At 43.4% G+C, this 144,179-nt stretch overlaps 3 protein-coding genes across 8 annotated transcripts; all 3 read left to right on the top strand.

Annotated features, from left to right (window-relative positions):
• The first annotated feature begins 11,578 nt into the window (after window positions 1–11,578).
• On the top strand, window positions 11,579–23,130 carry DBR1 (debranching RNA lariats 1). Its single transcript, XM_082625118.1, has 8 exons — window positions 11,579–11,899; window positions 12,521–12,645; window positions 14,696–14,776; window positions 16,936–17,021; window positions 18,494–18,718; window positions 21,281–21,361; window positions 21,623–21,768; window positions 22,262–23,130. Exons 1-8 carry the CDS (start codon window positions 11,703–11,705, stop codon window positions 22,953–22,955), a joined length of 1,635 nt encoding a protein of 544 aa, XP_082481244.1. The 5' UTR covers window positions 11,579–11,702; the 3' UTR covers window positions 22,956–23,130.
• A 25,831-nt stretch (window positions 23,131–48,961) lies between these two features.
• On the top strand, window positions 48,962–53,188 carry A4GNT (alpha-1,4-N-acetylglucosaminyltransferase; the record flags this gene model as incomplete). The annotated part of the gene is made up of 2 exons (XM_082625329.1): window positions 48,962–49,393; window positions 52,574–53,188. The coding sequence occupies exons 1-2, from the start codon at window positions 48,983–48,985 to the stop codon at window positions 53,186–53,188; spliced, it is 1,026 nt and encodes a 341-aa protein (XP_082481455.1). The 5' UTR covers window positions 48,962–48,982.
• Window positions 53,189–61,147: 7,959 nt separating this feature from the next.
• Window positions 61,148–110,003, top strand: DZIP1L (DAZ interacting zinc finger protein 1 like). 6 transcript variants are annotated; one of them, XM_082625939.1, is made up of 17 exons: window positions 61,357–61,439; window positions 64,207–64,285; window positions 74,542–75,123; window positions 77,800–77,884; window positions 80,701–80,834; window positions 81,511–81,672; window positions 85,379–85,507; window positions 91,989–92,051; window positions 93,314–93,454; window positions 95,748–95,778; window positions 96,910–96,963; window positions 99,989–100,122; window positions 102,261–102,456; window positions 105,503–105,719; window positions 106,136–106,308; window positions 107,376–107,515; window positions 109,098–110,003. In XM_082625939.1, the coding sequence occupies exons 2-17, from the start codon at window positions 64,271–64,273 to the stop codon at window positions 109,257–109,259; spliced, it is 2,418 nt and encodes an 805-aa protein (XP_082482065.1). In that variant the 5' UTR covers window positions 61,357–61,439; window positions 64,207–64,270; the 3' UTR covers window positions 109,260–110,003. The 6 variants fall into 6 exon arrangements, with proteins under 6 accessions (XP_082482066.1, XP_082482065.1, XP_082482064.1 ...); XM_082625940.1 differs by lacking the exon at window positions 64,207–64,285 and having other exon boundaries at window positions 61,148–61,439; XM_082625938.1 differs by lacking the exons at window positions 61,357–61,439; window positions 64,207–64,285 and adding an exon at window positions 66,987–67,332 and having other exon boundaries at window positions 77,800–77,881; window positions 106,139–106,308.
• Window positions 110,004–144,179: the final 34,176 nt, after the last annotated feature.

The raw sequence follows: 144,179 nt of genomic DNA, 5'->3' as shown, positions 1-144,179 counted from the left end.
TTTATTGTGGTACTAATCTTGCCTGTGGGCCTGTGTTCCCTAACAAACTGTTGACTTTCTGGAAAGAAGTGATTTCATTGTAGATTTTCTTCCTGCTGCAGCACTATTTCCCAAACTTCAGTACTCTGCATACCACCCACACAATCTTTGCCAATCTGCACCCAGGTATTATTATTCAATATTTTTCTTTAAAGCCAATTTCAACTGATTAAATAATTTTAGCCTCATCCTAAATCATAATACTCTGAAAAATCAAGTGTATTGTGCTCCTAATTTTTATTCTAGTACACATTAACATAACAACTACAAAAATGTTCAAATGTCCATCCGTGTATCACCTAGAATCATGTCATGTACTACATACCACAACAGAGCAGAGCATAACCCTTACACAGAGTGTAAAGACGTAGCAACTAAATTTTCAGCTGACATTTGTATGATATAGAGTTGTTGCAGCTGTATTTGATCCACATTTCATTAATTAGCTCAAGCAATACATCCTCCAGGAAGCCCCTCCCCTAAGTATAGGTTAGGTGGCCCCTCCCTCATGTCTTCACACATCATTCTGTTCTTGCCTCTAACATAGCATCTCCAACAACAGACTCTAACTTTTGGGGTAATATTTTACTTGTCTGTCTCCCCGTTATACACTTCAGAGCAGGCACTAGGAATTTTATCTTCCAGGTCTTTTATCTCACTGCCTAGCGTAGACTACTCACTTAGTAAATGTTTGTTGAATGAATTTTTGGCTTAGTTTGGGCACCCCCAAAGGCAGATCCTGGGACAATGATTTGGGTGCAAGTAGTTTATTTGGAAAGTGTTTCCATGGAACAGAATTGATGGATCAGCCAGAGTGAGAAAATAAAGGAGAAAAAGTCAATATAAGAGTCCTTTTTTTTTTTTTTTTTTGCGGTACACGGGCCTCTCACCGCTGTGGCCTCTCCCGTTGCGGAGCACAGGCTCCGGACGCTCAGGCTCAGCGGCCATGGCTCACGGGCCCAGCCGCTCCGCGGCATGTGGGATCCTCCCGGACCCGGGCACGAACCCACGTCCCCTGCATCGGCAGGCGGACTCTCAACCACTGCGCCACCAGGGAAGCCCTAAGAGTCCATTTTTGATGTCACTGCTTATTCCCTAAGGAGCCCTGAAAAACATACAGCATGCCCCACCCCCTAGATATCCATCTTGAGGTTGGAGTATTAATCCACCACTCCCATCCTCTATTAGTTGAGGGTTTCCCCGCAGCTTTTAATTCTCTACCCTCCTGGACTGTACCTGTGCACAGAACAGAGATGGCTTCCTTAACCTGATGCAGAAAAGCAGAATCTGCAGGCTCTCCTTTGGAGTAGGATACAGGCAGCATGCATCTGAACCTGCAGCAGAACCATCATTACAGCTGTGGCTGAAATCAGAGTAAGGAGGGGCTAGGGAACATGACTCAAAGCATCCAGGCTTTTCCGTTTTATTTCCAGAAAACTGACATAGCCATTTTACAGGAAAGAAGCATTGATTAGCAAAGTCCTAAGCTTGGGATCAGGAATCCCATTTCTAGTTCAAATTTTGCTACTAAATAATCTTAGGTACATCCTTCAAACCTAAATAATGAGTAGAAATTGAGGGTAAGAAAAAAAATTGATTCAGCCTCCACGTAACAGCAACAACAAAACTTTGGCACAGTGGTGGAGAGCGGGAATAACCACATGGACTCCCCGGAAAACAGGAACGAAATTTCTCCCCATCCTCCCCTATCTCAGAGCAGTATTAATTTCTGAAAAAATAATGACAACAAAGTGTGAGTTTAATAAAGAAAAAGTAGAAATACACAATTGAAAGTAAGTAGCAAGAAAGAAATCTGAAAAGTATTTATAAATATCTAAATGGAACTGCCAGGGTAGAGAAATAAAGCCATATTTTTGAAAGTAGAAACATACCTATGCAAAAAAAAAAAAACACGAAAGCTTAAAATGTAGAAAGGTTCAAAACAAAAACTGAGTAATCCCAAAAGGAATTGAGAAGACCCTTTAAAAGATTTGAAAACAGAAGAGATTCTTTAAATAAATTAAGAAGAGAAAATGGACTAACACTGGTGCAGAGGAGATATAGTTCAGTTCAACAGACACTAACTCTGGGTTTACTGGTGCACACACTGTACTAGGGATTCAGAGTGGAATAAAGACATGGTTCCTGCCTTCAAGCAGACAAAAATGTGAGACTCTGAGAGGTTCAATAATTTGCTCTCTCATACATAATCCCCTGGGACCTGATAGGACTCTCCCACATGGGATTACTGAGCACTCACTTAAGCAACCAGCCAATTAAGGAAAATCTACAAGGGCTTTGCAATGGGAAATAATACATCCGTAATTCAGGTGCTTGGCGGGTGTAAGATATGTATATGCATAAAGCAGAATTAGTAAGATGTTGAAAAATTCTTCTATTAGAAACTACAGTAAAAAAAAAAGAAAATGCTCTTTTTATAACTGAATAATTGCTGTGGTCAAATTCCAACTTACAAATATAGAAGAAATGATGGAATTTGAAAACCACCCCTTGACAACCATACGAGTTATACTTGTTTGAGGCAAGAATCAACAATGGATGCTGAAACTAACTGGTGGGAATATGATGAGAAACGGAACTTCCCCACAAGTTACTAATGATAGTAGAGAAACTTGGTAGACACCACTTTATTCAAGTGATTATAATTAATATCACCACTAATGGGATAAATAGACACCAAGATATGATGCACTGAAAAGGACACAACATCATTTCTGTGGTATTCTTGCCAAAAATGCATGGGTGTAATCATGAGGGAACATCAGACAAACCTTGAGAGACACAACACATCTACATCCTTCAAAACTGGCCTGAAAGACAAAGAAAAGCTGAGGAGTTGCTATAGATTAAAGGAAGATAATGTGACATGACACTTTTTAAATACAGCTTGTGATCTAGGATTGAATCCTGGAAAAAAAATTTTCCCTCTTGTTGTATGGGACATCAAGGGGAAAGATGGCAAAATGTGAACAAACTCTGTAGATGAGGTACCATTGTTAATGTACCTATTTTGATAATTCTACTGTTGTTATAAAGAGAATAACTTTGTTCTTAGGAAACACAGAGTGAAGAATTTAAGTGTAAAAAACTGAGTCACTATGTATTAAGCAATTGTTTTTCTTTAATAATGAGAAAGGGACTCATTTAGAGAATAATAATAATAAGAGGACCAAGGATCCTGGAAATTAATTCATTCAATAAAATATATTTACTAGGTACCTACTATGTGCCAGGCACAGTGCTGGGGGTGGTGGTGTAATACAATTAGCAAGAGAGATACATTCCCTGTTATCACAGAGCTTTCAAAATAAGGGAAGAGAGGACTTCCCTGGTGGCACAGTGGTTAAGAATCCACCTGCCAATGCAGGGGACACTTGTTCGAGCCCTGGTCCAGGAAGATCCCACATGCTGCGGAGCATCTAAGCCTGTGTGCCACAACTACTGAGCCTGCGCTCTAGAGCCTGTGAGCCGCAACTACCAAAGCCCACATGCCTAGAGCCTGTGCTCTGCAACAAGAGAAGCCACCACAATGAGAAGCCCACGCACCGCAACGAAGAGTAGCCCCCACTCGCCACAACTAGAGAAAGCCCGCACGCAGCAACGAAGACCCAACACAGCCATAAATAAATAAATAAGTAAATTTATTTTTTTTAAAAAAAGGGAAGAGAGATAAGAGAACAATTCTACATTAGAATGTAGGAGGATACGTGAAAAGGTGTGGGGCAAAGGGAACATCTATGAGGGAGCCTCATCAGGACTAAAGTCACAGGAAGTCTTTCTGTTGGGGGTGGTACCCGAGCTCTGACCTGAAGTGTCAACAGGAACAGACCAGGCAAAGCTCTGTGCGTTGCTCCACGCAGAGCTTGGCTCGTCCATAAACATTTGTGTAATAGAACAATTAAGACACCCCCTTCTCTGCACTTAGCTGTGGAAACACTGGCAGATCTGGCAAAATCAGTGCTAGAACAAGAGCTCCGATTATTTCTAGGAAAAGAGACACCATAAAATCAGCAGGTCTTCAGATGGGTTGCCATCTTCTGGATGACCTGGGTACTAAAAGACAGCTCCACACCCACCCCAAGCAAAGATGACCACATTAGGCAGATGAGTTTGAAAATGGAGACGTGAAGGTAACAATCTAGGCAAAGCAAATCCAATCTTCACCATTTACAGTACCGGAATGGAATCTGGACGTCATCAAACCTATAAACAAGAGATTACTTGCTTTTTTTTTTTTTTTTTTTTTTTTGCGGTACGCGGGCCTCTCACTGTTGTGGCCTCTCCCATTGCGAAGCACAGGATCCGGACGCGCAGGCTCAGCGGCCATGGCTCACGGGCCCAGCCGCTCCGCGGCATGTGGGATCTTCCCGGACCGGGGCACGAACCCGTGTCCCCTGCATCAGCAGGCGGACTCTCAACCACTGCGCCACCAGGGAAGCCCATTACTTGCTTTTTAACAAAAAAAATCTGATGAAATCAGAAAGTCCGAATGGAATGTCTGACAAGTTTAAGATTCAGAGGCTAGAGACACCACAGGACTCTTTTATCTCTCTGTGATGTTTGCTGCTCTTTAGTTTTACCACCACAGACTTGCTCACTCTTTAGTTTTCCTGTAGAGTGTGCTGCCATCAGGTGGTGGTAGGTGCCATAATCGCCTAGTTCAATTATAAGATACAGATAGCAGGGATGGATGTTTTATCTTGATGTATATAACATTTTATTTATAAACTGACTTGAAAACTCATTGCCCAGATATCTCCACAGCTCGCTCCCTTATTTAATGAAGGTTTCTGCTCAATATGTCACTCTATCAACATGGTCTTCCAGAACCACCCTGTATTCATTGAGGACCCTACCCCTACCATGGCATTTCCAATCCCCTCACTCTGTTCTGTTTTAAATCATCTATTTTTTAAAAAGATTTTTTTGATGTGGACCGTTTTCAATTTCTCTTCCCCCCCCCCACCCCATCTTTTAAAAGAGACTTTATTTATTTATTTAGGCCACACCACACGGCATGTGGGATCTTAGCTCCCCGACCAGGGATTGAATGGCACCCCCTGCATTGGAAGATGAAGTCTTAACCACTGAACAGACAGGGAGGTCCCAATCATCTTTTAAACACAGTTCTTCCTTCCTGTGTCATTTATGTTTATTCAACTCTTATTTGGCTGGATTTCATTGTCAAGTAATATTTTTTCAAGAGGGGCTCATGGGTATTGTCTCCCTGGAGTACTTTCATGGTTGAAAACATCTTGCTTGCTGCCTTTTACTTGAATGACATCTTTGCTGGTACAACATACAGGAAAAAAGAACCCATTTTTTGTATTTTAAGCAAAAAGATTACAAAATTATTGGAAGGAATAAAGGGCAAACAGGGAGGGAATATTTCACTTGAGATCAGGAACAGTGAGAAATTCACCATCACTGAATGAACTTGGGGTGCTGAGCTGCCACCACCATTTCCAGAGCCAGAAGAGAAAAGCAACAGCTTTTACTTTTCTTCTACCTTCTAACCTCACACAAGTGTTTCTCATTTGCAAAAGCCAATCCAGACCTCAGCCAGCAAGGGAGTCTAAGAAATGTAATGGGTTGGCCAAAAGATTCCTTCAGTTTTTTCCATAAGATGGCTCTAATAGCACTTAGTTGTCTTTAACTTCATTCAAAACAATTTTGTTAGATTGTATGTGACAGCTGTCATATCAGCGTGCATTAAAAAAAAGATATCAAAATTGGTGAATTTTTGTGTAACCATTTTAATATTGAAGATGGAAGAAAAAAAGAAACATTTTCAGAGAATATTATGCTTTATTATTTCAATAAGGGTAAAAACACAACCAAACTGGAAAAAAAATTTGTGCAGTGTATGGAGAAGGTGCTGTGACTGATTGAACATGTCAAAAGTGGTTTGAAAAGTTTCATGCTGGTGATTTCTCGCTGGATGATACTCCATGGTTGGATAGACCAGTTGAAGTTGATAGCAATCAAATCGAGACATTAATTGAGAATGATCAATGTTATACCACATGGGAGATAGCCGACATACTCAAAATATCCAAATCATGCGTTGAAAATCATTTGCACAATCTTGGTTATGTTAATCACTTTGATGCTTGGGTTCCACATAAGTTAAGTGAAAAAAACCTTCTTGACTGTATTTCCACATGTGATTCTCTACTGAAACGTAATGTAAACGTTCCATTTTTAAAACAAATTGTGGTGGGCGATGAAAAGTGAATACTGTACAATAATGTGGAATGGAAGAGATCATGGGGCAAGCAAAATGAACCACCACACCAAAGGCTGGTCTTCATCCAAAGAAGGTGATATCGTCCATATGGTGGGATTGGAAGGGAGTCCTCTATTATGAGTTCCTTCCAGAAAACCAAACAAGTTATTCCAACAAGTACTGCTCCCAGTTAGACCAACTGAAAGCAGCACTCGACGAAAAGCGTCCAGAATTAGTCAACAGAAAATGCATAATCTTTCATCAGGATAACGCAAGACCACATGTTTCTTTGATGACCAGGCAAAAACTGTTACAGCTTGGCTGGGGAAGCTCTGATTCATCCACCATATTCACAAGACATTGCACCTTCGGATTTCCATTTATTTAGATCTTTACAAAGTTCTCTTGATGGAAAAAAATTCAATTTCCTGGAAGACTGTAAAAGGCACCTGGAACAGTTCTTTGCTCAAAAAGATAAAAAGTTTTGGGAAGAAGGAATTATGAAGTTGCCTGAAAAATGGCAGAAGGTAGTGGAACAAAAGGCTGAATATGTTGTTCAATAAAGTTCTTGGTGAAAATGAAAAATGTGTCTTTCATTTTTTCTTAAAAACTGAAGGGACTTTTTGGCCAGCCCAATAGTTTCTTAGCTTCTAGCCCCTGCAATACATGGATGGGCAGATATATACGTTCCTAAATATTTCAGTGTGTGTTTCCTAAAAAGGAGGAGTTCCCTTATGTAACCACAGTAAAATGATCACAATCAGGAAATTAACACTGATACAATACTATCTAATTTACAGATCTTATTCAGATTTGGCAATTATCTTAATAATGTATTTTATAGCAACACATTGCATTCAGTTATGAATCTTCAGTATCATTTAATTTTTAATCTTTCTCAGTCTGTCCTTGTATTTCATGACCATTATATATATATATATTTAAAGACAGGCCAGTTATTTAAAAAATTTTTTTGTCTATTTCAATTTGTCTCCTATTTTTCAAGATTAGATTCAGGTTATGCATTTTTGGCAGGAATACCACAGAAGTAATGTATCAGGGGCACATGATGTGGATTTGTCCATTCCTAGTGAGATTAACTTTGGTCACTCTGTTAAGTGGTGTCTGCAAGGTTTCTCTAGTGTAAAATCCTTATTTTTCTCTTTGTTAAAATTAGTATCTTTTGGAAAGATACTTTGGGATCATATACATAGTCTCAAATAATAGATACATTGAGACAATGTAAGTATCCTATTACTCGTCAAAGTTTTCCCCAATTGTTTTAGCATTCATTAAAAATTCTTCTTTGTAACAAGTGATGATGATGATGATGATGATGATGATGGTTTACGGTGATTTGCTTTCCAACTCCAACTTTCCTTCTATACTTATCAATCAGCATTCTTGTGTAAATAAGACCTCTCTTTTCCTATTTATTTATTTACTTATTTATGTCAGGATGGAATAGTAGATTCCTACTTTATTCAATGGGCTAAAGTCTGTTACTATGATTGTGCATTTTGATGCTGAAATTGTTTCAGATTTGGCCAGTGGAAAAACCTTCACTCAATGTCCTTTTGATGTCTCAGATTCTTTGAGCACTTCCTTGCTTTCTGGCACAAGATGATCCACGCTCATTTTGTACTTTCTCTGTCTTGGAATCAACCATTTCAACAAGTAGACTTGATTTAGAGAAGAAAGATCTGGTTGTATCTAAGAAGTTTTAACTAACGCCTGCTCAGGTTCATCCCAGCTTATGCTCTTTTTAGCATGTTTCCATAGTTGCCATGTAGTTTCTTTTTTCATCTTGCTCATCATTGGGTGCCTCTATCTAAATACTGTCTTTGCTCTGACAGAATCAGGGAATTCCTTTCCCACCCGATAAGAGGGACTTTCCTCATGGACCACACACACAATTGGAGAGGGTTTACCTGTTCAGTGAATGGCCCTTTATGTTTGCAAAAAGAATTTTCACTGTTCACTCATCCATTTTTCTCCCACAATCCTCCCATTTCACTTCATTCAGCATGGGAAGGAGTTGAGGCTATTGATTTAGTTTTATTCTCTCTGGATTTGAGAAAGTCAGTGAGAATTCTCAAGTTTATTAACATACCAGTATGAGCTCTGGAAATGGGGTGTTGGTTGGGAATAGAGTTAAGAGCTAAGCCATGATGCACTTTTTCATCCCTATTCATAATCTTCTATTTCCTTCTTTGACCATGAGATTTTGAATGTTATAGCATTAAATTATTGTTTCCTATTGGTCACAGAAGAAGAAAATTCAAATTGACATATTAAAATTTTGTTGTAATATCTACATGGAAATAACAAGAAGACACCATTGCACACCTAACAACATGGCTAAAATTTAACAGACAGATAATACCAAGTGCTGTTGTGCACATGGAATAATAAGAACACTCATATTATGTAAGAAAGTGTAAATTAGCACAACTGACACTATCTATTAAAGCTAAACATATACCTACTATGTTATCCAGAGATTCCATTCCTGGGCATAATCCAAGGGGGAAAAGTGCTATGTCCACCAAAAGATTTTACAAGAATGTATATGGTGGCTTTATTCATAACAGCCCCAAGTTAGAAACAATCCAAATGTCCTTCAACAGAAAAATGGATACATGAACTGTGGTATGTTCACACGATGGAAAACAACACAGCAATAAGAAATAGTATACTATGGCTGTATCTATCTATAGTATAGTTGTTACTGAACCAAACTTGAGTCTGCTTACCTGCTCACAGTAAAGCCCAATCTACTGACACTGGGGTGTGTTGAAGGAAAGTGCAGTGTTTATTGCAGGGCGCCAAGCCAGGAGTCCAGGTAGTTACTGTCCAAAAAACCCGAACCCCCTGATGGCTTTCAGGGAAAGGTTTTTAAAGACAGGGTGAGGGAGAGGGTTGTGGGTGCGTGATCAGCTTGTGGACATTCTGACTAGTTGGTGATGAGGTAATTGGGAGTCAACATCATCAGCCTTCTGATTCCAACCAGTCTGGGGTCTCTGTGCTTGTGATCAGCATACAGTTAACTTCTTCTACCTGGTGGGAGTTTCAGTATCTGCAAAATAGCTCAAAGGATATGGTATGGCTCAGGGATCAAACCCGTGCGCCCTGTGTTGGAAGCACGGAGTCTTAACCACCGGACCGCCAGGGAATTCCCTGGCTCAGATTATTATCTATAGCCCTTGAGGAGGAACTAAAGGTCCTTGACTTTGTTTAGTGGCTAAACTATTATTATTTTGTCTTGCTTGATTGTTTTCCTTTGCTTCTGCATTTCCTCACTTCTCGAATTAAATTTATTCTTTGGAACTTGGAGAAGGCCTAGGTGGCTAGTTTTTCTACAAAGAGGAAGGTGGAGGACATTGCGGGGGGTGGGGGGGTGGTCATCTGCCCTGCGAAGGCCCCATAGGGTCCTCCTGCTCAGTTACATAGATTCATGGATGAATCTCATAGATATTAAGTGAAAGAAGCCAGACACAAAAGAGTACATAATATACACTGACATTTCTATGAAGTTTAAAAACAAGTAGAGCTAATCTATGGTGCTAGAGGTTAGACTAGAGTTTTTCTTTTGGGAGAATAGGCTTGGGAGGAAGCACAAGGGAGTCTTTTGGAATGCTAGAAATGTTTTATATCTTGATATGGGTGATTACATATGGAAAAATTCATCAAAGTGTACACCTAAGATTTGATTTGTTCATGGTACTTTAAGTAAGTTAATTAAAATTAAATTAACAATTTTTCAATCAAGAATAAAAAGATCCAGAAAAACATAATTCCTGTAGATTGAAAATCAAGTGGAAGAAGTTAAATTTTCTTTTTTAGAAGTTAAATTTAACAATGTCAGAAAAAGTATCTGGGCTTCCCTGGTGGCGCAGTGGTTGAGAGTTCGTCTGCTGATGTAGGGAACATGGGTTCGTGCCCTGGTCCGGGAAGATCCCACATGCCGCGGAGAGGCTGGGCCCGTAAGCCATGGCCGCTGAGCCTGTGCTCCGCAACGGGAGAGGCCACAACAGTGAGAGGCCCGCGTACCGAAAAAAAAAAAAAAAGTATCTGTTCTTTATATAGTTAAAAAAATTTAATACAGAAGGGAAAATAAAACATTAAAAACTAATAGGAAATATTAGATTTCCATCTTTTTCTACCCTCTTGATTGATTTAGATATCATGAAAAGTGTATCTTCCTTGTAAATTTGAAAGAAATCACCTACAAATCACTCATAAGTGTCTTTCAATGAGTTTGTCTTTGACTTTCCCAGTGTCTTTTTTTTTTAACATCTTAGTATAGTAGTATAATTGCTTTACAATGGTGTGTTAGTTTCCGCTGTATAACAAAGTGAATCAGCTATACATAAACATATATCCCCATATCTCCTCCTTCTTGCGTCTTCCTCCCACCCTCCCTATCCCACCCTCTAGGTGGACACAGAGCACCAACCTGATCTCCCTGTGCTATGCGGCTGCTTCCCACTAGCTATCTATTTATACATTTGGTAGTGTATATATCCCAGTGTCTTCTTATTGTCATTGTTTTGTTTACATCTTCTGTTTCATTTTGAATTAACTTTGGTGTCTTTATTCCTAGAAATTGTTTATTTTATCTAGTTTTTTTTAATGAGCAGAGATTGTTTTATTATTCTCCATATTATCTTGATTATTTTCTTGATTAAATTTGCCAGAAGGGTTTTATTTGTTTGCTTGTTTCTGCCTTGGCCACTAATTCTTCAATTGTCAGTCTGGTCCTTCTCCCTCCTGGATGTTTTCGAGATATTCATCTGCTTTCATTGAGCTTGCAGTCTAGTTACGCAAACAACCATTTGATAGGGAAATGAAGAGTCCCTGGCCCCTTTAAAGAAAAGTAACTGATAATTTTAGAAACTCTTCGAGGAGATAACTTCAAAATCCTCAGTGAGTTTTTACGTTTTATTTTAAGTTTATTTTTATTTCGGGTGTCTTAAAAATCGTTTGTTTAATCGTTTCTAATCACTTTCAGGCAATTATCTTTGCCGTGAGAAGTTCAGCCTAAGTTTGGTTTGATTTTATCAAACTACACTATTTCCGGGAATTTTTGTTTGTTTGTCTTACTATTCTGGTTTTGATTTTTAGCACCTGTCAGGCTGCTCGGATTTCAAGAACCACCTGCCAAAACAGGCAAAGTACGAGTCGATTTGAAAGCTTCCTGGAGTCCGTGTTGGTTACTCCCTTCCCGACCTCTCTCTCGCGAGATTTGGAAACCGGAAGTGAATTATATTGCTGGAGTCTCAATTGTAGGAGGCGGCGTCTCAGTTAAGGTTGGCGGGATCTGAGCGATCAGTCGGGTCTTCGTTATCCGGCCTGGGCTGGCTCTGGTTTAGGGGGTTGCGGGCAGCGCTCCCTGCCGCGGGCCGGCAGCATGCGGGTGGCTGTGGCCGGCTGCTGCCACGGCGAGCTGGACAAGATCTATGAGACGCTGGCGCTGGCGGAGCGGCGCGGCCCGGGGCCGATAGACCTTCTGCTATGCTGCGGCGACTTCCAGGCTGTGCGCAACGAGGCCGACCTGCGCTGCATGGCCGTGCCGCCCAAGTACCGCCACATGCAGACCTTCTACAGGTGAGGGGCGTGGCCTGGGCCCGGGCCCCCGCGGTGCGAGGTGTGACTAGCCAGCGGTGGGGGCTGAGAACCCGAGCTGCGTTCGAATCCTGTCTGCCACTGACCAACTGTCTCTTAGTTACCGTCTTTGTTCACGCTGTGTGTCTAGGAACTGGCGCTTAGTAAGTGTCACTTTGCTTCTTTCGATTCATCTGTTTTGTTTCGGAAGGGATCGCAGCCTGAGGGGAAAATCTGGAGGAAGAAACTGACAGGTTAATCTACTTTATGCTTAATAGGACTCTGGGACTAGTTCATTTATTGATCTAGGAGTTTTTATTGGACGCTTGCTATGTGCTAGGCCTCATTCTAGAAACTAAGGTTTTTGCAGTGAACTGACAAGTTTTTGACCTCATTGAATATACGTTGGCTTGAACCCGAGGGGGCGGCCCTGAATCATTCTTAAGGACCAGGATGGACAATTCGTTTAGAAAGAGCTTAACTTTTTATGATGAGCTCAGGTTTTTTTTACTTCGGACCTTATTTTGCTTTTCTGCTATGCCTAATAGTACAGGCATGCCCAGTTGCTTTTCTCTATGTCTCATTTCTGCTATGCCAATTGACGACTTTACCCTTATGTTCTAGGTATTACTCTGGAGAGAAAAAGGCCCCAGTTCTCACAATTTTCATCGGGGGTAACCATGAAGCCTCAAATCATTTGCAAGAGTTACCCTATGGTGGCTGGGTAGCACCAAACATTTATTATTTAGGTATGTGTTCGTGGGTAATTTCTTGGTCTGATGGCGTGGAAGAGCCTGTCAGGATTTGTAGATCAGCATCTTGAAATGTATGGTGTTTTGGGAATGTCTCTTGATTTAAATAATCATGAAAATTTAATTAAAATAGTTCATTTAAGTAGGTAATCATGAAAATATGTCCATGCATCATCTAGTGCTTTAAGCAATACTTAATATAACTGCAAAGAGCTTCTGTACGATTTGCAGTCCCTTAATTTTTTTCTTACTCTTCTTATTAAATTAAAAAAACCGAACTTTTTATAATGGAAATATTTAAACATACACAAAAGTAGAGAATAGTATAATGAATCACTGTACCTATTAAACAGCTTTAACAACAATTATTGTTCTGCTATCCTTTCAACCCACTCCACGCCTAAACTCTTTTGTGGGAGGAGGTGACCAGAGTATTTTATCTTATTTTTATCTATTTATTTTTTAATATTTTATTTATTTATTTATTTATTTGGCTGCGTCAGGTCTTTAGTTGTCGCACGTGGGATCTTCCTCGCGGCGCGGGATCTTCCTTGCGCTGGGCAGGCTTCTCTCTAGTTGTGGCGCCTGGGCGCTCTGGAGCTCCAGAGTGCGCTGGCTCAGTAGTTGCGGCATGCGGGCTCTAGGGGCTTAGGGGCATGTGGGATCTTAGTTCCCTGACCAGGGCTCAATCCCGTGTCCCCTGCATTGGAAGGTGGATTCTTAACCACTGGACCACCAGGGAAGTCCCAACTGGAGTATTTTAAAGCAAACCTCAGCCATCGGATTATTTCACTTGTAAATACTTTAGCATGTGTTTTTAAGTGATGAGGATTTAAAAAAATACCGCAACTACAGTACCATGATTATACCTATTACCTATCATTATCTGTTGCCTAGTTCATGTTCAGATTTCCCTGATTATCACAAAGATGTCTGTTTTACAGTTGACTTGTTCAAATAGGATCCAAACTTTCATTTGATTGTCATGATTCTGAAGTCTCTTAGACTATAACTGTCCCTTTTCTCACTCTCTTCTCCCCCAAACCCCCATGCTGTTTATTTGTTGAAGAAAATGGGAAATTTATCTGGCAGAATTTCCCACATTCTGGGTTTAGCTGATTGGATTTCCTTGGGTTGTTTCATGTGTTCCTTTTATCCTCTGCATTGCTTATAATCTTCATTTAGATTTATAGACCTGATTAGGTTCAGGTTCAGTTTTAGTCCTTTTAAACTGTACAGTCCTTTCATCTCTTTATTTAAATGTTTACAGGTGTTTCTAGTGATGACATTATAACTTCAGAAATTTAATTTCTCTACGTCATTACTGATGGATCATCTTTTGACAACTGTAGTATTGTGAAAAGGTGAAATTGTCTGAAGATGATCAATCAAATGAAATATAGAAACTGCAGGTTTTTATATTCTATAAGTCAAAGGTATATGCTATATATACCTTATATATAACATATAGGGGCTTCCCTGGTGGCGCAGTGGTTGAGAGTCCGCCTGCCGATGCAGGGGACACGGGTTCGTGCCCTGGTCCGGAAAGATCCCACATGCCGCGGAGCGGCTGGGCCCGTGAGCCATGGCCGCTGAGCCTGATGCGTCCGGAGCCTGTGCTCTGCAACGGGAGAGGCCACAACTCTGAGAGGCCCGCGTACCGCAAAAAAAAATAAAAATAAAAATAATAATAATAATATATACCTTATATATAACATATAAATCCATCATAGGACATTTTCCCCTATTTCCCCCGCCCCATCCCCATATTCCTTTAGGTACCAAATTTATGTATGTCTGTTTCCCTGTTCACACTCCCTGTCTCATTTGTTCCTTCTTTTCTGCTCAGTCTCTTGCCTCCGTAGTCTGTCTCCCTATTCTACGTTTTATATTGTTGGCATATTTTCTATGTAAAAGAGTAACCTCATCATGACACTTAATTTTCAAATAATTTTAAGACTGCATGATATTCTAGGCCTCTAAACTGTTTGTTCAGTTAGTAAAGATTGCTTTTGCCTACAGTAATTTTATTTATGTAATTTTTCAGGCTTGGCAGGTGTAGTAAAATACCGAGGTGTAAGGATTGGTGGACTCTCTGGTATCTTTAAATCTCATGACTATCGAAAAGGTATTGTTATGCTTTTTTTTTTTTACATTTTATTACATTCTTTTTTTCTTTTTTTAATTGGAGTACAGTTGATTTACAATGTGGTATTAATTTCAGGTATACAGCAAAGTGAGTATTGTTATTCTGAGAATTGTTTTTAAGCTTAGAACTTCCATGCCCCATAGTAACTTAAGCATAATATACAGTTTGACTTTTTCATTGGATTTCTCCTATGAACTGATTAATTTATTCTTAAATTTATATTATAAAATATTTTATAAATATGAAAAAATAGAGAACACTAGAACGTATTATCTGTGTATACACCATCTAGTTTTATTTGGTATTTTGCCACTTGTAGTTTTGATTTTTAAGAAATAAAAGAGTACAGATACAATTGAAGTTCACTGTTTATCTGTCCTCAGCCCCATCTCTCTCCTTTTATTCCTCCCTTACTTCACCAGGCAGTCACTATTCTGAATTTGGGGTTTATCATTCACCTGCTTATTTTATATCATTACCATATTAGTAACAGCTTTAAACAGTATATTATATAGCATGTTTTAAACTTCATGTAAGTGTATCATTTTACATGTATCTTTCTGCAACTTGCTTCTTTGTTTAATATGTTTTTGAAATCCATGTTGGTACATGTAACTGTGTCATTTAAATTTGTGAATAGTATTCCATTGTATAAATATACCACACTGTATCTGAATGAATTATATCTTGATTTTAAAGTTAAAGGAATAGCTTGGATCCACACTGATTTTAAAATTTCATGAATTAAGTTGACAGCTAAAACTTACATCCTCAGTGTAACAGTTAAATCACAAGTCTGTTCCTTGCTGCCCTGTTCCCCATGATTCTGAACTATTGTGATGGGTCTACAAAAATAGGCCATCTTCTACATGGCAGGTGTGGGCACAAATTGGAACCACTCTTTGGAGGAAAATTAGTAACATCTGTGGAAATTATAGAAGTATTCTGACTCAGGAGTTCTACTTCCAGGAATTTATCTACAGATGTATTCCACAAGTGCAAAATGATATAAACAAATGTATTTCAGCCTTGTTTGTAATAGCAAAAGATAGGAACTAGTTAAATGTGTCATGATATAACTATACAGTGCAATGCTATGAAGTCAAAAAGAAGGAAAAAAGAAGCAGCTCTATGTGTGACTAATATGAAAAGAATTCCAAAATAAGTGAAAAAAACAAGGCACAGAGCGTGTATAAATTATAGTGCCACTTGTATAAAAAAAAAGGGAGGATAAAGAAATATGTATATTATATGCATAGATGACATCCCTGGAATAAAATACTGAAACCTCATTAACACTGGTTCCCTGTAGGTAGGGTTACTGATGGATGGCGGAAGGAATAGGAGAACCCTGTCTGCTTGTTTTAGCAGCTTGATTGACGTAAAATTTATGTACCATTGTAAGTACACAATTCAGTGATTTTAGTAAATTATAGATTATGCAGCCTTTAGCACCATCTGGATTTAGAACATCTCTATCATGCCTAAGAGTTTTGTGCCAAACTTAATCCCTGCTCCCACGCCAGCCCTAGGTACCCACTAGGGTCTACCCTCCAGGAGGAATACTTTTTACCCTATGCCTTTCTTTTTTTTTTAAATTTATTTTATTGAAGTATAGTTGATTTACAATATTGTGTTATTTTCTGCTGTACAGCAAAGTGATTCAGTTACACATATATATACATTCTTTTTCATATTCTTCTCTATTGTGGTTTATCACAGGTTAGTGAATATAATTCTCTGTGCCATACAGTAGGACCTTGTTGTTTATCCATTCTGTATGTAATAATTTGCATCTGCTCATCCCAAACTCCCAGTCCATCCTTCCCTCACCCCCGCTCCCCCTTACCCTTTCTGATGGTATCTTTTAAGTCTTAAACTATGTGACTAAACAATGTATTCCAAAATTAAATGTAATTTAATTTAAAAAATCATAACCCCCCCACTTATTTAGATTTATAGTTGGTGATCAGTTATTAGAAAATACCAGCATTTTGAGAGCAGTGTTTTTTTAATAAAATTTTCAAGAACCAAAAGCATTGATGACAAACATCAGTTTTGGAGAAGTGTATGTATGTATTTATACTTGCAGTATTTAAGGGAGTTGAATATAGCTTATTTCTCTTCTTCAATTTAAGGTCATTTTGAGTGCCCCCCCTATAATGCAGCTACAATAAGGAGTATCTATCATGTGAGAAATATTGAAGTCTACAAATTAAAACAGGTATGTAAAAAGTACATTACGGCAGACTTGAAAAAATGGTAAAGTAATTCTCTACCAGAATGTATTTTGATCTGCTGCTTCCAAGAAGAGCTCAATTTGGTATTTCCACAATTTGGATCTTGAGTTGTTTTTAGGAGGTTCACAGATGAACATTTAAAAAATTTTAATGGCTATACATTTATTTTAGTGATTAATAATAAAATAAAATATTTGATCCATGACTTCAGCTACTATTCCTTAGGGTAAGGCTAAAGAATATATATTGGAATAAAGTGATACTTTAAAGAAAGTGTTAAATATTTTATTTTAAATAATGATATTAAATAGAAAATAATAGTGAAGATGATATGGGAAAATTGTGAAGGTGATAACCGAAACACTGGCTTAACTGGAGAGTAAATGAAACTAGGTTTTTGTTTGTGAACCCATTAAATGTCTGACACTGGGCTAAGCAGCTTTTATCCGTGATAGTTCATATAACTGTCACTCAAATTCTGTCATGCAGCGTGTCCCGTGCCCGGGACTTCCCACACAGTTAAGAGCCTGCCAGAGCCTGCAGGCTGGTAGAGCCTGCCAGACTGAACTCAGGCCCTTCCCATCATAAATACAGCCTCGACTGGAACATAAAGATGTTTACAGGTATGCCCCATTCATAACAGTTTCTTACCTGGAATCCTTTTTTCCTTTACTCATTTAAATCCTACTGGTCCTTGGAGACCCAGCTTAGATTTTACTTCCCAACCAGTGTTCTAGTTTAAAGTCTTCACCCTTCTCTGAATTTTTGTAGCACTTATTGCCCATACCAGCTTTTCAGTGGTTAATCATGTCTATCTTACCTTTTGTATTTTCTTGAACACTTACTTAAATTATTTTAATTTAGTTATCCAAGTATTTGCTTTGGATTACTTGACAGTATGGAGTATATATTTTGTGTTCTCCCCAAGAAGACACCAGCTACCTTAAATACCTCTAATATAATTTTTGTAGTAAACAGAGAGGTTTTTTTGGTGTTTACTATGTGAGTCCATCAGAAAAAAAAAAAAGGTTTACTGTAGGTTAGGTTTACTGTATCATTTACATTACAAGTCTCATGAAATCTGGACATTGATCTTAAAACAGTAGTTTCTTTACTAAAAGGGAAAAGAACAGTGCATGTTGTAGATTTTAGAAACCTAGTGCTAAAGACCTTAGCTGATTGGCAATCTAATCAAAGTGTGTCTCTATTGAACTGCCTTGCCATGGAAAATAAAGGTGATTTGTCAGGCAGAGAGAAAGGTGTTCCTCTTTGCCTCGATGAGTGAGTAGCTCAGTATTTCTGTGACTTCCTTAAATAAAGTGTTCTTAGAATGAATTACACAGAAATCTACAGATCTCCGTGGGTAAATGGTTGTGTGGTGGTGGAGAGAAGGGAGGGGATTGCTTTTGGTTCATCTGTTTTTAAGAGCTTTCTTTCTTTTCTTTTTCTGTTAAAGCTGAAGCAGCCTATGGACATATTCTTATCTCATGATTGGCCAAGAAGTATATATCATTATGGAAATAAGAAGCAACTTCTTAAGACTAAATCTTTTTTCCGACAAGAAGTGGAAAATAACACATTAGGAAGTCCCGCTGCCTCAGAACTTTTAGAGCACTTAAAACCTACTTACTGGTTTTCTGCACACCTTCATGTGAAGTTTGCCGCCTTGATGCAGCATCAGGTAGAAAACAAAATGCTTATTATTTGATTTAACAAACAGCTGTTGAACATCTACGGGCTAGGCCCTATGGGCATAGTTGGAAAGTTAGAGAAAGAAATCAAAGATAACTTTCCTTTTGTGAATAACTCAGTATCCAGTGGGGAGAAGGGACAAGCAAGCAATTATAAAATAGTGTAATAAGTTTGTGACAAAAAGTGCTAGGATACTGTGGGAACACCTAAGCCAGGCCATGGTGAGATGGGGATGTGGACAGAGAGTTGAAGGGATAGAGAAGGTTTTCTAAAGGAATTGATGGTGCCAGGAAGAAGCAGATTATCAGGGTAACCTAGGCCCAGGGACTGATGTGTGCACAGGCTGGAGGTCTGAGAGCGTGGTGCCTTTGGGGAAGTGCAACTGGTCCCTGGGGCCGAGGCACAGGGAGAGATGAAGCTGGAGCGAGATCATAGCTGCCTTCTGGGACATGCTCTGGAGTTGGGGTTTTAACCAGGAGGTAATGGGGAAGGTTGGGGGTGATGAAGTCAGAGTTTCATTTCAGAAGGATTAGTTTGGCAGCGGTTTTGTGTGTGGATTGGAGTAATGTAAAATGGGAGGCAGAGGAGGCTATGTAAGCAAAGGATGAGGTTCTAACCTAAGGCAAAGAGGGAACACAGAGAATGAAGCAGGTTCCAGAGAGATTTTGGAAGCAGAATCATCAGGATTTAGTGACAGAGGGACGAGTGAATCTAGAATGACTCCCAGAGTTTTCCTTTGGTAATTGCATGGGGATGGTGCTTGATGCAAAGTAGAAAATAAATACCTACTTAGAGTGAGGCTTTAATGGAACTATGCAGTTCTTCCTTTCACCTCTGATTCTGGTTGAATTCTGACTTTCCCATAAAGTATCCCATAGGAAATACGTTTAGAAAATGCTGGGTTAACAAAGTTCGGGATTTCTTCCCAGAGGCTTCTGTAGAATTTCTGAGAGTCCAGTGTGCTAATGGGCATTACCTTTCTCTGAGATGGGGGATGGGTTGTGCAGCGCTTCCTGAACTTACCTGACCAAACCCTTTTCTGCGGTAGAGGTACACTTCAGTGATGCTCTTCGCACACGGTTTGGAAGATTCTGTCTGAAAACATTCCTGTGGGCCCTCTCTGTTGTGGGCTTATTCTTGCTCCCCAGCTTCACTGGGAGAAGAAGGCGAGGTTACTCTTGCCTTTGGGCTGTTGCCAACGTGATTATCCTCTTCTCACGTCCAAGTCTTCTGTTTCTGTTGGTCACCTTTCCCACATCTGTGTCACTCTCCTCTGTCTCTTGGGGCTCCTGATGCTCTTGGATTGCTGCTGAAGCACCTAATTTGCTACTCTTCCCTGATTCTGTCTTCTGTTGTCAACCTCAGGGACTTGTGTCTCTGAATTAATATGTCTGATCCCTTTTGGTTGCTCCTCAACTGCCTCTGACTTCCCCAGTGTTGTCTGAGCCCTTTTCCTGACACCGAAGGTCGTCTTTCCTCAGAACTGCCTTGCTGCCAGGATCTGCCCGTGATGCCTGTGCATCCCCCCTCTCAGTCCCTCCCCACCGCTGAACTGAAGCCTGGTCCTCAGCAGGGCGTTCCATCGCTTGCTTCCTTGTCTGTCTTCCTCCACGTGCCTCGCTGTTTTTAGTGAGTCACTTTTTACTTCTTCCAGTGTGACCGTCATGTTTGTCATCCTCCCATGTTTCTTTCTGCTGGTTCACTTTTTAAAAAAGAACTTTATTGGAGTATAATTTCCATATCAAAAAATTCACCTGTTTTAAGTGTAGAATTCAGTGATTTTTAGTAAATTTCCAGAGTTGTGCAAACGTCATATAATCCAGTTCTGGGACGTTGCCATCACCCAAAAGACCCTTTGTGCCTCTTTGCTGTCACTCTTGGTTCTGTCAACCTTCAGTCCCAGGCAACCACTAATCTGCCTCATCTCTATGGATTTGCCTTTTCTGAACATTTTATATAAGTGGAATCACAAAATACATAGTCTCTGATAACTGGTTTCTTTCCTTTGCTTGCTTTTGAGGCTCATTCTTGTTGTCGCGTGTGTCAGTGTTTCTTTCATTTTTATTGGTGAATAGTATTTCATCCTATGGAGTATATATATATATATATAGATCTACTTTGGTGTTGTATCTAAGAATCTTTGCCTAACCCAGGGTTACAAAGATTTTCTCCTATGAATTCTTCTACGAGTTGTACAGTTTTAGCTCTGCCAATTTACTTTTAAGCTCTTCTATTGTCTGATCGTTAACCTTTTTGTTATATGCTTTGGTTTATGTGTGTTATTTGCTTTGATTTAGCATTATCATTACCACCATTTCTTTCTGCTTTGACTATTTTAAGGAAATTGAAGCCCAAGCCCAGAGAGTGTAAGTGCCTTGCTTGTCATTGCACAAGGGGGTATAGAGCTAACTTGTTCTGGAAAAGTAACCGTTGTTCCTTTGATACACAACTTAGGGGACTGGGTAATAAAGATTAGTTCCATCCTTTTCAATGTCTGAATTGCCTGTGATGTTTTAACATTCTTTCTTAAATCATGGTTCATATTGTCTAGGCCAAGGATAAAGGACAGTCAGCCAAAGCAACCAAATTTCTAGCCCTGGACAAGTGCTTACCACACAGAGACTTTCTTCAGGTAAAAAGAACACGAAATAACTTTGCAATATAGTTTTACTCTTCCAGTGATTAAAAAAAAATTGTCTCCTTTCAGAAATTATTGGTGCTGTTTGTAATTTATGTGTTCTGAGGTTTCTTTGGGAGTGTTTAAGTTACATGTTTAAGTTAATGTTTTTAAGCTACTAAATTAAATTCCTTTCAAACTGGATTGTTATATTGATATTCTTAGAATATTAAAAATAGATATGTATTTCTTAAAATTACCAATTTCTTCTTGTAGGTAATAGAAATAGAACATGACCCCAGTGCTCCTGATTACTTGGAGTATGATACTGAATGGCTCGCCATTCTCAGGGCTACTAATGACCTTATTAATGTGAGTGAGCGCCTATGGAATATGCCTGAAAATAATGGCCTGCATACAAGGTGAGTCTGACCTTATTTAGGATTTTCCCTCTCCATTGTATGCACAGTTTTTGTCTCGTGACAAAAACATATTATTATTATTTTTTTAAATCAAGGGAGTTATTGCTACAATTCAGAGTTTATTGACTGGTATGAAAATTGCAAGTTTTCCATCCAAGAGATCCAAGAAAATAGACTGCTGAGCACCAACCCAAATAAGTGTATAAGTGCATCAAACTATAAGCGCATAAGTGCATGAAACTTTAAGACCGTGGAGATTTGGTTTACACATTAAAATAATTTGTACTTGTTTTAGGGAGTGAGTTAAGGACAGGTTTTTCTAAGAATTGTTTTCATCTCAAAATGGTCCTTTGCTAAGTTAACTCTAATTTAATGAAGTGGAATTCTGAAATGTGGTTTAGTTTTTAATGCACCTGCCGTCCATAGTTAGATCTCATCATTTATTGTCAGAGGCTGATAAAATATAAAAAGCTATTGTTTTGGACTTCTCTAGGTGGGATTACAGTGCAACAAAAGAAGCTATGAATGAAGTATTGGAAAAATTGAATCATGACCTCAAAGTTCCATGTAACTTTAGTGTAACGGCTGCTTGTTATGACCCTAGCAAGCCACAGACACAAATGCAGTTGGTTCATAGGATCAATCCTCAGACTACTGAATTTTGTGCCCAACTTGGCATCACTGACATTAACATCAGGCTTCAGAAGGCCAAGGAAGAACAGCACATGTGTGGCGGCTGTGAAGAGCAGGATGACGTGGAGAGTAATGGCTCTGGAGAAGACCCCAGTGAGTATAACACAGACACATCTGCCCTGTCCTCTGTGAATCCAGACGAGATAATGTTAGATGAAGAAGAGGAAAATGATGATAGTATTGTAAGTGCACACAGTGACATGAACACACCATCTGGAGAACCATCTTCTGATCAAGCTTCTGACTTTTCTGCAAGCTTCTCTGACATCAGGGTCTTGCCAAGTTCCATGACTGTATCTTCTGATGATACATCCGGTTCCCCAGTTGGCAAGGAGGGGAATCGCGGTGACCCTGTGGAGTTGGGGGATGGAAAGGACTTAACCAAGGTGCCGTTGAAGAGGCTGAGTGATGAACATGAACCTGAACAAAGAAAGAAAATCAAGAGGAGGAATCAAGCCATCTATGCTGCAGTGGATAATGATGATACAGCCTAAGACAATTTACTTGTTTTAGTGTTATATGTAGATATGTGATTTTTGAGACTATATTTTTAGAGTTGGATCTTTGACTCAAGACTTAACTTTGTAATAATGAAGTTACATAAATTTTAATTAGGTATCGACTTTATCTTTAGACCTTTGTATATTTCAGATAAAAAAATATTAAAATTTCATATATTTACTTGATTGAGTACCCCTTTTTCTGAGAACATATATTATTCACTTTCATTTTTTTCAGCAAGCACTTACTGAACACCTACTTTGTGCCAGGCACTCTTCTATAAGATGACACTACAAAGATAAGTAAGACAGGGGTTTTTGCCTTCACAGAGTTACTATCACTGTAAATATTTTGGTGTTTAAAATATGGCATATTTATATTTTGTTTTACAGTTAAGTCATTATTGTATATATACTTATATATGCTCTCTTTTCATTTATTATAAATATTTTCTCTGGTCAGCTCTTAATGTCTATTGAATATAACTGAAGCTGAAGAGGGTAGATAAGATTTCAGGAAATAAGTACTAAACATTGGCAAACATAAAATCTTATACTTAGTTGATGAGATTAATATAACCCTGCTGACTTTTTGTGTGTGTGTGTGGTATGCGGGCCCCTCACTGTTGTGGCGTCTCCCGTTGCGGAGCACAGGCTCTGGACGTGCAGGCTCAGTGGCCATGGCTCACAGGCCCAGCCGCTCCGCGGCATGTGGGATCTTCCCAGACCGGGGCACGAACCCGTGTCCCCTGCATCGGCAGGCGGACTCTCAACCACTGCGCCACCAGGGAAGCCCAACCCTGCTGACTTTTACATATTATATTTTAGCTTTAGCTTTAATTTTAATGTGACTATATGGTCATTTGGGGCACAGTTCAGCTTAGTATTAATTACTAGCAGGGAATAAAATAGATAACCAACAGGAACCTAGTGTATAGCACAGGGAACTATACTCAGTATTTTGTAATAACCTATAAGGGAAAAGAATTATCCTAGTAGAGATGGAAAGTGAAAGTAATTTCTGTAGAAAGAATAGTGTTATCGAGGGACTACTGGTTCTGATGGTTTCAGGAGAAACTACCAAACCTTTTAAAGGTAACCACTAATATTATGCAAAGTGTTCCAAAATATAGAAAATGAAGGAAAGTTCCGTTTCTTTTCATGACGCTAATATAACATTGATACCTAAATCTGACAAAGATTGCACAAAGAAACCACAAACCAATCTCACATATGAATATTGAGTCCTAATTGAAGTCCTAAATAAAATATTAGCAAACAGAATCTATAACACATTTCAAGATACAGCATGACTGATACAAAGATAGTTCAATATTAGGAAGTCTGTTAATATAATTCACCCAGTAATAGATCTAAGGACAAACAATGCAACACCCAGTTCTGATTTTTAAAAAAAAATAAAATCTAGCATCTTGTTTAAAAGGGAAATACTATAAGCATTCCCATCAAAGGAAAGTAAGAGCAAAATCAAGGAACAAGATACCCACTACCTCCTTTACATTTTAATATTGGTGAAAACAATGAGGGGAATCAGAATTGTAAAGGCAGAAGCATCTTTATACAGATGACCTGAATGTTTAGTTGGAAAACACCAGAATATTAAAACTAAAACTAAGATACCACTAAACTAATATGTAAATAAAGTAATGCAGCAAAGTAATATAAAATGAACATACAAATCAATAGTTTTCACATACACAATTACTAGTGAGTGGCATGATATAAGCAAAACAACAAAAATACTTAATGAGAAATGCATAAAACCTGTAATGAAAACCTTAAAATGCACCCGAAAAATGCAAAAGTAAACTTGAACTAATAGAAGATCATCTCTTATTCCTGGATAGATAAATTCAACATTTTAAAGATGCCAGTTCTCAAGTTAATATATAAATTTAACATCCTAATCAGAATATCAACACATGTTTTTTGTTTGTTTTTCTGGAGCTAGACAAGTTGATTTTAATGCTTGTGGATAAATAAGTTAGAACAGACAGGAAAATCCCCTGCAAAGAGTAATGGGCATATGCTGGCCACAACAGCTATTAAAATGTAATATAAAGCCTCTACAGTAGTTAAAACAGCATAGTACTGGTTCATTAGAGGAGAGGCCAATGGAACAGAAAGACAAGAAATAGGCCCAAACATATAAAAGAATTTAGTATAATATTTAAGTGACAAATCACTGAGGAAAAAGATGACATTTTAAATAAATAGGATTGGACCTCGGGAAAGAAACTTTTTTTTTATATACCAAAATTAACTCCAAATAGATCAGATATACATGTGAAGAATGAAACCATATAAATACCAGATGAAAACATGGGTAAATTTCCTTTTAATCTGGAAGTGAGGAAAGCCTTTGTAACTGTATCTCAGAATCCAGACACAGTAAAAGACTGACCCATTTTGACTATATGCAAAAATAGATAACTCTTGCATGTCAAACAAAACAAAGCACCATAAACAATGTTAAAAGATAAATGACAAACTGGAAGAATGTATTTGCAACTCATATCACAGACAAAAGGGCTCATCTTTCCAAAATACAAAGAACTCTTTATATAGACTCAGTAATTAAACTTGTAGGAATAGGTCCTAAAGATACATCTCCAAAATAAAAGAAAGTGTAAGCACAAGAGTATTCATTGTAGCATTATTTGTAATAACAAACCATTGGAAACAGTCTAAATGTTCACCAGGAGAAGATTGGTTGAACAAATACCCGGTGGAATAACACACAGCTTTAAAAAAGAATGTGTGTGGGGGGGTGCTTCCCTGGTGGCGCAGTGGTTGAGAGTCCGCCTGCTGATGCAGGGGATGCGGGTTCGTGCCCCGGTCCGGGAAGGTCCCACATGCCGCGGAGCAGCTGGGCCCATGAGCCCTGGACGCTGAGCCTGCACGTCTGGAGCCTGTGCTCCGCAACGGGAGAGGCCACAACAGTGAGAGGCCCGCGAACTGCAAAAAAAAAAGAATGTGGGACAAAAACACATGTACATAAATGTTTATAGCAGCATTATTCTTGACAGCCAGATAGTAGAGATAACCCAAATGTCCATTCAACTGATGAATGAATACATAAAATATATACCCACACAACAGAATATTATTCAGCAATAAAAAAGAATGAAGTACATATGCTACAACATGGATGAAACTTGAAAACATTGTGCCAAGTGAAAGAAGCCAGATACAAAAAAAAAAAAAAAGAAAACACATGTTGATTGATTTCCATTTATACGAAATGTCCCAAATAGACAAATCCATAGAAACAGAAAGTAGATTATTGGTTGCCCAGGGCTGGGGGAAGGGAATAGGGGGTAATGAGGAATGACTGCTAATGGATATGTGATTTTTTGGGAGGGGTGACAAAAATGTTCCAAAATTAGATTATGGTGACGGTTACACAACTCTGTGAATATACTGTGAATATGAAAACCATTGAATTGTACACTAAAAAAAAATGGGAGATTCTCATGAACTGATATAGAGTGAGTTTTAGGTTATATTAAGTTAAATCAAGGTAGAGAGCAGTGTATATTTTCTGTGTGAGAAGGAAATTTCCTTGCTTTGCTTTTTTTTCTTTTAGTTTTGACTTTGTAAAACATCTACATGTTTCAAAAGTCAAAACTTTTGAAAAATTGAAGTATAGTTGATTTACAATATTGTTAGTTTCAGGTATACAGCGAACTGATTCATATATATATATACATATATATACATATATATATCTTCAGATTATTTTCCATTATAGGTTGTTACAAGATATTAAATATAGGTCCCTGTGCTTTACAGTAAATCCTTGTTGTTTATCTATTTTATACATAGTAGTATGTATCTGTTAATGCCATACTCCTAATTTATCCCTCCCCATCCCCTCTTTCCCCTTTGGTAACCATAAATTTGTTTTCTAAGTCTGTGAGTCTGCTTCTGTTTTGTAAATAAATTCATTTGTATTATTTTTTAGATTTCACATATAAGTAATATATAATATTTGTCTTTCTCTGTCTGACTTACTTCACTTTGTGTGATATTCTCTGGGTCTATCCATGTTATTGCAAATGACAATATTTCACTCTTTTTTATGGCTGACTAATATTCCACTGTATATATACCACATCTTTTTTATCCATTCATCTGTTGGTGGACACTTAGGTTGCTTCTGTGTCTTGGCTATTGTAAATAGTGGTCCTATGAACATTGGGGTGCATGTATCTTTTTGAATTGCCGTTTTTGTCTTTTATGGATATATGCCCAGGAGTGGGATTGCTGGATCATATGGTAGCTCTATTTTTAGTTTTTTAAGGAACCTCCATACTATTTTCCATAGTGGCTGCACCAATTTACATTCCCGCCAACAGTGCAAGAGGTTTCCCTTTTCTTCACACCCTCTCCAGCATTTATTATTTGTAGACTTTTAAATGATGGCAATTCTAACCAGTGTGAGGGGGTACCTCATTGTAGTTGTCAAAACTATATTTAAAAGGTATACTCGGGGTGGGGGGGTTGGATGAACTGGCAGATTGCGATTGACATATATACACTATTGATACTATGTATAAAATAGATAACTAATAAGAACCTACTGTATAGCACAGGGAACTCTACTCAAGGCTCTGTGGTGACCTAAATGAGAAGGAAATCCAAAAGAGAGGGGATATATGTATACATGTAGCTGATTCACTTTGCTGTATAGTAGAAACTAACACAGTATTATAAAGCAACTATGCTCCAATAAAAATTTTTTTTAAAAGGTATACTCAGAGATGTCCTCCTCCCATTCTGAACCCCTTCATCCTGTTACTCCCTTCCTAACTCTTTGCGTTAGTTTCTAGTTTATCCTAGTGTCTGAAATGGTGATATCACAGGTGGACCTTTAAAGGTCATTGATTTTTGGCCTGCAAGCATTAATTCCCCTTTCTGGTAGCAGCACCACACATTATTTCTTTGGGAATCACCACTACTGCACTGGTGTCCTGCCCTAACCTGTCCAAAGGCAGTTATGTGACTCAAGTTATAACAGTTGGTTGCACCCTCCTTGGAATATGGATATTGATCAGAGAGATAAAAAGATGAAAATGGTTGTTCCAGTGGCAGTACCCAGACAAAACTACAGCAGTTACTCTTTTTTTAACCTAGTGTTTTTTGTTTTTGTTTTTTTAAAATATTTATTTATTTATTCATTTGGCTGTGCTGGGTCTTAGTTGCTGCGTGTGGGATCTTTCTTGTGGCATGCAGGATCTTAGTTGTGGCATGTGGGATCTAGTTCCCTGACCAGGGATTGAACCCGGGTCCCCTGCATTGGGAGCACGGAGTCTTAGCCTCTGGACCACCAGGGAAGTCCCTAACCTAGTGTTTCAGCATTCCTTTCATCTTGTGATCCCAACTCCCTATTTGATCTCCTTCCACTAAATTCCCCTCTTGTTTAATTTAGCCAGCATGAGTTTTGGTGCTTGCAACCCAAATACCCTGACTGATACATATGCTCCTGGATGTTAATGGGCTTGTAATTAGGATAGGGGAAGAAAAAGCAAAGTAAGAAAAGTATGGCCCTCATCTATTATTTTTTTTTATCAGCTTAGGCCAGGTATTTGTTCATTCATTCAAGAAATATTTATTGAGATAAATATGTCCCAGTCACTATACCAGGGATATAATGGTGAGAAAAACCAGTTATAATTCCAGCCTCCATGGAGCTTAAAGTACAATGAGGGAATTTAATATTAATAAAATAATCACATCAAAAATTGTGAAATTCCAACTATGGCAGTGTGCCAAGTAACAGGAACATAGTACTACAAGAGCAAATCAAATGGGATATCTGATCCGCAGGTATTGTTTAATAGAATACCTACTGGAGGTCTTGGTTCAAGCTATAAAATAAGAATAAATAAAATAATAAATAAATAAATAAATAAATAATAAATAAATAAAATAAATAAAACCTGGGGAATATAGCCAATATTTTGTAATGGCTGTAAATGTAAAGTAACCTTTAAAAATTGTATAAAAAGGGCTTCCCTGGTGGCGCAGTGGTTAAGCGTCCGCCTGCCGATGCAGGGGAGACGGGTTCGTGCCCCGGTCTGGGAAGATCCCACATGCTGCGGAGTGACTGGGCCCGTAAGCCATGGCCGCTGAGCCTGCGCGTCCGGAGCCTGTGCTCCGCAATGGGAGAGGCCACAACAGTGAGAGGCCCGCATACCGAAAAAAAAAAAAAAATTGTATAAAAAGAAAAAAGAGGGCTTCCCTGGTGGTGCAGTGGTTAAGAATCCATCTGCCAATGCAGGCGACACGGGTTCGATCCCTGGTCCGGGAAGATCCCACATGCCGTAGAGCAACTAAGGCCGTGTGCCACAATTACTAAGCCTGCGCTCTAGAGCCTGCAAGCCACAACTATTGAGCCCAAGTTCTGCACCTACTGAAGCCTGCGTGTCTAGAGCCCGTGCTCCATAACAAGAGAAGCCACCGCAATGAAAAGCCCGCACACTGCGACGAAGACCCAACACAGGCAAAAATAAATAAATAAATTTAAAAGAAAGAAAAAAAGAAAAGGCTTTGCCCTAAGCAAATGAGTGTATATTTATGCTGTAAGCAGAAATAAAATAACAGCTGTATCTCTAAAAAAAAAGAAAAGTAAATAGATACAAAGGTTGGAAAGGAAACATTATTTGCAGACCATCTATATCTAGATCATCTATATAGGAAGAAAAAAAGTAAAATAAAAAGATTCATACAAATAAACAAGGTCAACAAAAGTTTACCAGATTCAAAGAAAACTTAAAAAATCATAGCATTGGGCTTCCCTGGTGGCGCAGTGGTTGAGAGTCCGCCTGCCGATGCAGGGGACACGGGTTCGTGCCCCGGTCCGGGAAGATCCCACATGCCGCGGAGCGGCTGGGCCCGTGAGCCATGGCCGCTGAGCCTGCGCGTCCAGAGCCTGTGCTCTGCAATGGGAGAGGCCACAACAGTGAGAGGCCCGCGTACCGAAAAAAAAAAAAAATCATAGCATTTTTTTTCTATAACAGCAATAATCACTAAGCAAAAGTGACAGACACAGAAACACAGCAACAAGAAAAATGAAAACATTTCTGGAAGATAATTTATCATAAATGCACAAGACTTCAATAGAGAAAAACTTAAAACTGTATTAAAGGAAATAATTTAATATTTAAATAAATGAGGAAATGGTCTAGGATTCTGGATGTGATAGCTTAACATTGCAAAGGTGTCAGTTCTTGCCAAATCAACAACTACCAATTACTCCAAACCACCTGGGAGAAAATATCGACTCCATCCTGGGAATTTAACAAATCTGGTAAGTTAAATTTTAGTATAAATTATAGTAGTGAAATTATAAAGAAGATTCAAAATCAGTTCCTAAAAGTGTATAAAAGAATGTTAACAAGAAAGAATGCTGTGAATTATTGATGTGACCACTATCTTTATTTTTAATGTATAAAATGTGGAAAGGAAATGTTAGGGAAGAATATCAAAGGATTCCAAAGCATTTCAGTTGCTTTCCTTTGTCCATTTTGGACTTCTCCATGTATTGACTTATTGAATCCAAGATAGGAAGCTCCTGATGATTGCCTGAATTCTTCATTAGTAATTGTATCAAACTTCTCAACTCTCATCATAAGTCTGTGTTCATCAGTCACTGTTGGGATACTCAATTGTTTTTATTCAAACTTTGGTTTTGGTTTTTGTTTTTGAATTGCTTATATATTCACATAGTATTGAATTTCAATAGTCCAAGTAGCATACGATGAAAAATCTCTTCCTGTCTCTGTTTCCTAGTCACTCAGTTGCTTTCCCTAGAGTCAATCAATAGCTGAATTTCTTTTTCTACTCTCTTTTGAGAATGATAGTGCAATCCATGCATTTTCTTCTTTTCTGTGCTTTTTCTCACTTAAAATATATATCTTGGAGGTGACTGCATGTCCATATATGTCTTCCTAATTTTTTATGGAAGCATATTATTCCATTGTATGGATGGATCTAAGTTTATTAAACCCGTCCCTTCTGATGGACATTACGTTTTTCACAATCCTTTGAAAATAAATGCAATGCAAATGAAAATATATGTCATTTCACTCATGTGCAACTAGATGTCTAGGATAAATTCCTGGTAATAGAATCACTGGACACGGTATATTAGTTCATAATTTCAATAAGTATAGCTTAACTGTTCTCTGATGAGGCTATACAGATTTATGCTTCCAGCAATGTGTGAAAATGATTGTTTCTCCACATCTTTTCCAACACCTTATTTTATTAAACTTTATAGGCATTGAGAGATAAAAAATAGTATCTCAGGGCAGCTTTTAATTATCTTATGGGTAAGACTGTCTTCATATATTGAAATCTATTTGTATTTCTTTTACTGTAGACTTCCTGGTCATTGCTTTTCCCTAATTTTCTACTGGGTTGAAGTTTAATTTCTTACTTATTTATAAGGTTTTTATGTAACAGGCAATTTATAACTTCACTATTTGATTGTCTCTGACTTACTATTAAGGAGTCTGTAATCATGGGGTCTTTAGGTCTTTTTTAAAAAAATAAATTTATTTAATTTATTTATTTTTAATTATTCTTGGTTGCATTGGGTCTTCATTGTTGCACACGGGCTTTCTCTAGTTGCAGCAAGCAGGGGCTACTCTTCGTTGTGGTGCACGGGTTTCTCATTGCGGTGGCTTCTCCTGTTGCAGAGCACAGGCTCTAGGCATGTGGGCTTCAGTAGTTGTGGCACGTGAGCTCAGTAGCTGTGTCTCGCGGGTTCTAGAGTGCAGGCTCAGTAGTTGTGGTGCACGGGCTTAGTTGCTCCATGGCATGTGGGATCTTTCCAGACCAGGGCTTGAACCCGAGTCCCTTGCATTGGCAGGCGGATTCTTAACCACTGTGCCACCAGGGAAGCCCCTTTAGGTCATTTTAATAAAATAAAATTATAAAATCAAATAAAACACAGAATCAGAATACTAAACAAGACAAATGTATAGTTACTGAATTATTGTTAGGTGAACACCCTTATAACTATATTCCAGGTCACCCAGATGACTAGAACTTTGCCATTTACCCTGGAAGTCCCTCCATGGCTCCACTCTGATCTCAATATCTTCCCTTCTTCCAAAAGTATCCATTATCCTGTCTTTATAGTAATCACTTTCTTGTGTTTCGTTGTAGTATTTCACCTGTGGGCAATCCTACATACTGTAGTTGAGTCTTGTCCATTCAAAAAATTGTTATGTCTTTAAGGGGCTTTTAATCTTCAGGATTTCACTTCATTTTTTCTTTTCTTTACACTTTTTCAGATGGAGGTTCAAGGACTTTTGGTGTCTGGAATCCCACAGTCTGGATTTTGCTTTTGGTGCAGTTCAACATGCCCCTCTACCCTCTGTTTTTCCTGCAGATTGGCAGCTGGAGCCAGATGCTTATCAGACTTAGGTCAAATTCCTTGGAGAAGACTGTAGGTGGCGCTGTGTTCCTTCATCAGCAGGTGCACCATGTCTGCTTTTCATGCTTTTTGTGATATTAGCGGCATTTGATGCCCAATGTCTGGATCCAATAATTTATTGGGAGTTGAAAAATAGTGATATTCTAATTCAGTAATGTTGTTTCTTCAGTTATTAGTTGGAATACCTTTTATAACAATGCTATTTTTATAGCCAGTAAACAATAGTGCAATTGTGTATGGGAAATATAGGATAAATGCTTGATTCTTTCTCTTACAAGTCTTCAGATAGTGACTTGAATCCCTATAACAGTACAAAACTGGTCAATCAGTTTTAAAAACCTATGGACTAAAACATATTAAATGAGTTTCAATCAGTTGCACTTATGCCTTAGAAAGCGAAGCGTGTCCCATTTTTGTTAGCAGAAACCCCTACTACTGAATCATTTTGACATGACTCTTTCCTTGCTATCTGGTGTGAAAATATATTCCAGACTCGTCTTATACCTTTTTTCTGCCTCAGGCATGAAATGAATCATTTTCCCCCAAAACCCCTTGTTTCTTTTAGTGAGACAATGTATCTCAAGACCATAATCTGGGTACAAAGATGGTTAATTATAATTGGATTGGTCATTGTTTCTAGGCCTCTTCAATGGACAGAGCTAGGAAAAGTGCACACACATACACACACATGACAAAACACCTCATGCATTCACACTGATACTTCCAATCTAAAGTCAGGATTGCAGGATGTTTCCCTTAACCTCATGAATGTAGTTTTTTGTTTTTTCTACTTTTGCGTTGACTATATCGTGCCACTCCCTTCTGGCCTATAAAGTTTCTGCTGAAAAGTCAGCTGATAGCCTTATTGGAGTTCACACGTATGTAACTAGTTGCTTTTCTCTTGCTGCTTTTAATATTCTTTTTCTTTAATTTTGAATTTTTATCATAATGTGTAGACTCCTTTGTGTTCATCTTGCCTGGGACTCTTTGTGATTCTTAGACCTGGATGTCTGTTTTCTTTCCTAGGTTAGGGATGTTTCAGTTATTATTTCTTCAAATAATTTCTCTGCCCCTTTCTCTCTCTTCTCCTTCTTGGACTCCTGTAATGCAAATGTTAGTATGCTTTATGTTGTCCCAGAGGCCTCTTAAAACTATCCTAATTTAAACAAAAATTCTTTTTCTTTCTTCTGTTCTCCTTGGGTGATTTCCACTACTCTGTCTTCCGATTCACTGATCCGTTCCTTTTTACCATCTAATCTAGTGTCAATTCCTTGTAGTGTGTTTTCTATTTCACTTACTGTATTCTTCAGCTCTGTTTCGTTCTTTATATTTTTAAACTCTTTGTTATTAAACTGTTCACTGTGTTCATCCATTCCTCTCCCACGTCTGTTTAGCCTCTTTATGTTCATTACCTTCAACTCTTCATTGGTTAGATTGCTTATCTCCAGTTTGCTTAGTTCTTCCTCTGGGGTTTTGTTTTGTTCTTTCATTTGTAACATATTCTTCTATTTCCTCAGAGGAATATGTCAAAATGTCTCCTAATTTTGCCTAATTTTCTGTGTATTGCCTAATACTTCTTTGTATTAGATAGGTTGGTTATGTTTACTCATCTTGGTGAAGTGGTCTTATGTAGGGGACGTCCTTTGGGACCCAGCAGCAGCAGACTCCCCTCTGGTCACCAGAGATATATGCTCTAGGGGTGCCAGCTATGTGGGCTGCATGAGCCCTTCTGTTGTGATGGGGCTGACTAATGTGGGTGCACTAGTAGGTGGGGCTGGGTCCTGGTATGGCTGGCTGTGTGTCCCAGGGTGTCTCAGGATGGTACTGGCCTTCTGTGGGGCAGGCTTGGCTGGGTCCTGCTTTGGCTGGGTGCATAATCTGGGGGTGGTGGTGTCCTAGGGCTGGTGCTGACCCACTGGTGTGCAGGGTTGCACCCTGATGTGGCTGGCCCACAGGGCCCAGGGGTTTTGGGATTGGTGCTCACCTGCTGGGAGGTGGGTCAGGTCCTGGGGCAGCTGGCTGTGGGCCTGAGTAGGCTGGAGCTGGTGCTGGCCCAATGATCAGAAGGTCTTGGTCTTGGGTGGCTGGGGAGGCCCAGGATTGCTGCTGGGCCTTTGGTGAGCAGGCAAGCCCCCAGCACGCATAGGCTAGAGGGAGTACTCCAATATGGCACTTGCTAGCACCTGTGTCCTTGTGGTAGATGGGCTCCCCCAAATGGCTGCTGCCAAGCATCTGTGTCCATAAGGGGAGTCCCAATTGCCTCCTGCTTCTCCAGGAGGATATCCAAAATCTGAAAGTCAGTCTGACCCAGTGTTGTCTCAAACTACTGCTTCTGTGCTGAGTCTTAGAGAGTGTGAGAGTTTGTGTGTACAGTTTAAGAGTGGAGTCTCTGTTTCCTGCAGCCTTCTGGCTCTCCCAAACATAAGTCCCACTGGCCTTCAAAGCTAGATGTTCTGGGAGTCATCCTCCCGGTGTAGGACTCCCTAGCTGGGAAGCCTGATTGAGGCCTGGATCTCTCTCTCTTTGGGGAGAACCCCTGCGATTGTGCTTATCCTCCCATCTGTGAGCTGCCTTCCCAGAGGTGTGGGTCTTCACTATACTCCATCTCCACCTCTGTTACCAGAATCGTTATGGTTCCTTCTTCAGGTCTTTAGTTGTGGAAAATCTTTTCTGCTAGTATTCAGGTCATTCTCAGCTATAGTTGGTCTGTAAGTAGTTGTAATGTTGGTGCGTCTGCGGGAGGAGGTGAGCTCAGGGTCCTCCTACTCTGCCACCTTGGCCACCTCCTCTGCTTGATCCTCTCAGTTCTTGCTTTTAAAATCTGTTAGGCAGCATCAGAGCTGTGTTTAGTGTAAAGTTAATTTTTTTCCCCCAGTACTGAGACAAGAGCATTCTGAGTCCTCTACCCAATAACCTATGAATTATGAGGTTTTTCAGCCTGACTGGTGAGCACAGGAGCTATTTCTGGCCCTGTGTGAGTGCCACACACTCTTCCTCTAACCCCTTCTGGTGGTTCTTTCCTCAGCCTCGGATTGTTACCTCACACACCTGCTCTGATTATTACTCTGCTGAATTCTCAAGCATAACCCGCTGTAGGTCTCTGAATTTTTGCTCTGTCAATCTCTTTTCTCTAGTACTCTGCTTACCTCAATCTTCCAGGACTCTCAGCTTTGTCTTTTCAATGCAAAATATGGGTTCTACCTTGGCTCCCATTCCCTGCACTGAGGCTAGAAATCCTCATGTGGCAGGAAGCTGAGTTAACTACAGGGCTTACCTTGTTTGTTTCCCATCAATCAGGGATGACTGTCCTTTATTGCCTGATGCTCAGTATTTTGAAAAACCATTGTTTCACCTATTTTGTCTATTCTTTGTTTCAGGTGAGAGGATAAACCTGGCTCCTTTATTCTGCCTCTGGAAGTAGAATTCCTTATCCTGTACAATTTTGATGGTTCCATTTCTATCAGTATCTCCTCAGTGTGAGGCTCTGTGTTGGAGAGAAGCCTCACAGAGCTATTCCACCCCCTTCAGATTTTACTGGGAGCCCCTAGCTCTCATCCACTATTATACTGGACAAAACCCCTCCCAGTTTCGGTGTGGCCACACTTTCCAGTAAATATCTGTTGGATACTTTGAATTTCTCCTCCTCTCAGGTTTGACTGATTCTCTCTGCTTTCTCTAGCATAGAAACTGAAACCATGGAGTTCTTGGGGCTATTGGTGGTCTGTCACCATCCACTTGTATTTTGGGATTTATGGGGATACCTTGTCACATAGTTTTGTTGTAAATGTTGTCTGTGGGATTTTGGTTTTACAATTTAGTTGTTCTGCCTGTTTTTACATGGGGATTTGGATTTAAATTATATACTGCTGCTGTTATCATTTTCCCAGAATCCTGCTGAAATCTCGCGAGAGAAATTTACGTTCTTATCACATCATGTACTTCTTTTGGACTGTCATTTTCACAAATAGTTTGTGGTCTTTTCCTCCTAAATAATTTAAATTCTTCTTCAAATTCTTTCTTCCCAAAAGGTGTGGCTGCTTGCTTCTTTTTCTCCTCCTCCACCCCCTCCTCTTCCTTTTCTCTTTCATTTCTTCCAAGAATATGTGCCATTCAGTCACAGCTTTTTGCCTGTTTCTTAACTCTTTATTTCTATCGATTTATTCTAGGGACAAGTGTTTCACTATCGCTATTCCAGCTATTCTGTGCTGCCAGTACAGCTGCTCCAAAGGCATGTGGGGAAATCAGAAAAAGGAGCAGTTCTTCAATACCTACCACAGAATAAGACATACGAAAAAGCCAACGGAATTTTAGAAGTACAGTTATAGGAACAGAAAAATAGACCAGTGGAACAAAAGAGAAAACTCAAAAACTGATGTGCATATATATGGGGACATACATATGGTGACTTGCTATATGATAGTGCTGGCATCACCACCCAGTGGAGAAAGCATGAACTATTCTGTAGATGATGTTGGAGAAACTAGTTCACTACAGGGAGAAAAAGAAAAAAATCAATCTTTATATCTTACCATGTACGAATATACACTCCAGATGAATGAATAAACAATGTGAACTATGAAATTATAAAGAAAAAAAGAAAAAAATGTGGGAGAATATCTTTGTGACTTAGGAGTATGGAAAGTCTTCTTCAATAGGATCTCCAGGGACTTCCCTGGTAGTCTAGTGGTAAAGAATCCGCCTGACAATGCAGAGGATACGGGTTCGATCCCTGGTTGGGGAACTAGGATCCCACATGCCATGGGGCAACTAGGCCTGCGTGCCACAACTACTGAGCTCGTGTGCCTCAATGAGAGAGCCCATGTGCTGCAAACTACAGAGGCCATGCACTCTGGAACCCCTGCACCACAACTACAGAGCCCACGTGCCTTGGAGCCTGCATGCCACAACTAGAGATAAAGATCCCGCATGCCTCAACAAAGATCCCATGTGCTGCCAATAAGACCCGATGCAGCAAAAATAAATTGAATAAATAAATAATAAATCTTTACAAAGATAGGATCCCCAAACTGTAAATCATTCAACAAAATAACTTTTGCACTTACTGCATCAAAATGAAAATATCTGTTAAATAGAGGACATCAAAGACAGGTGAATCCAGATGATATGTTGGGAAATGGTCATTGCAATGTTTAAGACCAACACAAGGCTAATATCTAGATTCGACAAGAGATTTGTAGATTTATAAGAAGAAAGCAGAGAACCCAACAGACAAATGAACCAAGCATATGAAAAAGCAATCTACAGAAGAGGAAAACAAACAGCTAACTTATATGTGAAGAGTTGCTCAAACTCATTAGTTATCAGAGAAGTGCAAGTTAAAGCAACAGTGAGATATCTCACAGGAACACTGGTGTACTGATGACAATCTAGCAATTGGTTACCAGCCCAGAACTGGCATGATGGGCACCTGAATAGAATGGGGATGGTAGCAAAGATGGAGGCCATGTATTGTCCAATATTATAGACTCCCACTTCCCAAGCTTGATCCAACTTGTCAGCAATAGAGATCAACACTGAGTGCTTGGTATGGCACTGTTTCTTGAGGAGACCAACTGGCTACTTGGTGCCCAGTTGGTTGACTACATCAGGCCCCTGATGATGAATGCTTCATTGTCACAGGAATGAATATTCCAAGTATGAGTTTGTCTTTCCTGTTACAACACTATCTGGGGTTATGGAATGCTTGATCTACAGGCATGGAATCTCACATAGCATAGCATTTGACCAGGGACTTGCTTTACAGTTAGGGAGGTGCAGGGGTGAGCCCATGGGATCTACTGGTTGTATCACATTTTGCACCAAAAAAAAAAAAAAGCAAATAAAAACTGAGAACAGTCTAAGAGATTTCTAGGATAACATCAAGTGTACCAACATTTGCATTATAGGGGTCCCAGAAGGAAAAGCAAGAGAGAGAAGGGGGTCAAAAATGTATTTGAGGAAATTATGGCTGAAACCTTCTCAAAATTCAAGAAGCATCCAGGTATCATAGGAAGCACAGAGTGTCCCAAACAAGAGGAATCCAAACAGACCCACACCAACAAAATCATAATTAAAATGACAAAAGTTAAAGAGATAATTCTAAAGGCAGCAAGAGAAAAACAGAACCATAATCACGGGGATCCCCAGAAGGCTATCAGCTGATTTCTCTGCAGAAACTTTGCAGGCAGAAGGAAGTAGCATCATATATTTAAAGTGCTGAAAGGGAAAAACATGCAACCTAGATACCCTACTCAGCAAGTTTATCATGAGAATGGAAAAAGAGACAACTTCTCAGACAAACCAAAACTAAAAGAGTTGATCAATACTAAATCTACCCTAAAATAAATGTTAAAGGGTCTTCTGTAAGTGGAAAAGAAGAAGCAATAAGAAAGGGAACATCCCACTAGGAAAGGCAAATACATAGTTAGCACTGAGGCTCAACCACTTAAATGAGCCAGTATGAAGATTAAAAGACAAAAAATTGTAAAAGCAACTATAACTACAATAAGCAGTTAAGGGATAAACAAGAAGATGTAAAATATGACATCAAAAACACAAAATGTGGGGGAGGGGAGTAAAAGGTAGGTCTTTTAGAATGTGGTTGAACTTAAATGACTATCAGTTTAAAACAAATAGATATAGTTATTGGTCAACATATACGAACCCCATGATAACCACAAATCAAAAATGTACAATAGATACACAAAAACTAAAAGGAGAGAAACACAAGCATACTACTAAAGAAAATCATCAAACCACAAGGGAAGAAAGAAAGAAAGAAACAAAAAAGACATGAATAGAGTAGAACTACAAAAACAACCAGAAATCAAGCAATACAATGGCAATAAGTACATACTTAATAATTACTTTAAACGTCAGTGGACTCAATGCTCCAATCAAAAGATATAGAGTGGCTAACTGGATAAAAAAGCAAGACTCTTCTATATGCTGCCTTCTAAAGACTCACTTCAGAGCTAAAGACACACATAGACTGAAAGTGAAGAGATGGAAAAAGATATTTCATGCAAACAGAAGTGACAAGAAGGCAGGGGTAGGAATACTCATATCAGACAAAATAGAGTTTAAAATAGAGGCTATAACAAAAGACAAAGGAGGGCATTATATAATGATAAAGGGTCAATATAAGAAGCAGATATTATACTCATTAACATATGTGCACTTAATATAGGAGCACCTAAATATATAAAACAAATACTAGCAGACATAAAGGCGGAAATTGACAATAATACAATAATAGTAGGGGACTCTACCACTCCACTTATATCAATGGGCAGATCATCCAGAAATAAAATCAATAAAGCAACGGTGGTCTTAAATGACACAACAGACCAGTTGGGCTTAATAGAAAAGATCAATGAAGCCAAGAGCTGTTTTTTTTTTTTTAAAGATAAACAAAATTGATAAACCTTTGGCCAAACTTATCAAGAAGAAAAGAGAGAGGACCCAAATAAGTAAAATAAGAAATGAAAGAACAAAAATAACAATTGATTCCACAGAGATACAAAAAATCATAAGAGAATACTATGAACAGTTATATGGCAACACACTGAACAACCTAGAAGAAATGGACAAATTTCTAGAAAAATACAACCTGCCAAGAAGAAACAGACACTTTGAACAGACTGACCACTAGTAGTGAAATTGAATTTGTAATAAAAAGAACTCCCAGCTAACTAAAGTCCAGGACTGGATGGCTTCACAGGGTAAATTCTGCCAAACATATAAAGAAGACCTAACACCTATCTTTCTCAAACCATTCCAAAAAATAGAAGAGGATGGAACACTCCCAAATTCATTCTACACCACCACCATAACTTTGATACCCAAACCAAAGATATTACAAAAAAAGAAAATTACAGGGCAATATCGCTGATGAATATAGATGCAAAAATTGTCAAAAAACATGAGCAAAGCAAATCCAACAATAAATAAAAAGGATCATACATCATGATCAAGTGGGATTTACTCGAGGGATGCAAGGATGGTTCAATATTTGCAAATCAATCAATGCGATAACCACATTAGCAAAAGGAAGGATAAAAATCACATGATTATCTCAACAGATGCAGAAAAAGCATTTGACAAAATTCAACATCCATCCATGATGAGAACTCTCACCTAAGTTTAAAAAGAGGGAACATATCTTAACATAATAAAGGCCAAATCCACAGCTAATATCATACTCAATGCTGAAAAACTGAAAGCCTTTCTTTTAAAATCTGGAACAAACAAGGATTCCCACTCTTGCCACTTTTCTATTTAATGTAGTACTGGAAGTCCTAGCCACAGCAATCAGACAAGAAAGAAAAAAGCATCCAAATTGGAAGAGAAGTAAAACTGTCACTGTTTGCAGATGACATGATACTATATATAGAAAATCCAAAAGTCTCCATGACACTTTGCATAGAAGTAGAACAAATAATCCTAAAATTTATAAAGACCATGAATTGCAAAAACAATCTTGAGAAAAAAGAACAAAGCTTGTAGTATCATGGTCCCTGATTTCAGACTATACGATAAAGCTACAGTAATCAAAACAGCATTGTACTGGCACAAAAACAGATCAAATGGATTAGAATAGAGGGTTCAGAAATAAACCCACACACCTATGGTCAATTAATCTACAACAACAGAGGCAAGAGTATACAGTGGAGAAAAGACAGTCTCCTCAATAAGTCGTGTTGGGAAAACTGGACAGCTACATATGAAAGAATGAGATTAGAACATTTCCTCATACCATATACAAAAATAAACTCAAAATGGATTAAAGACCTAAATGTAAGACATGAAACCATAACACTTCTAGAGAGAACATAGGCAGAATACTCTTTGACATAAATTGTAGCAATATTTTTTGGGATCTGTCTCCTAAGGCAAAAAAATAAATAAAAGCAAAAATAAATAAATGGGACCTAATTAAACTTGGAAGCTTTTGCATAGCAAAGAAACCACTGAGAAAACAAAAAGACAGCCTACTAAATGGGAGAAAATATTTGCAAATGTTATGATCAATAAGGGGTTAACATCCAAAGTATATGAACAGCTCATAGAACTAAATATCAAAAAACAAATACCCTGATTAAAAAATGGCCAGAAGACCTGAATAAATATTTTTCCAAAGAAGATATACAGATTGCTAACAGGCACGTAAAAATATGTTAAATATTGCCAATAGAGAAATGCACATCAAAACCACAATGAAACATCACCTCACACCTGTCAGAATGGCTAACCTCAAAAAGTCTACAAATAACAAATGTTGGTGAGGATGTGGAAAAAAGGGAACCCCTGCACACTGTTGGTGGGAATGTAAACTGGTGTAGCCACTGTGGAAAACAGTATGGAGGTTTCTCAAAAAAATAAAAATAGAGCTACCATACGACCCAGAAATTTCACTCCTGGGAATATATATCTGAAAAAAACTAAAACACTAACTTGAAAAGATACATGCACCCTAATGCTCATAGCAGCATTATTTACAAGTGCTAACATATGGGAGTAACCTATGTCCATCAGCAGATTAACGAATAAAGAAGATGTGAGATACACACACACACACACACACCACACACAATGAAATATTACTCATCCATAAAAAGAATGAAATTCTGCAGCATTTGCACCAATGTGGATGGACCTACAGAATATTATGCCTAGTGAAATAAGTCAGAGAAAGACAAATACTGTATGATATTGTTTATATGTGGAATCTGAAAAATAAAACAAATGAATGTATATAACAAAACAGAAACAGACTTACAGATATAGAGAACAAAGAAGTGGTTACCAGTGAGGGTGAGAGAAGGGAGGAGGGGCAAGATAGGGGTAGGGGATTAAGAGGTACAAATTACTACGTATAACATTGATAAGGAACAAGGATATATTGTACAGCAGAGGGAAATATAGCTATTATTTTATAATAACTTTAAATGGAATATACTCTATAAAAATATTGAATCGCTATGCTGTACACCTGAAACTAATGTAATATTGTAAATCAATTATACTTCAATTAAGAAGAGTATTAAAAACAAAAGAATGACTCCCTGATTTCTGACTTGGGTAGTAGGTGCATGGTGATTGTCAGGCACTGAGATAAGGGAGATCTTATTTAAATAGATCTCCATTTAAATAGAAAAGGTATAACAAGAGGACAGATTGTGGGGTGTGTGGAAGGACAAGAGGAAGAGAAGGCAGAGAGGTCCCAGGTAAGGAGGACACTTCCACCTATTATGGGTTTCTGTTGCAGATGAATTTGCCCTTTCCCCACCGGAGGCCTGGTCTCAGTTCTCCAAACCTTAAAGAGCAGCTCCAACTGCAAAAACAGGTTCCCAGGCAAGCATGTGGATGGAGATCAGGGAGAAGCAGCTCACTGTGCGGTTACTGTCTCAGTCAGCTTGGGCTGCTAACCAAAATGCTTCAGACTGGTGGCTTCATCAACAGACCCTTACTCCGCCCAGTTCTGGAGGCTGGGAAGTCCAAGAGAAAGGTGCAGATTGGGTTCCTGGTGAGGACCCTCTTCCTGGATCGTAGACAGCTACCTTCTTGCTGTGTCTTCCCTTGGACTTTCCTTGTGCTCATGGGGAGAGGGATCTCTGTCTTCCTCTTCCTATAAGGATCTCACCCTCATGATCTCATCTAAGGCTGATGGTTTCTGAAAGGCCCTACCTCCAAATACCATCACATTGGGGGTTAGGGCTTTAACATAGGAATTTTGGTGATGGTACGGGTTGGGGGGTAGGGCCACAAACATTCAGTCCATAACAGTTTCTTTCAGCCAGAATGGGAAGTGCTCATTCTCGTGGCCACTCAGTCTTTATAAAGGTACCCGTGTCATGTGGACACTTGGTGTAGGTGGCCCCAAGATGTTCCCAATGCCTTACAGGAAGAAGAAAGTAAGCACTGACTTATAAAAGTTAATAGCAAAGCCCCTTTGAACAGCCCTCCATGATCAGACTGGTTGCACTGACTTCTGTGGGCTTCTTGCAGACCCTGTTCCTCAACCTGGGAGAGTGGTGTCTGAGGCACAACTGATTCATTGAGAATGATTATTTCCCCTTATCTCCCTGCCCTTCTCCCCCACCGCTTCTTTTATCTGCAAGTAAATTTAAAAAGGGGGAAAATTACATGTGTGAATAGAGTACTATCCAGAATAAACCCAGAAGCACATTCTTGGTAGCTATATAAGGTTTTGTAAGCAGAAGCATGTTTGATTAGTATGGCTGTGTGGAGAACAAAAACCATTATCTCCAGAAACACAAGGCTAGAAGCATTTTTTCTTGGAAATGCAGAATAGTTTAAAATATTGCCACGGGACGAGGAGATTTTACTCTGGCACGAACTCACTGAGTTTTAGTAAAAAAAAATTTTTTTTTCCAGATTTGATGTTGCTAATGTCACTCCTCAATGTGTCCCAAGGGTTAGGCTATGGATTCTTTCTCGGTCTGCAGTGAACTGCCTCTGTCCAGCCCTCTCCTCTCTTGTCATGGAAACCCAACACTCCAGTCTCTGTTTCAGCGTCAGAAGAGGGGTGACAGGAATTGGCAACGTTGATAAGCTATTATTCTCTGTGTATTCGTTTTGCCCTGTGAATGGCTGAATGCTTTAACAAGCTTATCAGTCCCACTCGTTTAACAAATGTTAAAAACTGGAACTGTGGTTCCAACAGCTCCAAAGAAAACAGGACAAGGGTTGTTGGCTTGAACATTTCCTTCTTGCAGTAAATTGGAGTTCAAAGAAACTACAGAATTGAGAGGTAGGCATTTCACATGTAATTGTAGGCAACAAACATTTATTGTTAAAAATTCCTTTAATGTTTCCTTCTTGACACAGCTGGTCCTTTATAGCAGAGGGAGTCCAGATCCAAACACTGAACTATTTCCAACTGAGGTTATCAGAGGTTATCTGCAGGGCCAACGAGTGCCAAGATCTCTGCTGGTTCCTTGATTTCCTTCCTGGTACTGCCTTTTCTTTGTATTAGCTTCAAACCTCCAAATAACAGCATTGTAAAATACAATAGAAAGAACAGTGGATTCAGAATTTTTTCCCATCCTGTTCATTGATTTGGGGCTACACCAATCCATGTTTCCTAAGGTCTCATCACGCAGCAACAATTACCAAGGCTCCATAAGCCATTGGATTGACCAAGTCTGGCTTACATTGCAATGTAGGAAGTAAGAGCTCTCTCACAGGAGCCCTAAACTCTAGGAAAGTAGATAATACCTGGGTGCATGTGTGACTGTCACCAGTGTATTCAGACCCATCCATTGTTTAAAGGTAAATAGCTCTGGGTACATCTCTGCTCAGATATCTGTACTGAGGTTCCTAGCGGTTGCTTGGCTGGTTGAAGAAGGCCTGAGATTGTATGGTGAAGATATCTGTGGGAATTTTAAACAGAATTAATGTCACAGAGGGTCAAAGAGCAGGGACCTTCCTCAGGTGATATGTAGGAGAAGCTATGGATAAATGGCATCCAGGGTAAAGGTACTGATGAAAGCTATGGCTTCAGGGTCCAGGGTCTCCTGAAACCTATCCTTGAGCCTCTTGGGATCTGTGGAGTCCAGGTTAGGAGCTGCTGCTGTGTCATCTGCCTGCACAGACAGAAAGCTAGTGAGGTACAGGCCAGAGAAGGCAGAAGAGGGAGCAGACAGACGGGAAGGCAGTTCTGCTCTGAACACGAGAGGGAAGGCTGAAAGGATCCAGGGTCCCTGGGACATTCCTGGTAGAGTGCCTCAGATGGCAGGAGGCATCCTTGGAAAGACTCAGCAAGGACGCCAGGCTGTGATCCTAAAAAGATCCCAGGCACCAGAGGCTGACTGCTGACTTCTGCACACATCTCAACAATTCTCACACAGGGCTGAGGATTTCCTTCTCAGCTGTTCACTGGGAAACAAATTTCATTCATCTGAAAACAACAATGACTTAATGTTTGTCATCAGGGAGTCCAGGCCATCTACAGTAATAGTATTCTATTTTTCTCCTCTTATCCTTGGTGGAGAGTGGGAGTTGCTTCTTTGGCTTTATAGAGCACTTTCATCCTCACAGTGAGCCTGAGGTCAGCTGTACAGAGGAGCTGAGGCTCTGGGCAGTTTCAGTACTTGCTCTGGTACTCTTGGCTACAGTGGCTAGAGGCATGACTCCAAGCTCATTGCTCTTTTCATCATACCCTCTACTTGGTTCTTGGTCATACAGGTCCTACTTTTTGTGCTTAGTATTTCACTGCATCGCTAATGCTCACTTTCATCCCTGTGACAAAGATCACCAACTACTTCCCTGCTCTCTGCCTCGACCACTTGTTTGATGGTGTTGGCTATCTTGCAAGCAGCTAGAAGGCACCAGGATCTGTGACCCACCTGAAATGTGGGCACTAGGAACATATCACTCCCACAGACGGAGTCCTCTGGTTACCCCAGAGTGCGGTCCAGGAGCTCTAGCTTCCTCTACCGCTCCATAAGGAAAGAATGACCAAGCTATCCAGTGCCAGGGAACTTTTGCAAAGATGCCAAGGTACCCTGACCCTAGAATTGACAAGGTCCAGAGAAGAAATTCAGCTCTAAAAGGAAGAGGAGTGTGTGGAGACCCAAAGAGCTGCTCCTGGAGAACCTCGGCCACATAGAAAACGAGAAGCCACCGACAAGTGGGACAGCTTTACTTCCCTTGATGTAGGAGCTTCTATATCAAGATCCAAAGTCTGCCTTGGAGGGAACCTCTCTGTTCACACCAGAGCATTCTGTGGATACCTGTTCATGGCTGAGAGAAGGCTCTGGATGAAGACAGAGCAGAGGATGGCTTGAAAGAGGATTACTAAGCGTGCCTGTCAGGGGTGATAGGGACCAGACCATAGGAGAGTCACACTATCTTGGGAAATGTGGGGATTACCACATCAGTGGAGGGTGGTGACGCTGACCTCGTGAGAGTGGGAGGAAGCTCACATCCCACAGGGGGAACTTCTGGGCAAAGGGAAGCCACCATAACTGAAATCAGGGGATCAATTCTCGTTCCAGAACACCAGGCCCTTGGACTGCTGGGGTTTCTACATTACCTACTTGTTTGTGGAGATGGATTTTCTTTCCTTTCAACAAAATCTTTTGTTTGCAAATCTTGGACCAAGTTACAGGGTTGTCTGGTGAAGGAACTTCCCCAAGTCTCTGCCCATGATTTTGACTGAGGCCAAACTGCTTAGGTGCACACTTTGTTGGCGCCAGGACTGTGCTACTATACAGTTTTCTTCAGGTGAAATTGTTGCCTTGTAACCCTCCTGATAGGCCCACAAACCAGCAGGATTAGTGTGTAGGCCACCTGAAAAATCATGTGAACCCCTTACAATCGGCAAGTCTCTGTGTTTAGGGCAACTTAGCAAAGGGAGGAACTTCCTGGGAACTTTTTGTGTTTGACATAATCTTCTGCCAATGATTTACTTCCTTCAGCACTGTTGAATTGAAGGTTAGGTGGTGATTTATCAGAAAGTGTAGCAGGAAAAAACTTGTCATCATTGCTAAGACGGCAGGTTTTGGCTAATTACAAGTTGCTGGCTAGAAGGTAAGCTCTGATTTACTGGATTTGTATTTTCTGAAAGAGTTACATGTAAAGCAAAAAATAGACTACTGATGAATGGAGATCTCTGCTGTCCTGGAGTTGGCTGGAGTTAGAGCTTATGGTGAAGGAGAGGGTGGTACTGAAGGTAACTGCTCAGAGCCTGAGCTTTGGGGACAGGTAGACCCTAGTTAAAGTCACGGCTCCGCTAACTGTGTAATCTTGGCAAGTTATTTAACCTTCAGTTTGCTTCTTCTTAGTTCTATTAGTTTTTTGGTAAGTTATCTTGGATCTTCTAGGTAGGCAATCATATTTTGTAGAACTAGTGATATTTTTGTCTCTTCCTAATATTCATAGTAGAAATTCTTTTCTCCTGTTTCATTGAATTGGTTAGACTTAGCAGAATGATGGTGAAAGTAACAGTGATAATGGACATCCATGTCATATTCCTGGTCTTAATGGGGATATTTCAAATGCTTCACATTAAGGATGATCATTGCTATATGTTCTGGTAGACATTGTCAGCTTAAGAAAGTTTCCTTGTGCTTTTTTTTTTTTTTTTTTTTTTGTGGTATGCGGGCCTCTCACTGTTGTGGCCTCTCCCGTTGTGGAGCACAGGCTCTGGACACGCAGGCTCAGCGGCCATGGCTCACGGGCCCAGCCGCTCTGCGGCATGTGGGATCTTCCCGGACCGGGGCACGAACCCGTGTCCCCTGCATCTGCAGGCGGACTCTCAACCACTGCGCCATCAGGGAAGCCCTCCTTGTGCTTTTTAAAAAGCATGAATGGATGTCAAATTTTAGCATGCTGTTGTTAGCATCTACTAAGCCAAAATGATCATACAGCTTTTCTTCTTTAATCTGTGGAAATAATGCATTTCATTAATAGTTTTCCTATTAATTCATTATTTTCCTATTGCAAATCATCCTTACATTCCTCAAATAAAACCTAATCAATGCACCTTTCTTTTTAACGTTGCTGGATTTGATTTGATCATATTTTATTTAGAATTTAAAAAATCAAAACATAATTATTAGAGAAATGCAAATCAAAACCACAATGACATATCACCTTTCATCTGTCAGAATGGCTAGCATCAAAAAGTCTACAAATAACCAATGTTGGCCAGGAGGTAGAGAATAGGGAACCCTCATACACTGTTGGTGGGAACGTAAATTGGTGCAGCCACTATGGAAAACAGTATGGAGGTTCCTGAAAAAACTAAAAATATAACAGAAGTACCATATGATCCAGCAATTCCACTCCTTGGTACATAACCAAAGAAAACAAAAACACTAATTTGAAAAGATACATGCACCCCAATGTACATAGCAGCACTATTTACAACAGGCAAGATATGGAAGCAAGCCAAGTGTCCATCAAAAGATGAATGGCTAAAGAAGATGTGGTATAACATATGTATATACACTGGAATTATTACTCAGCCATAAAAATAATGAAATTCTGCCATTTGCAGCAACGTGGATGGACCTAGAGAATATTGTACTTACTCAAATAAGTGAGACAGAGAAAGATGAATACTGTATGATATCGCTTACATGGGGAATGTAAAAAATAATACAAATGAACACACACGCAACACCAAAACAGACCCAAAGGTAGAGAAAACAAACTAGTGGTGACCAAAGGGGAGAGGGAAGGGGCCAGGGGGCAAACAGGGGTAGGGGATTAAGAAATATGAACTATACTAGGTATAAAATTGATAAGCAACAAGGATATATTGTTTAGCAAGGGAATTATAGCCATTATTTTGTAATAACTTTTAATGAAATATAATCTGTAAAAATACTGAATGCTTATACACCTGAAAGTAATCTCATATTATAAATCAACTATACTTCAATTAAAAAAATCTAAGCTTGAAAGTGATATTCAGGTATCATCTTCTTGTGTGCTATCTTTATCAGGTTTTGTGACTATAATTTTTAATTAATAGTGTTGATTTTAGGGGGCAGGACAGGAGAGAGTGGTGGACATGCTGATGAAGCTTCAGCTCTCCCTGTTGGTTATCCTGCTGCTTGCCTGTGGCTTCCTCTACCAGTTCACCCTGAAGTCCAGCTGCCTCTTCCCCCACCTGCCTCCCTACAAGTCCCAGCAGGGGCTGGAAGCCCTCCTGGGCCATGGGCGCAACATCGTGTTCCTAGAGACCTCAGAGAGAATGGAGCTATCCCCGCTGGTCTCCTGTGCTGTGGAGTCGGCGGCCAAGGTCTACGCTGAGCAGCCTGTGCTGTTACTTATGAAAGGGCTCAACAATTCCATGCAGCTGCCCCCAAACTCCACTTCCCCAGCCCTTTCCCTCCTCTCAGCAATAGACAATGTTTTCCTCCTCCCTTTGGATATGAAAAGCCTGTTTGAAGACACACCGTTGTTTTCGTGGTACACTCAAGTAAGTGTTCAGAGAATCTCAGAATGTCGGTGTTGGGAGGGACCATAGAAAATGGGTCTAATCTAGCCATTTTATAGATGGGTATACTGAGGGTAAGGCTAGATTGTCAGAGATAGGCTAGAACCCAGATCTTTTGACTCTTGCTGGGTCTTCATTCTAGGGTGGTGTTGAGTCCTGATTCAAGGAAACAGGAGAGACTTGATTTAGGCTTATCTTTACCCTGCTGCCTTTTGCTTTCACCTTATTTCTTAGGATTTCTTGAGACTATTCTTAATTGAATGAGTTTCTACATCTTTTCTAGGTGTATAGACCGTTCATTTTTCACTGACAGTTTTAAACCCATCTGTGTTAAACTTTTTTGCACCTAAGGGGGGAAATTAGGCAATATTAACTGGAAAATGATGTAAATAGAAAATTCATGAAAGATCAGGTGGGTGCTGCTGTATAAGATTGGGTTACATTGAGATATGATCAAGAAACTCCTGGGGCTCTTAGGAATTTTGTAATTTTGTGTGAAACTCCCTCTACCTTTCCCTTTAAAGGACACTTGTGGTAGCATTTAGGGCCCATGATAATCCAGGATAATCTCCTCAGCTCAAGATCCTTAATTTTTTTGGGTTTTTTTTGGCCACACTGTGTGGCATGTGGGATCTTAGTTCCCCGACCAGGGATCGAACCCACGCACCCTGTGGTGGAAGTACGGACCTCCAGGGAAGTTCCAAGATCCTTAATATAATCACATTGGCAAAGACTCTTTTCCTATAGGAGGTAATATTTACAGGTTTCAGGAATTAGGGCCACTGAGTGGCTGTTATTCAGCCTACTACAGTATTTGTAAAAAAAAAGAGAAAACTCCTGTCCCATCCTCTCTCATTCACCTGGGGACTGGGTGGGCTTTCCTGGGTGGGGGACACACTTGCACCTTGGGGGAGGTGGGCTGTGGCATCTTCTGCCCCAGTTAGGCTACAATAGGATAGCTGCGGACCAGCTGTTAGGATGACCTAGCGTGCCATCACCTGCTGGTGACCACTGGATTTGCTGCACTGATTTGGGCAACTGTAGCCTTTGAAGATGCCCAGGGATGAGTACTGAGGGGGTGGGGAGGGAATGGGCAAACAGAACCCTAATCCCCTTTCTGGTGCTCACCTCTGTGGGAGCCTTGTGTTCTACGTTGATGTTAGTCCAATGCCCACATCAAGGTAGGCTTCCTTCCTTCTGTGCGGCTTTTGATATCTGGGTCTGTTCACTAATAATCACCAATTTACCAAAGAATCAACTTTACTTATTTTTACTGAAAGTAAATGGGTCTCTGGAGTCAGACTGCCTGGGTTAAAATCTAACCTCTGCCTCTCTTACCTTGCACAAATGACTGAACTTCTTGTTCTTTCCTTTTAATTTTTCACTTGAAAAATAGGACTAATAATAGTACCTATTTCTGAGGATTTGTGTAGATTATAAGAGATCAGAACAGTTACTGATAAATTTTTTTTGAATTATATTTATTTTTTTATACAGCAGGTTCTTATTAGTTATCCATTTTATACATATTAGTGTATACATGTCAATCCCAATCTCCCAATTCATCCCACCACCACAGTTCTTCATAAAGTTTAGCTATTATTATTCATGAGGTTTTCAGTAATTGTATACAATATAATGACGTGAATCGCTCAGGTGAAGATTTCTGCAAAGTCTTAGTGGACTTGCTTTCGTTTGGCTTTATAGTAGAATTTAAAAAAATGTTTCTTTTGTCAAAAGCTAAGGGTCATTGTTTAATCTTTTAATCAACATATTTAAATTCAGAAAAATCTACTGTGTTTTCTGTATTCAAAATTTTAGCATTCCATTCGGGAACACTGGCATTTATAATGGTTTATTTGTATTCGTTTCAAAGTCAATTTCTGTTTTGTTCACATTTCAGCGTTTTCAGTTATCCTTGACTCCTCTGTCTCCGGCTCCATATCCAATCCATCAGCACAGCCTGACCGGCTTTCTCTTTACCGTGTGCCCAGAATCTGACCACTTCTCTCATCTTCTGTATCGTCACCCTGGTCTACACCGCCATCATCTCCTGCCTGGATTATTTCAACAGCTTTTTCCTAACTTGACTCTTGGCTTCTGCCCTTCCCCCCGCCCCCATCTATTTTCCACACTGCACCCAGTGTGACCCCTCTTAGACTAATTCATATCACACCACTCCTTTCTTTCAAACCTTCCAAATCATTTCAGTCTTTACCTCAGCCTACAGGATCCTCCCTCACTCCCGCCCCTGCCCCCGCTCTGATCTGGTTTCCTACCTGTCTCCCTTCACTACTCTGCACTGCTGTTTTCCTGTTCCTGTACATAGTGAGCGTGCTCCTGCCCCAGGGCCCTTGCACTTGCTGTTTCCTCTACCTAGAGCCCTCTTCTCAGAGATAGCAGCATGGTTCATCCACCCACTTCATCCAACGTTCTGCCCGAACCCAAGATAAGACAGTGCTCCATCCTGCCCCCTTCATAGCCCCCTCGCCTGACTTTTTTTCCTTCATATTCCTTATGAACACCCAACATATATTTATTTGTTTGTTGTCTATCTCCTGCCAGTAAAGATTTTTATCTGTTTGTTCACTGCTGTATCCTTAGCAGCTTAGAGCTTGGCGAATAGCAAGTAGGCCTTCAATGAATATTATTAAAGGAATTAATTAGTGGATGAAGGCATGGATGCATTTTAAGATTCTTTTATCAGTTTCTCAAAGAGCATAGCTATTAATCTATCTTATATTTTCATATTTATTGTTTTTCTTTATCAGTTCTCAGCACTTTTAGGACTTAACAAAAAATTCTTTCTTCACAGTTTCATATTTGTGGTTAATTTCCATCCTGCTGAAAGTGACTCATAGGGTTCATTGTGAAATCCCTTCTGGGTTTCATCTTTCTACTGCTTTTTTCAAAAAACAATTTCATGAAATCTTTAAAAGCTGCTAAAACCTTCCCATTGATACTGATTGCTGTGCACTTTTCACTTAAAGGCAACTTTTTTGGGTGGAAGTAATTTTGGTAAATTTGCAATATTGGGCTTTTGGCAAATAGATTTTTGGGAAGTTGGCTTGCTTCCTGCTCAGCTACCCTGTGCCTGGCCTCCTGCTGTGACACCCCTCCCTCTTCCCCTGCCTGGGGGCTGATTTGCACCTGTTCCTGCAGATCAACAGCAGCACAGAGAGATACTGGCTCCATGTCAGTTCAGATGCATCCCGTCTGGCCTTCATCTGGAAGTACGGTGGTGTCTACATGGACACTGATGTCATCTCCATCAGACCCATCCCCGAGGACAACTTTCTGGCGGCACAGACATCTCAGTTCTCCAGTAATGGGGTGTTTGGATTCCTCCCCCACCACCCTTTCCTGTGGCAGTGCATGGAAAACTTTGTGGAAAATTACAATCCAGATATTTGGGGCCACCAGGGTCCCGAATTGATGACGAGGATTTTGAGAGTATGGTGCAAACTCAGAGACTTCCAGGAGGTGAGCGACCTCAAGTGTTTAAACTTCTCCTTCTTACACCCCCAAAGATTTTACCCCATCTCCTATCCAGCGTGGAGGCGCTACTATGAAGCCTGGGACACAGAGCCGAGCTTCAACAACTCCTACGCACTGCATCTGTGGAACTACATGAACCAGGAAGGGAGGGCTGTGGTCAGAGGAAGCAACACACTGGTGGAAAATCTCTACCGTAAGCACTGTCCCAAGTCTTATAGGGACCTGCTTCAAGGTCCAGAGGGCTCAGTGACTGGGGAGCGGGGCCCAGGTAACAAATAGAGCCAATGTTGGGTCGCTGGTGCTACATCGTGGAACTGGCCACTTCCTGGAGTGCCAGGCTTTCACCTGATCTCCACTTCCCCTAGGTGTGCGGAGGCTCACCCACATATCAGTTACAGTTACAATTTTCCACATCATTCCACCAAAATCTATTAGAACTGGTAAAGGAATTCAGTAAAGTGACAGTCAATACGCAAAAAACAGCTGCATTTCTAACCACGAATAATGAACCATCAGAAAGAAAAAGAAAACAATCCTATTGACATCTGCATCAAAAAGAACAAAACACCTAGGAATAAGTTTAACCAAGGATGTGAAAGGCCTGCACATTGAAAACTTTAGGACGTGGATGAAGAAATTGAAGAAGATACAAGGAAATAGATATCACATGCTCATGGGTTGGAAGGATGAATATTGTTAAAATGTTCATTCTACCCAGAGCAATGTACACACGGAAAGCAATCCCTACCAAAATTCCAATGGCATATTTCTCAGAAATAGAGCAAAGGATCCTAATATTTGTGTGGAACAACAAAGGACCAGGAATAGACAAAACGATTCTCAGAAAGGAGAACAGGCTGGTGGCATCTTGCTCCCTGACCTCAAACAATATTACAAAGCTACAGTAACCAAAACAGTTGTGTGGTCCTGGCACAAAAACAGACACACGGACCAGAGGAACAGAACAGAGAGCCCAGAAATAAATCTACACTGGTGTAATCAGTTTATTTACGACAAAAGGGCCAAGAACATACAACAGGGAAAGGGCAGTTCCCTCAATAAACAGCACCAGGAAAACTGGACACCACACACCAAAGAACCACACTGGACACAGTCTACACTGCACACAACAGGGACTAAAACCCCACAGTTTTCCACATCAAGACCTGTCTCTCCTGGGTCCTCTGAAGAGGGATCCCCCCAGCCCCCAGCAGTCAGTCGCACACAGGAAGTCTCTCCCCACTTTTCCTCACTTCTCTTCACTTTTTTCCTCACCGTTTTCTCCCAGTGGGACCTCCCTGGGAGGGTCCTGAGAAAACTGTGCTCCAGTCCGCATGGATGCAGCCTGGTGCTGTCCTTAAGCTGAAACGCCAGCGGGTTCTAAGGATACTGAGCACTGACAGCTACGTTGCCGCCCCTGTCCGGAAGCCAAAGTCCTACAGGTGCCTGAGGAGGTGGAGCTCCTGATAGCTGAGCGAGGATGAAACTCTCACGTGCTCCGTGTCATAGAGGCGGGCTCAGCGCCCCCTGCTGGCGGGGGGGGGATGTGCAGGTCGCGCATGTCAGTAAGAGTGGGCTTTCTGTGTCTGTAACAGAAAAATCCCAAAGACCATTGACGTAGAAGTATAGAAGTTCATTTCTCTCTCACGTAAAAGTAGTCTGAAGGCAGGCAGATCAGGGCGGGTATGGTCACTGCAGTCATCAGGGACCTAGGCTTCTTCCATCTTTCTCTTTGCCATCCTGCCCATGGTCCATATGGCAGCTTGATCTCCAGCCCATTGTTTCTGCATTTCAGGCAGCAGGACGAAGGAAAGAGGAAAGGTTCACCTCACTTATTTTATGAAGACTTCCTGCGAGTACCATAGAACACTTCCCCTTACATCTCATTGACCAGAAGGTAGCTGCAGGAGAGGTTGGGACATTCAAGAAGGAAGAGAAAATGGGTGTTAGGATAGGCAGCTAATTGTTTTGCTACTTGTTATATTTACTTTTGTAAGATTAATTACAGGATGTGTTAGAGAATTGGCTGGGGAAAAAAGAGACTTGATTTCTAGTCCTGAATTTGATACTCATTAAAACATTCAGTCAGTAATAGTAATTGAGTCCCTTCTGTGTGCCAAGCACTGATTTAGATGCTGAACATGCTGCTGGATCAAGCAGACAAGGTCCTGTCTAAATCAGCTTGGGCTGCAATAACAAAGTACTATACACCAGGTGGCTTATAAACAACAACAATTTATTTGTCACAGTTCTGGAGGCTGGAAGTCCAAGATCAGGTTGCCAGCATGGTTGGGTTCTAGTGAAGATCCACGTCTGAGTGGCAGATGGCACACCTCTTGTTGAATCCTCATATGGTGGAAAGGGGCAAGAGAGCTCTCTGGGGTCCCTTTTATAGGGGAACTAATCCCATTCATGAGGGTTCCACCCTCATGTCCTAAACCTCCCAAAGGCCCCACTTCCTAATATCATCACTTTGGGGGTAGGATTTCAACATATGAATTTGGAGGGGACACAAACATTCCGTCCATTGCAGGTCCCTAGTACTTACATCTTAATGGTTGGCCACATCCCCCCCGGGATAGTGTCCTCTGTTCCCCAGGGTGTCTGCTATTCCCTACTCTACCCAAGTTGGCTTTTAAAAGCAAATTACAAATTCAAATTTTAAAAACTGCTGGCCCTTCTACAGTCACATAAAAGTTTACCTCCTCTTTCTAGGAGGTATGAGAATTAAGATTTCCTCTACAAATACTCATCAACCAAGATTTTCTAGAACTTTCTTTTTGGTAGTTGCTTTAATGGAAACATAAGTTTATATTTTTCTCCATATATAAAATTATGATGCTTTTTCAAATGACACCCACCCATCCCCTTTCATTCTGATATTTCCCCCTTTGAGAATCACTGTTCTGACTGTCTTATTAAAAAATACCCACAAGTCATGTCTCCTGCCCCAGCTTTATTTATTCCCAGCTACTTGCTCTGAATTCTTAAGTCCAGCCTGACACCAGAGTGAGACTTTGAGGCCTGCTGCTACTCCCCATGGCTGCCCTCTGACCTGTGTCCCCAGAACCCCTGCTGGGTTTCAGCTCACCTGAGTCTCTCCATAGGTGAGACTAGCTCCTTCCTAGGGCTAGCCCTCTGAGGGAGGAGCAGGGTCACACACGCTGGATCTAATGTCCACATCTGGAGAATGCATGACAAATGGTCCTCCAACTAACATTCCCAGTCCCTAGGGTTTGGAAGGGTTTAATCAGAAATATTTTCAATATTTCAAAAATATATGAACTATTTTATGATGGGACCAAATAAGTCAACCTGAATGTCAGATTTCTTTATGCTGGGTTGTGATTATATGAATTCACTGTGGCTATATTGATAATTTGACATTTGTAGGGAGTTTTACGTGGCAGCAAAATGTTTTTGATTAATAAAATATGGGGAATAAATTAATAATGTATTACTTAATAAATGCAGTTTGTTAAGTAGAAAAGAATATTTTGAAACTTGGTGGTGATGGGAAAAAATGCATAGACTAAAACGTATATGATTAAAAAAATAAGCACTAGAGATGTAGTGTACAACATGATGACTATAGCTAACACTGCTGTGTGATATATAGGACAGTTGTTAAGAGCATAAATCCTAGGGCTTCCCTGGTGGCGCAGTGGTTGAGAGTCCACCTGCCGATGCAGGGGACACGGGTTTGTGCCCCCCGTCTGGGAAGATCCCACATGCCGCGGAGCGGCTGGGCCCATGAGCCATGGCCGCTGAGCCTGCGTGTCCGGAGCCTGTGCTCCGCAACGGGAGAGGCCACAACAGTGAGAGACCTGCGTACTGCAAAAAAAAAAAAAAAAAAAAAAAAAAAAGAAAGAATAAATCCTAGGAGTTCTCATCACAAGGAGGAATCTTTTTTCCTCTTTCTCTTTCTTTTTACTGTATCTATATGAGAATATGGATGCTAGCTGAATCTACTGTGGTTGTCATTTCACAATATATGTAAATCATGCTGTGTACCTTAAACTTATACAATGCTGTATGACAATCATTTCTCAATAAAGCTGGAAAGAAAACATGGTGGTGAGGGGGCTATTGGGCAAAGTAAAAAGAGTAGTGAGTGGTAAGAAGCGTGGGATTCCAGATGATCCTGGATTCCTTCTGGCCTTCGGTGAGTCTAAGCCACAAGTTTACATCATGATGCATTTTGAAAATAGGCCATGCTGGTGTTTTCCCCTATGTTAATTTTTTTCCAAATCCGACACTCGTTCTTAGAATTTCAAACACTAAGATTGTACGGAGGAAAAGGTGAAAGTCTCTCTTGTACCACTGTCAAGTTTGGTATGTCTCTCACTTTTCTCTGCATATATATCCATGCTATTTGTAAAAAGTCTTGGCCACAGGCTTCCAAGTATCCACCACTATCGCCTCATCTGCCCTGGCTCGTCCCCGCCAGGACCCCCATAATGCAGCAACTAAAGGGTGAAGATGGGGACTTCCCTGGCCGTCCAGTGGTTACAACTCCACACTCCCAATGCAGGGGGCATGGGTTCAGTCCCTGGCTGGGGAAGATCCTGCATGCCGCACAGCCAAAAAAAAAAGAGAGAATATGTTAAAGCGTGAAGATCAGCCCCAGCGTGTTAGTGCCTGTGTCAGCCTAGTGGTTAAATATTTTGAATAGCACCCCTGAACTTCTCGTATGTATAGTTTAAAAAAACATAAATGGATTCATATAATACATATTATTATGTCAGTTGTTTTTAATTTAACAATACATTTGTCTTGGACACCTTTTTTTCATTAACATACCAAGATATATTCTTTGTAAGGGCTGCACAGTGTTTCATTGTAGGATATATCATAATCTATTGACTTAAACCCCAATTGGTGAACATTTAAATCGATTCTAATTTGAATCGTACAAGAAATACTGTAGTCCTGATTACCACATTTTGGGGACTTTAAATTGTGATTTGTGCTGCAAAATTGTTTTCAAAAAGCCTGTTTGAAATTGCTCATTTTCCCATCCTTCACCAGTGCCAAAACGCTACTTAATTTTAGCCAATATTATTGTTTAAAAATGTCTCTAATTGTTATGTTACTTTTGGTGAGGTTGAGTGTTTCACATGTTCGATTGGTATATTTTTTTGTTCTGTGACTTGCCTAATCTTTTGTTCACTTTTCTATGGGATTGTTCTTCTATTTCTTAGTGACTTAACTAGTCTTTCTATATCAAGGACACAAACAGCTGACTATTTTGTCACAGTTTGTGCAGAGTCCACCTCAACCCTCCCCACCTAGGGTTTGTTTCAAGACTCAGAGCATGGGTCCTGGTTAAAATGACCCTGCATTCTCATTTTGCAAAAGAGGAGGAAAGAGGTCTTTTTCTAAAGTGATCTTTTTCAGGGAATGGGTTAGAGTGTAAGCTCTGCCTAGGGAAGAGGTTCCCCCTCAGTTCCAGCTGATTCTGGACATGTGAGAGTGCGGGCCTTTTGTTGCTAGATTCTCAGAGTTTTCAAGAAGAAACCAGCAAACCAGGTTTTTATGTAAAATGGCCTTCTAACTATACGCCTGTCTGTCTATCTATACATCAATACTGTGAAAACTCAACAATACACCTTTGACCTAAAATCACCTCCAGGACCATTAGTGGCCAGCATCCCAGCACTGAGAGACCTGTTCTCTATACCTCATATGCCCTTTAGGAAAGTGGGACCTGGAACGGGAGCTGACTTCCAAGGTGTGATGCCAGCAGTTGACAGCAGAGGGCACTACTACTATGGGCTCCCTAGAGTGTAAAGTAGACCCTCATTTAGCAGACATGTCCCACTGTTTCCTGACGCATCCTTAAGTGTAAGAAGGAGACCAGTTGTGATGGTGTCTATGCTGGTCAGAGAGCTGGTATCTGGCACTGGCCTGAGGAAGAGGTGAGGGGCTACAGGGCAAAATGGAAACCACAGATATCGAGAACCCACTGTTCTGTACGTCCAATAGTTACGGCTCAGCTGCTCAGGGTGACAGGAATGTCCCCGGGAGTAGCCCACTAGGGCCAGTCTCCTTTGGCTTGTTCCTGTGTCTTGGATGATACACCTGTTCCCACTCGTGCCACCAAATCTTGTGTGTTGTGGCACAGGTGGCACAGCAGAAGGTGACAGCTTCCTAGTGCTAAGTGATCTAGTCCTCTATAAACTCTTGGTTTCCTCGGGTCTTAGAACAGAGGCTGGCACGTGGTAGGCACTCAGTAACTCTTGGCTGTATTGAATGTCAAACTGTGGCCCAGTAAAGGGAGGGTGTGCGGGTTCCACGCATGCGAGGTCTTGGTCAGCTGAAGAAGGAGTCTAAATACTTTTGCTTTTGGTGTTACCGAGAAGGTGGATCTGGGTGCACGTCAAGTTCACTTGCTCACAGCAGCCCTGCAAAAGGTGGCACCCATTTCCACATGGGGAAATTGAGGCTGGTGGGAATGACACATGTGCACACGCGTGCGAGCACACACACACACACACACATGCACAGAGCTACTTTTTGTATACTTCAGGGAAGCAAGTTGAGAAGCAAATGCTCCCAACCCTGACACTTGACTGAACTTGGGAGGACACACCCGTGACTGCCAGGCCCTGGGCTGAGATGTTTTAACTAAGTTGGTTCTCATAATGACCTGCTAGGTAGAGTTTATTTTCCCCATTTTACAGAGAGGGTAAGTGACTTCCCAGGGTTACACCACCTGGGAAGGTGGAATTTAAATGCGTCTTTGACTCCACAGCCTGGATTCTTCTCTGCCCTCCTGCAGAAAGTCCTGGAGGGAAAGGGGTGCCCCAACCAGGAGGGCAGAGGAGGAACAAGACTCCGCATCAAGAGCTGGTGGCTGACAGCCATCCCTACTTGGGCCTGGCCCCTGTCCACCCTTTTTTTTTTTTTTTTTTTTTTTAACATTTAAAAAATTGTGGTAAAATATACATCCCATAAACCTTACAATTTTAACCATTTTCAAGTGTACCATTCAATGGCATTGTGTACATTCACACTGTTGTGCAACCAGCACCACCATCTGCTTCTAGAACTTTTTCATTATCCCTGACTGAAAATCTGTACCCATTAGACAATAATTTCCATTCCCTCCTCCCCCCAGCCCTGTCAACCACCATTCTACTTTCTGTCTCTATGAACCTGACTGTACTAGGTACGTTGTATAAGTGGAATCATATAATGTATGTCCTTTTGTGTCTGGCTTATTTCATTTAGCATAACATTTTCAAGGTTGATTCATATTGTAGCATGTGTCAGAATTTCATTCCCTTTTAAGGGCTGAAATATATATGTATGTATATAATATATGTATAACATTTTGTTTATCCATTCATCTGTCAATGGACACTTGGGTTGTTTCCAACTTTTGGCTATCGTGAATAATGCTGTTATGAATGTGGGTGTACAAATACCTGTTTGAGTCTCTGCTTTTAATTCTTTTGTGTATATACCCAGAAGTGGAATTGCTGGATCATATGGTAATTCCATGTTGAATTTTTTGAGGAGCCACTATTCTCTTTTCCACAATGGCTGTACCGTTTTACATTCTCACAGCAGTGCATAAGGGTTCCAGTTTCTTCACATTCTTGCCAAAGCTTGTTCCCATGACATTTTGTTTTGAATACCCCATGACACAGCTTGGCAGATTGAGGCTGGGATGGCAGGAAGGCTTAAGGAAAAAAAGAATTCCCAGAAATCTGAGTCTCAGTAAAGCAACAGATGGTTATAGGAAGGGGTCAGAGACTGTTATCCAGAAAGAAAGAGTTCTTTGGTTCTGGGTTTCCCTGCTGGGTCCACAAGGCTGGCCAGAAGGTTGGGAGTTCGGGGGAAAATGGTTGCCATCTGAACAGACCTGGGATTTACTCAAAGGACCAGCATGGGTTCGGATCAGAAACCAAGATGGTCCCTTTAGTTTAGGACGGGTGCGGCGGGGCTGTCTGCCCAGGAGGCTACAGCTGCCCCCAGCTTTCAGCAGGCCGGCAGCTGTACTGGGTGGGGGGCGGTGTGTGTGTGTCTGTGTGTGTCTGTGTAGACGGGAGGACGTCCCAGCCTCTCAGCAAGGCCTGGGAGCCACTCACTAGGATCCCGGATTTTCCTGACGGTTTAAACGTGTCATTCCCTCCTTCCCGCTTCCGTAACAGGCCTAAAAATAGCTCGTCTCAGAGGGGCTCGGGATAGGCTCCGCCCCTCTGTGGGGTGGGGTGGGCGGCTGTAGTGGGAGCGGGAGGCATCAGAGACCCCGGGCCTCCGGCTGCTGGCGCCAGAGGTTCTCTGTGTCCCCGGTCCCGCAGGTTGGCGGCACTGGGTGGCCGGGAGGCTCTGTCACGCGCCCTCGAGAGCCCGCGCTACTCGGGGCCGAGGAAGCAGCCCAGGCCGGCGCGGCGGCGAGGATTCCGGGAACGGCCTCGGCCCGGGGCGGTGGAGCGAGTCGGGAGGCTGGGCCGGGGCGGAGGAGCGGAGCCGCCAGCTCGCGACCTCTGCCCGCTCCCCAGGCTCCGGGGACCCCCAGGTGAGCCGCGCCGCGTGGGAGAGCTATGCCAGGAATGCGGCCCGGGAGGGGCGCGGGTGGGGAGCGTCGTGCAGTCCGAGTGACCGGAGCCACGGGCCGCAGGGGCTTCAACAGCAGCGGCTCGGGCGCCCTGCGGCGTCCAGGCGGGGAGCTGCGCCTTGGGACCCGCGGCCTGCGGCCTGGCCGGCTCCAGACCGAGGTACCCGGAGGGGAGCAAGAATGACTGAACCCGTCGGACTGACCTTCGCTGGGAGGACGGCCTCGGATTTTCAGTTTTTGAAAAAAGTAAAATGATTGGGGGCGGGGGTGGGTTGCTGCTTTGCGTTCTGTAGGAAAAGGGGGATCTTTTAGCAATGAGATGAGTTATTGTTAAAATCAAACAGATGAGCATCTCTGGTTCCTCCGCCTTGCACTCCGAGGCTGGAGTGTAGCAGGAGGCAGCCACCGTATTTTCCTTTTGAGGTGGCTGCAGATAAAAGGCCGGGGGAACTTGCTGGGTACGGGACAAGGGTCCGGAAGGCGGGTCAGAGGAGGGGTCTGGGGGGCCTGGGCAGGGGTTACCCAGGCCTGTTCCTTAAGGCCCAGGGCCTGCCTGCCCCTGCACGGTCTCTTGAAATGTGGTATCTAACAGGACTTTGAAGAGAGGCCTGATGAGTGTGAGGTGCTCCGACCGTGGCCTCCTACACTTCCGTCCACAGACGGGGTGGGTGGTGTCTCTCCTTTGTCACAGCCCCTCACACCTGCCCCTGGAGCTGAGCCCTGGCCAGTGAGAACAGCCCCACCTAGAGAAGGCCGGTTCTCCAATCAAGCAGCTGATAAGCGGTCTTCTGTCTGTCTCTGTCAGCACCAACGCTCTGGAGACCTCTCCCTCACGTGGGAATCTTTTTGGATACCATCCAACTTGATAAAATGGTCGCATGAAGTTACCTGCTTCAGGTTGGGAACAGAAACCTGAACTCACTTGTGCAGCATACCTGGGTTCTGCCAGGGAGCTGGAATTTGGTCCAAAGGCTTGTTGCTCAACTGACACTGACAGGAGGAGGGAAGGGGACAACTTGTGGGCTGTTCTGAACCTCCCTGTGGGCCCCTTGCAGGGAGGGCCAGTCCTGGTCAACAGGGTTAACCGCTTGCAGTGCCATCTGTCACTAGGCCTCCTACCTCTAGGGAGGATTTTGTGGGGTCTGATGTCCCAGGCTCTGAAGCTGGAGAAACTCTACCAAGAAGCAATGACTTCTCCATGGGAAAGAAAACACCAGTATGTTCTAAACTGCTATTCTTTTGTGTTTTTTTTTGCGGTACGCGGGCCTCTCACTGTTGTGGCCTCTCCCGTTGCGGAGCACAGGCTCTGGATGCGCAGGCTCAGCGGCCATGGCTCACGGACCCAGCCACTCTGCGGCATGTGGGATCTTCCTGGACCGGGGCACGAACCCGTGTCCCCTGCATCAGCAGGCGGACTCTCCACCACTGCGCCACCAGGGAAGCCCAAAAACTGCTATTCTTGTAGGTGTGAAAACTAGTGTTGGTTTTTCACAATTTTGCACCTGGGAAGATAGGTCTTATCAGTATGTAGTCGTCTCTAAAATACTTTGAAGAGACGTCAGTCAACTCTCTACCTCCCATTTTTATTTTAAAGAACATCCTTTTGTGGCAAAAACTTAAAATGGGCTTTTGACCAAACCAAGGACATTATCTCCTAAAAATATCTCCAAAGTTTCTAGGGAGGAAATGGGAGACCTGGTGTAAGGGAGAGCTGTGAGCCTGGTGGAGTGGATCTCTCTCTTGCTACTTTATGGGTAAGAAAGAGTGGAAAGGGGGACTCCTTTCTTTAGAAAACAGCAGAAACAGAGAACAAAGCAGAACAAGGTCTGTAACGGTCGTGCTTCAGGAGAGCTCCTGGGTCACTCTTGTCTCCGTTGGGGTCTCTAGTGCTCCCTTGCCTACGGTATGTGCACGACCTGTTTGCGAACTGTGCAAGGGTTTCCTTGGAAGCCAGAACAATGAGCACTAATGACACGCCTGAGCTCCTGGGACGGCACCGCTGAAGTTAGCTGGAAGTCAGGGCAGGCTTGTAAATGATTGCCTGGCAGCTGCCTTGGAAGCTTGGCTCCTCCAAGTGCTCCTCGTGGCTTGGCAGCATTCTTGGAGGAAGCAGAACAGACAGCAAGATGGCAGCGGTGGTGGTGTAGTCTATCTGTTAATTTACGTTAAAAAAATCAGCCAGAATTTTGTTTAAAAAAATCAGCTCTTTGGTCATTTTTGTGGATGTTCTCTTTGACAGATTATAGGTGGGCAGGTTTCGGAAGAATTGTAAAGTTTCCAGGAGTTGTTTCACTGTGGAATGGCTGCCTTGGGAGGTAGTGAGCATCTCATCACTGGGAGTGTGCAAAGCTAGGTGGTAGACAGGCTTGCTTTCTTGGCTGTGGGATTGCCCCAGGTAGAAACTGTCTCTTCAATAATGAAGTGAGTTTGGAATGCTAGCGTAAATATTCTTTTGGGTCCCACTAATTCATGACAATGGTCTAGGATTGGGAAGTTCCTGGGACCCATCAAAACATCTAGAGATGGTTAATAGTTCTAGATTTCCTAATGACGGTGAGTCGTTTTATTTATTTATTTATTTTTTAACTGTGCCATGCGGCTTGTGGGATCTTAGTTCCCCAGTCAGGGATTGAACCCGCGCCCCCTGCAGTGGAAGCACAGTCTTAACCACTGGTCTGCCGGGGAAGTCCCACAGTGAGTCATTTTCCCCTTGTGTTTCTATTCCCAGATGTGGGAAAAGAAGTCTGCTGATAATTCAGTCTGCAGAAAGTGTGGCGTGCTTGCCCTCTGGGATGTGTGGTTTCCAGGTAACCAGCAGCATTCTCATTCGGCTTTGTCTTCTGACCATCCCAACCAGGACCCAAGCTGTGGAGCTGAGTTGTACTTGGCTAAGTTCTGCCAGGATACAGGGAGACTTTAGGGTCTCCAGCACAGACCCTGTTGTGATTTGCTGTAAACTCTTTCGGTCCTTGCAGTTTGGTCAAGAAATCTCAGGTATTGTAATTTACAAAATGGGAAGGGATTTATGTATCATCATCATCATCATTGGGAGGTAGTTTGGCATAATTCAGAAGTTTTGGAGTCAGAACTTGATTTGGATCTTGGCTTCCTTACCTAGTAACTGAAGGACTTGGGGCAGGTCCCTTAGCTTCTCTGAGCCTCAGTTTCTACATCTATCAGATGAGGCAAATCATAGCTACATACAAGGTTGTATGATGGCTAGAAATAGAAATATTAAAGGCTGGCACAGTGCCTGGTGCACGGATACTTAATAAATGATAGCTGCTATCATCCTCATCATCTTCAAATTCCCACAGTTCAGGGTATATGCCCAGCAGTGGGATTGCTGGGTCATATGTTATCTCTATTTTTAGTTTTTTAAGGAACCTCATACTGTTCTCCATAGTGGCTGTATCAATTTACATTCCCACCAACAGTGCAAAAGGGTTCCAAAAGGGAACCCTCCACATGCTTTCTAGCATTTATTGTTTGTAGATTTTTTTTATGATGGCCATTCTGACCAGTGTGAGGTTATACCTCATTGTAGTTTTGATTTGCATTTCTCTAATAATTAGTGATGTTGAGCATCTTTTCATGTGCCTCTTGGCCATCTGTATGTCTTCTTTGGTGAAATGTCCATTTGGGTCTTCCACCTATTTTTTAATTGGGTTGTTGGTTTTTTTTGATATTGAGCCCCATGAGCTGTTTGTATATTTTGGAGATTAATCCTTTGTCCGTTGTTTCATTTGCAAATATTTTCTACTATTCTGAGGGTTGTCTTTTCATCTTGTTTATGATTTCCTTTGCTATTTTAAGTTTTAAGTTTAATTTGGTCCCATTACTTTCATTACTCTAGGAGATGGGTCAAAAAAGATCTTACTGTGGTTTTTGTCAGAGAGTGTATCCCATTGTTCATTGCAGCACTATTGACAATAGCCAGGACATAGAAACAACCTAAATGTCCAACGATAGATGAATGGATAAAGAAGATGTGGTACATATGTACGATTACAATGGAATATTACTCAGCCATAAAAAGGAATGAAATTGGGTCATTTGTAGAGATGTGGATGGACCTAGAGTCTGTCATACAGAGTGAAGTGAGCCAGAAAGAGAAAAACAAATATCGTATATTAACACATATATATGGAATCTAGAAAGATGGTACAGATGAACTTATTTGTAGGGCAGGAATAGAGATGTAGACGTAGAGGATGGACACGTGGACACGGTGGGGAAAGGGGAGGGTGGGACGAATTGGGAGATTAGGATCGACATAAATACACTACCATGTGTAAAACAGATAGCTAGTGGGAACCTGCTGTATAGCACAGGGAACTCAGCTCGGTGCTCTGTGATGACCTAGATGGGTGGGATGGGGGGTGGGTGAGAGGGAGGTCCAAGAGGGAGGGGATATAGGTATACATATAGCTGATTCACTTCATTGTACAGCAGAAACTACCACAACATTGTAAAGAAATTTTACTCCAATTAAAAAAAAATTCCCACAGTTCTGCTCACCATTTGATGTCAGAACCCTAGGACTTCTGAGAATTGGACTCTTGGGGTTCTCGTGACAAAAATGGGTGATACTTTTGGGATTTAGTAAAAACTCAGGAACTCAGATCCCTGATTCAGAATTCTGTATAACTGGGAGTGGGGCTGCCACCTTGGGTATTTGCAGACTGTGCTCCAAGTGTAAACATGAGGGTTTAGGGGCTGCTCAGGAAGCCAGCTGGAACACTGCTTCTACCTCTTGACAGTCAGTGTGGGACACTCACTGATGAGCCTGCGCCCACCCACGAGGGCTCCTGCCCTCTAAGCTTTCATTAGCGGCCTGGAGGATTAGGCTATGGACACAGATGGTCGACAAATCAAGCATTTTACTAAGTCTAAATGGCGTGTCTCTCCAAGGAGTACAACTTAAGTGCCCCTAAGTCCATTCTTACTCTTTATCCTGGTTCTTGTTGGTGCATAGCCTCAGTTCCCCAAGACCCCAAGAATATAGAATCTTGAAGCAGATATTCTAAGATTTTGACAGTTCCATTCAGGTCAATAGCAATCTGGGCTGTGGGTAATATGCTAAGGGCTGGAATCCAACAGATGTGAATAAGCCATGGTCTCAGCCTCTGTGGAGCTCACAGCTGGGGATGTGGTGGGACAGGGGTGGGGGCAGAAAGGACACAGAAATGTCCTGTATGGCCCCTCCTTGGGGCTCCCTGTCCTAGCTCCTTCCCTGGCACTTAATGCTCTGGGGGGTAATTCGGTGTATTTTTCTGACTTTCTGGAGACCAAAATCTGGAGCCAGACCCCAACACTTAACTAGTCGTGTGATTGTGGGAAAGTCAGTTGCCCTCTTTGTTCACCTTGAAATTTCTTCATCTGTCCACTGGGTTGTTGTGGGAATCAAATGGGATAATTCATGCAACGTCTTATGAGTGTGTGTGAAGCACACAGTTCCAGAAATGTTCACTATTTTTATTAACAATGGCAGGGGGGATGTCCCTGGTGGCTCAGTGCATAAGCATCTGCCTGCCAATGCAGGGGACATGGGTTCGAGCCCTGGTCTGGGAAGATCCCACATGCTGCGGAGCAGCTAAGCCCATGCGCCACAACTACTGAGCCTGCGCTCTAGAGCCCGCAAGCCACAACTACTGAGCCCGTGCGCCACAACTAATGAAGCCCACGCACCTAGAGCCTGTGTTCCGCAACAAGAGAAGCCACCGCAATGAGAAGCCTGCACACCACAACGAAGAGTAGCCCTCGCTCGCCGCAGCTAGAGAAAGCCTGCATGCAGCAACGAAGACCCAATGCAGCCAAAAACAAACAAACAAACAAACAAAAACAATGGCAGGTACTGTTGCCTGGGTCACCATCCGTCCCAAGGGCCAGTCACGGTGCCTGGCACTTAGTAGGGGCTCAGGAGCCATTTGTTGGTGGGATGGGTGAATGAATGTTGCACAGCCACCCAACACAGACCAGAGTGTGGTGAGGGCGACCAAAGGAGTGTACGCTCTGTGCTCTGGGAGCCCAGGGGAGAGGCCAGGGATTCTGCCTATGGGCCTGGGAGGTATTTATGGTGGCATTCATGTCTGAGCAAGGCCTTGAGCATGAGTCCACCTGCAGGAGAAGCAGAAGGAAGTGGCGGAGGGCCGTCTATCCCGAGAGGCAACGTGGCATAGTGGCTCAGAGCGCAGCTCTGTAACCAGGCTGCGTGGGTCGGATCCTGCTTCCTGCACCTGGGGCAAGCTTCTTCACTTCTTTGTGGCTTAGATAATAATAGTACCCCCTTGAAGGGTTGTTGTGAGGATTACATGAGTTATTCTTTTTTTTTTTTTTTTTTTTTTTTTTTTTTGCGGTATGCGGGCCTCTCACTGTTGTGGCCTCCCCCGTTGCGGAGCACAGGCTCCGGACGCGCAGGCCCAGCGGCCATGGCTCACGGGCCCAGCCGCTCCGCGGCATATGGGATCCTCCCAGACCGGGGCACGAACCCGTATCCCCTGCATCGGCAGGCGGACTCTCAACCACTGCGCCACCAGGGAGGCCCTACATGAGTTATTCTTTATAAAGCATTTAAAAACAGTGCCTATGAATACATAGCCCATAGATATGAAAGTATGGACAGCAAGTAAATGGTCGGTGGGAGAGGCAGCTAGAAAGGTAGTTTGGAAACAGTTCATAGAGGTCTTTGACTATCTTATTTTTTATTGAATTATATTTGACTTACAATATTATATTAGTTTCAGGTATAGAACATAGTGATTCATTATTTTTATACATTACAGAATGATCACCACAATAAGTCTAGTGACCGTCTGTCCCCATACAAAATTCTTACAATATTATGGACTATGTTCCTTATGCTGTACATGACATCCCAGTGACGTATTTGATAACTAAAGTCTGTACCTCTTAGTCTCCCTCACCTATCCCTCCGCTCCCTCCTGTTTGGCACTCACCAGTTGGTTCTCTGTATCTATGAGTCTGTTTCTGTTTTGTTATGTTTGTTCATTTGTTTTGTCGCTTAGATTCCACATGTCAGTGAAATCATACAGTACTTGTCTTTCTCTGATTTATTTCACCTAGCCTAATACCCTCCATGTCCATCGATGTTGTCGCAAATGGCAAGATTTCATTCTTTTTTATGGCTGAGTAATTATCTATCTATCTATCTATCTCTTCTTTATCCATTCATCTGTTGATGGACACTTAGGTTGCTTCCATATGTTGGCTATTGTAAGTAATGCTGCAACGAACATAGGGCTGCATTTGTGGTTTTGAATTAGTGCTTTTGTTTGCTTCAGAAAAATACCCAGAAGTGGAATTTCTGGATTGTATGGTAGTTCTATGTTTAATTTTTTGAGGACCCTCCATACTGTTTTCCATAAAGCTGTACTAATTTACAATCCCACCAATGGTGCATGAGGGCTCACTTTTCTCCACATCCTCCAACACTTGTTATTTCTTGTCTTTTTGATAATAGCCATTCTGACAGGTGTGAGGTTTTGATTTGCATTTCCCTGATGATGAGTGATGTTGAGCATCTTTTCATGTTGTGCCACTCCCTTCTGGCCTGCAAAGTTCTGCTGAAAAGTCAGGTCATAGTTTTAGGGGAATTCTCTGTACACAACTAGTTGCTTTTCTCTTGCTGCGTTTAAGATTCTCTCGTTATCTTGAATTTTTGCCATTTTTAATTATAATGTGTCTTGGTATGGAACTCTTTGGGTTCATCTTGTTTGGGACTCTCTGTGCTTCCTGGACCTGGATGTCTGTTTTCTTTTCCAGGCTAGGGAAATTTTCAGCTATTATTTCTCCATTTAAGTTCTCTTCCCCATTGTCTCTCTTCTCCTTCTGGGACTCCTATATTGTGCATGTTAGTACACTTGATCTTGTCCAAGAGGCCTCTTAAACAGTCCTCATTTTTTAAAATTATTTTTTAGTTTTCACCTTGGGTGATTTCCACTACTCTGTCTTCCAGTTCATTGATCCATTCCTGTGTATCATCTAATCTACTGTTGATTCCCTTCTAGTGTGTTTTTATTTCAGTTATTGTATTCTTCAGATCTGTTTGGTTCTTCTTTATATTTTCTAACTCTTTGCTCAACTTCTTACTGTGTTCATCCATTCTTCTTCTGAGTTTGTGGAGCATCTTTGTGATCATGACCTTGAACTCTTTATTGGGTAGATTGCTTATCTCCACTCATTTCTTTTGGAGTTTTGTCTTGTTCCTTCATTTGAAACATATTTCTCTGTCTCCTCACTTTGTCTAATTCTCTGTGTTTATTTCTATGTATTAGGTAGGTCAGTTTTGTTTCTAGGTCTTGGAGAAGTGGCCTTAGGTAGGAAACGTCCTATGGAGCCTAGTACCACGCTCCCCGCTGGTCCCCAGAGCTATCTGCTCCATGGGCGCCAGCCATGTGGGCTGAGTGGGCCCTTCTGGGTGGCTGGGCTGGCTGCTGTGAGTGTGCTGGTAGGCGTGGCTGGCCCTGCCTCATGTGGTGGCTGCCAGCCCCCTGGTGATCGGGGTTGAGTCCTGGGGCAGCTGGCTGTGGGGGCCAGAGGGGCCCAGGGCTGGTGCCAGCTCTCCCATATGCAAGCCTTGCTGGCCTTCAAAGCCAGGTGTTCTGGGAACTCATCTTCACAGTGCAGGACCTCTGGGCTGGGGAGCCCTGAGGTGGGGCTCAGACCCCTCCCTCCTTGGGGAGAACCTCTGCAGTTGTAATTATCCTCTGGTTTGTGGGTCGCTCACCGAGGGGTGTGGGTCTTGACTAGTTTGCGTCCCCACGCCCTTTACCCATCTTGTGGTTCCTTCTTTATATCTTTAGTTGGGGAAAACCTTCTTTGCTAGTCTCCAGGTCATTCTTATAGATAGCCAGTCTTTAATAGTTGTAATTTTAGTGTGTCTGTGGGAGGAGGTGAGCTAGGGTCTTCCTACTTCACCATGTTGGCCATACTTGCCTGAATATCTACTTAGTGAATTTGGAATTAGCCCACGAGGAACACAGAACATCACTTCCCATATGGCTGAAGCTCAGTGGTGGCTGCCCCTTGTAAACAGGGCACACACTTCCCATTTTGCCACAGTCCTTTTTTTAAAAATTAAATTAAATTAAATTAATTTATTTTTAATTTTTAAAATTTATTTTATTTTATTTTTTTGATGACTGATTCAGTGTTTTTACCTGTTATAGGTCTAGTGAGATTTTCTGTTTCTTCAGTCAATCTAGGTAATTTGTGTGTTTCTAGGAATTTGTCCGTTTCACCTAGGTTATCCAACTTTAGAACCCAAAGAAGGATTCCAGGTTTTTTTTTTTGTTGTTGTTGTTTGTTTGTTATATTTATTTTTGGCTGTGTTGGGTCTTCGTTTCTGTGCGAGGGCTTTCTCCAGTTGCAGCGAGCGGGGGCCACTCTTCATCGCGGTGCGCGGGCCTCTCGCTGTCGCGGCCTCTCCCGTTGCGGAGCGCAGGCTCCAGACGCGCAGGCTCAGTAGCTGTGGCTCACGGGCTTAGTTGCTCCGTGGCATGTGGGATCCTCCCAGACCAGGGCTCGAACCCGTGTCCCCTGCACTGGCAGGCGGATTCTCAACCACTGCGCCACCAGGGAAGCCCTGCCACAGTCCTTAATGCTCCCTATGCCAACACTCCCTGCTGCAGTGGTTCTGAAGCAGTTAGTCTGGAGATCTGCATGTCTAACGAGTGTCCAGTTGACGCTGCTGCTGCTGCTCAGTGACTACACTTTGAGAACCACTGCCCACGTGTATCTCGGACACTAAGATAGGGAATCAGTTGCCACTTATCATCAAGCTTGTATTTGGTTTCTCTTACACCTGGCATGTTTCCTACATTTAGTAGTACCTTCCTGGTCCTGGTGGAACTTAGATTTGCAAGTTCTGGTATAATCAGTATTGGAAGGCTAAGTCTAAAGGTCCCAAGAGACAGGCCTGTGAGAAGGAAATGTGGGAGTGGCTGAGGCTCAGCCTATAGCAGGCCTATGGTAGCTGAAGCCATGGTTACGTGTGAGCTCATCCCCAGGGAGGGTGTGCAGGGAGAGATGGGTGACGGGTGAACAGCAGACTGTCACAGGGGCACTGGCACGCCCTGCCTTAAAGGAAGGGTGCAAGGATAGTAGGCTCTTCCTTGTTCAAGGAAGAGGCTGGAAGGGGCATTCGAAGAGGTGGGAGGAGAGCTGAGAGAGTGGCTGGTGGAACATTCTTGGCCTTATTATGAGAGAGGGGACTGTGGGCAAACATCTGAGGCCAAAGCTTAAATATTAAATAGTTAAACAGCGAGTTCTCAGGTGAGCTCCTGGTCTGTGGGAGGACAGGAAGCAGGTGTCCTGTTACCCTGGCCCACAGCACACCTGGTAACATGCTGTTGCTCCAAAGCACAGCTTGTTGTGGCAATTGTCTCTGAGGCTCCGGTGACACAGTTAGAGCTTGCAGCTGAGCATGGTGAGTGTCATGTCACCTGCCTCCTTTCTTAAAAATAATGTGACATAGTAAGAGGAATGTGCTGGTCTTCTCATGGCCGTGATGGGGATGCTCGTGGCTGGATGGTTTTGTTTCTGGAGTATGTGTTGGGGACGAGTATCTGAGAAAGGGAAACATTGGAGCTGAAACGGAAAAGGTGGGTCCGTGGCATCCTGTGGCAGCTTCAAGACCAGGCTAAGGGGTTTGCACTTGGTACTGGGGCAGCAAGGAGCCATGCTAAGCTGCCGAGGAGGGGGCTGGGGGGCAGGTGTGTGATTAATGCATGTTGGTGGCCCCAGTGCCTGGCACTGGGCCTGGTCAAGCTAGGCATGTTCTAAAGGAGTGGGGGAGGGGGTGAGTGAGTGAATGAATGAGTTCGATGGGAAAGGTTTGATGATCTGATCCAAGCAAAGTTTTAGGACAAATAGCCTCAAGAATCGATGTTGGATGGTTCAAAGTCCATAAGCTTTGGAGCCCGATGTACCTCCAGCGGTACTTCAACTCTGGCTTCCCTACCTGGGGAAGACACTTAACCTTTCCAGACATCAGTTTCCTTGTCTGTAAAGTGAGGGTAGTTCTACCTGTTGGTAGGTTTGCATTTAGAGTGTGTGTCTGGCTTGGAGGCTGGCACTCCCTGCACTGTGGCCGGTTTTCTTACCAAGCGCCCTCCCCTTGCCTCTCCTTCAGTCCCCCGAGTACCCCAGGGCAGGTGGGGGCAGGCTTGTCACCTCCCACTACTACCTTTCCCAGATGAAGACAGGCTCAGGGCGCTCAGGGGCCTTTCCTGGAGGCCTTCCCCTCTTTGCAAACCGAGCCTGACTGTTTCTTCAAGGCGTTTCAGCTTCCTGAGGTCAATGACCTTTTTCTTCTCTGACTTTCTGCTGTACTTGAAAGTGTAAATCACATGATCTAGAAAGAACTTGATTGAATAGGGTCACATGTATTTCCTGTTCAGTCAGATTCTAAGTTCTTTAAGGGCAGAAATTGTATATTTTTCTTTAAGAAATTATAAAAGTAATAGATGATGACGCAAAGAACTGAATAGTATAGAGAGGTGGTGAGTGGAAAATAAAAGTCCTCTAACCTCCGTTCCCACTTCCCAGATATAACCATTGCTAACAGCTTGTTTATTTTCTAGAAATAGTCTATACTTATTAAAAAATATAGATAATGAACCATATTTAGGAATAATAAATAACAAATATGAATCAGTCATATATGTGTATGTGTTATATATATATCATTATCATCATTGGTCTATATAAGACCTATCTGTCTGTCTATCTGTCTATCCATCTCCTACCCATGCACCATCTGTCTATTTTATTTATTTATTTTATTCATTTATTTATCCCCATTTCACATTCCCATTTCCCTCCTACCTCATAGGTAACATTCTAATGTGAGATATATATATTTATGCACATGTGTATATGTAATACATATACACATACATACGTGAGATATACATATCTCCTTTATTTTTGCTAATTATTATTAAATGTCATATTAATATATTATTTAAACAGAAATGGATATGTATGTATATGTATATATATAGTCATTATTCCATATCAATCAGTAAGTAAAAAACTGCCATATTCTTATCAATAGCTGCATAGTATTTCATCGTGTAGAGATACCATTCATATCCCCACTGTACTTTGTACTTTGCTTTCTTGTAATTCTCTTGTAATTTACTATTACAAATAATACTACAAAGACAATTTTTGTACAAGCACCTTTGCACACTTGTATGAGTTTATCTGTAGAACAGATTGTAATTCTTAGTACTGGAATGTTCATTTTAAATTCCGGTTGCTATTGTCAAGTTCCTCCCCAAAGAGGGCAATTTCTTTGTCTGACAAGAGAGTGGTGAATAGAATCTGAGTCATTTAACAACAAACTGGAACTGTTTTCTAAACCATGAGGTTTGAAACAGACCATCGTGGACTGAGCACAATCTCTGTGCAGACACGGCTGCTCTCTTGAGCGCCACCCCGTGGCCGGGGCGGACATCATTTCGCTCACATCCCCCCAGAGAGAACATAGTCATACCGATCACACCTTACAGCTGGGGGAAGTGGGAACTGTAGCGCACCCCTCCGTTAAATGTTGCAATTACAGAAGGAGAGCCCCTCACTGTCCACCATTAAGTGACTGCCTCCCGTGGCAAGTTATTAGACTTCATCTCGAGGTCAATGTAGGGTTGCAGAAAGACCTGCTTATACATTGGACAGCTCCCTCCTGACCAAGCCCTCCGGCAGGCACTCTTACAGTGGACTTGGGCACGGCGGGGGGTTCACTGAGGACCTGCCAAGTGCCAGGCACTGGCCTGGGTGTTTCGCCTGCCTCATTCCTAACCGCGAGCCTGAAGAGGGGGCCCCGTGATCCCCAACACACATGGAGGCTTAAAGATGTAAAGGATCTTGCTCAAGGCTGAGGATCTGAATCCACATTTGTGTGTTATAAAGCCCACACCCTTGCTCTGGCTGTGTCAGTGCACACCATGCACACTACAGGCGCCTGCTGGCCAGCGCGGTACATGGAGCCACGCTCACCAAGCCTAACTTCAACCCTCCTCTCATCTTCCAGGCCCTCTCTCAGCTCCTGTGCCTGCTGCCGTGGTCTTGGTGGCACCCTTCCCCAGTGGTCAGCCCAGGGCTCCCCCCGTCCATGCAGTCCCACGCTACCACCGCCCAGGGCCTCAGCGACCCCCTCTTTGCGGCCTACACTCTCCCCACCTTCAAGTTCCAACCTCGCCGTGAGAGGATGGACTGGAGGCGCATTAGTGCCCTGGACGTGGACCGCGTGGCACGGGAGCTGGACGTGGCCACCCTGCAGGAGAACATCGTCAGCGTCACCTTCTGCAACCTGGACCGGGAGGTGTGCGGCCGCTGCGGGCAGCCCGTGGACCCGGCGCTGCTCAAGGTGCTGCGGCTGGCGCAGCTCAGCATCGAGTACCTTCTGCACTGCCAGGACTGCCTGAGCACCAGCGTGGCCCAGCTGGAGGCGCGGCTGCAGGCCAGCCTGGGCCAGCAGGAGCGCGGCCAGCAGGAGCTGGGCCGCCAGGCCGACGAGCTCAGGGGCGTGCGGGAGGAGAGCCGCCGGCGGCGCAAGATGATCAGCGCCCTGCAGCAGCTGCTCCTGCAGATGGGCGCCCACAGCTACCATGCGGTGAGCATCTCTGCGGGCGGGGCCGCCGGGAGGGCTGTGGGCCCGGCCACTGGCCGCCCAGGCGGCACCACTGCCTGGCCCCTGAGGCTGCTGTGGCTATTCTCACTGGGGCTGGGAGCAGATTTCAGAGATGCCGCTGGTGGCCAGACAGCCCCAGGGTGTCTCATCGAGTCTATGGCATGTGTGTGTGTGTGTGTGTGTGTGTGTGTGTATGGAGATTGTACACGTGTGGCAGGTATGTGTATGAGTTCATGTCTCATGTGCATGTGTGAATGTATGCAGGGTGTGTGTGTGTGTGTTTATGGATGGTGTCTAAGATGTGTCTGTGATTGTTTGGAGGGTACATCTGTGAGTGGTATGTGTAGATATGTATGTAGAGTGTGTGGTGTGTAACGTGCTTGCATGTGAAGTGTGCATGTAAAGATATATTTATGGTGTGTGTGTGTGTGAATGAATGAAGGATTGTATGTGTGTAAGGGTGTGTGTATTCATGGAGGGCGTGAGTGTGTATATACGAAGGCTGTGTGTGTGTGTACAGAGTGTAATGTGTAAGGGGTGTGTAAGAGGTGTGTGACAGCGGACTGGTAGAGCCAGGCCTGTTCTGGAAAAGTGACTCTATTAGTCAGCCAAGTGACAGTTCATTCTCCAGAGTGGCATTTGAGCATTTGCGTTTCTTTCTATGGAAAGAGTGGATCGGGGACAGTTGCCCTTTAATAGCTTGTCAGGTGCCCGGCCCTCTGCCAGGCTCTGAGGATGAAGACACAAATCATGCTGGTTCAGGTTTAACAGAAATTCATAGTTTGGGGTGGGTGGACAGAAGGAATCATTAGGACATGATGTTAGTGGATTGAATGGTAATTGACATAATTAATATAATGTTAATTGTGATAAAAGGGTCAGAACCTTTCCAGTAGTAAATGACAAAACAGCAGGCTAACCTGGCTTAGGCCAATAAGGAATTTATTGGTTAATTTAACTGAAAAATCCAGGGTTATGGTGGGACTTAGGTGATGGCACCAGAATCTAGTTTCTCTCTCTGCAGCTCTTGGCAATTCTTTGTCAGTGTGGATTCCATTCTCAGAAACACTCTCTCCGTGTGGCAGCAAGTTGGGCCACTGCAATGCCAGCATCTTATTTTCCCAGGTTCAAAGCTGGCATGGTAGAGGGACTAGTCTGGTGTCTGGTTTGTGAGTGTGCTGCTTGGGGTGGAAAAGGGGAAGCAGGGAAGGGTGGGCTGAGGGGACGGGCTTATAATTTGGAATAAGATGCCTTGTGACATATTCCCTGCCCCCCAGCTGATATTCCTTCAAACAACTAGAAATTCATGTGTCACTTTAGAACTCAGGCGTGGGCAGAGTCCGTCAGCCCAGACTGTATCCATCTGGGTTAGGTTTGGCCGTGGGTGACAGGAAACCTCAAATTATAATTGTTTAAACCAGATAGAAGTTTATTTCTCTCTCTCATGAACAAAGTTTAGAGGCAAACAATCCAGGGGTGGCATGTAATCGCGGACCCAGTTCTGGATGTGTTTCTCTCCAGCCTCATTGTGTGACTTCTGCCTCCTGGTCCAATATGGCTGCCTGAGTTCCACCTCTCAGGTGCACATTCCATTCAGCAGGAGGAGGAAGGGTGAGGATATATATCATGGCTCTTTCTTTAATGACACCTCCCAAAAGTGGTTGCATATACCACTTCTATTTACATGCCATTGGCCAGAATTTAGTCACATGGCCACACCTGGTTGTAAGGGAGGAGGTGACATATATTCTCATTAGCCTCACAGCTAAAAATCACGGTTTCTATTGCTAAAGTAAAAGGGAAAACTGGTACTGGGGGACGATTGGCGATTTCTGTCACATGTGCCTTTGTGTAAAGACAGCAAATAATCTGCCCTCTTACTCTGATTGACTAGCAATGGCAGCCTGCAAAGCCGTGTTGGAAGAATTTTGAAGTTTTACAGTGAAAAAATGATATGCTAGATTGGCATTGTCTGAAATGCTTGAGGAGAGTGAAGTGGAATTTCAGATGCTATATTTACTACCCTTTGCTCCAGTGGTTCTCAACTCTGGGTGAGACTTGGACATTGGTGTTTTTTGAAAAAAAACCTTTTTATTGTGGAAAATTTCAAACATATACGAAAGTAGAGAGAATAACATAATGATCCTTCATCTGCACACTCTCCAGCCCAATAGTTATCAACTCATGGCCAATGTTGTCTCATTTTTTCCTCTACCCAATTTCCCCCACCCCTGTATTATTTTGAACTGTATCAGTCATATGAGTTTATCTGTAAATATTTCACTATGTAGCTCTAAAAGGCAAGGACTCCCATCCCACTTTTAAACGTAAACGTAATACCGTCATCATGCCCTGAAAAAGCATCAAAAATTCCTTAGTATCATCTAAGGATGAAACTAATCATTGTTCCTGGCTCCCCATGGCACTGGAGGTGTTTTAAAATTCAGAAAAAGAAAAAAATATATATATACATATTGGGGGGGATAAAATATATAGTATATATATTTTGGGTTCAGTCACTGCCTTACTCAGTAAATCAAACTCTTTACTTGTGAAGCAGCCCAGGGGGCCCAAGGAATGAGAGTTTTGATAGAGGGAGAATCCCTGGCTGACTCAGGTGAGCTAATACTGCACTTCCCACTGCTTCCCTCTGTGTAGTGCCACCTGTGTGACAAGACCTTCATGAACGCCACCTTCCTCCGGGGCCACATCCAGCGCAGACATACGGGCGTGGTGGAAGGTGGTGAGTCCAGGTGGCCCTCCTGGGACTGTGCAGGGCCTGGGCTTGTGTTCAGTGGGTGAGGGGCATGTACCCCACCAAAGCTGCCCTCAGAACCTCATCATCCAGTTGAGGATGGGGGGATCCCACATGGGGCGGGGAGGGTTTCTGACCACGTGTTTAGAGAAAAAGTGCTGGGAGTCAGACAGGTAGGTTCTAGTCTTAGCTTTGTCCCCTTCTGTTATGTGACCATGGTCAGTATTTCCTCCTCTGTGTCCTTCACTGTGAATGGGACAGTCAGACAGAGTGACTTTGAAGGGCCCTTACCTCCCAGCCTTCTGGAATTTGCTGTTCTCTGGTGCTGACTGTGAATAAGCTTAACTGGGCTTAATGAGCAGTCAGACCAATTCTTTGACTTTTTTAATGTCATGAGCTTATTATGACTTAATCACTGTAATTTGCATACTTTATATCTGTTTTTTGAGGTTCAATAAGAAATAGCTGTTAAAACGTAACATAAATATAGATATGAAAATATAATGTGATAAAATGTAATATAAATTAAATATAAAAATCCCATTGAATAAAATATTTTCCCCTTTATTTTAATTTCTTTTTCAAAGAACAGAGTTTTAAAACAGCACAATTCACCTAGTTACTATGCATTTATTATATATCTAATTCTTCTTGGCTCTGCATTGGAGGCTGCTAAAGAAAAACAGATTTTCCACTTATCAAATATTTTTTTCTGATAAAGATATATATCTTTGGAGAGATATTTGTACACATATTCATAGCAGCATTGTTCATAGTAGCTAAGATGTAGAAGAACCCAAATGTCCATTGACAGATGAATGGATAAGCAAAGTGTGGTATATAGATACAAAGAAATACTATTCAGCCTTAAAAAGAAAGGTAATTCTACAATATGCTGCAACAGGGTATTATGCTAAGTGAACTAAGCCAGTCACAGAAGGACAAATACTATATGATTTTACTTAAATGAGGTACCTAGAATAGTCAAATTCATAGAAACAGAAAGTAGAATGGTGGTTGCCAGGGGCTAGAGGAAGGGGGAATGGGGAATTAGTGTTTAGTGAGAATAGAGTTTCTGTTTTACAAGATGAAAAGCATTCTGAAGATGGATGGTGGTGATGGTTGCACAACATTATGAATGTATGTAATACCACCGAACTATACGTTTAAGAAAGGCTAAGGTGGTAAATTTTGTGTTATGTATATTTCATCACAATAAAGAAATTGGAAAAAATATGCCTTTGATCTAGAAAATTTAAATACAGAAAGGTCGAAAAGAGAAAATAAAAACTGTGGACAATTTCACCTGCAGTTAATATGTTGGTATGTTCGCAGTCATTATTTTTCTTTATACAAATATAGTCATATAGGATGCAGTTTTGACACTGCTTATTTTCAATTAATATATCACATTTTCCAAAGTCAGTAAATCATCTTTGAAAACATGATTTTTAATGGCTAAATAGTATTTCATCGTGTGGCGATCATAATATATTTCACAATTGAATTATTTCTCAATTTATATGGGCTACTAAAACTTTTTCCTATTATAAATCACATGATGATAACATTCTTGTACATAAATCGTTGTGCATATTCCTTGTTATTTCCTTAATGTAAAGTGATGTAAGGAGAGGGAAAATATGTTCTTAAGGCAACTTTTGCTACATTAATGTTCATTAACTTATTGTCAGGCCGCTGGCTTCTCAGATAACCCAGCCCTCCCATTCCAGACTCACCTCAGATCACTTAATTAACCCAAATTAATTTACACTGCATCTAAAAGTTGCTTGTTTCTAAAAAGTCCCATCTGAGAAAAACCATATATTTCTTTTCAAAGTAAAGCTTAAAGTTTCAATAACAGTACCATCTAATAGTCTCTAAATGTACCTTAAAAAGTAACAAATGTTGGGCTTCCCTGGTGGCACAGTGGTTGAGAGTCTGCCTGCTAATACAGGGGACACGGGTTCGAGCCCTGATCTGGGAGGATTCCCCCATGCTGCGGAGCAACTAGGCCCGTGAGCCACAACTACTGAGCCTGCGCGTCTGGAGCCTGTGCTCCGCAACAAGAGAGGCCACGACAGAGGCCCGCGCACTGTGATGAAGAGTGGCCCCTGCTTGCCACAACTAGAGAAAGCCCTTGCACACAGCCAAAAAAAAAAAAAAAAAAAAAAAAGTAACAAATGTTCAAGTACAGTTGGTGTCTTTTTCATTAACCCTTAACTCTTACTTTATCATTATGTGATTTAGTTAGAATATTCTGTAATTCAAGGTTTCTTCGTAATGCATGCTGCCTTTTTTTCACTGGAAGTTTAAAACTACACATTTAAACTACACTGTATTCTGAGAAGAGTGAACTTAAAGCTACAATTATTATCACTATTTTAAATTCCCCTCTGATTGCCCTCAGGATACGTAGATATGTTCTTTGTGTTAATAATCAGTGTGTACACACTATTTGGTATTCTGCTTCTGTTACTCTGCTGATTTCGCATTCACATTGCCATGTGTTCGTACTGTCAAAATAGTTATTTTAAATGACAACAGTAGCTCACGTGGATTGAGCTGTCCTGCCAGGCACTACGCTAAGCCCTTTGCATTATCACATTTCATCCTCACAATAACTCTCTGGGTTAGGTGCTATTACTATGTCCATTTTCCAGTTTGGAGAAACAGAGGGTCAGGGAGGTTCTGTCATTTGCCCAAAGTCAGTGTACAATGTAAGTGGCAAAGCTGAACCCAGACTGAGGTGTGACGGTATACATTCCACTGACTTTGACTTACACCATCACCCTCTCTTCAAGTGGACCCCACGGGAAAGCAGAAGAAGCAGGAGCAGCCAGTGGAGGAGGTGTTGGAAGAGCTGTGGGCCAAGCTGAAGTGGACCCAAGGGGAGCTGGAAGCGCAGAGGGCAGCGGAGAGGCAGCGGCAGCTTCAGGTGGGCATGGAGAGGAAACGGCAGGGGGCTTGGTCACGGACTGGCTGAGAGACCCATGATGCACCCGCATCCCACAGGAACAAAATTCTGGCTGTTTCCTAGAGCCGGAGACAGAGCTAGGATGGCGTCTTCCTGGATGTGCTAAACGATTTTAGGTAGTTTGGCAAGGAAAATTCAGTTACTTGGTCAGACCTGTATGGCCAAAAGAGAGCTGCAGCTTCTTGCATTAGCACCCTCTGAGAGCATTTGAACCTGAATCTTAACTTCTTACAATATAATGTTAGCTTTCTGAGGACAAAGACTGGATAAGCTCCCAAAGGCAGCCCAGAGGAGGTACTCAGTAAATATTTGTAAATGAAAATGCACAAACTTACCTCATTCCTTCCGGCATTTATTCATTCATCACTCCTTCCCTCAGCATGCATTTACTGAGCACCAACTATGCCAGGCATTGTGAGGAATATAAAGAGAGAAAAGACATGATCCGCATCCTCAAGGGCCTTTACGGTTCAGATAAGACTAATCCCACTCCCAGTCCCAACAGTGGGGACTGGGGGATGAATGTTCTTTGGGTCTCCATAGTGGCTTGCACGGACAAGGAGCCCTAGCAGTTTCTCGGTAAATATTAGTCATATTGTGGAATTAATGATTCTCTTGTTCTTGCTTTTCTTTGTAGGAAGCAGAGATCACTCGCCAAAGGGAAGCAGAAGCTAAGAAAGAATTTGATGAATGGAAAGAAAAAGAGCGGGCCAAGCTATACGGGGAAATAGACAAGCTCAAAAAATTATTTTGGGATGAATTTAAAAGTGTTGCCAACCAGAACTCTACGCTAGAAGAGGTACCCAAGCTAAAAGGCTTCTCAGAGTTCTTTAGTTGAAAACCTGCTTATTTGTTCTCAAAATTCCTTTCGTTGTTTGTACTAGTTCTCTGTCATCTGCCATTGGGGGTGGGTAATACACTGTGAGGCCAGATACTAGAGGCCAGTGCCCAGGATTGAATCCCTGCTTGCTCCATCACATACTGGCTGTGTGATCTTAGGCGAGTTACCTAACCTTCCTGTGCCTCAGTTTCTTTTCTGTAGGATACGTTTCTGAAAGGGTTAAATTAACACATAGACAGCACTTAACATTATCTGGCATATAGTAAGAGCTCCTGAGATATTATCCTTATTTTCTCAAAGGGCTTTCATCACTGGACAAGAAATGAGGCAAAATGTAAATGAATGCATTTTTCTTCTAACAAGTACTTGCTGAGCCCTGGCTACAGGCCAGGCTCTCTGTTGGGGTCTGTGGGGGTCACACATAATCACTAACATTTACTGAAACTTTTCTAGCCCCCGTGCAGAGTACTTTGTATACACTAACTTTTTTTTTTTTTTTTTTTTTTTTTTTTTTTTTTTTTTTTTTTGGCTGTACGCGGGCCTCTCACTGTTGTGGCCTCTCCCGTTGCGGAGCACAGGCTCCAGACGCACAGGCCCAGCGGCCATGACTCACGGGCCCAGCCGCTCCGCGGCATATGGGATCCTCCCAGACCGGGGCACGAACCCGCATCCCCTGCATCGGCAGGCGGACTCTCAACCACTGCGCCACCAGGGAGGCCCTACACTAACTTTTAATCCTTGTAACAACCAAACAGCTATAAGATTCTAAAGGTAGGTGTGTCATTAGTTTATTAATTTCTTTTTGGAAGTTCTTTTTTTAGGGAATTCCCTGGCAGTCCAGTGGTTAGGGCTCCGCACTTTCACCGCAGGGATCCCTGGTCAGGGAACGAAGATCCCACGTGCTGCACAGTGTGGCCGAAAAGTAAAATAATATAATAATAAATTTCTTTTTTTTTTTAAAGCTATTATCATTCCTCCTTTACAGGTGAAGACACTGAGGTCACATAACTTGCCTAAGGTCACACAGCTGTTAAGAGGTAGAGCTGGGATTTGAACCCAGCTCCTTAAACTTCAAAGCCTCTGCTCTTCTACTGGATACATTATTACGTTTATTCGAGAAAACCTTACTGGGCTTCCCTGGTGGCGCAGTGGTTGAGAGTCCGCCTGCCGATGCAGGGGACACGGGTTCGTGCCCCGGTCCAGGAAGATCCCACGTGCTGCGGAGCGGCTGGGCCCGTGAGCCATGGCCGCTGAGCCTGCGCGTCCAGAGCCTGTGTTCCGCAATGGGAGAGGCCCGCATACCTCAAAAAAAAAAAAAAAAAAAAAGAAAACCTTATTAAAGTTATCTGTGGACTGTATCTTCCCATATAAACCTGTATAACTAAAACTGTATCAGGGACAATGTTTGAGGAGAACTATTTTCAGGATGTATTTAGCTCTTATTGGTCCTCTGAACATCAAGGAGAATCTTTTCTTGATTTGAAAATGAATTGTGTAATAGTGTTTCTCATGATCATTGCATGTTTTGCCTAAAGAAACACCTAGACAACTTTTCTAGAAGGGGATTGTCGTAGGATATGTGTGGAGCCTTGGTGGTCTCAATCTGAGACGGAAAGCCAAGGATGGAGGGCGGTGGGAGTGCAATGAGAGCTCTGCGTGTGTGTGTGTGTGTGTGTGTCGATAGTGACCCAAGTCCTCCCATTCCTAAGTGTTCCCCCAGGGTGGACAGGGATGATCTATGGAGGACAAGATGCTGCCCCACCATGTGGACGTCATACTCCTAACCCCCAGCTCCACACCCATCATCTCTGAGCTCATCTGGAACTCCCTGACTCCCATGCTTCCCCTGACATGGTACTCGCTGACTAGACACGTTAGATACCTAGGTATTGATTTGAATTTGGAGTTGTCGTTCATAAACCGTGTCCTCAAAAATCAAAAGGTTACTTTTGGTGAGGAAATCCTGGGTTGTGGTAAATGAGGACATGATTCTCACTACCATCCATGGTTTCCTTTAACTTGGATCACACTGTCCTAAACTGGAACATCCTTTTTTTTTTTTTTTTTTTTGCCTTTCCCTTATAGGATGGCTTCTGTTGTATTTTTGTGTTTGTGTGTCTCCCCCCCATCTCCTCTCACCTGACTTTTTTTTTTTTTGAGGTACGGGGGCCTCTCACTGTTGTGGCCTCTCCCGTTGCAGAGCACAGGCTCCGGACGTGCAGGCTCAGCGGCCATGGCTCACGGGCCCAGCCGCTCCGCGGCATGTGGGATCTTCCCAGACCGGGGCGCAAACCCGTGTCCCCTGCATCGGGAGGTGGACTCTTAACCACTGCACCACCAGGGAAGCCCTCACCTGACATTTTATTATTTCACTTTTATTAAAGTACAGGAACCAAACTGGATACAAAATTCTCAGTGTAGTTGGATAATTATCTTGTTGATTTATTTTTTAAAAATTCTGGGGGGGTTTCCCTGGTGGCGCAGTGGTTGAGAGTCCGCCTGCTGATGCAGGGGACACAGGTTCGTGCCCCGGTCCGGGAGGATCCCATGTGCCGCGGGGCGGCTGGACCCGTGGGCCATGGCCGCTGAGCCTGTGCTCCGCGGAGGGAGAGGCCACAGCGGTGAGAGGCCCGCGTGCCGCAGAAAAGGGAAAAAAAAATTCTGGGGGATGGGGAAACAGATATGATTCCATTTAGAGTGATTGTGAAAAACACTGTAAGTCCACTTTACCCCAGTTGAAAGGAAAACACCATGAAGGTTTGTGATGCCAAGAAAGCCAGCTCTCTGGTGTGTCATAAGCAGCAGTGTGGAGACAGAAGTGACACATCAGGGGCAGAAAGTTGTGCATACATCTGATAAAGCATTTGACTCTACAAAAATATTCAAGGGGTTTAGAAATGGTTAACGCTTGGCCCCAATATTGCTTTAGCAGGAATTGAGAAGAGTTAAAGATTAGCAAGAGAGAGAAGTTAAACTCAGGGACTTAACTGTTCTCTAAAGCTTTAATAGGGCTTATGAGTCTGATATAGTAATGGAGATGGAGATCATTGCTTTTGTCACTGCAGTAGTGATCTATTTAAAAATATAACCATAGTCGGGTGGAAAGGCACCTTGTCTTTGATCCAACTTTTCCATGCCTTTTCCTTCACACCATACACCCTTAGCTTGGGAAGCACTAGGCATTGGTGACATGACTCCAAGTTGTGAAAAGCCAGACCTTCTTGGTGACAGCCAGGGTTTTTCTTTGTGGGAAGAGGGGCAGGAGTCCTCAGGGAGTGGTCTGGAGTGCCTGAGACCCTCCTCAAGGCTCAGATAGTGTGATTCTCTTCAGCCTATTCGAGACTGAGGAAGAAATGGGAAAGCTGTCAGGAAAGTTCCGGGTTTGAAGTACAGCAGAATTTCAGCGCAATGGAAATGACACTCTTGAATTCTGTTCTTCCATGGGAATTTGCTTCTCCTGCGCAAGGGCTGAGCTCTCAGGAGAACACCAGTGAAGGGGAGTGTGAACTTGTGTGAATGTTTGCAGGCATGCAGATACCTAGTGAGTTCAGGTTGGTGCTTTGTGGTTGGGGTTAGGTGTGCCCTTCTGACACCGCTCCGGGTATAAAAGACAACATCATGGTTAGATCTTCATCTGAATGAAACTGCACCCTGGTCTTTTCAGAAGCTGCAGGCACTGCAGTCCCACAAGGTGATGAAGTCCAACCTCGGGTCCCTGCAGGATGAGGAGCCCGAGGAACGACTCAGGCAGGCTCAGGAGCTCCAGGGCCTGAAGGAGAAGATGGAGATTCAGGTGAGCTGATGCCCCATGCCTTTCTTCCCAGAGCCAGGCGAGAACCATGCTGTCTTCCAACAGAGTTTGTCGGTTTTGTGCTATGGTTTAAAGGAAGTTGAAAAACATCAAAGTTCTATATTTTCAAACCTTCTGCCAATTCATGAAAGCATAGAGTAGGGTTCTTAGGGTTCTCAGGTGAGTCTGGTGACATACTTGTGTGCAATGTCAAATTTGCCTGGGAGTTTTTTCAAAATACATTCAGCCGTGTATCTTACTGGACACCCTTGCCCTCATTTTGGTTCCAACCCAGTTGAAAACAATTCTTAGAAAGTGTGACAATCTTCTGGCTTTGAAGATATTTGGCATGGGTCTAATGGTGTGACGTTAAATACTTAACAACTGGTTGTCTGGAACTAAAAAAGCTTTGATTTGTAGCATTTGCCATTTTCTGTGGTGTAAATCTTCCCACCATGGCTGATTTCATGCTGCTAATGTGAGGTCACTGGATATGGAACTGGGAAGACTTATGCACAACCTACTGCCATGGGCTGGGAGGGGGCGGCCTGGCCTCCACTGGATGAACCTTACATCAGTCCAGTTACATGTGGTCTGTGTCACTGATAGTTCCATGGCAAGGAAGGGCAGTTGGCACAGTCGTTCAATCATGTTGCCCCGCTTCTGCTCTCCAAGACTGTTAAGAAAGAGCGTAACATTTAACTAGCAGAGGTGAAGCGTTTCCACGGCTTGATGTTTCAAGTTTCACATTTTATAAAGCCGTTCTCTTTCTATGAACTCTTTCACATCCTTTGCCTATTTTTTCTGTTGATTTCCTTACCAATTTTGAGTTTGTAGAACGTATGGAAATTAACCAACCCTTTGTTGCTCTTGTTGTGGCTATTTTCCCCTGTTTCCTAGTCATCCTTGAACTTTATCATGGTCTTGACCATACAAAATTAATAACGTTTATGTGGTCAAAATGATCAGATTATCAGTCTTTTGTTTATGGCCACTCTGAGATTTAAAAAGAAAATAATCATGGGAATTCCCTGGCTGTACAGTGATTAGCACTCCATGCTTTCACTGGCAGGGTCCCCGGTTCGATCCCTAGTCAGGCAACTAAGATCCCACAAGCTGCACAGTGTGGCCAAAAAGAGAAAATATTCCTGTGTTTTCTTTTTGTTAGTTTGTTTGCTCATTCATTCATTCATACATGTCACTTTATTGAGGTATGATTCACATGTAAAAAGCTGTGCATATTTAATGTATATAACTCATTGGATTTGGGGGTAAGTGTAGCCATATTTTGGCTATTGTGAATAATGCTGCCATGAACATGGGAGTGTGAGTATTTCTTTGAGATCCTGATTTAAATTCCTTTGAATCAAAATCAAGTGGGATTGCTGGATTATATGGTAGTTCTATTTTTAATTTTTTTAATAAGAGGAAAACAAACAAGTTTGTTAACATGTATACCTCATGGATACATGGGAGATTCCCCTGGGAAAATGAGTAACTCTCTTGGTTTTTAATTTTTTTGAGGAGCCTCCATACTGTTTTTCCATAATGACTGTACCAATTTACATTCCCACCAACAGTGTAAAATGTTTCCTTCTCTCCACATCCTTGCCAACACTTGTTATCTTTTGTTACTTTTAAAAATAATAGCCATTCTGACAGGTATGAGGTGATAATCTCATTGTGGTTTGATTTGCATTTTTCTGCTGAATAATGATGTTGAGCACATTTTCATATACCTGTTGACTATTTGTAGGTCTTCCTTGGAGAAATGTCTATTCAAGTCCTTTGTCCATTTTTAATTGGATTGGTTTTTGCTGTTGAGTTATATGAGTTCCTTGTATTTTGGATATTAACTCCTTATGAGATACATGGTTTGCAAATATTTTCTCCCATTTCGTAGGTCATCTTTTCATCAGTTGATGGTTTCCTTTGCTGTAAAGAAACTTTAGTTTGATGTAGTCCCATTTGTTTATTTTTGCTTTTGTTGCCTGTGCTTTTGGTATCATATCCAAAAATCATTGACAAGGGCTTCCCTGGTGGCGCAGTGGTTGAGAGTCCGCCTGACAATGCAGGGGACGCGGGTTCGTGCCCCGGTCTGGGGGGATCCCACATGCCGCGGAGTGGCTGGGTCCGTGAGCCGTGGCCGCTGAGCCTGCGTGTCCGGAGCCTGTGCTCCGCAACGGGAGAGACCACAGCAGTGAGAGGCCCGTGTACCACAAAAAAAAAAAAACCAAAAACAGAAAACAAAAATCATTGACAAGATCAATGTCCCTGATTTCTTCTAGGAGTTTTAGGGTTTCAGGTCTTACATTTAAGTCTTTAATCCATTTTGAGTTGGCTTTTGTGTATGGTGTAAGATATTGGTCCAATTTCATTCTTTTGCAAGTGGATATCCATTTTCCCCAACACCATTTACTGAAGAGACTATTCTTTTCCTATTTTGTATTCTGGGTGCCCTTGTTGAAGATTTGTTGACCATACATATGTGGGTTTAATTTTGGATTTCATATTCTGTTCCATTGGTCTGTGTGTCTGTTTTTATGCCAGTACCATACTGTTTTAATTACTGTAGCTTTGTAATATAATTTGAAATCAGGAAGTGATGCCTCTAGTTTGTCTTCTTGCTCAAGATTGGTTTGGCTATTTGTGGTCTTTTGTGGTTCCACATGAATTTTAGGATTTTTTTTCTATTTCTATGAAAAATGACATTAAAATTTTGATACGGATTGCTTTGAATATGTAAATTGTTTTGGATAGTATGGGTATTTTAACAATATTCTTCCAATCCATGAGCATGAGATATCTTTTCATTTATTTGTCTTCTATAATTTATTTCATTGACATTTTATAGTTTTCACTGTATAGCTCTTTCACCTCCTTGGATAAATTTATTCCTATATTTAATTGATTTTGATGCTATTGTAAATGGGATAGTTTTCTTAATTTCTTTTTTGGATAGTTTGTTTTTAGTGTAGAGAAATACAACTGATTTTTGCATGCTGATTTTGTATCTTGCGACTTTACCAAATTTGTTTATCCTAACAGCTTTTTTTTTTTTGGTGGAGTCTTTAGGATTTTCCATTTGTAAGGTCATCGGTCATCTCATCTGCAAACAGATAATTTTACTTCTTCATTCCCAATTTGGATGCCTTTTATTTCTTTTTCTTGTCTCAGTGCTCTGGCTAGGACTTCCAGTACCATGTTGAATAAGAATAGTGAGAATGAACATTCTTGTCTTGTTCCTGATCTTGGAGGAAAAGTGTTCAGCTTTTCACTGTTGAGTATGATGTTACCTCTGGGCTTGTCATATATATGGCCTTTATTATGTTGAGGTATATTCCTTCTATACACACTTTGATGAGAGTTCCTTTTTTATCATAAAAAGATATTGAATTTTGTCAGATGCTTTTTCTACATCTATTGAAATGATCATATAATTTTATCCTTTATTTTGTTAATGTAGTGTATCACATGTATTGATTTGTGTATGTTGAACCATTCTTGTATCCTGGGGATGAATCCTACTTGATTATGTTGTATGATCCTTTTAATGTGCTTGTAGTTGGTTGAGTATTTTTGCGTCTATGTTCATTAAGGATATTGGCCTATAATTTTTTTTCTTGTAGTGTCCTTCTCTGGTGTTTGACAAGGGTAATACTGGCCTTATAAAATGTGTTTGGAGGTTTCTTCCTCTTCAATTTTTGGGAAGAATTTGAGAAGAATTTGCATTAATTCTTTAAACATTTGGTAGAATTCACCAGTGAAGCCATTCAGTTCTGGGATTTTCTTTGTTGGGAGATTTTTGACGACTGATTCAATCTCCCTACTCATTATTGGTCTGTTCAGATTTTCTATTTTTTTATGATTCAGTCTTGGTTGGTTGTATGTTTCTAGGAACTTGTCTATTTTTTCTAGGTTATCCAATTTATTGGTGTGTAACTGTTTATAGACATCTCTTGTAATCCTTTGCATTTCTGTGATAACAGTTGTAGTGTCTCCTCTTTTATTTCTGATTTTATATGTTTGAGACTTCTCTTTTTTTCTTAATCTAGCCAAGGATTTGTCAATTTTGTTTATCTTTTCAAAAACTAACTCTTACTTTTGTTGACCTTGTCTGTTGTTTTTCTATTCTGTATTTCATTTATGTCTAATCTACTCTTTATTACTTCCTGCCTTTTGCTAACTTTGGGTTTAGTTTATTCTTCTTTTTCTAGGTCCTTGGGGTACAAAGTTAGGTTATTTATTTGAGATCTTTCCTTTTTCTTAATGTAAAATTTTATGACTGTAAACTTCCCTTGTAGAACTGCTTTTACTGCATCCCAGAAGTTTTGGTATGTTGTGTTTCCATTTTTGTTTGTCACAAGTTATTTTTTTGTTTCTCTTTTGATTTCTTCTTTGTTCAGGAATGTGTTGTTTCATATCTACACATTTGTAAATTATCCTGTTTCTCTCCTATTATTGATTTCTAGTTTCATAACATTGTGGTTGGAAAAGATTAACTTGATATGATTTCAAGCTTAAATTGGCAAGACTTCTTTTGTGGGCTAACGTGTGATCTGTCCTAGGGAATGTTCTTTGGGCATTTGAGGAGAATATGTACTCTGCTACTTGGACGGGATGTTCTATGTATGTCTGTTCAGTACACTTGGTCTATAGTGCTGTTCAAGTGCATTGTTTACTTATTGATTTTCTGTCTGGATGATATATCTATTGTTGAAAGTGGAGTATTGAAATCCCCTACTATTATTGTATTACTGTCTATTTCTCCCTTCAGTTCTGTTAATATTTGCTTTATATATTTAGGTGCTCCTATGTTGGGTGAGTATATAGTCGTCCCTCAGTATCCATTCGTAGGAGATTGGTTCCAGACCTGCTAAGGATACCAAAATTCTCAGATACTCAAGTCCCTGATGTTTTGCACATACTCCCATATACTCTACATCATCTTTAGATTACTTCTAATAACTTATAATACCTAATACAATGTAAATTCTATGTAACTAGTTATAAATATTGTAATACAATGTAAATGCTATGTAAATAGTTGCCAGCATGAGGCAAATTAAAGTTTTGCTTTTTGGAACTTTCTGGAACTTTTTTCCAAATATTTTCAATCCATGGTTGGTTAAATCCATGGATGTGGAATACACAGATATGGAACCTATGGATATGGAGGGCTGACTGTATATTTACAGTCATTATATCCTCTTGATGAATTGATCCCTTTATCAGTATGTAGTGACCTTCTTTGTCTCTAGTAACAGTTTTTGACTTAAAGTTATTTTGTCTGATATAAGTATAGGTACCCTGTTCTCTTTTGTTTACCATTTGCATGAAATGTCTTCTCTCATCCCTTCACTTTCAGCCTATGTGTGTCCTTAAAGCTAACCTGAGTCTCTTGTACACAGCATATAGTTGGATCTTTTAAAAAAAATCCATTTAGCCACTTTTGATCTTTTGGTTGGAGAATTTAATCCATTTAAGTTTAAAGTAATTACTGATAGGTAAGGATTTTCTATTGCCATTTTGTTAATGGTTTTCAGATTGTTCTGTAGTTACTTTGTCCCTTTCTTTTTCTCTTGCTCTCTTCATTTGTGAGTTGATGATTTTTTTGTCACAGTATGCTTTGGTTCCTTTCTCTTTATCTTTTGTATATCTGCTACAGGTTTTTTCTTTGTGATTTGTATTAGATTATATAAAACATCTTATAATTACAGCACTCTGTTTTAAGCCAAAAACAACTTAACTTTGACTGCATACAAATAGTCTACACTTTTACTTTTCCTCCTCCACACCTCCCACTGTCCACAGGCTAACCAGTAGGATCTAAAGCTGGTGTTGAGATCCGTGTGCCAGTACCAAAAACCGAGTCAGCTGTGCTGATTCCCTCAGTTCTGGGTGGGGTGAGGCAGAAATGGGCCTCCTGGGCAGCATCCTTCAAGGCTGGGGCAGTTGGGTGCTCACTTGCTCTCACTTTCCCCATGGGAGAGATTGTGGGCTGAGTGGGTCTCTCTTGGCACTGAGCTGTGCCGCCTTGGGTGAGGGGTGACACAGGTGAGGTGAAAACTGTTCTTCTTCCCCTCTTCAGTGTGTCTATTCTTGGGTTTTTTTTCTTCACCGAGGTGCTGGGACCTCTCAGCTGGATTCCCAGGCTCCCATAAAGGTCTCATCTGTGGATGTTTTGAGAGCTGGAACCTCCTGGTCCATCATCTTGCTGACATCACTTCCATGTTTTAAGTTGAAATCTTTGACCACCTAGAATTTATTTTTGTTTAAGATATGAAATAAGCATCCAAGTTCATATTTTTTTTTCAGGCAGTTAACTACTTGTTTGAACACCATTTGTCAATAATCCATCTTCCCCCAGACTAAGATTCCATTTTTTCCCCATCTTTGTCTGGGTTTTCTACTACTCGTGTAGCTTTATAGTATATTTTAATATCTAGAGGGGCCCACTTGATAAGCATTTAATCTTTTTCAGAAAACAGAATGGAAGAGAAAAATGAAGGCATTGCAGGAAGAGCATGCAGCTCAGAAGAGAGAGGTAGGTCTCACTGGACCGTTTTGGGGAGCCTGGTTTCCCACGACCTCCTCTCATCCTTCAGCTCCCCATCCTTTGCGCCCCCCCCACCTTGAACTGGTTGGCAGATAATAATTTTTTGCTGATACTGTTCCTGGCTGCTGACCCCCATCAATACACAGAGGGGTCAGCCGCCCGGACAGCAGCTTCCCTGGCAGGGAGCAGGGGCCTCCGGGCCTTCTCTTCTGAAACCAACATATCCTTTCTCTGTGGTTTCCTCTGCAGTGACCCCGTAAGGTGCTCCAAGGAGGGTTGTGCTGTAAAACTCAGAGAGCTACCTGGTCATTCTGTGTTTGGGCCCCCCTTTGAAACTCCAACCAGGAGAGACCCCGGTGGCTGTGGACCTCAGTGATAGTTCACGGGCAGCTCAAATGGAAGGGTTCAGACACTGAGACCAGTGGGCAGAGAGCAGCGGGCCTCAGGGCAGAGAAAACAGCTTCTCTAAAAATGTCCCTGACAAGGAGGCAAGTTGAGGAGGAAGCCGGTTAACAGGAGCCCCAGGTTCTGCTGCAGAAAGCTCAGAAGGTGAAGGTGCTTAGGTCTGAGTCTGGCGCAGGATGGATTCCCCCCATTCCAGTAATTCCCATCTGATGGGTTTATCTTATTTGAAACATTTAAAAATGGGAAATGCATTCAAGTTTGTTCCAAAAGCAGAAGAACTATATTAAGGTACATGGAGTAAAGTCTCACTTCCGCTCCGTTTCCATCTACCTGTCCCTGACACCCACCCCAAAGGTGACCACTTTTATTGCTTTCTTGTATTCTTCTAGAGGTTCTTTATGCAAAAATAAACAAATAGTGTCATTTTCTCTCTGCTCTTACATCAGAGGTTTTATTTAAAACTAAATAGTGTCATTTTCTCTCTGCTCTTAGACTGCATTTCCTTCACCTTTTGTCTTCACCTAAAAACATCCATTTGATGGTTTTCAAATGACCTCAACTTACCTGACTGTCCTTCAGTGGGTGGCACACCTGACAGGAAGCCTTTTGCCCTGACCTTAGGGGCCTGCATTCAATTCTCACTTCTCCTCAGGCACCACCTGAAATGTTCTCAAATGGGAAGGAAGTCAGTCTTGTTAGAAAGCCACCTGCCCAGGTCTGGAGGCACTCCACCTGCTTCAGGTGAAACCCCGACCAGCATTTGCCTACAGGTGCAGGCCCTGCAGGCACGGGGCACTCAGAGGTCCCTGCAGACATGTGACTGACCGACCATCCTGTGCCACCAGCTGCAGGAGCAGAACGAGAGGCTCCAGGCCTCCCTGTCTCAGGACCAGAGGAAAGCAGCTGTCCAGGCCCAGCGCCAGATCACCGCGCTCCGCGCCCAGCTCCAGGAACAAACCAGGCTCATCACCTCCCAGGAGGAGATGGTAGGTGTGTCCCTCCTCCCAGCCAGGACCTGGAGCCCTAGGCCTCTTCCCTGCGAGGATTTCCTTAGATTCTTCTGGACCTATCGGCACTAGCCTCAGGAGTCAGACTCTTTGAGGAGAGAGGAGAGTCCTCAGATTTGAGGGGCAGAAAGTGATGAGGATGCTGAAGTCGTGCCTGCTGTCCTGTGTTAGTGGGTTCACGGTACCACCAGAGACCGTGTGAGGGCCCACACCTGGTTGACACTTTGCTTATTCCTCTGTGTAAGCCTCACTGCTGCCCTGCAGGGTAGACATTACCTTCTCCCCATCTTCACCTGACAGATGATGAAACAGGCAGGAGAAGCTAAGCGCCTCACTTGAGTCCACACACGGCACGTTATAAATGACGGGGGTGAGATTCAAGCCTCGCCAGGCAGGTGGAATGCAAAGCGTGTGCCCCTTTCACTGTGTTCTCAGACATCATTTCTTAACTAATTCCTTTTTCATAAATTGCCTGCCTCTGATGAAGTTGTCAGGTAAACTAGTGGGATGAAAAGGCGTCACTCACTACGCACCCTCTCCTAGACCTGGCCCCTGTGACTCTTCATCTAATGCAGATCACTCTCTGCCCAGCCTGGGCTCAGCTTCCCCTCCTGAGCCCCAGGTCGGTGGAGACGAGTGTCTGTCCCCAGCTGGGCCCTCCTGTGGCCTCAGGTCCTTTGCCATGGGTCTGATACCACCCTCCACACAGCTTCCCTGGGCTGAGCACCCACTGTCACTGTCTAATCCACTGTTCCTGTACCTCTTGCATTTTGTGCCTTTCTGTTCTCCCAGCTATACTTCACCATCACCATATCTTATTAACCCATGGCCCTGCTGCTTTTCTTTTTACTGTTTCTCCCCCAACACACTTAACTCTTCACAGCTGTGGCTGCCTCAGGTCCAGTCTGGAGGTTTCCTCCTTATGTTACCCAGAACTCTTGTTTGCACATGTTTCAGTTAGGAATCCACTGGCTAAACATAGCAGAATAGGTTAATGGGGGTTTATTCTTATTGTAACACCAAAAGAGGTGATAGTTGGTGGCCTTGGTTTAGCTGCAAGATTATGCCATTGGAAACCGAGACTCTGGTTTTTTTTTTCTTTTTTTCTTTTTTTTAATTACCATCTTTAGCATATTGACTTTTGTTCTCATGCTTGACTCTCATAGTTGCAAGATGGCTGCCATAGCCCCAACCATCACAGTCATATCCAATGGAAGCAGTTGATGAAAAGGCTCTTTCCCAAGACTTCTACTTATATTTTACTGTTCAAAGCTGTGTTATATGGGCAGCTATAGTTGCAAGGAAGGTTAGAAAGGGAATAATTAGTTTTATACTTTCTAGGATAGAGGTAAGCAAAGGAGGAATAGTTAGAAATGGACGTTGGATGAGTCATTCATCAGTAGGTCATGAAAAACAACTCAAGCCTAAGCAGAAGAGGGGATTTGTCATAAGGGTAGACAGGGTGTCTCAGAGAGCTCGAGGCAGGGGTGCAGCCAAGTCTAGGAATGAACTGGAACAAGAGACATGAGTGTAGTCAGGAGTTTTCCTCTGCTGTGTGTCTCTGTTCCTCTCTCTGTATCTGCTTCGATGTTTTCTTTTACTCTGAAGGTCAGCTTCCACTCCATGTCTGCCCTACATGGCAAAACAAACAAGCAAACAAATAAAGAGTGACAACCAAAACTCAAACCAGTTGGCTGTCAAGAGCTCTTGAATTCACATGTTACCAGTCCAGAATTCTCTGCCCAAACCTGGCCGTGGTGTGGGGGTCTCGTTGCCACAAGGGGCTGTCCTGTCTGCAACTATGTGGAAGGAGGAAGAAGAAGCACTTCCTGGAAAAGAGGGGTTGAGCAGAGAGTCGGTGACTGTCCGCGTCATGCCCCCTCCCTCCCACGGGGCACTCAGCTCAGATGCCCACATCGCAGGAGGGGAGCGTCCCTTGCCCTGGCTGATTTCCACCCATTATACCGACAGCGCTGCCTGTGTGCCTGCCCCCCTCTGCTTGCACGGGGCTCCTCCCATTCAAACCACAGTCCCTCTCTGAAAAGGGGCATTGTCTCCTCACCAAGGGACAGTGGAGCATGGTGCCATCTCGGTTGCTGCGGGTCACCCTTGGTGCCATTGAGGGGCTGGGGCAGCGTACGCTGAGCTCCCTCCCGGTCCCAGTGGTTGGCATGGAAACACTGGCCGTCCCTTCCTCACAGAACTGGGCAGAGCCGCCGCTCACAGCAGCGCCCCCTGCTGGCTGTAACCTCTCTGTTCCACATCTTTGCAGATCCAGACCATGTCTCTCAGGAAGGTGGAGGGTAAGTCTGTACGGGGAGGATTGTAACAATCGTGGCTATCGTCTTGACCTCCCCTGTCTCTTGTCCCCCACCAGTCAATGTATAGGACGAGGCTGGTGGCAGCTCAGGGGCCTGTAGCGTCAGCCTCTCTGGCTGGGTGGGGGTGGGTGAGAAGACATCGGTTTCTGGGACAGACAGGGCTCCAGCCCAGGTTTGTGCTGAAGGCGTTCCATGCAGCTGGCAGGGTTTCTTGCCTGGCCTGCTCTTCTCTGTAGGACGGTGGAGATGTGAGGTGGGAGCGGGGAGTGAGGATCTTGGGGGCAGTGATGGATGGGGCAGGCGGGGCTCCTGAACAGGTTCTTTCCAATTCACCGTGCCTGTGATTCAGTGCCATCCAACTTTACCTTGTTTCCAGCGTGTAGCGAGTTGACCCCAAATCTCTGCGAATCTGTGTGAATGAGGCCTATCTGGAGGGTGCGCCCTCCTCCCCTTGGGTACTCCGGCGTGCTGGTGTGCATGCTTGTGTGTGTCTGACGGACACAGGCACTGGCGTCTAAAGGGCGCCAGCAACCTACAGGGCACCGCTCCTGCTTCTGAAACCTGGCCCTCCTACTTCACCCCGCCCCCCCTGCCCTATGCCTGTAGCTTCCTTTCTGCCTCTCCTTGCAGACCCACACATCTCCCCCGTCCCCTGCCTCGAGGATACACATTTCTTTCCCAGCCTCGTAACCAGTTCAGAGAGGCACTATTCCTATAGCCTTGATCTCCTGGGTGCCGGGGCTGGGGCTGGGGTGTGTGCCATTCATAAGAGCTGTGTGCCATGGACTTCAAATCCATTGTCCCCATGATTTAACGTGGGGCGGGTATTATTGTCCTCACTTTCTGGATGAGGAGCCTGAGGCTTAGAGAAGTGCAAGGACTTACCGTGTCGTGTGCAGCTAGTTGGAGGGCAGAGCTGGAATGTGGACTCTGATCTTCCTGCCTCCAGGGTCCATGGTTGTGACCGCTGCTCCATCCTGCCTCTCTCTGCTAGAGAACCGACTCGAGGGCTTGCTGTGTCTGGCCAGCACTCACACGCTGTCCGGTGCTTCCCTCTAAGGTGGGGATGGGGTGCAAGGCATTGGAGACACTAACTGCTCCTGCTCTCCTCAGGGATCCGCAAGGGCCCGAAGGCTGTGGACACAGAGAAGGACTCTTCCGAGGAAGGTGAGGCTCCATTTTCTTCCCTGGGGGCTGCCCTCTTCATTGTTTAGTTTGTCCCTACTTAACTGGATCTGGCTACCTGAGGCTGGGGCAAGGGAACTAGGGACATGAAATAAATATTTCTTAAGCCCTTTGTGCTTGCCAGGCACATTACACGCAGGTACTAACGTGCAGCCTGCTGGTTCACCCAGGCTCAGAGAGGGTCAGTGACTTTCCCAGAGTCTCAGAGCCAGCAGGTGGTGGAGTCAGGATTTGGCGCAGTGTCTGCTGCATAGCCTGTCCCTGGTGCCTGCCCCACCACTTGCCTGGTACTACCCAGAGCAGTGGATGCAACGCAGCCAACTCCCTGCGTTGGCTTAACATGACCTTTGCGGTTTTATTCTGCATGGCGAGCGTGCTGCAGACAGATCACACAGGACCTAACTGATGTGCAGGAATCCTCCTTGGCGCCCTCTGCAGAGCCCTGGGTACCTGCTGCTTTTATTTACTCCGTTTGCCGAGCTCTCGACCAGATGTTTCCAGGGAATGCAAAGGAAAAGAGAAAAAAATAGACTGTCCTGAGAGGGTCAGGAAGAAGGAGCTCCCAGGAAAGATCAGAGAGCTCACAGCCAACCTGCTGACCAGGGCTGCCTGCCCAGCCAGGCTGTGATGTGACAATCCCAGAGAGACCCAACAGGTGCACCCAGGAAAGGGTTTTATTGGTGTCACCAAAGAGTTCATCGTGGGGTGTTTTGTTTTTTAATGTAATAGTTTACTTTTGAGATGGTAATCCATGCTATTGACAAAAAAAAAAAAAAAAAAAAAAAAAGGAAGGAAGGAAGGGAGAAGGAAATAAAAGCAAAAGTGTGCACAGTGAGAAGTAGGTCTCCCTCCTGCCGGGCCATCCAGTCTCAGCCCAGAGATTCCATTGTTAATGGTCTGTCACGCATCTTTCCAGAGATACTTGGTGCAAACACAGGCCCATAGATGTATGCATTCTTTTCCTTTTTCCTAAACGGGAGCACAGTCTACCTATTTTTCTGTGGTTATTGCTTAACAACGTATCTGGGAAGTCATTTGCAATCCCTTTATGTAGAGCTGCTGCATTAATTTTTCAGGACTTCACAGTATTCCACTGGAGGGATGAACCTAAATGTACCTAATCAGTCCTCCGCTACCTCCCTCCCCACCCAGTGCATTTAACCTTGGGATAGAGTAGCAAAAGTTAGAGTTACATGTAACCTTGAGTAACACAAGGTCCACAGTGGGGATGAACCAAATCCTCCAAGGGGGGCATAGAGTTCGAGGAGGAGGAGGCTGAGGAGGGCGAGTTAGGGAGACCTCGCCCCACCCCCTCCATGCCCCATCCTGTTGCAGGCAGGACCCAGGCCTTTGTCAGGCTGTGCTGTGCCTCTTCACTTGCTTGTCTACTTCTAGTCCCAGACCAGCAGAGCAGCATCCCCTGGGAACGTATTAGAAATGCAAGATTTTCAAATTCTCGGCGCCATGCCACACAGACTGAATCAGAACTTCTGGGGCAGGGCCCAGCCATCTCTGTCTGCACCCGCCCTCCAGGGCATCCTGGGGCTTGCTCTAGTTTGAAGACCGCTGCGGGGCCCGCGGCTCTCTGCAACTGGCTGCACACTAAGAATCTCCCAGGCTGCTGGCAGCTCTCTGGAGGACCATGCCAGTCCCCTACTACCTAAATCACAACACGCGGTGAGGGGCGTCCCAGGCATCAGTACTTAAAGCTCCACAGGTGATTTCAACATGCAGCCAAAATTGGGGCTCATGTCCTGTGCAAACTTTATGGAAGAGCATCAACCCTGAGGGGCAGTGGAGGGCTTGTTAAAACACAGATTGCTGGGATCTACCTCCAGAATTTTTGGTTCAGTAGGTTGGACTGGGATCTGAGAATCTGCGTTTCTAATAAGTGACAGGTGGTGCCGATGCCGTGGCTCACACTTTGAGAACCACTGCTCTAGAACAGCTGGTTCTCAGGCATGGCTGTTGTTAGGTCTGGGGAGTTTCACAAATAGATCTTAAGGCCGGGGGCCCACCCTCCGAGATTCTGATATAATTAGCTTGGGATGGAGCCCAGGTGATTCAGATAGGCAGCGAGGCTTAAGGCCATCGCCTTGACTGTGAGCTCCTTGAGGGTTTTCTTTAGTGTCCTCAGCACTGGCCTGTTCAAGCTCCGTATAGGGAGTCAGTAAACGTCTACTGAGTGAATCAAAAGGCTGGTCCATCTGTAACCACAGTGGCCCCTGGCACTGGACCTGAAGAGCACTTCTGGGAGGCCTTCCCTGACTCACCGGGGATGACCCCTTTGTAGCAGTTATCACATTTTATTGTAATTGCCTATTTTGTTACCCGCTGGGTCGGTATTTCTCAAGGTGCAGTCTGTGGCTCACCTCCATCAGAATCATCTGGGCAAGTTAAAATGCAGATTCCAGGGCCCTTCCCCAGACCTATGGCATCAGACTCTCTGGAGGATGGGGCCAGGGAATGTGCACTTTAAACCCAGGCAATTCTGATGTATACCGTTGGAGGGAGAACGCCTGATTTAGGCAGTAAACCCAAGGGGAACAGGGAGCTACCTGTCCACCATATGTATATGTATGCATACATCATGCATGTAAGCCAAATCATTATGTTGTAAACTTAAACTTATACAGTGCTGTATGTCAATTATATCTCAATAAAACTGGGGCGGGGGCGTGAGGCGTGAAGACCAGAGCCCAGGGAACAAACTGCTGTCAGGACTCAAGTGTGAGTCAAAAGCCTGAAATCTCTCAGTTAACCTGGGACAGGACTGAGCCAGATCTTGGAGGTCCAGACCGGCAGGGGATGAGGATCCTGAAGGTGGGAAGGGGGTCTGCAGCAGTGGTTCCCAGGAGGAGAAGGACCCGGGGATGGACACTCAGGGGGGATTGGTGGCCCTGGGTGCACAGGCTGGAGACCAGGAACCCTGGCTGAGTGCTGTGTGGCTTTGGGAGTAGAGATTTCGGGCACCCAGGCTGACCTTGGTGGTTGTCTTGTGCTGCAGAGCTGGAGGACTCCCGCAGTGGACGGCAGAAGGTGCTGGCACCTCTCAGTCGAAACCCCACCTTGCTGAAGCAGTTCAGGCCAGTCCTGGAGGACACCCTGGAGGAGAAGCTGGAAAGCCTGGGGATAAAGCGAGTGAGTTCCAGGGCCTCTGTGGCAGGGCCGGTACCTACCGTTTAGACACAGGGCATTCTTAAACCGACAAAGGGTCGACTGTTCTTTACATTGTAAGCTTATTCGTCTTATTTGTTCCAGTGGGGCACCTTTGGTATCCAGGAATATAAACCCGCACATCTGGCACTGTGGTCTCTTCTGTTTCCTCCAATGGCTTCCTGAGATGTCACCCTGTGTCCTGACTTCTCTGTGCTCTGCACTCATTGGCTACTTTCTTCTGCGTCTCTATTTTATTGTCATTGTTCACATATTCAACAAATATTTATTGAGCACCTTTGTGCTAAGTAGTGTACTAGATGCTGAGAATACAGTGATGAATTAGACAGAACTGACAATTTTTTTCATCGAGTTTACAAATGGTAGGGAACTCAGGTATTAAACAATGATTGTCCAGATATTTAATAACTTACCATTGTGAGAAATACTCTGCAAGAGAGGTATCGGATGCTATAGGAATGAATAATAAGGGGATGTGCCTTAGCCTGAAGGTCCAGGTGTGAAGGTGGACAATATGTGGATATTACTTTGACAGATTACTCCTCTCCAACTGGATAGAGTCTCAGTGGAACTATCAAACAAGATGTTCCATCTTCTCCTGGACAAAGGGACTATATGTGCCCCAAAGGACTGTGTCTCTGTTTCTGACAGAGGGAATTTAATTGGCTCAGTGTGGCCTTTGGAGGGGCCCCTGGGGTGAAGTGTCCATGATTGGTGGCACACGTGGCCATGCCCACTCAGCAGGTGGCTGTGGGTGGAGCAGGCTCTGAACACTCTGGTACAAATCAGCATTTGAACACCATTGTCCCTACATGCCCGTGTTCAACCAGAGTATGCATATTGTCATGAAAGGCATTATTTTTGGCTGCATCGGGTCTTCATTGCTGTACGCGGGCTTTCTCTAGCTGTAGTGCACAGGCTTCTCATTGTGGTGGCCTCTCTTGTTGCGGAGCATGGGCTCTAGGTGCACGGGATTCAGTAGTTGTGGCACGTGGGCTCATTAGTTGTGGCTCGCAGGCTCAGCGGTTGTGGCTCATGGGCTCTAGAGCGCAGGCTCAGTAGCTGCGGTGCATGAGCATATTAGTTGCTCCGCAGCACGTGGGACCTTCCCAGACCAGGGCTCAAACCCGTGTCCCCTGCATTGGCAGGTGGATTCTCAACCACTGCGCCGCCGGGAAAGCCCAGTGACATCTATTATTAAAAAACACACCTTGTTATCAAAGCAGCTGAGCATCATATCATTGAGAATACTATGTGTATAGAGTAAAATAAGAAAAAAAAATAGACACCTAGGTTTAATTTAGCAAGGATGCCCCTAATCACTGACTGTTTTCAACTACTGCTCAATCTAACTCTGGCCTTACGTTCAGACCTAATTAAACCATTTCTTTCTAACCTTAAATGATTTCTCATGGGCTCTAGGTGGATGTCAAAAGCCCAAGCAAGTTCCAGTAGGTTTTGGAAGGGTGCCTGGCTTTGTTTTTTGTTTTTTTTTTTTTTCGCGGTACGCGGGCCTCTCACTGTCGTGGCCTCTCCCGTTGCGGAGCACAGGCCCTGGACGCGCAGGCTCAGCGGCCATGGCTCACGGGCCCAGCCGCTCCACAGCATGTGGGATCTTCCCGGACCGGGGCACGAACCCGCGCCCCCTGCATCGGCAGGTGGACTCTCAACCACTGTGCCACCAGGGAAGCCCCTGGCTTTGTTTTTTTGCAGTTGATGTTTTCAAATCTTGTTAGCCATGGAGGGCAATGTGTCCAGCATAACGATAGTGCCTGGGGTACAAAAAGGAGCAAGCCATGGTCTCCCCACTGTAGGATTCGGTTGGGTGGGGGAGAGGCATGTCCCACCTAAGCCTGTATGCTTGATGTCCTTGGACTGGTGCGTAGCCCCTTTGCACCATCCTGCTGTGTGTGCTTTGCTGGGGCCCCCAGGTCCTAGCCCACCTTGCTTTCAGCAGCCTGCTCGCCCTGCTCTAATGCTCAGCTCCTCTCCCAGAAGCACCGGCACTGATCCCAGTGACTCCCAGGCCAGCAGCAGCTTTGAGAGGCTTAGGGCAGGAGAAGGGTAGCCCCTCTCCAGAGGGAACCTCTGTGGTCTTCCAGGATGCAAAGGGAATCCCTGCTCGCACCCTCCGACACCTGGAGTCCCTCCTGCGAGCCCAGCGGGAGCAGAAGGCCGGGAGGTTTTCTGAATTCCTGAGTCTGAGGGAGAAGCTCATCAAGGAAGCCAGCAGCAGAGTGAAGGAGGAGAGCCAGTGGAACAGGGACCCGGTGTCCCAGCCAGACGGCGAGGCTCCAGGTGAGCTGGCGAGTGGGCTCGCCCGGGGCTGTGAGCTGCGAGGGTGCAGGCTTGTTTTCGTAGAAGGGGGTGCGTAATCCCCCCGTCCACACCCAGGGCTTTGCTCTGAAGGGCCAGATGACAGGGTCCTCCCAGGTGGCTGAGTCCAAAAGTCTTCTGCTGGAAAAACAGAGTCTGTGGATGGGGTGGGGTGGGCACCAGCGTCCCTCAGGGAAGCAGAGGAGAGCCAGGACCAGAGCTGTGCTCAGCCCTGAGCTGGCCCCGCTCTGACGCGCCGCCCCCTTCAGCAGCTTAGCTCTGCACTGTTTTACTTGCTTGGACCACAGGTTGAGCTTTGCCGCAACAGAGAGCAGCCCATTCTCTTTGTGGCTCTATAAACCAGGCCTGTCGGCACAGAGGCTGCGGGTGGAGGCAAAGATCCGTCAAATGGCTCTGGGGCAGCGGTTGGGCCAGTTTGGCAGGCGGACAAGTCCTCAGAACTCAGATGTCCCCTGGGCCGGGTCCAGCCGCTGCTTTGTCCCTGGAATTTGTGATAAGGAAAGGCCCTGTGGGTCTTGTGGAGGACCGAAGGATGTGGGCGAAGACCCTCCGCGCTCTGTTCTCAGGGCACGCGGGGAGCAAGGGAACTGTGTTCTTTGGCTCAGGAGCCCCCATCTCTAGATTCAGATCCACAGGCCGGGTGATGCCCAGCTCCTTTCGGCCATGGACGTGTGCAGCCAGAGGAACGTCACTTCTGCTGTCTGCTTGTGTCCAGGCAGGCCCCAACCTGAGCTCTGTATGCAAAGGAAGTTTCCAGAGTGTGGTCCACACATCTCTGGGGGCTGTGAGGGTTGATTTTAGTTGGTACGTGAATCAGTAATTTCAAGATTTAATCTTTATTTTTCTTCATGTACATTGGAAAAATATTACTAACGTAGCAGTCCTGAGAGCTCATGGAAATTATTACTTGCATAAGTATGAAGTGGGTACTTTATGTTTAAAAGTGGTGTCATTTTCTATAAAAATGTTAAATAGAGAACAGGACCGTTGCTTTGAGAATATGGTGAAAATTGTGTCGATGATCTGGGTAACTGTCGTATTTGGTTTAAACTTCTGGCCTTAAAAGCTCTAAGGAAAGGATAGTTTTTAGTCTTGTACAGAAATCTCAGAGCGAAGGGTATTTGTCCTGGTTGCTCACCTGCCTTTCACATAACCCTCTGCCTCCAGTGCTCACTCATTCCTAATTTGTTTAATTGAGTGCAGTGTTTACTGAGGTTGACCTGGGCCGGGGCCTGCTCCCTCAGCTGGAAACCAGCCAGCACTAGGTGATGTGACAGGGCCAAGCACAGGCTGGGGCAGCTCGGAGGAGAGGGGACGGGCCCCGAGGGAGGGTGAATGGAAGCCCCTCTGAGTCCCGGTTTCCAAAAGAGGAGAAAGTTTTCTTGTTCTTCAAGGTGCTCCCCTGCTGGGTCCCCGAGCCTGGAGTGGGAACCTCCCTTGCCCCCCGCCTTCTGTCTCCGCTTCCCTGGCCTTGGGTCCTGCCTTCTCCAGGGCCCGTCACTGACCTGTGAGGTGAACACTGTTCTCTCGGCATTTCGTGGGCCTCCTTCCAGCTCTGCCCCCACGTGTTCTCTTTCTAGGCCCCAGGAGTGCTGTACGAAAGCTCACCTCCCGTCTCTGCTCAGAGCATGCCTCTTTTTTTTTTTTTTAATCATTTTGGTTTTTAGATGTTGGGGGTAGGAGTTTATTAATTCATTAATTTATTTTTGCTGTGTTGGGTCTTCGTTTCTGTGCGAGGGCTTTCTCTAGTTGCGGCAAGTGGGGGCCACTCCTCATCGCGGTGCGTGGGCCTCTCACTATCGTGGCCTCTCTTGTTGTGGAGCACAAGCTCCAGACGCGCAGGCTCAGTAGTTGTGGCTCACGGGCCTAGTTGCTCCGCGGCATGTGGGATCTTCCCAGGCCAGGGCTCGAACCCGTGTCCCCTGCATTAGCAGGCAGATTCTCAACCACTGCACCACCAGGGAAGCCCCAGAGCATGGCTCTTTTGTTTTGGGGCAAAGCTGCGGGGTGCAGCCAAGGCAGAGGCAAGAGCCTTACATTTGGGGCGACTGACCACCTGGGTTTGCATCTGCCGCTGACTTCCACGGAATCGTGGGTCTTGAGCAAGTGTTCCTGAATCCCTGGAAGCCTGTCTGGGGCTAAATGGATGTTGGATGTAAAGTGCTTAGCTTGGTCTGTGCATAGTAACGGTAGCTGTTGTTATTTTCCCTCAGCACGTTCACCCTCCTTTCAGTTTACTCTTTCCTAGAAACCCCACTTCTGTGTAAATGCATTCTCCGAGAGCTGTGCATTTTGAACCGTCTTTTCAAACTTCGAACTACAGTAAGAAATGCATTTTATGCTGTGGCTCAGTCCACACGTGTAAGAGTTTGATGAAACAGTACTTACTCGGACTCCCTGTGATGCACTTTCTTTCCCCTTCTCTTCCCATAAAAAAACTGCCAATCCTGCGTTACTGCCCGCCCCTTGTGATTCGAGAACTGGAGGGGCTGTATCGAATTGCCTGCCTTAAGCACTCCTGCACAGCTGAGTTCTGGGAGGCGGGTGTGCGGATCTCGATGGCCCAGGTGGTCCACCGGCGCCCTCTGGTGGCAGCAGAGCCTTCCTGCAGGGCTGCCTGCACTCCAGCGGCAGCCGCTTGGGTTGGGTAGAGAGGGGAGTAGGTGGCCTTGGCGAGGCCAGCTTCTAGGATTGTGTCGGGGGAGCTGCAGACACGTTGGACCCTCTTCACACCTGCTGCCTCCCGCGGGTCTCCCGACACGATGCCATGACCCTGGAACACCAGCTGCTCTCTTGGTCTCTGATGAAACCGTGGGTCCCGGCCCCAGGTCTGGCCAGCAGCAGGACACTTGGGGTGGGGGAAGTTATTAAATCCGCTCTGATTATTACGGGACTCTGCACGGAGTGACTTGCCCATTTCCCGTGTGTGGAGCCTGTTTCTGCATCCTCTCGGGCTCGGGGGCCCAGATGGGTATGCTCTGAAACTCACTCTGACCTGTGTTTCTAGTCAAAAGCCAGCAGAGCACACCGGTCACCAAAGACGCCCAGCCAAAGGCCAGGACCCTGCACGTGGCACAGTCATCCAAGCCGGCAGAGTCCCCCGTGTCACCTCTTCAGAGCCGTGGCAGCCACGGCCTGGGCCTGGCTCAGGGGCCCACCCCTACTCCTGGCTCCAGAGCGCCTGGACCCTCCAGCACCCCGCCTTCCCTGGGGCCCGGGCTGAGGTGAGCCGGGCTCTGTGCTCTCCCCAGGTCTGTGGTGTGGCTCCCGCCCTGTCCTGGGCCCCCCACAGGCTTCTGCAGACAGGGGAGGGGCGGAGGCAGAAGCGAACAGGAAGGGCCTCAGATGCGGTCCAGCCCCAGCTCCCATGAGGAGACCGGGGTCCTTTGCTCCCAGCCAGGACACAGCTACCCTCCCCTGTCCCCAAGCCTCGGTTGCCACGCTGGAGGGGCTGGGTCTTCATCTGCTCACGGAGGAGCTGGTGTGGCTGCCACTCTCCAGATGACTCCTGGCTGGCGTCTGGGCCCAGGGAGGGAGCAGGGCTGGCTCTGGGCAAAGCAAACAAGCTTGCAAGTGGTGAAGTGTGGCGTTGAACGTCTTCCTTCCGGCCCACACGTCGCCCCTTGCTTCTTTTCCTCAGCAGTACGTCCCCGTTCAGTTCTGAAGAGGACTCGGAGGCAGATGCCGGCTCTCATGCGTCCCTCCAGCCCCCGAGAGTTCCTTCGAGGATGGGGCCCCGGCCGCAGGATGGCTGGGCCTGGTCTGACACCGAGACCTCGGAGGGGAGCGCCCAGACGCCTGGCAAGAGCTCAGGTGGGCTGGCTTCCTCAGGAGAGGAAGGTTTTCTTATAAAAATGTTAAGAGGCTTGTAGCTTCTGGCTTCAGTTGCATTTTCTAGCCAAAGAGGAAAGGATGTGGAACTTTTGTCTTTCCAAAGTCAGTAGGTGGAAGCGCTGGGGTGTAAGCCCAGCTCTATCTGCCAGGTCCACAGTGTCCATGGATTCTGCACTACTTCATCTTGTCCACAGTGTGTTCCAAGCCTGCCAATCCATCGACCACCAGAACCAGATCTCTGGAGAAGTACTGACCACCTGCCAGGCGAGATGATAGGGTGTCAACATCTAGGAACCGGGAATCTGGAGTCCTCGGACACGCTTCAGCCTCTGTCACTTGCTCCCTGCGTGTGCTTGTGTGAAGGGTTTCGGTTCGTTTGTTGTAAAATGAGGTTTCTGGACAAGATGGGTAATGAGGGGCGAGATACACATTAGGCCCTTAACAATCAGCTTTTGAATGAATCAATGAGCCGAGGGCTGTCGTAGCTCCGGACCTCTGTTCAGGCCCCAGCTGTTTGAATCCCGGAAGTCCGTGGCTAGCTCCCTGCTTCTTGGCCAGTCCTGAGGTCTGGACATCCACCTTGCTCTCCCACGTCACCAGAATCCATTGATCACGTAGTCACTGCTTAGCCCCCTCTTGCGTGGAGTCCACAGAAAGCGTGTCTGGCCCGCAGCCCTCCTGTGCGAATTTATATTGATGACGTTTCTTCGTTTCTCTGCGAAGGTGTTGGAGGAGGAACTGCACGTTAGTCTTGCAGTTCATGTACCAACTGAGCAGGGATTCCTCCCGGCCTCCCGTTGAGAGGGAAGAGCAGCTTCCTAAGCCTGTGTGCCCAGCCGTGTCCTTAAGTGCACGGCACACTTACTGGATGTTCCAAGCACACGCCGGCCTGGGCCTCTCTCTCTTTGCCCCTCTTTTACTGTTTTTGCCTTTCCTTCTTCCTCTTGACCCTTTTCCTCGCTCCCTTTATCCACACCAGAGCCTGGATGTGACCCATAAGGATGATGCATTCAGACTCCGGGCTTTTCCCCCTGGTTGCCTTCCAGGTACACTGGTGCGATCGATGGTCAGACGTCATGAGAAGCAGCTGGAGGCTTCGGCCAAGAAACCTGCTGGAGAGGTCAGTCTGTTCTCCAAGCCCAATGCCGGGCCACAGAGGGCTGCTGTGCCAGGAGGGAAGCCCCAGGTAGGCTGTAGGACCTTGGAGGCTGCCCTGCAATTCCCTACAGAGCCAGCTCTGAGTTTGGGGGCCTGGGGTGGGGGCTGAGGGAGGGTCCAGCGAGTGTCACCCTGGGGCCTGGTGTGACACTGCAGGTGACCTCACTGTCCCCTCTGCCCTTGCACAGGTAGAGGGATGGCCACTTTCCAATGCTTGTTGTTTCATTATACGAACAACCGCTCAGTGGGTTGTGTCTCGGGGCCACTTACGCTCCCACTTCCTGCCTCTGATAGCGCCTGGACCCAGCTCTGTGTCTGGCTTCCCGCAGTAGCTGCTCTCTTCCGGCTCCGCCTCATCTCACAGCCAACCCCTCCCGCTTCCTTCAGGCCCCGAGGACCCCAGCGCAAGGCGTGTGTGCAGAGCAGATTGCTTCACAGGGTGGGGTGTTGGAGTAGCATCACACAACACATCAGAGTAGGCCACAACACACAATGGGGATATTTAGACTAAATATTCAAGGCCATTCCTCATCACTATGAATGTCTTGATGGCCTTGCCTTTCTCAGGCTCCAGCTGCCATCAGATTTAGAACTCAGATGCCCAGCCTCCCAGACCACTCCCGTCAGGACGTCCTCTTTGCTGCCCGCCCCCCATCAGGGAACAACTTCCATATTCCTGTTGCTGTCTTAGGCAGAAACATTTCGAGCTCTTGTACTTTACACTCCTTTCTCAATCAAGAAGATGCATCCTGGGATGCTATTGCCCTAAAATTCAGAAAGAGTGGGCCATCCCTTTTTGGTTCTCCCTAGCATACTCCCCCAACCCCAAATACCTACCTTGTACTACATAATACGTTTGGTTTATTATGCAGCCCATGTGTGTTTGCGAGTAACGAGTCTAAAGGATTTAAAAAGTATTCATCCCTTTTCCCATGTTGTGAAAGAACACCCACAGCCCTAAGCAGTTTGAGGCGCTGCTCAGAGCCTGCTTGCTGCCCGGGCCCTGCTGGTTTCTGATTGGTTGGCCTTACGTTCCAGGCAAATGGCCTGGGCACTGAGAGCTCTGGGGGGGTGACCGTGGCTCTGGTTCCAGGACAGCCTGGGACCTTGGTCCACTCTGGGCTCCTCAGTTGGCCCCAGCCCAGACCCTTTCCAGGCCGAAAGATTCCTGGCACTTCCAGTTGCCCTCATGCTCCTATGGTCAGAGTGTTTCCCAGCCCCTAGACAAGAAGTCTGTGGCAGGTGGGGTGGGCGTGTTAGCCCCTGGTGCATCAACTCAGGAATTTGGAGAAGTTGAGGCTCTAGGCTTCCAGATCCATCACTGTGGGCAGTTAAAAAATCTGGACAAAGTTTAAATTACAACAAGAGCAACCTGCTCTGCTACCGGCCTCTCCAAGGAGCTTGCCTTGGTGTGGCCAGTGGAATCTCAGGGGTGTTTGCATTGCTGTGACCCCAGGTCTCTGAAGCAGGTCCTCAGGGAAGTGAGAAGGCAGAAGGAGAAGCATCCCCCTCCTGCTTTCTTCCAAATCCGCATTTTGTCCCCATGTCCGTCCTGCACGTCCATCCTCCCTTGTCAGATGCATCTTCTTCTCCCCCTCCCCTCCCTGTAGCTTTCTGAAGATGAGAGTGACTTGGAGATCTCTTCCCTGGAAGATCTCTCCCAGGACCTGAACCAGAGAGAGAAACCAAAGCCCATGTCTCGCTCGAAGCTCCCAGAGAAGATTGGTGCCAGCTCCTGGAGCCCTGGTCAGCCCCGGGTCCCTGGCTGGTGATCCTGCCCCAGAGCCTGGCGGCCAGAGGCCCAGCCTTGTCGCCCAGCTGGGTGGGGCTGGCTCACGGTCCACCCCCACAGATGGGGCTGCTGGGCCTCTTGTCTTCACCGGTAACCGAGAGGTCTTCTCCCCTGGAGGGTAGCAGAGCAGAAGATGGATACGGTCTCTCCCGCCCCCTGTGAGGGGCCCTGGCAGCGCCCCTGGGTCCCAGGGCCTGAGAAAGGGTTGTAACGGGACCTCAGAGCAGCATCCTTCCTCCACCTCCACGTTCACGCCAGACTGAAAGGAAACACCTGGTCTCTAGTCCGGAGCGTTTTGTAAACCTGCAGAAACACTGTAGAAATGGGTCTTTTATGGGGTCCTTTTGGGGACTTATGCCTGAGTCAGTCATTCACTGATTGGCCCAAAGCCATTTACTGAGGTCCTCCAGCCTCTCACTGCTGAGTTGGGGTAGAGGCAGAGATGGGGGGTGAAAAGTACAGGGTCATAATCTGTTGACAGTTTAGGATGCTATGGGAGCGCAGACAGAGCCTCCAAGTGCAGCCTGGGGTGACCTTGGAGAGCTTCCCAGAGCTGCTGTCTGGCAGGGCTTGCTCGTGGGTGGGAGGGAAGGAGGGCCTCATATCCCCAAAGAACCACAAATTAAAATTTTGATATTATTTCTAAAATTGGGTTATGTATATAACTACTGTATTTTTTTTTAATTTGAAAAGCATTAATTTATTATATGTAAACCTTTAAATACAGCACAATGTTTCTCACTCTCTGGTATTTCTTCCTATTTTTGGCACTTTAGCAGGGGCTGGGTGGGGGCTGGAGCCATCTGTACCCCAACTGTGTCAGTTTAGGGCCTTTGGGGTGCAGTTGCCAAGATGGAGATAGGATTGCAGTCGGTTTGCTGGGGAGTCACACCAGCGGAGGAAGCCGAATCGGGCAGGGAAAGTGCTCCCGTGCAATGCAGGTCTGACCCCTGTGGGAGAAGGGAGAGCGGGAAGCAGGAGTGGCACTGCCCACCAGGAGTCCCCACTGGGCAGGAATGGCCAGGACCTCGTGCCCCCAGCCAGCTTGGCCATTGGCTGGGGTGCCCAGGTGAGTGAGACCTAGTTGAACAGCCATTGTTTTCCCTAAAGGGAAACCCAGCCGTGCACCTCCAGGCCTCACGAGTAGAGGGAATAGCGTGATGAACCCACGTTCCCAACACCCAACTTCAGCCGTTATCAGCTCAGCTCGTGGCCAGTCTTACCTCACTATCTCTCCCCACGAGCTTGGGTCTGTCCCGCTCCCCAGCCCTCCATCCAGGCTTCTTTTGACCTCTGGGTGGTCCTGATACCTGGGCTAAGCCCTGAAGTTCTAGCAGGAGGAACCAGGGGAAGTGAGGAGGAAAGGCGCTGCAGAGGGCAAAGGGGATCTGGGGCAAAGGAGGCTTGGGGGTACCATGGTGCCAGCCTGTTCAGTGAGGCCAGAGCCTAGCTTATGAAGGGCCTGACGTGGCCTCGGGTCAGCCCACCCCTTAGCTCCTGGGGAGTGAGTTCCCTTTGTGGATCTCATACCTTTGAACAGCTGAAAAGGTGTGCAACCAGGATCTTAGTGGCAAGTGAGGAGGGGAAGGGACCGTGAGTGGGGAGTGGTGGGGGCAGTTCATCCCTCTCTCAGAGTTCTGCCGACAAAGTTATGCTTTCTTATTCACAGGCTTTGGGCAAGGAAGGTGTAAAAAGGTGCTTGTGGGGTCCCTCGCCACATGCTGGTTTCCCGTAGCTCTCAGTGCACTACCGTTGCCGGTCCCCACATCACAGTGCGCTCTGGGACCTCTGCTTTTCGGCCTCAGGGTTGTCTCTGGTGGGAGGTTGCACAGGCTACATGCAGGTACAGCCTGCAAATGCTGGAGAGCTGTCTCTACCAGGGCAGCCCACACCCAAGGTGGAGTGGGAGTTGGTGAGTAATTGCTCCAGCCTTCCCATGCTTTGGCGGGACAGTTCTGAGGTTAATTCTGCAGTTTCTCGAAGTCCCCAGGGGGAGTGAATCCCAGTCTCCCGCAGCAGTTACAATTTTTTTTTTTTTTTTTTTTTTTTTGCGGTACGCGGGCCTCTCACTGATGTGGCCTCTTTCGTTGCGGAGCACAGGCTCCGGACTCACAGGCTCAGCAGCCATGGCTCACGGGCCCAGCTGCTCCGCGGCATGTGGGATCTTCCCGGACCGGGTCACGAACCCATGTCCCCTGCATCGGCAGGCGGACTCTCAACCACTGCGCCACCAGGGAAGCCCAACAGTTACAATTTATTAACACACCCTTTATTGGCCTTTCTCCCTCTGGTTTCATTTTTCTCACCCTCTCGCTTCCACTTTTTGGGAGCACCTCTGAAATAAATAAAACCTGTACCCAAGTCCTTGCCTCAGGTTCCGCTTTCAGGGGGGCCCAAGTGAAACAGATGTGAGTACCCATGTATTCTGTGTGTGCTTACACATGCTAGTGATAATCACCTGTACAGAATGACTCTGTTCCTGAACGTACATTATTAAGTTCTATGTCCCCAAATGTGTTTCTTTATCTACTCTGGAGACTCACATATTAGTTTTGCATTTCTATGCTGTTTACCCCTCCCTACTTTCAAATACATTAAAATTTTGGGGGGGCAAGATTTATAAGAACTTTGGAACATATGTGTATTAGTCAGGGTTCTCCAGAGAAACAGAAGCAATAGGATATAGATATAGGTTCAGATACAGATATATGAAGAGGAAATTTATTACAGGAATTGCTTCATGCAGTTATAGAGGCCGAGAAGTCCCATGATCTGGTGTCTGCAGGCTGGAGAACCAGGAAAGCTTCTCAGTCCTGGAGTGTGAAGGCCTGAGAACCAGGAGTTACAAGTCTCAAGGGCAGGAGAAGATGGACGTCCCAGCTCAAGAAGAGAGAGCTAAGTCGTGCTTTATCCTTCCTCCGCCTTTTCATTCTATTTGGGCTCTCAGTGGATTGGATGATGCCCAGCCAGGCTGGTGAGGGTGGATTTTCTTTGCTCAGTCTACTGATTCAAATGCTAATCTCTTCCGGAAGCACCCTGAGAGACACACCCAAAAATAAAGTTTTCCCAGCTATCTGGGCATCCCTTAGCCTAGTCAAGTTGACCCTGACATAAAATTAACCATCACAATATGTAACATAATAAATTATTTGAAAATTATCCAAGCAGTAAGGTTGATGTAGAAAAATTAGAAAATACAGATAATCAAAAAGAAAAATAAATTTGAATAACCTCCAAATCCAGAGTCAGCTACTAGGTATGCATGCACTGATTAAAAACATACATATGTCTCCTTCCTAGAGTTCAACTTTATTCTTCTCTAACTTGATTTTCCTTCTTGAAAATAGATTATAAATGTCCTTACATCAATATGCATGTATCAACATAATTATATTTAATGGCCACATAGTATCACAAGGTAAAGATTACAAAAATTTATTTAGCCAGGCATTTCTACTTTGGGCCTGTGATAAATCATGGAATGATAAACAGATGTGTATATACATCTTTGTGAGCTTAATAAAGATTTCCTTCGGATAAGGACTTAGAAGTGAGGTTGCTAGACCAACATCGTAATGAAAGCCAGTACTATATGCCAGGCACTGGTCCGAGTTTTTTACGAATATTCACTGACTGAGGACTTGCCTGGCGGTCCAGTGGTTAAGACTTTGAGCTTCCACTGTAGGGGGCACGGGTTCCATCCCTGGTCGGGGAACTAAGATCCTGCATGCCGTGTGGTGCGGCCACACACACACACACACACACACACACAATTCACTGATTGAACTTGACAGTAACTCTTTGAGGAGGTGCTGCTGTTACAGTCATTTTGGGCTAGGAGGTGAGACACAGAGCAGTTAAACTTGCTTTGAGTCCTGTCTCCAGTAAACGGTATGACTGGGATCTGACCTGGCCAGCTGGCTCTGGAGCCCTGGCTCCTCACCATGTATTTTTTTTTCATATATATTTTTTCTTTTCTATTTCTCTTCTCCTCTGTTAATCTTTTTAAGTTTTTTGTTTTAAATTAATTAATTCATTAATTAATTTTTGGCTGCATTGGGTCTTCGTTGCTGAGCGCGGGCTTTCTCTAGCTGCGGCGAGCGGGGGCTACTCTTCGTTGCGGTGAGCGGGCTTCTCATTGCGGTGGCTTCTCTTGTTGCGGAGCACGGGCTCTAGGCACAAGGGCTTCAGTAGTTGTGGCCCATGGGCTCAGTAGCTGTGGCTCGTGGGCTCTAGAGCACAGGCTCAGTAGTTGTGGCACACGGCCTTAGTTGCTCCACGGCATGTGGGATCTTCCCGGACCAGGGCTCGAACCCGTTTCCCCTGCATTGGCAGGCGGATTCTTAACCACTGCACCACCAGGGAAGTCCCTCACCATGTATTTAGCAGGATTTTCATTACATAAACACTCTCCAGAAAACCTGAGCCACTGAGTCTAGTGTTTGGGGTGCTCCTTTTCGCACTCCCTTGCCACCAGCGGGTATCATTCATCTCTAAATGTTTGGACAGTGTGATAGATGAAAAACGCAACCTCACCTTTTAAAAAATTTACATTTTTTAGTTTTCTTCTAAGACAGGATTTCTTTTTTCATTTTCCTATCAATTATTTCTATTTCTTCTTTTATCAATTGCCCGATTATATTCTTAGTACTTTTTTTTAGTCAGTTGATGTAATTAACTTTTCCTTATTGTTTTTTTCTTTATCTTAAAAAAATTTATTTATTTGTTTGTTTGTTTGTTTATTTTGGCTGTGCCCGGTCTTTGTTGCAGCACACGGGACCTTTTCAGTTGTGGCATGCAGGCTTCTTAGTTGCGGCATGCGAACTCTTAGTTGTGGCATGCACGTGGGATCTAGTTCCCCGACCAGGGATCAAACCCAGGGCCCCTGCATTGGGATCGTGGAGTCTTACCCACTGGACTGCCAGGGAATTCCCTCTTTATCTTTTTATTATGGAAAATTTCAAGCATATATAAAAATAGAGAGAATGTATAATGGCCTTGATGTCCTCATGGCTCAGCTTTAACAATTAACATGTGAAGACTCTTATTTCCTGCAAACCTCTTGCCAACCTCCTCCTGAATAATCATATTATTATATCTACAGATATTTCCATATGTATCTCTAAAGTATTTTTTATTTTGTGGTACGTGGGCCTCTCACTGTTGTGGCCTCTCCCGTTGCGGAGCACAGGCTTTGGACGCGCAGGCTCAGCGGCCATGGCTCACGGGACCAGCCGCTCCATGGCATGTGGGATCTTCCTGGACCGGGGCACGAACCCGTGTCCCCTGCATCGGCAGGCGGACTCTCAACCACTGCACCACCAGGGAAGCCCTGTTTATGTCTCCTTTAATCCATATATTTCATTTCCGCTTTCCCCTTCCTTTCTGCCCTCCCTCCCTCCTTTTCTCCCACACAATCCTTATTATTTTTTTTGTTGCTAAAGAAGTTTGGTTATTTGCCTTGGAGAATTCCCCTGGTCTCGATTTTGCTGACTGCTTTACTGTGATGGTGTTTAATGCATTCCTCTTTCCCCTGAACTATCTGTAAATTGTAGTTAGATCTAAATACTTGATCGGGTTCAACTTTTTTGATTTTTCGATTCTTTTTTGACAAAACACTTCGTAGGTGGCACTGTGCACTTCCAGCAACAGGCACATAACACCTGGTTCCCTCTTTTTATGGTGTTGATGATGGCATTGATGATATATTGAGGATCATTACCTAAATCCATCTATTGATGAGGGATTTCCAAAATTATGATAGTCTATCATTCCTTTGGCATTTACTAGCTGGGACGCTTCTCTAAGGAGAAATTCCCCAAATAGAACTGTCTGGTTGCCTTAAGATCCAGTTTATATAGGTAAGGAAGCTAAGGGTTTGATTCTTTCCCCTTTCAAAATAATGAGATGGTTTCCTTCTGTACTCCATGGGAACCATATGAACTCATACGTTTAAATATATTTGATCTGTTGAAACTGATTGTGGTTGAAGCACCCCTCGTCTTTGGCCAATGGGTGCTTCTTCCTGTTGGTTCCTGGGTCCTTTTGAATGACCTTAGCAGTCTGATAGCTTCCTTGCTCTCTGTTATGAAAGAAGATCCAGGCTCATAGCATACATTTCCTGCCTCAGACCTGAAATTAGTAATTTCTCTGGGGAAATCCTGGTTTCTTTTAGAGGAAGATGATATTTACAGACACAATCTGGGTGCCGTGGGGTCCTGATTACCACTGGTACTGTCATTACTTCTAAGTGCTTTCAGTGGACAGAGACAGGAAATACAAGTAAGAAAATTATTATAAGTTCCTACTGATATTTCCCATTCAAATTCAAGACTACAGGATTTTTACTTTATTTCATTGATTTAATATCTATTTGTATCTCTTTTCTTCCACTCCAAGAGTCTTGGCTCTGAACAGCACAATCTCAGTCTTAGAATAGCAACACCAACTTTATTGTCCACAATAGGAATATTAAAAAGTTTAAAATTTATTACTGTTATATTTTGGAGTTTTGGGGTCCTGAGGGTGTATCTCACTAGGGATGCCCAGTCAAATTACTATGTTTTAAAATCACTTCCAATAGTTTCTCTCTGTGGTTATGCTACTGAATGGCTGTATAATTTGGTTTGCTTCTTCATTTTACTTTTGAGTTTTAGAGATAGCATTTTTATTATTTAATTTGCTTCATATTGCTTTTATATATACATATTGCTAATATATAAGATGTAAATATATTAAAATTATATATATTATATAAATAAGACTTTATATATATTGAAAATATTAATCCATTGTCATACTGCTATTTTTTGTCTTTTAATTTTGTTTATAGGTTCCTTCCCACAGAGAGATTTTTAAGTTTTTATATGTCTAACTGATGTTTTCCTTTATAATGTCTGCCTTTGGTGGTTGTCAGCATTAGAAAGGCTTTTTTCATACCAATATTCATACATTTTCATCTATATTTTCTTTTACTTCTATTAACAAATTTAAAATTTGAATACTTAATATATCTGGACTTTGTGGGGGGAGGGTGTTAGCTGTGAGTTAGGGATGGTACTTATTTTTCTCCAAACAGTTAGCTAGTGGTCTCACCATCATTATTTGACAATTTATCCTTTCTTCACTTTTAAAAATATCAGATGTAAATTATGTGATGTTATCCCCTTTATCAGATGTAAATTATTGTATGTGCTTGGATCTGTTTCTGGACTTTTTATTTATTCCATTAATCTGATGGTTCTGGCACTGGAATCGCACTGTTCTTAATCATTAAAATTTATCATCCAGCAGGATGCAAATACCCTAATTATTTTTATCTCTCAGAATTTTATTATTGGTTATATTTCAAAGTTGAAATTATATCAGATTCTTATGAAGGCACCCAGATTCCCATCTATGAATAAACAAATAAATATGGAAGGCCCCCACGTGCACCTTCATGAACCCTAATTGCAACTCTTATTTGAAGTTGGGTCTCGTCAGAGCTCTAACTTGGTCCTTAATTGGGTGTCTTTTGAATACTTGTAAGTAGTGTCCCGTTTCTCACAAATCCTCCTGGATCTCACAATTCTTCCTGGATTCCCATCAGGCTGGTTCTTTGTAGGGTGGGAACGTAATCCCTGGAAGTGTGGGGTGGCAGTGTTCTGTAGGCTCAGTTAACAACATGTTTTTCAGGTGATTCGAGCTTAACAGCTTTTATTTTGCCGATAAGAACATAACAGAGAGAAAGTATGCAACAGTTAATGCACTAGCACCTTTATTTTATAAAAGATTTTTAATACCAGATGAATAAGCCTGAGTTAATCTTAGACTAGAAGACCTAACTTCCCAAGAATAAGCCCCTCACAATGACACGCACCCCTCATTTTTTTCATTCACTTCAAAACGAGGTGGACAAATGAAGAGCTGATTATGGACCAGCTCTGGTCCCTAGCCTAGCACTCGAGAACTGCAGTTTGTATCTGTGGACCATATATTACATGATTGCATGATTCGATAGGAAAAAGAAAATGTAATGAGTTGTATCTTCTGAGATAACTTCAATAATGAGCTTAACTTATGCATGTAGGGATGATAATGATTGGAAGTTTATAATAGGTTGATGGCTACAACCTGAAAAAGGTTTTTACCACCTAAAAATCCGAACCCACAATTTAGGAGGTAGAAGATACTCTGATCTCATGGCTGGAATCTGATAGTGTTGTGAAACTGAGATACACATAAGACCACTTTCAATTTTGGAAAATCTAAGGTGAAATGACATAATAAGTTGATTTACACACTGTTATCAATTCTAAGTTTATAGGGAATTGAAGTAAAGCAAACTCTAAAGTCAACAAAACCTCAGCTGTGATTCTACACTTTTTTCTCTTCCTTGTGTGTGTCCCCTGCCAGTTTCTGAGGGGAGCTACTGAGATCCTCCAAGTCCTCTCTTAAGAGGAAGGGATGTGGAAAGAATCATTCATACCTGCATGGCCTATTCTATGTCTGTTCTCATGCCTGTCTCATTTACATACCTGTCTCCCTGGAGGTAACAGTGCAGGTTCCATGTTAGAATAATAGACAGAAGAAGACAGAACTGCCAGGCACTAACATTTGCTAAGTTCTTTAGGGAGGAGGACATGTCGCTGATCCTTGTATCACCTGTTTCTACAGAGAGCAGACACTCCCCATCTGATAAGCCTAACTGGGCCAATTCTAAGTCAGTTATTGTGCCAGGAGTATCTTCATAGTGTATGAAGACACACCTGATGACAAGACAAGAGAGAAGAACCAACATAAGCAAGGAAAGAAACATATTCCCAAGGGATAGAGAGGACTCAGGATAAAGGTCTGAGGGGGGTGAATGGGAGGACCTGAACCGAGATGAGGTAATGAGCTGAATTGTTGCTGCAATAGCTGATCAGTGTTAGGCTCTTGTAGAAATGGAGATGTGTTCCATACTCAACAGAGCCCATCAACATCATGGATCAAATAAATGGATGGTCTGAAGGAGTAGATAGCTGCCCTCTGCTCCCTGATTCCATGATGTGACCACAGTCAGAGATCTTACAGGGAGAACTTGGGCCCAACAGCTGATCACTAAGGGTCCATTGAGCCCCAAGATTCTAGAGCCTTTTCTTTGCCTTGGTTCAGCACAATAGTTATTCAGAGAAAGTGCTTTGAATTCCTGACCAGAAGTGGTATGTTGGCTTAGAAGCTGCTACTGCTTGTTTTATTTTGTGCAGGGTCAGCCCACGGGTGCCTACCGCACAGTGGCACTGTGGGCCAGAGTGGATGGCTCATGAGGACTTTTCAATGACGTGGACCTTTCCGCAAGAGATAACCAGGGCCCTTCCAGCCTGCACCACCACTCAGGACAGGTGGGCAGGACTTGGCAAATTGTCTTATTCAGCCAGGCAACTCTCCTATCATTAAAAAAACAAAACTCAAGAACCTTTGAAGAGAGGTATAGAACAGGGACTTGTCCTGCTTTCCTGCTTACCCTTGTGTTGCCAAGGCCTAGCAGAGAGTCTTGCACCAAAAAGGCAATCAACAAATACCGATGGGTTTCCACAACCTGTGTTCTCAAGGAGACTCACTGTCAGGAAGTTTCCCCATCCTGGAAGTATCCAACACACAGGGCAACCCCACACAGAAAAGTCCTTATGACCTTTTTACTTCCTCAGTTGCTGTACTGTCTCTCATTTTGTTTATAGATACATCTAATTGATGTGCTTATACCTGCGGCATCCCAGGCCTCATTCCATCAATCTGTTAGATATACCCAGTCATAACTGAATCTCAGCCTCGGCTGACATGCCTTTGAGTTGCCCTTGAACTGTCTGTCCCCTACTCTTCAATATTCCAGCACATGTGCATACCACTGTCACCACCACCATCTCCACCATCACCACCACCTCCACCATCACCGCCACCACCGCCATCTCCTCCGCCATCACCATCGCCATTGCCACCGCCACTGCCACTGCCATCACCACCGCCATCTCCTCCGCCATCACCATCGCCACCACCTCCTCCATCATCAGGGCCACCACCGCCATCACCATCACTACCACCTCTTCAACCATCACCACCACTGCCATCATCACCACCTCCACAACCACCACCATTGTATATTTATCCATGTAACTCTGGGGATTGTCACTCATTTGTGAACACGTCTTCTATTGTAGACAGAGTGGAAAGAGCCTGAAGAAGGGAGCTAGGAGCACCGATTCAAATCCTGACAGCCACAGACCTGTTTTGTGACCTTGGGAAAGTCACGTAACATTTTGTTTTCTCACCTGTGAAGTGAGAAGCTTGGCAGAGGCGATCTTCTAGACTTACAGTATTGTATGATCCCATGAATGCCTCAGGCTTTAGAAATTCACTTTTACCTTTAAAAAGGTTAGCCAATTTACTAATTATAACCTGAAAGTCCTTTTGATATTTAAAAAATCCTCTTGCTTTCTCTTTGTTCTTTGAAAATTTAGAGCTGCCTCATTTCATAATGCCTGAAGCCTGTATTTATAATCGGCATCTATTTCATGGTTCTGAGCCGTTTTTCACGTAATTGTCTTTTTTTTTTTTTTTTTGGCTTTGGAATTAGTTCTTTTGTGGTTAATGTATAGCAGAAACAAAATGACTTTTAAAAAAGCCCTTTCGGAAATATGGGGTTCACAGCTGTATTACTAGGGGCACACAGCACTGAGAGAGAACTAGGTCTCAGAAGGGAAAGCAGCCCCATTCTGGGGAGAGAGAGAAAGGAGCAGCCGAGGCCAGAGGCTGGTGGTGTGCCCGAAATTTGCAGTGGTGTAGACAGTGGTTTGAGGGTGGCCTGGAATAAGCCAGAAAATGGTAGTCTGGACTCCGGAGGGGAAGGGAAGACTATGTCCAGTGAGACCGGCAGGGGGCGACAGATCACAGAACACCGGGAGGGTGAGAGCTGAGGGTGGGTCAGGCGGAGGCTCTGCGTTTATGTGGGGCATTCCAGACACTCCAGGAAAGAACGGCCCTTACCTGGGGCCCACAGATGGGTAGATTTAGGTACATTTGGGTTTCACATGTAAATTCTGAGAGAGCTGAAAAGTTTAGGGAGGGTACTGCAGCAAAGCATGGGACTTCCTATTAGTCAAGGGCATAGGGGTTTGGAGCATCAATATTTGGAGTGTGGCTGTGTACAAATGATCACATGATTTCTACTCAACGGCTGCTGCAGGCTAGGTGGCAAATATACTTTTTTTGTTTGTTTTTACAAATTTATTTTATTTATTTATTTTTGGCTGTGTTGGGTCTTTGTTGCCTCTTGCAGGCTTTCTTTAGCTGTGGCGAGCTGGGGCTACTCTTCATTGCAGTGCACAGTCTCCTCATTGTGGTGGCTTCTCTTGTTGTGGAGCATGGGCTCTAGGCACGCGGGCTTCAGTAGTTGTGGCACGCGGTCTCAGTAGTTGTGGCTCGCGGGCTCTAGAGCGCAGGCTCAGTAGTTGTGGTGCACGGGCTTAGTTGCTCCGCGGCATGTGGGATCTTCCTGGACCAGGGCTCGAACCCGTGTCCCCTGCATTGGCAGGCAGATTCTTAACCACTGCACCACCAGGGAAGCCCTATACTTGGTTTTAACACTCCCTGAACGTGTATATATTTCTCATTCTAGATGTGGATTCAGGCATTCTCAATACATTCTTTAGTCACATAGGTGGTTGAAAGTTTCCCTGTAGAAGGGGTTTAAGGGTGATTATCTGATTTGGGGAGGCCAAGGCATTAGAGTCGGTGAAAATGGAAAATAAAAAGATTTCATTCTCATTCTTAAATGATAGAATACTTAGGTGTAGAGAAGTAGGATAATGGTTTTCCATCATTACATTAGAAGATGTGATTCCACTGTGTTCTAGAAAATCTATTATCACTCCAAATGCCATTGCTTTGTAGTCAATCTATCTTTTTTCTTGATTTAAGTTTAAGATGTTCTCTTTATTGCTGCAATTCTACATTTTCATCACTGTGTAAGTTTGGATACATTTGTTTTTTTCTCTTTATTAAGATACAGTATGATTTTAAGTTGGAGGATTTATATCTTTAAAAAGCTTTAAAAATTGCAGTATTCTAAACATAAAGATAATTAACTGGACTTTACAGAAACTGATCTAGGATTTTTTTTCTGCATATGGTTGGCTACTTCCTTCCACAAACAAATAATAGCAGCTGACACTGACGGAGCACTTATTGTACAATAAGTACCTTGATGAGAGTTACTGTTATTCCCCCATTTTACAAAATGGAGTACTGAGGCTCAGATAGGTTCAAGGTCACATGAATATACATGATAGAGGGAGAGTTTGAACGTAGGGCAATTTGCTTTAGCAACTACTGTTCTTGCTATACTTCCTCTTGATATTAGCCTCAAGTTTTCAAACCTTTAGTGGGCTTATTTTTCTTTTTTAAAATTTATTTTTATGCCATTTGGGGAGGCTCTTAGGGGATGAATAAATACTAGTTGAAGGGGACAAAAGTCTCCACTCATGACCAGGTTCTCCTGTCCTCAGGTTTGAACGCACTTTTTCCCAAGCATGTTTCTGCCCGGCTCTTTCCCACAAACCTTCCTCCTCTACCTTAGAAAGACGCACTCCTGCCCAGGGAATCTCTAGGGTGTACAGGGCCCTGAGCAAATATTTTTCATAAAGCTGTCTATGAAAACTATTTGATTAAGACAAAGAAATTGCAGTTAATTTAAATTTTAAATTAATTTTAAAGAATTTAAAATCCGTGGTCATGGGCTCATGTGACACAGAGATTTATTGTTGGCAATATAGAAAAATAGGGGGAGAAGAGGTACTTATGGATTTGTTTATTGTCCACTTGGTGCCTGTGAAGACTCTCTGTAGTGTTCCGGCACCATCTCATCCTGCCCAGGTCCAGGAAACATTCTTCACGTTCTTTATTGTCAAATGCACCATTCCTGGCTAATCTCACACTCCTCGTTATGAGGAAAAGGTAGCAAATGCTGTTATTTCTCCCATTGCTGTGGCTGTTTGTATTGAAACAATATAGATCTGCTCATTCCCGCGGTTCCCTGATGTCAGCTATTTAGCGATGGTGATATCACTGCTTATGACGCTGCCTCTGCATCAGGCCACCTGTGCATACTGGCTTCCAATGACTCTCTCAAATGTTGCCTGCTTCATGGTTGAGGAGCACAAAAACAAATCTTACCCGGAGTATACAGGAAAATTAGTATGATAGGTCTCTGGTCTTGTTACCTTTACCATTTGGAACTTTTTAACCTGAAGGTAGACCACATCTTCTTTTTTTGTAAAGTTAATTAATTTATTTTTGGCTGCGTTGGGTCTTCGTTGCTGCACGTGGACTTTCTCTAGCTGCAGCGAGCGGGGGCTACTCTTCATTGCAGTGTGCGGGCTTCTCATTGTGGTGGCTTCTCGTCGCAGAGCATGGGCTCTAGGCACGTGGACTAAAGTAGTTGTGGCACGTGGGTTCAGTAGTTGTGGCTCGTGGGCTCTAGAGTGCAGGCTCAGTAGTTGTGGCACATGGGCTTCATTGCTCTGTGGCATGTGGGATCTTCCCGGACCAGGGCTCGAACCCGTGTCCCCTGCATTGGCAAGAGGGTTCTTAACCACTGGGCCACCAAGGAAGTCCCTAGACCACATCTTCTGACCACGTCTTCTCTTGAAATTTTTAGGCTTTAATCACTGCCTTCATAGGATGTAATCTCGTTCAACGTAGACACACCTTTGCCTGCAGGGAGGATGGACGAGGGGCCTGTGAGGGGAGTGAGAAAAGCGAGGCACGTACCTTGTATGAGGCATGTCCATCTGTCCTCTACCGTGGGGGAAGACTGGGCAGGAGAGCGCAATGTCGCCGCATGGATTAGGAGCAAGCGAGGCCATCAATTAAAGCGCCCCCTGGGGTTGCAGAGCGGCAATCTCAAGCGGCCTCAGGGGATGTAGGTGAGACCATCCCCAGAGGACAGCTGGGCATGTGGCATGGAGCCGGTGAGGGCTTGGGAGACCTCCCTGGGCGCCAGCACCTGGGGACACATACGGTAAGTGACCTGCTGCTGTCCGATGTTGTAGGTCTGAGGCGGCACCGAGCATAGAACATGGGGGAGGGGGGAGGGTTGACACACGGGCCCTGAACTTATTCTGTGGAATATGTGAGTGTCACCCCAACTCAGCATGTTAACACCATTTTAGGGGCCCAATCTTGCATGATCTCACAAAGAAATACTGAACTAAGTAGGAAGGGTAAGCTGCTGGCCTGGCTGCTGTCCTGAAACAGGACACGTAGCATGTTCCAGAGCTCCTTTGGGCATCCGACCAACCCCACATCCAGGGTAGAGTGTCAGCACTGAGAAGGGGAGAAACAGGGATGGAGTTCTCTGTGTCCTGGTCTGGGCTTGAGGCGTCTTCTCAGACAGCACTGCTGGCCCCAGCCCGTTCCAGGCCCTGAGGGGTGCTTAGAAAATGTCAAGGAAGGAGCAGGGCCCCGTGAGGCCTGGGCCGCTTGCCCGCTCAGGCCTAAGCCACGTATCGCTGTTGCTCATCTCCTCACGACAGTGACCACATCCACATTTGCGGTCGTAGCATCAGCCCTAGGTCTCTGCACACTGGACCCAGGAAGGAAGCTAGGTTGTGCTGCGTTCTGGTTTGGTGGATGAGGATGGGCCTCTAATGTAAATCTTCGATTTGGTAGGATCACTTCTCTTACCATTTGATCTGTACTGTTGTGAAAACAAGCAACTATTTTGTTCTTGACTTACAGCCTGAACCCATAATAAGGAAAGGATGTTTCTTCCAGCTGCAGAGGTCTGCCCTGACCTTGGCCTCACAGGGCTCCATTACCGAATGGAGGAGCTTTTCTTTCTTGCTTCAACTGGCAATCTTCCATTAAATGTTTGTTCTTTGCTCACCTGAGGGAGGGCTCTTGTCTTGGATAAGCTCTTGCAAATCTGGAGGTACCCTCTAGTGAGTATGAATGTCTGTGTAATGGTGTTTTGGGGGCTGTTGTGGTCATTATTGTTTTGTCTTTTGCCAATTATTCCTGTGACAAAGCATATCTATATGCTTTATATATATGTAGGTTTGGGTGTGTTTCATAGTACAGTAGGGGCTGGATTCCTAATTTAACAGAAGAGGAAATGAATGTTCTGAGTGACCTGACCAGACCGGAGTCCACAGCAAGGATCTACACCCTGGGATCCACACCCTGGAATCACATATTGGGACTGTCGACTGAAGAAAAATGCAAACCTAAAAGTTGTGAGTTATGTTTTATTCGGGGACCTTACTGAGGACTAAAGCCTGGGAAGGCAGCCTCTCAGATAGCTCTGAGGAACAGTTCCAAAGAGGTAAGGGAAGAGCCAGGTTATATAGGAGTTTTTGCTGAAAAAAATAAAAAAGCAAAGACAAACCAAATACGTGGTCGAACATCAAAAGATTCCTGCTAATCACAAAAGACAGACGACTCAAGTTCATGATTTTAGTGCTTTTTTATGTATGGGAAGATGCAAGAATCTGGGCTCATTGAAATTATTCCTTAGATTTGCATCTTAACTCTCTAGGGCCAGTATCCTGTTTTCCTTCGTCCAGAATTCCCTTCATAGAGTGCTGACGGGGGTGGCCGCAGTGGCCGATGACTTGATGGTGGGCAGCATTTGTTGTTTAATGGAATGACAGACAACATTTTTTATAGGCACTGGGATAGCATCCTGAGATCCACACCCGGGATCACACTTCGGTAAGCCTCGCTGGTTTCTCATGCTTCTTAAGCCCACAAGCAATTGGTGTTGCCACAAGGTTCTCCAAATCCCCGGAAAACTAAGGCACATCTTCCTGGGTTATTAATTTTATTTAAATATCTGAGGGGATAAAGGTTAAGCATTTTAACTGGCAAATAATTTTGACCCTTAAAACATTACAACAAATACAGATATATTACAGAGCAGAACGTGACGTGCACAGGAGTCCCTATCTGGAGCTCTAATTGGGTCTGGGCCCTCCAGGCCTCCTGGACAAGTTTCCCAAAGCTGAACTTCTCTCTTTTTTCTTTTTAATGTTTAAAAAAATATTTTTGAGATATAATTCATATAACATAAACATCACAACTTCAAAATGTACAAGTCAGTAGTTTTTAGTATGTTCACAATGTTGCGCAGCCATCTCCACTATTACCCTGTTTTTGAGGGGTTCTTTCATGAAACAGTTTGGGATGCTAACTCCATGCTGCTCTTCCTCCAGAGAAGAATTCACAGCATCAGTGACAGGAGGTAGGGAAAATTTCTTATTTGTGAGGGTGGCTTTTGGGGATGCATTTTCAGTTCCTATCAAGTCCTTCCACCTAGGCAATCCTCTCTATTTGGGAGGCAGCCTGTTCCTTGAGTATTCACGCTGTGCTGTGGATGGATTATCACTAGAAGAATCAAGGATGAAGTCTTCCTGCCATAGAAATGACCAAATCACAAAGGACTAAACAGCTTAGAAACTGTGAAGATTCCTGAGAGAATAGTAGGGGCTGGACTTGCTTTAATCAGGTTTCAATGCAGAGACAGGTGTCCTGTCAACTCCCTCATTCAGGGACACATTTGTGGTGACATTAACAAAGTCAGCATTCCCTGGAGACCCACAAAAGCCTGATCCAATGTGAGTTTGTGTCTTTCTGTAAAGATTTGCTGTGGGACTCCAAGCAGTTTAGATAGTGGCCTTCTTCTCATTGAAGATGCCCATGGCTATTCCATGTGGCCAGATCCGTGGTCATGTTGTTTTTCACTTTTCATGCAAATTCACAAGCAGGCTTGAACTATGGTGGCTTCTCTTGGCATTCCTGCCCAGTATCTGCCCTGAATGAGGACTTGATTTTGCCTCTGATTTGGGATTTTCTCTTCTTACAGACTTTCTGGAGATTCTTGAGACAAACATATGCCTTCTCAAAGCCATATAGCAAAATCCTGTTAACTTAGGTCCTAGATTTCATACCCACTGCAAAGTCTGAGAACTTGGGGTGTAGGAAAATGGCTCTTGCCTCTTTGAGAAATGGTAATTTGCATAGCTGTGAATAACAATAATTATTCTTTATAGGCTAGTACCATGTGCTAGATGCTTTACACATATTAGTTTTAATCCTCACAACAACCTTGCAAGGTAGGTGTTAGCCCATGTTGACTGAGCTGCTGAGGCTGAGAGAGGTTAGTAACTGGCCTACTTTCATACAGCTTGCTAGGAAATGCTCTGGCTCCAAATTTCCCAGGACCCCTCTTCCCCCTTTCTTTTAAACCTTACTTCTCATTTGGTCCCTTGTCTTGGTGCATTGAAACACAATGGGCTTTGAGTCTGTTGGCTGAAAAAAAGTGCAAAACCTAAAAGTTGAGAATTATGTTTTATTTGGTAGCTTTACTGAGGGCTTAAGCCCTGGAGACAGGCTCTCAGATAGCTCTGAGGGACAGATCTGAAGAGGTAAGGGAGGAGCCGGGATATACAGAAATTCAAACAAAAAAAACAGGTAGATGAGCATCAAAAGATTACCACTAATTAAAGAAGACCAGACATCTCAGGTTAATGAATTTAGCACTTGTCTATGTATGGGAAGATGCAAGAATCTGGGCTCATTTAAATCATTCCTTTGATAGACACCTCAGCTATCTAGGGCCAGTATCCTGTTTTTCTCCATCCTGAATCCCCGTAGGGTGCACATTTGGGAACTGCAGTAGCTGATGGATTGGTCATTCCAACATCTTTGTTTACTGATATGGCAGGTGACATTTTTTGTCCACAAGTCAGACAGACATGATTCAAATGCCAGCTCCACTAATCACTAGAAGAATGACTGGACCAGTCAGGTTACCTCTCTGAGTCTCAGTTTCCTCAGCTCTAATTGTGATAATAACGCTTTGGGAAATTGCTGGTTGCTATGGAAATGAAATGAGCTGAAGCACTTCCAAGTCCCTGGCATGGTACTGGCACATTACATAGCACAGCAGAATCTCAACAAGTGGCACTTCCTTTTCATTCTTTATTCATCTTTGTATCTGCCATGGCACCTTGTACAGAGTAGATACTCAAGAAATATTTGAGGAAGTAAATTCAAAGGATTCTCCATGGCCTTGTTTCATAGGGACGTTGTGAAGTTGGACCCTCTCCAAAAGCTCCCTGAAAGAACAAAAGCAGTTTTGAAGCATGTCAAAGCTACTCATGGTTAAAATCTTTAGGAGGAAGCAGGAAGACAAGAAAAATCATAAAAATAACAATAATACTAAAATTCTGAAGTAAAATTCGCTAGGTTGGAGTGCTGTTGATCTTCCAGAAATAGCAAGTTGAGGCGTGTCAAGTTGCGGATTGGCAAGGGACAATAAAAGTGATGAGAATGGCTCTTGGTCTTGGAGGATTGTTCAACAATGCCTGAATTGGTTGGAGACAGTGCACTTTTGTAAGTGCATCCTTGTTTAAGAGCATAAAGGGTAAAATACAAGATTCTTGAATGCGTGATGTGCGGTGCTGGAGGGAGCGCACCTTCCCTGTTATGCAGGGAGTGGTTGGCTGAGCTCTCGGAAGGGATTCGGGAGGGTGAGAGTGTGACGTGGGTTCTGCTTGTCCCCAGCCACTTGCATGACAGACACTGCTCACTGACCATGGCAGTCTCTCATGCCTGAGTCCTTCTCAGCACTCAGTTGGAATCAGTCTAGACTTTTAAGATCCAATGATTGTTGTCCCTGGCTCCAAACAGGGAGATGTTTGTGCCCATTTGATACAAAGATTCAAAGACCCCTCTTCCCTCCAAGGAAGCTTCATTCTAGCCTCCTGACACAGCTAGGTCATGGCACCAAAGCTACTAGAACCTCTCAGGATGGCATTAAGATGTTAGTGAAGTGCAGTAGTTCCCCATTATCCATGGGGGATACATTCCAAGACCCCCAGTGGATGCCTGAACCCGCAGAGAGTACCTAACCCTATATATACTATAGTTTTTCCTATACATACATACCTATGATAAAGTCTAATTTATAACTTAGATGCCGTAAGACATTGTTGTTAAATAATAACTAATAACCAAACAGAACCATTATTACAGTATACTAATAAAAGTGGATTTATCATGCACCGTGGCAGTAACTTCTGCAGTTTAAGGTACGATAACAAAGCTAACACAAATTTCTGTTTCCTTCTTCACAATTTCACAGACAGGAAAGTCGTTCTAACCAAACGTCTAACCATAAATGTGCAACCTCAGCATATGTTTTCTTTCCTTATGTCAAGACCTTTCACCTTTTCACCTAAAGGAAGCGCTTTAAGGCTTCTCCTTGGCATATCTGAGTTGCCTGCAACACTACTCTTCCCACTGGGGCCATTATTAAATAAAACAAGTGTTACTTGAACGCAAACACTGTGATAACATGACAGTGTATCTGATAAATCAAGATGGCTACTAAGCGACTAATAGGTGTCATACGCTTGACAAGAGGATGATTCACTTCCTGGATAAGACAGAGTAGGATGGAGTGGGGTGGAGTGGGATGGTATGAGATTTCATCACACTACACAGAATGGTCCACAATTGAAAACTTATGACTTTATTTCTGGAATTTTCCATTTAATAATTTTGGACCACAGTTGACTGGTGGTAACTGAAACCACAGAAAGCAAAATGGCAGATAAGGAGGGACTACTGTAGCCATTAATATGTTTTGTTTCTTTTTGCAATGCATTTGGCCTAGAACTCAGACACAAGTCTATGCACACTAGATTAGAGGACAATCAAAATTACACACTGTATCCAGAATCATCCCTACTCATGTTTGAAGTAAACCTGTTCTTTGTCATTTTTCTTCTCTTGAGATGGGATTTTCTAGGACATACTTCATTCCTCATGCTCCTCAAGTCTACCAAACCCACTTGGCACAATGGATATTTCTGTGGGAGCTGTACCCACTCAAGGTCTCTGATGAAAGCCTGGCCTGGGTGTCCATGTTTCTTTTAATTAAGATACATTTGCTTTAAGTAGTAGTAAATCCCAACTGAAATTTGGTTATGCAATAAAGATGCTAACTATCATACATTACAAAGAGTTCAGAGATGGAATGTCTGCAAATGAGGAGCAAAATTAGAGTTCTGCTTCCACTTCCCCTTCATCTTCAGGCTGGTAGCAACCTAGCTTCAATGTTTCCAGTCATCACATATAATCATGGTTATGCTAGATGGAGGAAGAATGTGTGTGTGTGTGTGTGTGTGTGTGTATTTGGGGGATGGGTCTGTAGGTTTTGCTGTCTTCTCATTAGGAAGTGAAGAAATCTTTTTTTAGAATCCTCCAACAGACTTTATAAATCACTAGTTAAAACTGGATCATATGCTCCATTCCCTAAACCAATCCCTGGGAAGGGGAATGTGCCACTATGATTGACTTAGGCCAATCAAAATATATCCTTTGAGCTGGGGAGCCATAGGATGGAAGGTGGATATACTTCTTTAGCAAGAAAAAGTGATGGTAATAGGACGGATGTTGAGTAGCCAAGGCTACTACAGGGACAGAACTGATTGGATCAGAGGTGCACCCTTCATAGAGGATGACAAAATTTTCATCGGTTAGTGGTCAATCAGATTTTCTCTCGTGAGAAGAATTTAAACTAAGATAAACGTAGGTTCTGCTTAGATTGTAGTAGATACTTTAACTAAAAGTTCATGCAGAGTTGGATCTGGGTGGGGCAACCATTTTTAGTTGAGGAGTAAGCAGCTGGCAGAGAGGCCCCAAATCATACAGTGGGTTTTCTGCTCCTTGCATACAAAAGACTTGACCAGGATATCCATATATGCTTGCATCCCAGGTTGAGCACAATGTAGATTTAGCTGGTCCCTCTGCCTACCTAGAATGTGTTATCTTTGTACTTCTCAAACTAATGAAGTAATTTCGGTGGGTAAAAAGCACTAAAGCTAAGATGGTGCTTGCTCTTCAAGGCCCACCTGTTCTTAAATGTCTGGATATAATCCTCAGTAGTATTGGCTTGGCAATACCCACCTGATAGAGTCAACAAGACCTCTAGTTCCTCAGACCTGACCCTTTTCCACTGGGAGAATTCTTTGTGGCTCACACAGTCACATTGTGTTTCCTGAGCACAGTGACAGCCGGAATGGCCAGTATCTTCTATGCTGGTCCCTAGATAGACTTCATCTTGCCCTTACTTTGGAATGATAGTTTAGCTGGTTTTAAAATTCTAGCTTGACAACCGTTTTTCCTCTGAACTGTGAAGATATGATTACAAAGTCTTCTGGTATTTTTTGGTACTGATGTCAGTCTCATTGTCATGGATTTATAATAAATAATTTTTTCTTTACTTATTTTAAGATGTTCTTCTTATTCCTGATACTCTGTATTTTCATGACTATGTCCCTAAGTATAGCTTAATTCTCTTCAGGAGGCAGTGTGCTTTTCATACCAGAGAATATGTCTTTCTCCAGTTCTAGAGACATTTCCTCTCCTCCAGGTTGACTAATCTTTTCTCTTGGATCCATATTAAGTGAATGTTAAAGCTCCTCATCTTGTGTGTCATGTCTCTAAAATCTGTTTTAGACATTACATCTCTTTCTCTTCTTGTGCTGAGTCATTTCCTTTACTCATTCTTCTGAGATACCATGCTATATCTAGTCCATTGTTTAACCTGACTATGATTCTTACATCAATGACTATATTTTAAATTTCCAGCATTTCTATTTGGTTCATTTTAAAATACCACCTGTTCGTTTTTCCCAGTTCTTTTTTTTTTTTTTTTTTTTTTTTTGCGTTATGCGGGCCTCTCACTGTTGTGGCCTCTCCCGTTGCGGATCACAGGCTCCGGACACACAGGCTCAGCGGCCATGGCTCACGGGCCCAGCCGCTCTGCAGCACGCAGGATCCTCCCAGACCGGGGCACGAACCCGCGTCCCCTGCATCGGCAGGCAGACTCCCAACCACTGCGCCACCAGGGAAGCCCCCAATTCTTTTTTGGGGGGACACATTTAAAGTGTCCTTATTTTACAGCCTCTTATATTTTCCTATTAGCTGTAGATCTTGATTTTTGATTTCTCTTGGTTTTCAAATCTGGTGACTTTCTCATCATGATTTATTTCCTCACATGCTTTATAATTTTTGATAGCTTAATTTTAGTGAAAGATGTTTTAGTGAGGGAAGCTTGTGTATGCTGGGATGTGGATGCATCCATATGGAGTACCTGCTCTGGGACCTTATAGTTTCAGTTATTTCAGGTTATTATCTTTCTTTCTTCTTTCCTTCCTACCTTCCTTCCTTCCTTTTTCTTTCTTTCTTTCTTTCTTTCTTTCTTTCTCTCTCTCTCTCTTTCTTCCTTTTTTCTTTCTTCCTCTCTCTCCCTTTCTCCCTCCCTCCCTCCCTTCCTTCCTTCCTCCCTCCCTTCCTTCCTTCCTTTCATAATTTTAAAAATATTTTGCTACATGGTCTATAAATATTTTATTTTAATGGTAAATTTTCTACATGTTTGTGTAAAATAGACATTCAGTACATGTTTGTTCAATAAGTGAATACAAGTGAATCTTGAAAGTATATTATATGCATGAAACCCATTTGGGGAAGAATAAATTAAGTGCCAATTCTCCTGTTCATAGAAAGAAGAGCTAGCTTCCATTTAGGAAATAGAATGTTAAAGTGTTGCACATCCTCTCCAAGTGTAGGTGTCCCATGTTTAGCCTGTTTTTGGAGCTTCCATTCCATTGCAACATGAAATCAGTGTAGAGCAGGGGAACCAGAGGGCAGCCAGCTATTGGGTTTCACAATAGTATCTTTACACTCTTTGTCTCATCCTCCTCTGTGAATCATACTCCTCAGTGACTGCTCTGAGGTTAAACTGTCAGCAGCAGGGGCTATAATAATTCCCTTGAGGGTGTCTAACATAAGGATTGCTGCTTCAGAAAGCCTTTTCTTCCACATTCAGGAGAGAAATATGCTTAAAGGGAGAGGAGAGTTGAACTATTTGCCATCAATTATGATGAGTAATTGACACTTGTAATCCTTTTTAAAAAAAGTTTCTAGGTGATTAAAAGCAGAGTGAATTTAGTTTCATTTCTTTTAAAATCTTATCACCCTACAACTTTCATATATACACATAATTCCCCCACCATCACCCTAGTGTGAAGAAATTATGTTAGCAGATATTTTCAATCAATCCACTCAATGTGCTAGGCATAAAATTACATTTTTTTGGCTGTTATTCTTCTAGGAGTCCAGAAGCCTCCCATTCCTTAGCACATTCTGGTTGAGAACCAAGGACTATGAAATTGACTTTGTTCTTACTGATACACATTTCATCCATAAACACAAAACAAAGAAACCCATGTGTTGCTCAAAATATTCAGTGTTAATACACAAAAAAGAGAGATCAAAACACAAGAAGAAATGTCTAACAGACCAATAGCTTGGCGATGAGTATAAAATGAAAATAGATTTTTAAAAAGCTGACACTATCTCCTAATATGAGACAAGACATGCAGAGAATAGCCATTGATTTGTTCTTTATCTTCTATACTGCCTTTGTTTATCACCTAAAGACCTACGAAGTGATACCTTTGAGATATGGGGATTGTGAGGAAATTCTCATCCTGGAAGCTTCCACCTCTGTATCAAATGTGTAAAGTAACAATTTCAAAAATATTCTTTCAATTAAGTTTTCAAAGTTAAGAATTTCCTGGTTTAGTATTGGATTTAAAGACTGCCAAGATTTGCCTATTACTATTGCTCAATGCTCTTGTGTTTCCTCTCTGTACATAAGCAGATATATCCTTCTTAATGTGGCTCTATTGCTACTCCCGGCCATGTGGGGGAGTGTGGGAACACTGACAGCTGCCCAGAAATGCGGTGGTGGTGGAAGGATGGATGTAGTGCACCGATTGTCTCAAATTCTCAGGCTTTGAGCCTTGCATTATATCTAGTGATATACAATGTCCTGTCTAATAAGATTTGTTTCTAGTGCTCTTCATTTCTTCCTGAAGATCCTAGTTTCCATCTGGTATCATTTCCCTTCAGCCTGAAGAACTTTCTCTAGCAGTTTTTGTAGTGTAGATCTGCTGGCAATGCATTCTCACGACTTCCTTTTATCAGAAAACTATATTTTGCCTTCACTTACTTTTAATTATTATTAAAAGATAATTGAGCTGAATATATCATTTTAGCTTGACAGTTTTTTCTTCCAGCACCTTAATTATATCATACCACCATCTTCTGGCCTCCATTGTTTCTTTTTGACATTGTCCTACATGTCACTGTTCTTTTTCTCTGTCCTTGGGTAATTTTTACAGATCTATCTTCAAGTTAACTGATGGTTTCCTGTCATCTCCATTTTGATTATAAGTTCATACATTTTTTGTTACAGAAATTATATTGTCAGTTTTAGAATTTCATTTGAAAACATAGTTTCTATTTCTGCTGATATTTCTTATCTTTTCATTCATTATGAGCATATTTTCTTTTATGTATTTGAGCATAGTTACAACAGTCACTTTAAAATCCTTGTCTGTACTTCCAGCATCTAGGTTATCTTGAAGTCAGTCTCCATTGATTGCCTTTTTCTATTAAAAATGGGTCATGTCATGTGCATGTAAAATAATTTGGATTCTATTCTGGATGTTGTAAATGTTATGTTCTAGAGACATTGGATTTTACTATATTCTTCCAGAGTATTGATTTGTTTGTTTGTTTGTTTGAGTTGACAATTAACTTGCTTGTATTTGAACTGCAAACTCTTTTTCTTGGGGGGCATCTCAAATCTCCATTCAGCTTTTTACCTAAGGCAGCTGTTTTTAGTCAGCCCGGCATGTGTAGATTTTGGGAAAATATTACATACAAAATTTAGACCTTACACCTCTGGGTGTCTTTCTTCCAGTATTCTCCCCTCACTTTATGGTGGCTCTAGTTGCCCTGAACTCTTTTCTCTGATTCTTCAGTCCATAAAGACTGTAGATTTTCTAATAGAGTTTTAGCTGCTTTTTCCTGCCTAACTCTGTTCTTCCCTTGGGCTAGAAGCCACAGAAACCTGCTTTGTGTGAGTTTTCTTTCTTCCAAGTGTAAACTACCCTCCAGAATATGCCTGTCTTTGTTCACTCTCTAGTGGCTTCAGGTGGTTGCTTTTTCTATTTTTTACAGCTTTTATATTTGTTATCTGCAGGAGGATCAGTCTGGAAGGAGCTTTCTAAGCCATACTGGAGGCTCCTCCAGACGACTTTTGGTAATAATCTTTGTGCCAGGCAAAGACCCCAAGCCAAGAAAAACGTGGAGAAGCACAGATTGTAGACATGAAGTTCTATATACAACATAGAATGTGGGTTCACTTTTCTCACAGGTGATTTCTTTTCCATCTTTGGTCCACAATCAGCGGCACATATCTCTTCCGTGTTTTTGGGCCAGTGAGGGCCGTATTCTCCTTTATGCAGTGAGCTCAGTTCAAATATCAAATGTGTGGGGGCTGAGACTTTCCAAAAGAGGTTAAAATACAAACCCCATGATGTATGTCTAGTGGAAACCCCCCAGTGAGCCATCAACTCCCACTCATCACTCTGCCTTTGAGTTCTTTTTTCATTTCCAGCACAGTTTGGCTAAAGAGTAACAAAATTTTTTTGTTTAATTTTATACAGCATACCTATGTGTTCGAACTGGGTGTGGGGGTGAGCTTCCTGTGTCAGCTCAGCTTGCCTCATTGACTGAGAGGCAAGGGTTATAACTCCAGTTGACACAAGCATCAGTTTGCTTAGCTACCTCTGTCTGAGCTGGGGGGAGGCTCTCCTCCAAGTGGAACTTCACCTACCCAGTTCTAGCCTCCTCTGCCCAAAACTTGGCATAAGCTCCTAGGGGCTGGTGAGCAATGCCAACCTGTGTCTGACTTAAAAACGTTCTATACCAGATATGCTGAACCACTGTTCCAGGACCACATCGGGACACCTTGCCTCTCTCCTGCCTCAGAGTGACTTTCTTCTCTCCATGTATAACCCCTCCCTTTATAACTTTGGAGACAGACTTTGTCCTCTCTTGTTGCTAAAGCCCTAACGTTGTGTGCCAGGATCTAAGTGTCAGTCTCATAGACATCTGCAATCTTTCTCCCAGATCCTCCTGCAAACAGATCTCCCTCGTGGTGGATGTTCTGTTGTGTGAGAATTCCTCAATGGATATATAGGCTCCACTCAGCTCCACTTCTCCTGCCCTCTCCTCTCCCATCCCTTCTTTTCCCCTAGGGTCCTCTTTTCTTCTATATACACACAAAAAGTGGTGATTTTTTCCTTTCAAAATTGTCTGAAATTTTACATCCCTAAAGGACTTGCTGTGGGATTGGCACACTTGCTGCAGCAAAAAGGTTAAAAGAAGGAATTTAATACGCTCCTTTCCCATTCCCTCTGGTGGGTAGGTGGAGTATTCACCTGGGATGGACACTAGTGGGGAGAGGGCTGAGGGTGAGGGGGCTCAAGTTCCCGCCCTTAGCCTGGGGAGGGGAAAGAGGGAGAGCCCCCTGGTGACATAGGCAACATGTCCTACTCATTATTTTTCACAGCAGCCTCAGCGACAGCTTTACCTTTCTCTTGACCTTTCTTCCTTCCCCTACTCCATTTCTTTTTAACAGCAAAAGAGGAACCAAAAGGAGAGTGTATTAGAGAGAGAACCATTACTTTAAACATAATTAATTCTAGGGCTTTCTTACAGCAGGGTTTCTCAAATTTTAACAAGCATAAGAATCACCTGAGGATCTTATTAAAATGCAGATTCTGATTCAATAGGTCTGGGATGGGCATCAAGAGTCTGCATTTCTAACAAGCTCCCAGGTTAAATACTGTTATGGAACCAAACTTGGGTCTGCTTGCCCCTGCTCAGTAAAGTCAATGTACTGACTCCAGCCTGTGGTGAAGGCAAGCGCAGTGTTTATTGCAGGGCGCCAAGCAAGGAGTCCAGGGCAGCTAGTGCTCAAATCACCTGAACTCCCTGATGGGTTCAGCAAAGCATTTTAAAAGGCCAGGTGAGGGAGGGGAGTCCCAGGGTATGTGATCGGTTTGTGCACAATCCTCTGACTGAGTGATTGATGGTGAGGTAACAGGGTAGTGTCACAGGAGTTGACGTGATCAATCCTTGGGCACCAGGAGGTCAGGGGGCTCTGTGCTCATGGTCATCAAGTAGTTAACTTTTTCCGTTTGGTGGTGGTTTTAGCATCTGTAAAACAACTCAGGAAATGTGCATCAGATACTACTATCTAGGTACTTTAGAGAAGAACTAAAGCTAAAGGATATAGGGGAGGGGTCTTTCCTGCGAAGGTTTTACAGGGTCCTGCTCAGTTACAATACCAAAACTTATGGTACACGGACCATACTTTGAGTATTAAGGTATTACAGTTTAGACGTGTAGCCAAGTGCTGACATCAAGGGGAGGGAGCCTGGGGGCTGGGCCAGGATGTGATGTGGGATTTTTGCCATAGTTCCTGGTCTCTGCCACAATGGGGGCAATACCAATGGAGGTATAGAAGGAATGAGAGGGCATGAAATTGTAAGTTTGGGGGCTCTCTCTTGGCAATGAAACTGTACTTTTACCTACTTCATAAATCTGTCTTTACCTGGGTGTGATTTCAAAGGGGGAAAAGTCCACACCGAGAAGGAGAAATATCTATGTGACTACTATGTGCTATGAAATATTATTTTATATTTTTTGCTCATGTTTTCACACATTTGGGCCAGCCTTAAGAAGCAGTACAATTGCATCAGTTAGGACTACATCCAACTTCTAGTAACAGAAATTCCAGTGACAGTGGGGTTTATTGGTTTCACATAATGGGAAGTCTGAACCATTGGGTAGTGGGATGTTGGCTCAGACCTCACCTTCTATATGCCTCCAGAACTCTGTTCTCAACTCTGGCTGAATGACCTGGGGAATTTTAAAAAATCATGTTGTCCAGAGCACAGCCCAGACCAATTAAATCAGAATTTCCAGGGTCAGGACCCGGGCATCCGTATTTACAGAATCTCACCCCATGAATCTAATGGGTGAGGACTTCCACTCCTGGCCTTGCTGCTGCACAGCTATCTCCAACACTTTGCATCATGTCCTTAACAACTCTCAGCTGCTGGCATTGGTTCCGTACCGGACAGTGTTACAGCCAGCACATCTGTGAGTCTCCTGGCCGGTCCAGCTTGGTTCCCAGATGCTTGATGCAGCCACGGTCACTACATTCTAGACCAGAAGGAGGAGGAAGGGGGAAAGGCAGGGCTCAGACTGCCACTCACATCTTATTGGCTAGAATTGTGTCAGGTGTCTTCTGCTAGGACAGAGGTGGCTGGAAAAGTGACTACTTCACCTTTGTCAGCCTCTGTAGTAGAAGTAGACAAGAGCAATGTGGGTTGGGAATAGCTATGAGGTCAGAGATAGGTATTGGGTTTTTTAAAGAGTTGATTATTATTGCAAACATAAAAATTACATGCCCATTATAGAAAACTTGGAAAAAATGGAATAGAAGAAAATATACTTACCCTGGTCTCAGCACTTCAAGACCAGAACTGTCAATAGTTTGATGCATTTCCTTCCAGATTCTTACATGTTTTCCCTATGATTAAATTATATTGCATTTACAGTGATAAATTTTACCTTTTCTTGTAACATGAAAGGATGAGAATTTCTCCATATGTTATGATGATTTCTTAAACATCATTTTATTGTCTGCATTATATTTCACTGGGCTACTGCATCATAGTTTACCTTTTTCCTTGCTGTTAAGATTAAGGTTTTTGTTTTCCCTTTTCCAGTTTTACAGAATTAAAAACAATGCTGCACTGAACTTCTTCATGCCCAGAGTCTTCCCCCCTGCTTTGTTCCTATCTATCTATCAATCATCTATCATCTATTTTGGTGGGAGAGAGGAGGAGATAAAGAAAAAAAATTTGGTTTCTACTTCAGAGAACTTTCCCAAAGAGTGGCGATTCATTTACATTATACATCCTCATGGATGAACACTGTTCTCCTGGTTTTCATGGCAGTTTGAATTCAAGGTAATGTGTGTAATGTTTTTCTGAAGTCCAGTGTATTCCTTTGGACCTGTGTGGAGTGTTTCTTGTGTTCTTGATCTCATATGAAAGGGGGGGAAGGGTAAGCTGGGACGAAGTGAGAGAGTGGCATGGACTTATATATACTACCAAATGTAAAATAGATAGCTAGTGGGAAGCAGCTGCATAACACAGGGAGATCAGCTTGGTGCTTTGAGTCCACGTAGAGGGGTGGGATAGGGAGGGTGGGAGGGAGACTCAAGAGGGAGGGGATATGGGGATATATGTATATGTATAGCTGATTCACTTTGTTATACAGCAGAAACTAACACACCATTGTAAAGTAATTATACTCCAATAAAGATGTTAAACAAAACAAAACAAAACAAAAAACCAGAAAGATACATGCACCCCTATGTTGATAGCAGCACTGTTCACAATAGCCAAGACATGGAAACAACCTAAATGTCCATCGACAGATGAATGGATAAAGATGTGGTACATATATACAATGGAATACTACTCAGTCATAAAAAAGAACAAAATAAAACCATTTGCAGCAACACTGATGCCACATGTTGGAGATTATCATACTAAGTGAAGTAAGTCAGAGAGAGACAAATATCATATGATATCACTTATATGTGGAAACTAAAATAAGGCACAAATGCACCTATCTACAAAACAGAAGCAGACTCAGAGAGAACAGACTTGTGGTTGCCTAGGGGGAGAGGGGAGGGAGAAGGAGGGACTGGGAGTTTGGGGTTGCTAGATGCAAACTATTACATTTAGAATGGATAAACAATAAGATCCTAATGTATAGCACAGGGAACTATGTTCAATAACCTGTGATAAACCATAATGGAAAAGAATATAAAAAGGAACGTGTATGTATGTATAACTGAGTCACTTTGCTGTACAGCAGAGATTGGCACGGCATTGTAAATCAACTATACTTCAATAAAAAAAATTAAAAAGAAAAGAAAGGAAGGCACTGACATTTTGGCTTCAAGAACAAATTAAAAAATCGTAAATACAACTTGTGTTTGATTTGGGTCTGGGCTGATTACCAAGCAACCATTCAGCAACAATGGTCTCAAATATTTAAACACCCTGTGAAATTGCAATTAATTTAGCAACAGTTGATTTGAAGAACTGTGCAACCAACAAGGGAATGAGGGGAGAATTTTAAGTCTGGATGCCAAGTTCAGAGCAAAATGTTAATAGTCTCCTGCTCACATCTGCCATATCTGTAAATATAATAGAGGGAGAGGATAATAAGAATCATATGAATAATGTTAAATAAAAAGTGCAAATAAAGCAGGAATTTTTTTCCATTAAATTTGCCACATTCAAGTTCAATAAAATGGTTGTAAGGAAAATAACAATTTAAGGCAGAAGGCTAGTTACACTTGCTATTCAGAACTTCTTAAGGGCAGAAGAATGAATACCTATCAACTCCCCTGCTTTAAACTTACTTATTTGCCTTAAAACATGTTATTTTGTAACTTGAACATCTTTGTTACGCCTTGAAAAGTCCAAGAAGAAAGTAAAATCATACTGAAAGCCAGCAACTGCATCAATACATCTAGACAGATGTTTGCTGGTGGTTTTTGGTAACAAACCCTTTTTCCTCACATTGCACAGATATTCTTTTTATAGGCACAGCCCTGGCAGTAATGAGAATGAGGGTTGGTGCACAGAAATGTTACAAATTCTGCAAGTGGAGAACTTATTCTCCCCATAAGGGCTGAATTTTGCTTTTTTTTAGAAGGTAAAGTTTTATTTTTGTTCAGCTTTCTCCCACCAATTTCACTAGTATTTCTTGCACATGGAAAGACATATATCTGGTGTGATAATACTATCAAAAGTACTACCAAATACCTTCAACTGATGGTTCCCTTAGCCACAGAACAAGCTTTTTTGAGAGTCAGGATGATTTCCTTTGGGCAGATTCCCAGGAAGGGACCACTGGGTCACAGAGAATGAACCCAGTAGTGACTTGGAGTAGGTTGCCAGAGAAGCCAGGAGGGTCATTCCAATGACAACTCTCCAGTGAACCCTTCACTGGCTTCTCTCTGCCCCATTGGCTGTGCTCCTTTGCAGATGGATGGGGCTGGTCTGTCTGCACAAGGGCTAGTGGTGGGAGGGTTCTGCCAGCCCTCAGGAGAAGACACAATCACATACACCCACCCATTCTGACGCCCCACCTCCATCCCTCAAAATGCTTGTTGGACATTTTTCTTTCTCTCATTCTCTCTTAATTATGACTTAACTCCTAAGACTTGGGCAAACACTCCCAGTATCATAAGAGGGGGCTAGCTGGGTGGCCTATGCCCTATTATGGTATTTTATTCACCCTTCAGCCAGACTCCATTCTCCTTACCAGAGCCATTGCCATGGCAACTGTCCTCCTTTGGGCAATAAGCATGGGTGGCAAAGTCCTACATGATTAATATGTTTGATATTTTACCTTTCAAAAAATTCATTGGGGAAATTCAAGTTGGATTATTGAACAAAATAAATAAGCTTTTTATTGTCAACGAGGGCTAAGGGTGGCAGCTTTGATAACAGGAAAAGGCTGGACTGGTCACAAACCTGAGACCAGAGTGAGCAGGTCACATCCAGCTCCACTTCAGACAAGAAAGGAAGGAAAAAACTATCGATTGATGGAAAGTGACTCAGAACCCAGAGTGTTGGGGAGCTCTAACATAAGATTACTGCTGAGATGAAATGTGCCTCAACCCAAACCCAATCTCAGTGACCTTTGGGTGGTTTTTGGCTGTCACCACTGGAGGAATCAGGGATTTCACCTGCAGAGGGTGCCCTTTGAGGGCTCTGGGCCTTCCCTGACCCTCTGGCATCACACCACAGGTCTCCTCAGCCTTAAAAATGTGCCCATGTCACACAGCACACTGAGAGTTTTGCAGAGGCTGAATGTATCAGCTCAGAGGGAACAGCTAGCCTGATGTCCTCCTCCATCCCCACCATCTTCTGTCCACCATTTACAATAGATATGCTCTTTTTTTTTTTTTTTGCAGTACGTGGGCCTCTCACTGTTGTGGCCTCTCCCGTTGCGGAGCACAGGCTCCGGACGCGCAGGCTCAGCAGCCATGGCTCATGGGCCCAGCCGCTCCGCGGCATGTGGGATCTTCCCAGACTGGGGCACGAGCCCATGTCCCCTGCATCAGCAGGCGGACTCTCAACCACTGCGCCACCAGGGAAGCCCAGATTTGCTGTTTTTTTGACATTTTGTTTAAAATTAGAGAATTAAAGATTGAAATTTTACAGTATGTTGTTTTAAGTATTATGCTTCTTGGTTTCATAGGCAAATACTTTTTCCTTTAAAGTAGACTTATTCCTCCCTCCCTCCCTCTCTCCGTTCCTTCCTTCCTTCCCTCCTTTGTCTGTATTTGTGTATGTATTTTGCCTTAGTGGGATTCACTCTGGCATAGTGGAAAGAGAGTGAGGTGTGGAGCCAGACAAACCTTGGTTGGAGTCCATGCTTTCCTATTAGCTATGTAGCTTTGACATAGGGTGACCAGATGTCCTAATTTGCTGAGGACTGAGGGGTTTCCTGGAAGACAAGACTTTCAGTGCTAAACTCAGGACAGTTTATCACAAACCAGGACAGTTGATCACCTTACTTAGGCAAGACACTTAACCTCTCTGAGCCTTGGTGTCTTCATGTGTGAAATGAGGGTAATAATACTTGTCTCTTGAGTTATTTTGATGATTGGAGCTAGTGTACAAAAAGGGCCTGAAGCTATGTCTGAGGTCTACTAGATCTCAGTAGATGATACTCATAGTAGTATTCATATTAGTAATTTTCTATATATTTTTTAAGGCTCGAAGAGATCTTTCATCATCATTCAGTTCTGCCATCAATGCTTTTCTCTTAATTTCTAATGTCTGTTCAGGAAAGGGGAGTTTAGTTTGTTTTCTTCGCTTTTATGTAAGCCTAGGTTTCTAAAACGTTACTTTCCCAATTAAAAAAAGGCTAAGAAATTTTGCCTAACATCTCTGAGTGGAGTCTAAGGGTAACACACCAACTGAGATTCAGATTATCTTTTAGAAACCCTGAGAAAGTCATTGAGGCCCCTAAAGTCTTCCTCTTTAGATATAAGACATATGGCTTTTACCAAGCCCCTTCTTTCCCAGATGCAGGTCTGATGTGTTTCAGGTATTGAAGGCTTGGGAACTGACGGTCTGCTCTGGATACTTCCCTACACAGGAGAGTGGAGGTCCATGCCACCTGCCAACATTAGATCACCTGCCCCACAGCAAGCTTGTCCTTGCTCTTTTGAGTTGGCCCTTTTGTGCAGAAAAAGGCGTTGGGAACCAGGGAGGCCAATGGGGTGGAAACGTGTGGCCTTGGGGAGAAAGTAAGAGGTTAAACCTGCATATGGACTCCAACACTTGTTCTGGCTCCCCCTGACTCTTTTCTGGTCCTTGCCCACTATCAGGGTGGGCCTCTGTCTTCAAGTTAGAGGTGATGAAATGGAGAAATGAATGCCAAAGTGTCTCCAAAGGGGAAAAACTAAAACAACTCAGTAGAAGTCCAGTTTCTGGGCTCATAAGCATTTTATTTTATTGGTTCAGAATAAACAGAGAGCTCTATTCAGCCAGGACTTATCAGCTTCCTCCCTCCAAGCTGAGACGGTCTGGTCTCCAGGTAACAGGTTGCACCTGCCCTTGTGGACTTCCTGCTTGGATGTTATTATTATTTTTAAATTGTGGTAAAAAAACCCCACATAACATAAAATTTACCATATTAACTATTTTTTTTTTTATTTTTTTATTTTTTTTGCGGTATGCGGGCCTCTCACTGCCGTGGCCTCTCCCGTTGCGGAGCACAGGCTCCGGATGCGCAGGCCCAGCGGCCATGGCTCACGGGCCCAGCCGCTCCGCGGCATATGGGATCCTCCCAGACCGGGGCACGAACCCGTATCCCCTGCATCGGCAGGCGGACTCTCAACCACTGCGCCACCAGGGAGGCCCCATATTAACTATTTTTAAGTGTATAGTTAAGTATATTCATATTGTACCATTTCTGGATGTTATTTTCAAGTTTTTGATCCTCCATAAGTTCTTAGCTTTGTGTTTTTCCTCTGGATAGGAGATGAAGATATTCTCATTGAAGATAATTTGGAAAGTACTGAGAAATATAAATAAAGAAAAGGAATCATTATATCACTATAAAAACAACCACTTTAAAATATTTTGGAATATATTTCTTTCCAGGGCATTTTTCAATGCACTATTTAAAAGAATTAATATTTTAAAAAATCTTAAGAATTTAATGGCTGTGTATTAATTTACATGTCTAAACTATTATTTATTTAAGTCTTCATCTAGCTGAATTTTAGGATGATGCAGTTTCACTATTCCAAACAATTATTATATATCTTTGGGCATAAATATTTATGATTATTTCCTTAGAGGATGTGAAAAAAACAGAATTGCTGGATTAAAAAACAAATATTTTTAGCCTTTTTCATATTAGGTTTTACATTATCTTTACATTTCCTCCCAAAATCTAAGCTAAAAGATAAGACAAAATATGATATTTTCTATAGAAGGGACTTGTACATTCCTCATCTCCAGGCAGGTCCCAACTCTCCCTGGAAGATCCTCCAAGGAAGAAATCTCTGATTTCTTTTAGCAATCCTATAGTAGGGGTGGCTAAGGGTTTTCATCTTATTTGATCATTAGGTAGTAGCTGCCTTTAGTACTGAGTATTGTGGTGCTATGCATACTGAAAACCATCACTGTTAGACCCTTTTTTCTGTATCTAAATTAAATACTTTTGTCCCAGAATAGGATTTGAATAGTTTTGAAGAACTTTAGTGACATTATTTCTCCACAATATAGTGTCTTGCACTAAATACTAAACCAAAAGGATACTCTGTTTA

The sequence above is a fragment of the Mesoplodon mirus genome, assembly GCF_964341445.2.
Source record: "Mesoplodon mirus genome assembly, chromosome: 6".
Lineage (NCBI taxonomy): Eukaryota > Metazoa > Chordata > Mammalia > Artiodactyla > Ziphiidae > Mesoplodon > Mesoplodon mirus.
Note: the sequence above shows the minus strand (reverse complement) of the source record. Positions and strands in the feature narration are given on the sequence as shown.

What these genes read in the sequence shown, in the direction of transcription:
- DBR1 (XM_082625118.1), top strand. Translation starts at nt 11,703, where the DNA reads ATGCGGGTGGCTGTGGCCGGCTGCTGCCACGGCGAGCTGGACAAGATC. An exon ending in CACATGCAGACCTTCTACAG is followed by an intron (nt 11,900 to 12,520) that starts GTGAGGGGCGTG and finishes CTTATGTTCTAG; the next exon opens with GTATTACTCTGGAGAGAAAA. An exon ending in AATAATGGCCTGCATACAAG is followed by an intron (nt 21,769 to 22,261) that starts GTGAGTCTGACC and finishes GGACTTCTCTAG; the next exon opens with GTGGGATTACAGTGCAACAA.
- DZIP1L (XM_082625935.1), top strand. Translation starts at nt 67,207, where the DNA reads ATGAGAAGCCTGCACACCACAACGAAGAGTAGCCCTCGCTCGCCGCAG. An exon ending in GAAGGACTCTTCCGAGGAAG is followed by an intron (nt 96,964 to 99,988) that starts GTGAGGCTCCAT and finishes CTTGTGCTGCAG; the next exon opens with AGCTGGAGGACTCCCGCAGT. An exon ending in GCCAGACGGCGAGGCTCCAG is followed by an intron (nt 102,457 to 105,502) that starts GTGAGCTGGCGA and finishes CTGTGTTTCTAG; the next exon opens with TCAAAAGCCAGCAGAGCACA.